Below are 120,200 nucleotides of genomic sequence, written 5' to 3' on the forward strand. Positions count from 1 at the left end.
TAACTCAGTATAATTGGGAAAGGATTGTATACACATTTCCAAACACGCAAGTGTGACCTAAGTAATGTTTAACCATTATTTCTTCGGTAGCACTTTATTTTACAGTCCTGTTCCTCATGTACATACTATGTACTTATTATAGTAATTACAATAACTAAGTAATAACTAGGTACTAACCCTGAACCTACCCCTAAACCTAACCTTACCCCATGTAGTTGCCTTGTGTTACCAGAACTTTCTTAAATAAATATACTGTAAGTACACTATAAGTACATGTTAGTACACATACTGTAAAATAAAGTGCAACCTCTTCTTCTCTATAGACTCTACCTGGCAGCCTTACATTATAATGAGACTGGGCGTCCCAAGCCACGACAGCAGCTGGAGAGCCACTATTTAAGGTGGTTTACGGGGGTCAAAAAAAACAAAAAAACAATGCTCTGCAAAGTCAGTGAAAGTAGAACCAACCTTCTGTGAGTGAAACCACTTCTATTTAAATGCAAAATAATCACTGTATGTACAGAAATATATTATCTGAAGCTGAACATAAATTTTGTATAATTTTATGAGACACCTTATAGATAGTTTTATAAACAAAACCATGTAGCCACAACACAAGTGAACAACACTACTTTAGAGTAAACTGAGAATAAAAAAATAAAAAAAAAAGATGCACAGAGTACTTGGACAACCTGTCTTTGAGGACGTTGTTGTGGACCCAACCCTTATATGGACGATATCCTGAAGCTCTCCATACCTGAGAATCTCACGTCCCAGTTTGACAAACCAGACAAACAGGAAGTGATAGAAAGCTATGTGTCTAGGTTTAAATCAAGGACAGGTCTGAACCCTACATATTGTCCCTGAGCGTTAGCACCACACAGGAGGGCAGCACAACCCTGATTCTCCAGCCCAGAATGCCCCAACACCAGCTGATGAAACTTCTGTATGCCAAAAACCTGTAAAGGATGAGAAAATTCAACCATTTTTTGTTGTGAAAATGTATGTTATTTAATGTCATCATTTCATTTATTTTTGCTGTTACTGCATTTTCTTTTGTAAATAACTTATTCTCTGGAATTCAGTAAAAAAGTATTTCTGTCAATAAATGTTAGTAATGTTTTGTGTCTTTTCATTTTTTCATTTTTGTGTTCATTCATTTGCTTGTTACAACTTTTCATTTAGACCCTAAAGAATCATATTAACTTATATAAAAATGTCATTATAGGACTGCTTTAACTTCCCATTTACTGTTCAAGATTCATAACTTTGCATTCAAGAGATGTTGAAAGCAAGGCGGCAGATTCTGCATGAACCTCAAGTACATCTATTCCTGCAAGATTGGAAGTGTTGCAAAATAAGCTTGATTAACAGAACCAGGAATCGTTAATGATCATAAGTCTTGCAGTAAGTGTGTCAGCAGCGTAAAGTACACTGGGTGTCTTTAACTGTATCAGTACAATTTTATTACAATGCATTATGATACAAAACCATACCTTTGACCAGAACTTCATTTTTATTATATTGGGCCCTATCTTGCACCCAGTGCAATTGACTTTGTACACCGACGCATGTGTCATTCCTATTTTGCACCCGCGTATGGCGGGTGGAATGTGACAGGATTACCTGCCGAAGTCGACAGTCGTGTACTTTTACGTGTGAGAAGGGTACTTCGCCTCAACTGACGTCTCCTCAACTGACGCGTGATAAGTATGTCGCCTCAACTGACGTCTCCTCAACTGACGCGTGATAAGTATGTCGCCTCAACTGACGTCTCCTCAACTGACGCGTGATAAGTATGTCGCCTCAACTGACGTCTCCTCAACTGACGCGTGAAAAGTATGTCGCCTCAACTGACGTCTCCTCAACTGACGCGTGAAAAGTATGTCGCCTCAACTGACGTCGCCTCAAATGATGCGTGATAAGTACGTCGCCTCAACTGACGTCGCCTCAACTGACTTCTGCCAAAAAAAATAATAATAATAATAAAAAATAAATATCTGCATTACACTAACCCTCTAAATAATACATCATCATCGGAGGTGTAATTTTACCAAGTAATAAAATTAAAGTGAAAATGTTATTCTATAATCCAGTTATAATAAGTAATATCTGAAGGATACTTTCATGCATATAGTAATGAATTTGATTTTACTTAAGGGATGTATTTGTATTTTACTTAAAAGGATAGTTCACCAAAATCAAGAACTTCATAATAAAGTAATCACTGAGAAATAATTTACTCATTTTCATGTCTTTCCAAACCTGCAGGATTTTATTTCTTCTGTGGGACATAAAAGTTATTCTAAGACTTTCCTAAAATCCAATATTTTTTCCGGCTTCCAAAAAGTATACAATGGCTCATTTCACTGAATATTACAAAAAACTATCATGACTAATATTTATAAAACATATCATATATGTATTCATAAAAAAAGAGATAACATGATAAACAGCCAAGTATGACCAATACTCAGAATTTGTGCTCTGCATTTAACCTGTCCAAAGTGCACAGTGAACACACACCCAGAGAAGTGCCACTTTGTCACTTTAGTAGTTTATCAATTTATTTTCTGGTATTTTTTCCCCCCTTTTTAATTTGTTGACTTCTGATGTTTTCAGATTTCATTACTTAAACATTGTTTGTACTCTGCTTGCTCATGGAAAAAAGCAAAGTATAAAAAATTGACAGTGCTTTATTTAATATTGTGGGAAGAGGTCTTAAATCCATCACAATTCTCTGAATCATAATTTTGGATTGTGAGAAATCTATAACTGAAAAAAAAAAAACTAAGAATAAAAATCAAAGTATACTTTCATATTATGATCCAACTGTTTTGATGACTTGAAAACAAAATAGACATTTTTTTAATGGTTATTAAATATTTAAACTTGAGTAAAAGTCACAACAAGAAAACCATGTGATGTTTCAGATGAAAGTTTAATCATTTAATAACAAATATATTATCGGTTGGAGTTTTCGTAAATGTTTTACAATACAATCTTTAATCTTTAACTGTTATTTAATTAACAAAAGTACAAATAAAGTAATTTAAAAGATTAAATATATTTTGTAAATATAAACACATTTTAATTTTGATGGCTGCAAAAATAATAATAATAATAAAAAATAAAAAAATTAAAGTGAAAGAACACCTCCTGCATGAAAAATAATCAAATTAGTAAGTAACCCCTGAATGAAATAACCAAAATTTATTTAAAAGCTTCAAACATCTCAGCTCTAATGAATGTAAGTAATATTATTTTTGGGGTTTTTTTTTTTTTTGCTCATAAAACATAAAACAAAAATAAACACCATTATTTAGATTCTCCTGATTAAAAAGGGCCCAAAATCACCATAATCCGTCATTATCTAAAGATATTCCTCATGAAGTTATAACGCACATTAAACTACACAGGAGCATGGCAAAAAAAAAAAAAAAAAAAAAAACATAGGTATCTGTAATGGCGATTTCGTTCGTAACCTCATGAAACATCATATATCATAGAAAAAGGCACGTCATTATTTGCAGAAAATCAATCATTTAGATCCTAAGATATCTCTCATAAAGCTATAATACATAAAAATTAATTATGACATGTAGCTGAGCAAATATAAATTAATTAATTAAATAATATATATATATATAAAATCAGAGGTTGCTCTCTTGCCAAACATGCATAGATCTTGAAAAATGGCACATTCTTTTCAGAAAATTCTTCTGATTAATAATCCAAAATTTACCATGATCAGTCGATCAGATTGATAGATAGATATTCCTCATAAAACACAACACATTAAATCAGACAGGGTCACAGGGACACATATGGCGCAGCAAAGAAAAAAAGGCCCAATGCTACAAGTTTTTATTCGTAACTTCTCGAAACATGCACATAATTGGATGTCCTTATTTTCAGGAAATTCTCCTGATTAAAAAGAGCTTACCATAATCTGTCATAGATCTAAAGATATTCATCATCTAATTATAAACTCCAAGTGTGCACATTGTGTAACTTTCTTGTGGATTTTTATGCTGGTCATTTCATAACACATGCTCTGATTGTGGAAAATGTCCTATCATTATTTACAGCTGATTCTCATGAAATGAGTCTAAAATCAAAACAACCCATTTCGTCTTTCATGCGAATAATAATACCTAAACCCATGAACTAAAGAAATCAGTTGGAAATATCCTTTGAACACTTGGCAAGCAGAATATAAAACCTAAAATGTTTCTGTATTTTATCTTTTATATAACTTATAGAACTATAATTAAAGCATACAGCTCAGTTAGTCGTTGTCATATGTCTTGAAAGGTCTCATAGTAAAATAAAACAAGTGTAATTATTTAGGACTTTGACTAAACTTGAAATTCAAAACAACAATTTCTAAACTGTCGAGGACTAAGAGAAAAGCTACCTTGGTCCCAAATGCTGTAACTTTTGATTACTTCATGATATCACCATAAAATGTTATTCACATATATGAATGAATCATGTAGAACATCACCAAAAATTATTTCAGACAGGAACCACTTTGGCAAGTTTACTTGAGTATATTGAACAATTAATCTTTGGCGGTATGGTTCCTTATGGGGGTTCTTTCTCCCAGAATAACTGAACATACAAGAGCTTTAACATTAACCCCCTGGAACCATGAATTTAGAAATGCATAACAATTAAGACTTTTAATAAAGTCTTTAAAGCAAACAGTGATAATCATATAGATGTGGCACGTCTATCCTGTAGCCTGGTTATGAAGATGGGTGTCTCTCAGCAATGAGGTCCATACCAGCAAGATTTAGGAATACTTAGTGATCTGAAACAAAGAAGACGACAGCCACAAGGTGCACAGTAATGTGCTTATGCTTATAATCGGGAGGGAGAGAGGGTTGTGAGCCATTGAGCATACTTACCGAGCAGTGGTACCACGTATATATATATGTCCCGTGTCTAATAGGAGAGAGGTGGTGATTGGAGTGATTTGATAGCTGTTCACAGCCTTTCCTCCATGGCCTGACTGAACTAACCCTGCGCTCGATTTATCTTAAGATAAATATTGGATGCCAATTAAGAGAGATATTAAAAAAAATATCCCTTGACCAGGCAAATTTCTCTTACATTTTATCATCTATTTCTCCACATGAGAATATTCAGAGGGCAAAGATTTTTCCCCTAAAAATATAGAAAGATTTCTGTCAATTGATTGCATCCTTTTGACTCTCCTTGCTACAGTTTTTGAGTTATGAGTCATTATTTTTGTGTATGTCAAAGCAAAAACATTGTCTTCACTGAGGTGATGCCTCAGGGCTTAAAGGGTTCAAACTGTCTATAATCAGAGTAAATTGGTAATAGGTCAGGGTATCAGGTTTGACTCATCAGAAAGCTATACATCAATTATGTGCAGTGATGCTATGGATTCTCTCAGATAGTCAGAGACAATGGAAATGTGTGATGTGCTCAGATTAGTCCACTGGGAAAAACAGATGAGTTCTCATTCCCAAAGACCAATGGGCCATCCAGAATTTTACCAGTGATAGATGCAAAAGCAAATATTTGTTATTGGATGGGGGTTTATCAGAGCAAGAGGAATGGTTGACTGGCATGTGTGAGGGTACACTGACATGGAGGCATTACATGTCATTGGTATTGTACAGAGACATATACTGCCATCAAGATGACATCTTTCAAGAGAAGTCCATGGTTATTAGACCAAGACAACGTCAGCTCTCATTCTGTCCTTCTCTCATTCATGTGCTACAACAGCATGGTTTCGTAGAGACAGAGTGAATGTGCTAGATCAGGCCAGATCTGTCTCCTATATTAAACATCATGAACCCTAACCCATCATGAAAAGGACATCCAGGCAATGATGACCACAGACTGATGAGCAGCTGAAGTCTTGTAAAAAAAACTATTAGTATCTTCGATTTACAAACAATTAAACATTGTAATTTAAAAGAGATTTGCTGGGACACAGTGTTAAACATGTCTCTGTCCCAGTTATCTTATATTTACAGATTACCAATTATTTGGTCAGTGAAAACCTTAAAAATCTTTTCTTTGCACTTTTGCCAATCAAATAAACAATACAATTACGATTTTATTATAAGATCTTGATTTTATTGCATTTTAAAAATCTTTTTCTGATTTGGGGTTGTATTTAATCATATCTTGATGTTTTTGTCTTATTGATGTCTATAAAAGTTAATGTAATGATAAATATAAAATTCAAAGATTTCTATGTACTGTAATTATATAAAACTAAACTGTAAGCACCATAGTTATGCAAATGAAGTAGATCATCGCGTTTGATTCAATTCATAAGGAATTAAAACTTCTCGAAGCACATTTGGGTTAAAATCAATCCCATCTAGTGGACAACATTAATATCACAGCCTTACCGTCCCAAATATCATAAATTAATAAACCTAATCATGTTTGCTTAGAATGACTTTGTTCTTCACGCAATTTAATGTTAAAGATCGAATGTCTAATGAATATCTATTATAACTTTATTTCTGTTAAAATTACACTCTTCTATGTCAAGATCACAAGGAACCAAGAAAGAAATGTAATTCAAGCAGAAATCATGCATTTCCTCTCAGTTTTTCCCTACTGTTTGTAGCATCCAAGCAAACTGAACATTCATGTGCTTGTACTTCACTTCAACACCAACTTAACAGATAAACATAATTTATCAAACATAAAATAGACTTTATGCAGTTATTATTATGCACTATTACCACGTTTTGGGAAATATCTAAATAACAACCTGTTACAAATGCATCGACTGTAATGCAAACTTTACATTTCGTGTAAAGCGAAGTATACTGAGACGATGTATATGCCGCCGTGACGTCGCCGCGGGTCTGTCGTCTGCCCTCCCATTCAATCCCATTCAAAAATGGACACGGACTGACGGCGACGGAAGGGTCGACTGCTCCTTCTCCTTCTCCTGCTAAGCCTTAGATTTGGCAGATTTCACACTTCATACCCGCGCAAAGCGCGCTTTTCCCTCCACAGAAGCACGTCGCTAAACTAGTGAATGAACTTGCGCTCCCTGGGCGGTTCAGCGCAAAAAAGGAGGCGTGTTCCGGCGCAAACAATCCCTGGTGCTATTTTGCTGTTCCATTAAACAATTGCGCCACTGACCAGAAAAAACCTAGTCTAAAGTCAGTGGCGCGTTGCGCGTTGTTCATTATGCTATTTTAGGGGCGCATGCTTGACCATAATGTATAGCGTGCACAACGCGCATACACTTTGCTCATGTAATCTACACAGATGCAACAGTTATTTTTGCAAATCATAAATTGTTACACTAAAAAAATATTAACACATGAGATGACGGAAATCATGACGCTATTTTGGGTGGGTTTCTCCCATCCTCATACAACACAACTTCTCTGTCTTTCACTGCTCTTACAAGAACATCAGTCTCCTCGCCTGGTAAATACGCCATAATAATAGCAATCCATAATGGAACTTGCGCACCTGCTTTTAAAGGGAATGTTGGATGACGCTCTGATTGGTTTATTTCACGTTACGCCCAAACCACACCTATGAATAATGAAGCTACTTCAGACCAACCCATTATAGATTTGCGCCGGGCACAAGAGCCATTTATCCCGCCGGGAAAATAGCAACAGCGCCGAGACCCGCCCACAAAGTTGCTTGCGCTTCGCGCTTTGACACTTGCATTTCAGATCGTTAAAATAGGGCCCTGTATCTTTCTGCATGGCTGATTTACAGTTTGTTTGTTTATATTATTAGGAGTATCAACGAAACTGCTGAGGATTGCTCAGAACAAAGACTGCAGAAGTGGTATCGAAGTATAAAAAAAAACACATATATTGGATTCTGAAAGATGTTGAAAACCTGAGCCCTCTTCATCACACCTCATCACTGGAGGCAATCCACAGTGTAATTCTGCGCTTTGCGCCAAAGAATGTTGTCTTTTCTTTCCTGGGAATGTTATGCAGGTAACTCAGTATAATTGGGAAAGGATTGTATACACATTTTCAAACACGCAAGTGTGACCTAAGTAATGTTTAACCATTATTTCTTCGGTAGCACTTTATTTTACAGTCCTGTTCCTCATGTACATACTATGTACTTATTATAGTAATTACAATAACTAAGTAATAACTAGGTACTAACCCTGAACCTACCCCTAAACCTAACCTTACCCCATGTAGTTGCCTTGTGTTACCAGAACTTTCTTAAATAAATATACTGTAAGTACACTATAAGTACATGTTAGTACACATACTGTAAAATAAAGTGCAACCTCTTCTTCTCTATAGACTCTACCTGGCAGCCTTACATTATAATGAGACTGGGCGTCCCAAGCCACGACAGCAGCTGGAGAGCCACTATTTAAGGTGGTTTACGGGGGTCAAAAAAAACAAAAAAACAATGCTCTGCAAAGTCAGTGAAAGTAGAACCAACCTTCTGTTAGTGAAACCACTTCTATTTAAATGCAAAATAATCACTGTATGTACAGAAATATATTATCTGAAGCTGAACATAAATTTTGTATAATTTTATGAGACACCTTATAGATAGTTTTATAAACAAAACCATGTAGCCACAACACAAGTGAACAACACTACTTTAGAGTAAACTGAGAATAAAAAAATAAAAAAAAAAGATGCACAGAGTACTTGGACAACCTGTCTTTGAGGACGTTGTTGTGGACCCAACCCTTATATGGACGATATCCTGAAGCTCTCCATACCTGAGAATCTCACGTCCCAGTTTGACAAACCAGACAAACAGGAAGTGATAGAAAGCTATGTGTCTAGGTTTAAATCAAGGACAGGTCTGAACCCTACATATTGTCCCTGAGCGTTAGCACCACACAGGAGGGCAGCACAACCCTGATTCTCCAGCCCAGAATACCCCAACACCAGCTGATGAAACTTCTGTATGCCAAAAACCTGTAAAGGATGAGAAAATTCAACCATTTTTTGTTGTGAAAATGTATGTTATTTAATGTCATCATTTCATTTATTTTTGCTGTTACTGCATTTTCTTTTGTAAATAACTTATTCTCTGTGGAATTCAGTAAAAAAGTATTTCTGTCAATAAATGTTAGTAATGTTTTGTGTCTTTTCATTATTTGGCATTTCATGATGAATGGTAGGTTATGTGGTTATTAAAAATTACACTACAGTTGATCAGTAACCCATAGTGTACTTTGCACTGCAGTTGCTTGTTACAACTTTTCATTTAGACCCTAAAGAATCATATTAACTTATATAAAAATGTCATTATAGGACTGCTTTAACTTCCCATTTACTGTTGAAGATTCATAACTTTGCATTCAAGAGATGTTTGAAAGCAAGGCGGCAGATTCTGCATGAACCTCAAGTACATCTATTCCTGCAAGATTGGAAGTGTTGCAAAATAAGCTTGATTAACAGAACCAGGAATCGTTAATGATCATAAGTCTTACAGTAAGTGTGTCAGCAGCGTAATGTACACTGGGTGTCTTTAACTGTCAGGAGGGAGGGCGTTCACTCAAGCAGGTCACATGGATGGAGCGGTGTGTGTGCGTGTGTGTGTGTGTGTGTGTGTGCGCACTCTTCAGGATGTTGGCAGACCAGTGCTCTCGCACATTTTCACCTCCCTTCCCCCAGCAGCTTCTTCTATTTTAAATTTTTTTACCCCTAATGATCAGAACAGCAGAGCGAAACAGCAGAAAAGGAGGAAGCTGCACAGCATCACTATACATTCAAGCAGAATGAAAGTCTTTGAGGAATACGTGTGGAACACCTTGTCTAGCGCTGCATCGCATCAATTAAAGAGAGGCTGGTAACGGTCTCAGGAATTCAAACTGGGAGTGAGGAAATGTCTGGATGAATGGCAAAAATCAAAGGAGAAAATCCTCAATAAAATCTACAGGAAATGCAAATTCTGCACCTCAAAGAGATGAGAAGCAAAGGAGTGGCAAACCACAGGAGGAGGAACAGACTAGAATGGCAGGAGCTATAAAAAGGTACAATGGCAGAGCACACTGCATCTATCTGCAACAGGACTGATGAACAGCAAGCATCTCTTTCAGTCCAAGAGAAAGGTACGTCAAACCAAACATCTGCACATTTCTATCCGAAGCTGTGCTGATGCGTTTCATTCTTTCCTGCAATCCAGGTTTCAAACATCTGCACATTTCTATCCGAAGCTGTGCTGATGCATTTCATTCTTTCCTGCAATCCAGGTTTCAAAGCTTGTTTGTGCTTTTTTGATGATTTGGATGCGTTCAAGATTCTGCATGAAAATGCATTTCAGTCTCTTGGGGTTTACTTACAATTAGCTAGTGGAAACACAACGGCTGAATATAGATACAGCAGAGAAGGGGAAATAAATAACACGGCCACCTTTGCCCATGTTTACAGCTGGTATTAAAAGAGGACTTTGACATTTTGAGAGCAGTCTCTGGTGTTTTTCTGAAGTATCTTTCATGTGCCACAATAGAAAATCATACAAGTTTGGACAATTACAAAGGCAAGTAAATGACTGAATTCTCATTTTAGGATGAAAATTATGTTGCTACTAGCTGTAAACAGCAAAGGTGACTTTTAATATAAAATGACCAATAAATAAAAAGAAATTCTAAAAATGGAATAAAAATAATGCAATACATTATCATGGTAACATTTAGTTTAGAGACCAATTCTCACGATCATTTAGTTGTTTATCGGCATCCTTATTATTAGAAAACTGGCTGTTTATTAGTACTTATTAAGTTCATATTATTCTCTTATTCTGCTGCATGACCATACTTTAGATTCCTCAGGGCTTGACACTTACCTTTTTCCCAAACGAACACATTTAGGAGCACATTAAAATATTTTTGGGGCACAATGCAAATTTTTCAAATTACGTGTTTTAGCTTGAGGTTTACATTTACAAACACAATTAATTAATTTATATAAAACAGGTTAAATAGCTTTATTAAAGATATTTTTCTAAAAGACAGAAAATACACAAAAGTATAAAGTAAACTAGTTGTAAGAGCCAATTTTACGTTTCAATAATTTGTATGGTATTGTTTCTTGGAGTGTTGATTTCAAGCATAACCTGAATATATCATATTTGTATCTTTCTTCATGAGGTAGTTCTGTTTTTTCCTGTATTTATTTTATATATATTTATTAGGGGTGTAACGATACGCGTATTCGTATTGAACCGTTCGGTACGACGCTTTCGGTTCGGTACGCGGTACGCATTATGTATACCGAACGGTTCGTTGGAGTAATTAATTATATTTGAAAAAAAAAAAAAAAGAGAGAGAAATATAATGATATGCGTTCAACAAGGTAGTCCAATAACCCAAACGACGTAACAGGCAACACCCCTGACACTCCCGAAGAAGAAAAATACACCAACTTATAGGTGTATGTTTGGCTACTCAGTCAGGCGCTCACTCACTCAGTACGCGCTGAAGGCTCGTTGCAAAATAGCCAATGCGTTTAACAGACTAGAAATGAGAAGATCCTCCAATAACCAACAGGTCTGGTGTTTGGGTGCACTTTGGATTCCCTTTAAGCTATAATGGTGATGGCAAGAGAGTGGTGGATAAAAAAACAACAATATGTTGCATCTGCAACATGACAGGGTACACCAGCGTGAATACAAAAAAAAAAAAAACACCAGCGGGAATATCTGGTATATATGTGTCAGTATCTGGGAAAAGACGAAAAGAAGGAGAAACATGCACGCAACAAATTATCCCTGCAGCATTTAGACACCGGTATTATAGCTTACAGGGGATCCAAAGTGCACCCAAACACCAGACCTGTTGGTTATTTTAGGATCTTATATTTCTGGTCTGTTAAATGCATTAGACATTTTGCAACGAGTCTTCAGCGCGTGCTGAGTGAGCGAGCGCCTTAGAGGCCGTTCACATATCGCGCCTAAAAACGCATGGAAAACGCTAAGCACGTCTTTCTCCTCCTTTCCAAAGCGCTCGGGCAGAAGCGCTCATGAGGCGTCTGTCTTTGCTAAGCAACAACGACGTGCTCTCTCCATGAGACGCCGAAATTTCAGCGAAGGATAAATGGATTTGCAGCTCTAAAAATCGCTTGCAGTAGCTCTGCTACTAAATTTATTTCAAAATTGCAATCCATATACAACTATGATCAGCTGTTCCTACATCTTGGCTGAGCTCTCAACGTTGTTACGGGAAAGGATGAAGCTGATTGGTTAGTTCTTGTCACATGACCCGCGGTGCGCTTGCGGCATTCTGAAAAGTTGAGATGTTTTTACATTTTGCTGTATCTAAAACGTACCGAACCGAACCGTGACATCAGTGTATCGTATCGAACCGAACCGTGAATTTTGTGAACCGTTACACCCCTAATATTTATATATATATTTCAGTACTGTTTCCTATGTTTTCTGATGTACAGGCTAATTTCTGTTCTGTTTCTTTAATGGTTACGCCCACTTGGGCGGAAGATTGAACTGGGTAGTTGTTTGTGTATAGGATATAAGGGAGAAACAGTTTTCTTACCGTTTTCGTCTGTCATTAACCCTCTGGGGACGGATTGGGCGGTACCGCCCAAAATGGCATACTTTTACAAATGTGTAGTTATCTCAAAAACTATTAATGCTAGAGGGATGCGGTTTTTTTTGCCGTCTTCCTCAGATTCCGCTGAAAACAGCGGTGTCCAGTTTGTATATAAACACTTCCCTTATTGCGCAATACCACGGCGTAAACAGGCCAATGAAAACGATTGTGCTAGGCAGATTTAACATGCAACAGCCAATGGAAAAATTGCCGCTGGGAGGAGTATTTTTCTAACCCAATCAGAGGAAGGTTATGTCTTCTAGCGATTCAGAGGACTCTAGCTCTGCTGTAGCGTTGTACAAGCTGGCTGGACTATAGTAAAAGACATGTAATCAATAAGCGTTCAGAGAATCAGCATCAGGGTGGAGAAAGCAGAACGCGATCGGAGTGTTACAGAGAGCGATCGGAGTATTAGCGAGCACAAAGAGCTAAATTCGAGCGATCGGAGAATCAGCATCACGTGCAAAAAGCAGAAAGCAATCGGAGTGTTAGCGAGCAATAAATAGATAAATTAGAGAGAGATACAGCATTATTACAGAATTGTTTTATCAAAAGGGCAAGCAGTAAAAGATTTACGGCAGAACAAGCTCTGGAACAATTACTGGAAAGGCCTGGAGAGGCCTTGCTTTGCTCACTGGCATGCCTAGGACTGTTTTTAAAAAAAGTTAATTATTTAATTGTTCTTTACACATTTGATTATACAATAACACATTTCTGTCAAGCAAAGAGTTTGAAAAAATATATTTTCTTTGTTCAAAGACTGTTCTATATTGTGTGTTTTTCAGTAATAAATGACAAAAATCTAATTTTCGTTTTTGAAATTCTCTAGTTTATTGTAAAATTTTTCACTCATACTTCCTTTATATAAAAATATTGCATGCATGCTTATGGTAGCTTAGGGTCTTCTCAATCCATAGATACCAAACACAGGGTGTTTCATCTCCTTTACATATGATTTATAAGCCCAAATATAAAAATAGAGAAAACAGACCAAAAAGGGCTTAGTCCCAAAAATAAAAAAACGCCTAGGACTGTTTGTAAATAAAGTTAATTATTTAATTGTTCTTTTCACATTTGATTGAACATTAACCCATTTCTGTCAAGCAAAGAGTTTGAAAAATATATTTTTGGGTCAAAAACTTTTAACTATTGTTGTGTTAGGTAGGATTTTCAGTAATAAATGACAAAAATCTCATTTTCGTCTTTGAAATTCTCTAGTTTATTGTACAACTTGTCACTCATACTTCCTTTATAGACATATTGCATGCATGCTTATGGTAGCTTAGGGTCTTCTGAATCCATTGATACCAAATACATGGTGGTCCATCCTCATTACATATGGTTTATAAGCCGAAATGTAAAAATAGAGAAAACGGACCAAAAAGGGCTTAGTCCCCTAAGGGTTAAAAAATAACTCTTGTTTAAACGTTCAAGTTAACAGCAGTTAAAGGTTTAACAGGTGAAACCATAGGAAAGGCTACAGGAGCCATCAGGATTTTGTATAGTTTTGCAATTTTGTGTTTGGATTAAACTTGCGCTTTTTTGACTTCTGTGACGAGTAAGAAGCTTTTTTCCTGTTCCAGTGAAGTTAACATAGGACTTTGCACCTACACTAGTGTTAAAGTTCAAATGAACGATGAACAATAGGAAATGCTTCACAATAAGCTCCCATTAGTTAACTTTAGTTAAAGCAGGTTAACATTAACTAGCCATTTTAATTAATTGTTGCAGTAGTTTATATTACTTGTTAATGTTGGTTAATAAAAAAATACAATTATTTATTGTTAGTTCGTGTTAGCTCCATTAAATAATATTAACAGACACAACTTTGATTTTATAATGTATAAAAGTTTCAATTAATATGAATTAAGATCAATAAATGCAGTCTCTTATCTCATGTTAACTAATGTTATCAATTCTACTGAATCAGTCCATGTTTTAGGTTAGATTAAAATAAAAGAAACAATTTAAGTCTTTAAGTATGAATTATTTGGTTCTTTGGTGAAGGCTAAAGGGAATAAAAATATAAATGACTGTTTGAAACAAAGTAGCGCAGCTGCTTTTGTGTTGATTAGCAGACTGAAAGTTACTGATATTAACAAGAAGCTCCTGGATAGTTTTCTTGCCGAACAAAACCTCTCTATACTGGGCATCACTGATTAAGATCAAAGGAATATTTCTTCCAAAAATATAAAATTCTGTTATTAACTTGCTCATGTCATTCCCAAATGACTTTAAACAGAAAACGTGATTTCTCAGAATTTCTTACAAAAATTGTTTTTAATGTTTATGAAGAATGAGCCTTTCAAGATCCAAAATGGCAGAGCAAATGGCACAAACAAAAAGTAAATAATTATTGCCCCAATTAAATAAATTTAATTTAGGTGCCATTGAAGTGATCCATATGATACACACAGATTAATTCAGGGTTTTCACAGATATGATAAAAGTTGAATTTAAGACCTGTTAAGACTTTTTCAATACCACCTTATGTGAAATTTAAGAAATAAACCTGCTATGGAAAAACACATTAAACAACATTCATGTGTGTGATGTGTTAAATGTAAAATTACAAACCATCATTGCGGTCATAAATGCCATTTATTAAGATATAATAAATAACATTTCATAGGAGGAGTGAGTCAGATACTTAGCCTAATCAACACAGGTGGACCACAATCTAGTAATCATTCCCACATTATAAATATTGCTGACTTACCTCTATCCACTGACGGTTAATCAGCTTTCGGTTCGCTCTGTCTGTCATCTTATCACAGACCCAATTTTCCTTCCTACGAAGAGATCTGTAATGTTACTGGGGATTTTTTTTTCAGTTCTGCCACTTTTTGCCGGACCCATGATCACTACTACCTCACCAAACCCAGCCGCCGAGCACCATTAAGCGTTATCGCGACAGCTGCTATTCTCGCCAAGACACACGTTGTGGCCAATAGACCGCGCAAAGTTGCATGCAATTATTCTGGCAGGACTAATTTATAAAGGGACATATTTCACCATTTACCTGCGTGATTACTCAGAATTTCTACCAATTGCGTTTTGCCACAGGACAGCAAGTGTGAGTAAAATGTATGTTGTCTTCTCAGGACTGTAATATGAAAAGCATGCAAAGTAAATATCTTAAGAAACCGCTTGAAAGTGAATAGCACATAGCTGTTATTATCGTTACTGTTATAATCATGTCTATTGACACAATGTTTTACAAGATTAAACATGCTTCATCGTTTTCAAAAGCCACAGTCCATATACTACAACGTGAAAAAAAGCATTCCAAATTTATCCACTCTGGAGACAGGCCAGTTGGCCAAAACGAGAGGAAAACATAGTTTTTCAGCAGGAACGTAATAATGCGGACAAGGCTTGAGGAATTGTCAACCAGCAACCAATTGCTAAGCTGGCAACACAGTAGGCTACCCAGGCATTTTTTTTTAGCTTGCCCCATCAATTGTTACTAACACTTCTACTTTTCCTGCAGCCAACAACTACAGCAGCTGAAGCAAGCTCCACTGGTGGCCCAAGCAGCTATCTTTCCTCCTCCTTTCCTGCTCCCATTTACTTCAGCCTATCCCCGTTCACTCAAAACAATGATCTACCATAGCCAACCCTCTTTAACATCCCCATCTATCCATCGATAACTGCCAATCCTCACTCCAGCCATCCCAGCAGTGTCTGCTCCCGCAGGAGCCTTTTCAGTATCTCCCCACTGCTGCAGCAGTGTGTGCTCCCACAGGAGCCTATTCCCGTATTCCCTCACTGCCGCAGAAATGTCTGCTCCCACAGGAGCCTTTTCTGTATCTTCCTACTGCCGCAGCAGCGACTGCTCCTGCAGGAGTCTCTATCTATATTTCTCCACTGCCGCAGCAGTGTCTGCTCCCTGGGAGCCCCTATCTATATTTTTTCACTACTGCAGCAGTAGCAGTTCTACGGCAGTAGTTCCCTACTGCCGTTGCAGTTCTCGCTCCCGCAGGAGAGCTTATATATATATATATATATTAAAAAAACAATACTCTCGTAAAACAATTAATTATACTGTTCCATGGAACAAACTTAAAGTAATGCATCGCTAACAATCTAATGTACATGCTCATATCAAAAGTCTTCAAGGGCTCAAACGTCTCGACAATAGTTTCTAGATGCCACTGTACAACCTAATCCTCATTTTGTTAGACATTTAATTTAAATGTACACCATCTTTAATATTGGAAAATTTTTTACTACAGGCATGATACAGCAATCATAAGTCCTTGAATGGGACCTCAAATGTCGCCATTTTTTAAAATTACGTTTCAGCTATTCACTGAAATAATCTGTTCAGATTTCCCCTATACGGGAGAAAAAAAAATAGCTGATCACGATTCATTTTGAAGCCCCGCCTTCTCGGTTTCTCATTAGCCCACTGGAGTGGTTAATCTGAAAATTACGGGATAATAAACTCTTAATCAATCCGTTAGCTCCATATAATTTGCTGTTTAAAAGCATAATCACCTCGATGGCTCTTGAAAAAATTATCTCTCCCAACCATAGAACAATGATCATGCAATCAATATGGAGAGAGAGAAAGAAAAAAAGAAAATAATAATAATCTCTAAACTATTGGCTGGGAAAGGATGACATCACCTCTGATTTAAACTATGCCCATGCATCCGGATTCATGGCACTTATTCAAGGTACACTGACAGGACAGGAAATTATATTTCGTCGTACGCTTAACTCCCAGTTAGTCAACCTCAACATTACCCTTTTATGATCGGCAAGACTTACCCATCTGGTGCCGTGAGTATTGAGCTCCCACCAGATGGTGGCGAGAGCCTCCCGGCCAGACATCTTTACTTTTCTACTCTACAGCCAGCGAGACTTACCCATTCAACGTGTGTGCTCCCATCGAATGCCGGTGAGAGCCTCCCGGCCACACAAATTACCTTTCCTTCTACACCCGGAGAGGTTTATCCATTCGATGCCATGAGTAGGAATCTCCCATTGAATGTCGGCGAGAACCTCCCGGCTAGACAAACTTACCTTTTCCATCCTTCGGCCAGCGAGACTTACCCATTCGATGCGTGTGCTCCCATTGGATGCCGGAGAGACAACCTTTCCTTTCCTTTTTACAGCCGCCAAGCTGTCATTATGCACTATCCACCCCCTACGGGAGGCCAGCAAGAACCTCCTTTCCCATTCTACAGTCATTGAGGCTTTCCCGTCCGATGCTGCGAGTACAAGCTCCCATCGGACGTTGGCGAGAGCCTCACGACCACCCAAACTTACCTTTTCCATCCTAAGGCCTGCAACGCTGACCCAGCTGATACAGCGAGCACAAAGTTCCTGTTGGATGCTGGTGAGAGCCTCCTGGCCACACTACGTTACCTTTCTGTCTTTCATCCGGATAGGCTTACCCATTCGATGCCGTGAGTACAAGCTCCTGGCGGACGTCGGCGAGTCTCCCGGCTAGACAAATTCACCTTTCCTTTTCAATGGTTAGAGAGGCTTACCCATTCGATTGTGTGTGCTCCCGTCTTTAGATGGGGAAGGAGGGGTACTCTAGGTTCGGGCCATTCCCGAGCTCGGAACCCTTCCCAAGACAGCACGGCAAATATGCATACCATACCTCAGCTAATTATATCCACGCGTGAACTCATGAAAGGGCCGTTACAGTCAAATTAAATAATTTACACGCCAATATCACAACAGCAAATAAATATTGTTACGAGATTAATGTTTAAAATACATTTGAGTATACAAATTTAACATGCTGCTATGGTGCAAACAGTGTTAATTTCGTCAACAAAGATGAGGATGAACAATATTTGTAAACGCTACTAAAAGCTAAAACTAATAAATGATAAAAACAATGGTGAAATTTTTGCCGCATCTCCATTAAAAAGACGATAATGCTTGAGGACTAACGGACATTAAAAAAACATCCTATAGGCTACTGTCTTGTCTTTCAAAAAGTGTTTCCCTCTCACTGGATTGCAATTGGATAAGGTGTGTTCGCATATCTAGTCTCAGTATGTCAGCCGGAGTGGATCGATAGGCAACCCATGACAGATTTAAGTTTCACTTTCCACGATCCTTAACACACAGGGGAGCATCTTCGTAATCCAGCCAAAACCTTGTCCTAACCAAACAATGCGACAAGATTCCGGTCACAAGCAATTTGGCTGTCCATACAACACATCGCACAACACCGTGATGCAAGAGGATCACTTAAATCAGAGCCATTCAGAAGTGAGAAGCACACTGCAAACCCAACGAAGTGGAAAAGCTTATAATCTAATGAATAAATATGAAATCTTTTAAAAAAATTTAAAACTACATACTGAGTGACGGACACCATCTTTGTCACACAGTTTTTAATTTATTTTCAAGATCTGAGGAAAAATATCTATTGTTGCTTTCAGTATGACTATAAATGTCACGCAGTGACACTCATGGCCCTATTTTAACGATCTGAAATGCAAGTGTCAAAGCGCGAAGCGCAAGTAACTTTGTGGGCGGGTCTCGGCGCTGTTGCTATTTTCCCGGCGGGATAAATGGCTCTTGCGCCCCGCGCAAATCTAAAATGGGTTGGTCTGAAGTAGCTTCATTATTCATAGGTGTGGTTTGGGCGTAACGTGAAATAAACCAATCAGAGCGTCATCCAACATTCCCTTTAAAAGCAGGTGCGCAAGTTCCATTATGGATTGCTATTATTATGGCGTATTTACCAAGCGCACGCCAGGAGCGGTTCACAGCCGAGGAGACTGATGTTCTTGTAAGAGCAGTGAAAGACAGAGAAGTTGTGTTGTATGGCGATGGGAGAAACCCAAATAGCGTCGGTTAAACAGGCGTGGGAGGAAATAGCCACAATTTGTCAGATGTCCTTATATAGATATATGTCTTGCCACTATTGGGCAAAAAGGTCTGATCCTGAATTACTACAATTAGCCTGAATAATTTGTAAGCTAGATTTATGCCTATTTTTTCACATCTTCGTGGCACACCACAATGATTTCTGTCATCTCATGTGTTAATATTTTCTTAGTGTAACAATTTATGATTTGCAAAAATAACTGTTGCATCTGTGTAGATTACATGAGCAAAGTGTATGCGTGTTGTGCACGCTATACATTATGGTCAAGCATGCGCCCTTAAAATAGCATAATGAACAACGCGCCACTGACTTTAGACTAGGTTTTTTCTGGTCAGTGGCGCAATTGTTTAATGGAACAGCAAAATAGCACCAGGGATTGTTTGCGCTGGAACACGCCTCCTTTTTTTCCGCTGAACCGCCCAGGGAGCGCAAGTTCATTCACTAGTTTAGCGACGTGCTCCTGTGGAGGGAAAAGCGCGCTTTGCGCGGGTGCAAAATAGGAATGACATGCATCGGTGTACAAAGTCAATTGCGCTGGGTGCAAGATAGGGCCCTCAAACTCACACTAGACACTTATAACATTAAATAATGCACATAATACCCGATATTATAACCATCGTAGTTTGTGGTCTACAAAAATCTAAAGAGAGTTACTGCCCTTAGGGCTATCAGGCATTATTTACAGTAATTCAACCTAGCCATACTTCCAGCTACCAAAAAGAATGTAGCACACCAAGATCCATGTACAATCATGCAAATGGAAATATTGCCAAAATATTAAATCCATTATATACAAATTGAAACATTTTCTTCAGTAGCAATACATAAAAAAAATTGTTCCCATTTTTATTTGCAGGTTTCCACCTATCTGGACTCGCTGTTTACTTTGGGAGGCCTGACAAATCCAACGAACCCAAAGAGAGATCATGCAATGGAAGCGGAGGCACAGATACTGCAGTGTGGCCCTTTTCCTCATAGTGCTCGTGTTTGCTGGAGGCTTCGTTATTACAAAAAAGGAAAGCTCCTTTCTTTTGAACATCAGTTCGAGTGAAGAAATGAGAGTGGCAAGGATACTTAAAGAGGAGCCTTATGAGTACATCCTCAACGAGCCGAATGCATGTCTGCAGCGAGCTCCTTTCTTAGTGCTTTTGATTGAGGTTGAGCCCAAGAAAACGGACGCCAGGGATGCCATCAGGAAAACGTGGGCCAATGAAAGTGTGGCTGGGGGTTTGGGTTTCATCCACCTTTTTTTCATAGGTGTTAACAATGACACCCAAATAGATGGCAGCAAACTGCAGCACACAATAGAGGAAGAAAGTCATCGATATCATGATATCATCCAGCAAGATTACAGGGATACTTACAACAACCTTACTCTGAAAACACTGATGGGGATGTACTGGATTACAAAGTACTGTCCAGAGGCCAAATACGTCATGAAGACAGACAGTGACATGTTTGTCAACACTGAATATCTCATAGAAAAACTCCTAAAGACCAAAGGGCAACCAATGCAGAAGTATTTCACAGGACTTCACATGTCAAACTTCTCCCCACACCGAAACAAAGAGAGTAAATGGTACATGCCCCGAGAAATGTACCCTGGTAAGCGATACCCCACCTTTTGCTCTGGGACTGGGTATGTCTTCTCAGGCGACGTGGCCCAAAGGATATACGTGACATCTCTGACCATACCCAGACTGCACTTAGAAGATGTTTACGTGGGTATATGTCTAGCTAAACTAAAGATAGAGCCAACGCCACCACCAAATGAACATCTGTTCAATCACTGGCGAGTGGCCTACTCTAGCTGTAGGTACAGCAACCTGATCACCTCTCATGGGTTTCATCCCAATGAGATCATCCAGTACTGGCAGCACCTGCAGAGCAACAAGCACAATCCCTGCCAACAGACTGGGTAGAAAGTTCAATAAACAAAAGTTCAAAAAATTAAAAATTTGTTCTGCTTTGGAGGTTTTATCATCAAGTTAAAAAGACCTGTGACATTTCACGTTCTTCCAAATACAACAGATTAAAGTTCTTGTTTCTGGACAACCTTACCTGGGGTTTTTTGATTATCTTTTTTTTTTCTTTTTTAATTACTGTAATCTTAATGATCTTCACAAGCCTGCCTGTTTGAATGGGTATAAAATATTCAGTTAAGAAGAAACTGATGAAACTGAGACAAATTAAATCCAGAAGAACTGTAGCAACATCTTCAAGACATTTTCAAAGCTACAGTACTGTGAGAAGTTTTAGGTTGTGTAAATATGTTGTAGAAAAGGATGCTTTCAAAAATACTGTTATAAATGGATTTTATGAATCAATTAACTTCGATTAACTAAATCAAATCAATATTTGGTGTGACAAACCCTGCATTTAAAACAGCTTTTGTCCAGGTACATTTGCACATTGTTTTTCAGGTAGTTTTGGAGAAAGGTTTCTTCAAACGTCTTTGAGATATGACCAAAGTTCTTCTGGATTAAGTTTGTCTCCGTTTTATCCGTTTCTTCATGTGATCACAGACAGATTAGATGATGGTGAGATCAGATCTCTGTGTGCAGCACCGGCTGTTTACAGACTGCTTGTGCATTCAAAAATCTCACTTGATTATTATTAAAGTTCAATGGAAAAATGAATGTTTGGAAATGTAAACTGATATTTTCTACTGACACACTACAGAAAAATATATAAATAACTGGCCAAACACCATTCTTTGGGGTGAAAATACTAACGTGCCTAAGACTTTTGCACAGTAGTGCATGTACAGTATTGTTCAAAATAATAGCAGTACAATGTGAGTAACCAGAATAATCAAGGTTTTTAGTATATTTTTTTTATTGCTACGTGGCAAACAAGTTACCAGTAGGTTCAGTAGATTTTCAGAAAACAAATGAGACCCAGCATTCATGATATGCACGCTCTTAAGGCTGTGCAATTGGGCAATTAGTTGAATTAGTTGAAAGGGGTGTGTTCAAAAAAATAGCAGTGTGGCATTCAATCACTGAGGTCATCAATTTTGTGAAGAAACAGGTGTGAATCAGGTGGCCCCTATTTAAGGATGAAGCCAACACTTGTTGAACATGCAAAGCTGAGGAAAATGGGTCGTTCAAGACATTGTTCAGAAGAACAGCGTACTTTGATTAAAAAGTTGATTAGAGAGGGGAAAACCTATAAAGAGGTGCAAAAAATGATAGGCTGTTCAGCTAAAATGATCTCCAATGCCTTAAAATGGAGAGCAAAACCAGAGAGACGTGGAAGAAAACGGAAGACAACCATCAAAATGGATAGAAGAATAACCAGAATGGCAAAGGCTCAGCCAATGATCACCTCCAGGATGATCAAAGACAGTCTGGAGTTACCTGTAAGTACTGTGACAGTTAGAAGACGTCTGTGTGAAGCTAATCTATTTTCAAGAATCCCCCGCAAAGTCCCTCTGTTAAAAAAAAGGCATGTGCAGAAGAGGTTACAATTTGCCAAAGAACACATCAACTGGCCTAAAGAGAAATGGAGGAACATTTTGTGGACTGATGAGAGTAAAATTGTTCTTTTTGGGTCCAAGGGCCACAGGCAGTTTGTGAGACGACCCCCAAACTCTGAATTCAAGCCACAGTACACCATGAAGACAGTGAAGCATGGAGGTGCAAGCATCATGATATGGGCATGTTTCTCCTACTATGGTGTTGGGCCTATTTATCGCATACCAGGGATCATGGATCAGTTTGCATATGTTAAAATACTTGAAGAGGTCATGTTGCCCTATGCTGAAGAGGATATGCCCTTGAAATGGTTGTTTCAACAAGACAATGACCCAAAACACACTAGTAAACGGGCAAAGTCTTGGTTCCAAACCAACAAATTTAATGTTATGGAGTGGCCACCCAAATCTCCAACTTGTGGGGTGATTTCAAAAATGCTGTTTCTTAAGCAAAACCAAGAAATGTGAATGAATTGTGGAATGTTGTTAAAGAATCATGGAGTGGAATAACAGCTGAGAGGTGCCACAAGTTGGTTGACTCCATGCCACACAGATGTCAAGCAGTTTTAAAAAACTGTGGTCATACAACTAAATATTAGTTTAGTGAATCACAGGATTCATTGCTAAATCCCAGAAAAAATTTTTTTTTGTACAAAATAGTTTTGACTTTGTACAGTCAAAGGTAGACACTGCTATTTTTTTGAACACACCCCTTTCAACTAATTGCCCAATTGCACAGCCTTAAGAGCGTGCATATCATGAATGCTGGGTCTTGTTTGTTTTCTTACAATCTACTGAACCTACTGGTAACTTGTTTGCCACGTAGCAATAAAAAATATACTAAAAACCTTGATTATTCTGGTTAGTCACATTGTACTGCTATTATTTTGAACAATACTGTATAACGTACGTATAATTAAATTAAGTATATTTAAATAAGTATAATTAAAGGACGCTTTCATATGTGTTAAGGGCTAGATTGTCGCTGGAGGAAACCGCTGTGATGTGATGAGTGGTGAACGGAGAGAAAACTTTACAGTAGATGAGAAACCGATGCTCCCTAGTGACCTTTTATAAACCGTATTTGAATAACATCTATTGGCTAAACAGAAGTCAAACAGAAGTTTACTGTGCAAAGATGCATTTACTCTCAAAATCCAAAATATTTTACATTTCATGCAAATACTCATTGCTGGACAGTGGATTACTTGCAAATTGTAGTCTGTTACTGATTACAAATTACATGAGAGAAGTTATAGTTTGTAACCTATTCTATTGGATTACACATTTGGTAATGTATTCTAACTACTTTGATTCGTTTAGATTACTTTTGACCTAAGCTCATATCTGTTCTTTGTTATTAAGACCATGAAGTACATTAAACATTACAGTATGCCAGGGTTTCCCAAACTGGGGTTCATGTTTGAACTGCAGAGGGTTTGTTGTGAGTTGATGTTTTATTTATTAACTAGTAAAAATGACAAATTTAACTTATTACCAAAATTAAACACCTGAGAATGAATATTTGAAATATATATATATGAAGTGACATGTTTGTGAACACTGAATATCTCATAGAAAAACTCCTAAAGAGCAATATCTCCTAAAAACACCTGCAGAGCAACAAGCACAATCCCTGCCAAATGACTGGGTAGAAGGTTTTATCGTCAATTTGTGACGTTTCACGCTTTTTGGAGGTTTAAAGCACAGATTGAAGCACAGGAGGCTTCTGGAAAACCTTAACTATGTTTTTTTATTTTATTTTCACAACTGTATTCTTTATGATTGGTCATCATTACAAATCTGAATGATTAAATTGGTATAAAACATAAGTTTTTTTAAAAATGAATTCTTATGATAAATAGGATTTTAAACATGCAGCAGAATAGGTCTTTAAAGGGATAGTTCACCCAAAAATTATGTAATTAATTACTCACCCTCATGTCATTCCAAACCTGGAAGACCTTTGTTCATCTTCGAAACATAAATTAAGATATTTTGATGACATCTGCTTTTTGAGCCTCTATAGACAGCTAGAGTCCTACCACATTCAAGGCACAGAAAGGTACCAAGAACATTGTAAAAAAATAGTCCATGTGACATCAGAAAAAACCTAAAGGTGTTTACTCTTGCTTTTAGAAAATTGTACATGCATGCCTTCAGATTCGTCCATTACAGTGTTATTTTCATTAACAAATAATTTTTGTCATAATATTCGCCAACATTCTCTTCACAGATGAAAACAAGACCATAACAAACCAACTTGGAGTGGAAAATTACATACAAAATCTTTATTGGCCAAATAACGTTTGGCACCATCTTACGCATGCATAAACATACTATACTTGGGTGCTGCATGCTATTTTGCTCAGATTTCATGATCTAAAGAAACGCTATCAAAATACAGAATGGCCCGAACCGCGTACGCATACTTCTCCGGGGTGGACCATAGATCCTTGTTCGCAAAAGTAACAGGCTCCACAAAGTTTTTCCTGATTTCTTGCACTTGAGTGGGGGAGAGTGAGCGAAGTGGGGAAACTCCAGCACAGCACTGTTCTCATAGTCCATGTCGCTCGAGCATTTAAGTGACGTATGAAAGGGAACCTGTTCTTCCTTCCTGGTATTGTAACTGGTCATCTGGTGTGCATGTGCATTCAGGGGCCATGGCTTTGGACGGTGTTGCGCAGGGAGTGAGGGACATGCACTTTCAGTGCTATCAGGCTAAAGTTAGCATTTTCTGACATCTCCTACTGCACCTTTTAAGTGAGTATATTCAGTAGGGAGAACTTGTATTAGTACATGCATCCATGCATTCGGTTTTAAAGGGATAGCAGCCTAATTTAGTGCTATTTTCAGAGTCATTGATGTTAATCATGCAACAAAAACAATCACTCACTACTCAAAAACTGAATCACTTTATTAGCCCTAAAGATTAATCTGAATTTATTTATATAAATGCTGTCCTTGGATGAGACGTTAAACTGAGGTCCTAACTCTCTGTGGTAAAATGGTAAAAATCACAAGGATGGTCTTTCGAAAATAGCAGAGGTGTGACCTCGGCATCCTGGCCAAATTTGCCCATATCTGCTGACTGGCTTCATCACTTGGTCTCCTCTCCACCGATAAGCTGTTGTGTGGTGGTAGTTCTGGGGCACTATGGCTGCCATCCCATCATCCAGGTGGATGCTGCACACTGGTGGTGGGTGAGGAGATCCCTTTCACAATGTAAAGCGATTTGAATGCCTAGAAATGTGCTATTTAAAATATTATGAATTAGAATAAATGTGTGCTTGAAAGAATTAATAATATGGTAACAAGTTATATAATCTAATAAAGCCTATATAATCATTGGTATTTAAATGAAAAGAAAACCATGTTCTTGTTCTTTATGAGAAGTGATTTACATAAAGGCATGTTGTGTGTCACTGCAGTTTACATTTACATTTAATTATTTAGGAGACGCTTTTATCCAAATCGACTTACAAATGAGAACAACAGAAGCAATCAGATCAGCAAGAGAACAACAGTATACAAGTGCCATGACAAGTCTCAGTTAGTCTAGTACAGAACACATAGCCAGGTTTTTTTTTTTTTTTTTAATGAAAGACAAGAAAAGAAAGAAAAGTGCTAGTATTAGTTGGTTAAGAGCTGGCGAAAAAGATAGCTCTTTAGATGTTTCTTGAAAATGAGTAGAGATTGGGAGGTCATTCCACCAGCTGGGCAAAGTCCAGGAAAAGATCCGTGAGAGTGATTTTGAACTTCTTTGGGATGGCACCACAAGGCGTCATTCACTTGCAAAGTGCAAACTTCTGGAGGGCACATAAGATTGAACTAGTGAGTTTAGGTATGTTGGTGCCGTGCCAGTGGTCGTCTTGTAGGCAAGCATCAGTGTCTTGAATTTGATGCGAGCGGCTCCTGGTAGCCAGTGTAACCTGATGAGGAGAGGAGTTAACGTGAGCTTTTTTGGCTCATTGAAGACAACCCTCGCTGCTGCATTCTGGATCAGTTGCAGAGGCTTGACAGTACATGCAGGAAGGCCCGCCAGGAGAGCATTACAATAGTCCAATCTGGAGAGAACAAGAGCTTGGACAAGAAGTTGGTTGGCTTGCTCTGACAAGAAGGGTCTAATCTTCCTTATGTTGTATCTAGCGTAAAACGTATCATTAAAAGTTGACTAATATTAAACGATATGCAGCTTCATCTTACCTCGCTCTCTTAACATTAAACTGATGTTTCACACTCTGCTTCTGTAAACATTAAACCTACTACTACTACTACTACTACTACTGTGATTTGATTGGCCATTTCAGTCATTTTGACATTGAAGAGCACTGTTCGACTGCCTAGTATTTTCAAGGGTGGTGGGCATCCGTAGACTAGCATAAGGTAAGTTTTTAAAGTATGCAGTTTTCCCTATTATATCCCTATTATCCCTCTGTGTTCCACTTTTGGCACACGTGCCATAGGTTACCCACCCCAGCATCATCTTTTCTAGATTTTGACCAAATGTAGGCTAATAAACAAAACAAAAATCTATGAACACTTTAAAAGACATTAAAGTATTTTAACATATATTTAAAAATGTTTGCTGCATTGTTAAAACATGCTACTTGTATAAGATTGCGCTTAGTAAAAAAGAAAACGTTACGGATGTAACTTTGGTTCCCTGAATAGGGAACGAGATACTGTGACAGTTGTTGCTATGGGAACACCTTCGGTGTGACGAATGTCTGAAGGCCTCATACAATCACGCCAATTGGTATGCTCATATAAGTGTGCTGTGCACCGTTTCATCTGATTTTACATGAAGGAAGTGCTATCGAAGGTACAGAACGGCCAGCATTGCAGCATCTTGCTCCCTATTCCGGGTTTAATAGGTTCACTTCAATGATGCAACAGCAGTCACTATGGGAACGCTATACCATTACGCCTGATGTACCTCGGATAGCTGGAAGACCAGGGAAAGCGTTTGCTCAAGCGAAAAGACCCAGGAGCAAGGTCCCAAAACCATTTAAGCTGGCGGTTATCAAGCGTCTTATTAAGAAACCAAAACTAGATCCTAGTGTACTGGCAAATTATAGGCCTATTTCAAATCTTCCATTTATGTCTAAAATTTTAGAAAAAGTTGTGTCTGCTCAATTGAGCACCTTCCTGCATAAAAATTATCTGTATGAAGAATTTCAGTCAGGTTTTAGGCCCCACCATAGCACAGAAACTGCACTTGTTAAAACTACAAATGACCTGCTTCTTGCGTCAGATCAAGGCTGCATCTCATTTCTAGTCTCATTACTTGATCTTAGTGCTGCGTTCGACACCATAGATCATGACATACTCCTAGATCGATTACAAAACAATACAGGTATTCAAGGGCAGGCTCTAAGATGGTTAAGATCCTACCTGTCCGATCGCTACCATTTTGTTTACTTAAATGGGGAGTCATCTCATTTATCATCAGTAAAATATGGAGTGCCACAAGGATTCGTCCTAGGTCCCATTCTATTTTCAATATACATGTTGCCCCTTGGTAATATTATTAGAAAATACGGAATTAGCTTCCACTGTTATGCTGATGATACTCAGCTATATATCTCAACGAGACCAGATGAAACTTCCCAATTATCTAAGCTAACAGAGTGTTAAAAATTTAAAAGATTGGATGACAAATAATTTTCTCCAATTAAATTCGGATAAGACAGAGATACTAATTATTGGACCAAAAAACACTACACAGAATCTTGTAAATTACAATCTGCAACTAGACGGATGTACTGTTACTTCCTCTACAGTCAGAAATAAGGGTGTCATATTAGACAGCAATTTGTCTTTTGAAAATCATATTTCCAATGTTACAAAAACTGCATTCTTCCATCTTAGAAACATTGCCAAGCTACGAAACATGTTATCTGTTTCTGATGCAGAAAAGCTAGTTCATGCATTCATGACCTCTAGACTGGACTATTGTAATGCACTTCTAGGTGGTTGTCCTGCTTCGTCAATAAACAAGCTACAGGTAGTCCAAAATGCAGCAGCTAGAGTCCTTACGAGGTCAAGAAAATATGATCATATTACCCCAATTTTACAGTCTCTGCACTGGCTACCTATTAAGTTCCTTATTAGTTACAAATTATCATTACTTACCTATAAGGCCCTAAATGGTTTAGCTCCTGCGTAGCTAACTAGCCTTCTACCACGTTACAACCCATCACGCACCCTAAGGTCACAAAACGCTGGACTTTTGGTAGTTCCTAGGATAGCAAAGTCCACTAAAGGAGGTAGAGCTTTCTCACATTTGGCTCCCAAACTCTGGAATAGCCTTCCTGATAATGTTCGGGGTTCAGACACACTCTCTCTGTTTAAATCTAGATTAAAAACACATCTCTTTCGCCAAGCATTCGAATAATGTATCTTTTATTTGTGAGTTTAGTTGCATCTGATCAAAGGTGCATTTTTATTTATTAGCTTGGGTTAAACTAATTTTACTTTGTTGGATCAGCAGCTATGCTAATGATGTCTCTATTTTGTTTCTATGTTTCGCCACGGGATTCACATCCCGTGGTAACTAGGATTTACACAAGCTCCGGTCTGGATCCAGAACACCTGAGAAGAGATGATGCTGACCCTCAGAGGACTTCAGATGATGCTAACCCTGAATCAACAAACAGAACTAACAATTATTGCTAAATGTGTGACAATCATATAATAACTTAATAATATTGATAGTTCATCGTCTAGCTGACTACATCTTGTATTATTATTATTATTTTTTCTAAAATCCTGTCAAATGTGCACAAACTACTAGCTACTACTAAATAGAAACATAATTTTCTGTAAAGTTGCTTTGTAACGATTTGTTTTGTAAAAAGCGCTATACAAATAAACTTGAATTGAATTGAACCTCAAATCCTACCTGGTAACCCATCAAAGAAATCATGATCAGTTGTCTACAGAGCTCACCCAGTGTACCCAAATCACCAACACATTGTGAGCAACTGTAAAAAGCTTACAAACTGAACTTGATAGAAGATTCAAAGCAGGAGAAACAAATGACTGACCTGCAGGGGGGAAGTTGCACGATCCTCAATAACCACGTGGGAAGAATTTGAAGCTGCTTTCCTCTCAGAGGCTTATGAAGATGAGGTGGCTGAACGGGTAAGGACAAGAACACAGGGAGAAAGAGATAGCATTAGAGATTTTGCATTTACGTACAGAGCTCTCTGCAAAAGGTGGAAGCCCTGCTTGATGGACAGTGAATTGGAGAAAATGATTTTTAAAAATATGAACCCCTATCTTGCAAGCCAGATTCGCAGTCGGGTGAACACAGTCGATGAACTTGTGAAATTGGGCCAACAGCTGGAAAAAGACTACGAACAACAACTGCAATATGAAAAATGTGTGAGTTCTAAGCAACCCTTATCCATGCCTCAAAGACCTATTGCCAACCACCCGGCAGAGAAGCCTTTAGTGCAATGCTGGCGATGTAAAGGCCATCACCCCCCTGGCAACTGTCCTCGCTTTGTCTCTTCTCAGTCCCAGTCACCTCAGTCCACCAGCAAACACCTTTCCTCTAATAGCAAGCAGACAACATTTCCAGCTTATAAAGGTACTTGTCCACCTGGCAATTGCTCTGTGTCTGCCAACTTTCCTCAGAAGTCACGAACAACTGGTAAGAAAGCACCACCTACTGAAATTGTTCCACAACAGTTAGTGATACCACTCTGTATTGGTACCTGGAAGGGAAAAGCCATTGTTGATACTGGGGCTAGCTACACCCTTCTACATGAGAATCTCTGGAAGGAACTCACGTCACAAAAACTCAATCCATGGACCCAGGGTCCACTCTCCCTCGCCAATGGGGAAGCAGAAATTCCTTTAGGTTGGGTAAAGATGCCAATCACACTACATAAAAAAATATTCACCATATCTGCTGTCGTTCTATCAGCCAAAGCCCTGGCCTATGCAGTCGTGTTAGGACTGGACTCTATCTTCTACAGTGGGCTGCAGATCAATGTGGCAGATCAAAAGTATTAATTTCAGTCCAATCCTAAAGAGTATTATCCTTTCCAGCCAACAAATGCCAGTGTACCAGTTATCAGCTCCCAACATCCAAAGGGAAAGATTGGAAATAAAAACTCTAACAGTCTCTCTCTACCATCTTCTGTTCCTCCTCCTCAACTTAACACGGTTCAACCAGCCTACCTGGATGACAAGACACTAATTGACACTGCTATACAGCATGCCCACTTACCTCCGGAAGGCAAGCAACAGTTACTACAGATTCTCGAGTCAAACCCTCAAGTTTGTACCCTTCGTCCGGGAAGTACTGAAGTTACACAGCATCACATATATACTACCCACCAAGTACCTATAAAACAAAGAACATACTGTACAACACCTGCCAAACAAGCTGTCATTAACAGAGCAACTGGAAGAGATGTTGACTGCTGGCATCGTAGAACCATCACATTCTGGATGGGCCTCACCTGTCGTCTTGGTCCGTAAAATTTTATCATTGAATATCGCAAAAGAATATTATAAATATGGAACCAGATGCTCTGTCTCGGATTCGTACCAGCTGTAACCTGTACACCGACCAACACCAGCAGGAGAATGCTGCGCTTCAGATGTCTCCAGCCACAATCTGGGAGGGACAGCACAAAGACCCTCACATCATCAAAACACTTCAAGCACTTGCAGAAAATGATTCCCTTCTAAAAGATCAGTATGGCACTCAAAGAGCTTACATAGTCAGGGGGTATCTCTTCATCCACCTCCGGGGTGCAGCATCCACCTGGATGATGCGACGGCAGCCATAGTGTGCCAGAACGCCCACCACACACCAGCTTACTGGTGGGGATTGTTAGGAGGCCAATGGGTGAATTCAGCCAGGATGACAAGGTCACATCTCTACTCTTTTCGAAAGACATCCTGGGATAATTAATGACCACAGAGAGTCAGGACCTCGGTTTAACGTCTCATCCGAAGGATGGTGCTTGTTGACAGTATAGTGTCCCCATCACTACACTGGGGCGCTAGGACCCACACAGACCACAGGGTGAGCACCCCCTGCTGGCCTCACTAGCACCTCTTCCAGCAGCAACCTAGTTTCCCCAGGAGGTCTCCCATCCAGGTACTGACCAGGCTCAGCCCTGCTTAGCTTCAGTGGGCAACCGGTCTTGGGCTCCAGGGTGATATGGCTGCCTATATAAATGCCGGCAAATATCACCCAAAAAAAAACAAAAAAACAATCAAGTTCATTACAGAGTGTACATTCCTAACAGCCTCATGTCGTCCATTCTACACCACTACCACGCAAATCCATGAAGCGGTCACATACAAGGAAAAGGATTGTGTGTGGATGAGGACTTTTCTCCAGTTTAGTGCACAACATCACTTCACTGCAAAATTGGCTCAGAAATGGACAGGCCCTTACAGTGTCATAAACAGGCGGCAAGGAAGTCAACCGGAAGTTGAAGTCGGGTGGGGGCTGCCATCTTGTAGCAGAACTTCACTTGCGTTAGCATTCCCATTGACTCCCATTCATTTTGGCGTCACTTTGACAGCGAATAACTTTACATCTGAGGCGTTTAAAGACTCCGTTTGTCCATTATTTATTTCTTAAGATACACGACAATGTATAAAGGCCTCCATTACCATCTATGTTAAATTATGGCACCGTAATATGGCGTACTGGCTTTACATTTTAAAATACTATACAAAATAATTAATCAGAATACTTACTCCTGCTCACGCCACATAACTCCCCGCTCAAGCCCGCCGTCTCTGCAAGATTAACGATGGCAGTTTGCACGCACAGCTACTAGAAGATTTACAGCTGTCAGACAGGTTGCTGACGTCATCAAGCTTAGTTTGAGTCTGCGCGTCAGAAACGGAAGTGCTAAAAAACGCTAAAAACGGGCTTCACTTGTCTCAATTGAGTTCCAATGGGGTCGCTGTGTCCATTTCTTTTACTGTCTATGGTCATAAAGCAGATGGTTCCATTGAACTATCGAGTAGCACTACTCCACTGGCGAAGACGTTCGCATAGTGCATGTGTGCAACCTGAAACCATGCTTTCCCACGGCTGAAGAGGTGGAAAGCCAGGAGAAGAAAAGACTCTGCCAAATGTTCAATGAATCGTCTGATGAAGAAGAATTCATTGCATTTTAAATATGATTCATATTTCCAAAACCATAGGTTGTTTTCTCCAGGGAGGGAGAGTGTGGCGATTTGGAAGAAATCCATGCCAGCTTTTCACTTTTTCTAATGGGCAGAAATCAATGAGGAAATTTAAGTCCGTTAGAAACGGAAGAGGAGGAGGGAAGTAAAAACAAAACACACGTGTAGGTTGTATCGGAATGGGACGCACGCTACTTGAAGGTCGTTGCTGTTCTTTGCTGGAATCTGTGCATGCGCTGACTGGGTCCGATCGCCGAAGTGTTGGAGAAATTGAGCTCTACTACGTGGTTCAGTCGCCTGCCTGGGGCAACACAATCCAGTCTGGTTTGTTCGCCTGCCTCAGGTACTAGTGAGGTTGTCCATCATTTGCTAACCTCACGTCAAGTCTCCAAACTCTGTCCCCGATTAGCGGCCGCTACACAGACTTCACACAGCCACCACACACACACATACACTCTCATTGCACACGCACACACCCATACACAAACACTCATTTGGATTATTTATTTTTCTTTGTTTTTTTTCTTCGCTTTTTTTTTTTTTTTTTTTTTTTGAAAATTGAACATGGAAAAAGAAACAAACTTTAAGACACTCGTGAATCAAGGACTCTCGTGATTTTGTGATTATTTATGAAATCTTGAATTGAACTTGAACAGAAATATTGTTACTTTCTGTTTACACTTTCAAAAGTGACTGACAAAAACATATTGACCAAAACATTCTTTTGACTAGACTACAAAATGATATTGGTATTAGTGGAATTGCATTTGCATGGCTCAAATCTTACTTATCTGACCATCATCAATTCATAGCAGTGAATGGATGGGTATCATATTGATCACAAGTACAATATGGAGTACAAGGCTCAGTACTAGGATCGATGCTTTTCACACTTTATGTTACCCTTGGGGGATATCATCAGAAATTTTGGGTCATTGGTTCAATTCCCAGGAAACACACATACTGGTAAAAAAAATAAAATAAAAGTGTATAGCCTGAATGCACGATAAGTCCTTTTGGATAAAAGCGGCTGCTAAATATATAAATGTAAAAGGAAACATGGTGCTAGCTTTCACTGTTATACTGATGATGCTCAGACCTGAAAAAACGTACCAATTTGCAAAACTAACAAAATACATAGTTGATATAAAAAGCTGGATGACTAGTAATTTCCTACAGCTGAAAAACCGGTGTATTAATTATTGGACCAAAAACCTCTGGATATAATAACACAACACTGTCTAACACTTGATGCCTGCTTTGTCAATTTTTCGTCATCAGTTAGGAGTCTAGGTATGCTATTTGATCGCAATATTTTCTTTGAAAGACATTTATAGCATTCGTAAAACTTAAATTCTCTATCTTAACAATATATCTAAATTGAGACAAATGCTCTCAATGGAAATATTTAATGCATGCGTTCATGACCTCAAGGTTAGATTATTTTAATGCCTTATTGGGTGGTTGTTTTGCGCACTTAATAAACAAATCTAGATTAAAGACCCATCTATTTAACTTGGCATACAAATAACACCGATCACATTTCTATAATTCAAATCCATTAAAGGATTGTTAGGCAGCATTAGTTAGGTCAACCGGAATGGGAAACACTTCCCATAACACGCAACGTACTTGTTACATCCCAAGAAGATGGCATCTATGCTAATATTAGTAGTTTTCTTTCTTATTCTGAGGTCACCGTAGCCACCAGATCCATTCTGTATTTAGATCAGATGCTCACTGCAGTCAACTGGATCAAACCTATTGATAAGAAGGATCAGCATCTGGCCATGTACAGTAATAGCACACATTTGCAGAACTCGATCAAGGCAAAGTACGTGCAGACATTGAAGATGACTGATGTTTTGGGGGGTTCTTTCATTTTTGTCCTTGTAGACATGGTGTAAAGGTGCGATCACTTTTATCGTTCATCTGCGAAAATCAAAAATGCATTCAAAATAAATCACTGCGAACTGAGGTTTGTTTGTGAATGCAAAAAGTTTCCCATGCAGATTTCGCTCATTGTCAAGTCAGTCAATTCAATACGGTGTTCACCAGCAGAAAGCTGGTTAACTTGAAAGGCTTTGTTTACACTTTGCTTTAACATTTGACCTGTATCTGGATGTTGTTCACATACACATTGAAAAGACAAGTGTAAACACACTTCAAATGCAATGTTATCCAAACAGCGTGTCCTGGTCCAGAGGTAGTCAAAGACGCAATGTGATCGAATCTCAGGGTAATGTAAATGCAATCCAACCATCATTTCTGTTTTCATAGAGCGACATCACGCAAAACCCCGTCCCCTCTCTCGCAAACCACTTCAAATTGACTTTGTACCAAACCATTCTTTGCAGACTTGTTTAAATATTGCACGGGAAAGACAGATTGGATCGGTCATCCAGATAGAAAGGTCAGTTGATGTTGCCAAGTGTAAATGCGCTGTATTCCGATTGACTGATGATCCGATCTGCTTGATCAGATCACGGTAATCGCATGTTAATGCCAAGTGTAAACGCAGCCAAAGTGACTTCTGTTGTGAGCTGTGCTTTACTACGGACAACAGACAATTAGCCGCATTTCCACTGTCGGGCCAGTGCGAGCCAGGGCTTAAAGCGGGCCGGGTGGGGCTCATAGCCCCGGGCCAGTAGCACCGAGGCCAGAGTAGCGGAGGGTTTCCACAGTTGGAGCTTGAAGCACCGCTGCACGTCACTAAAACACGCCCTTTACACGCCTCTCAGAACAACGTCATGCAACCTCATTATTTCACCATCAAAGAGAAGTTATCAGAAAACTAAGAAATAGGTCACTGGAACATGTGCGATCACAAAACGAACATGATAAAAAATGGCATTTTGTTTGCATGCTTTGTTATATATTCAAATTCAAAAACAAAGATGTTTTAACTATAGAATACGTGATACATTGATCATATTGATTTAATTTATCAAGACTCAAAATTAAATCACACATAAATACACTTTCTATTTTATTTATTTATTTTTAACGCTTATGAAAATAGCCTGCTTATTCAGTCGAGTCTGTTTCTGTTTATTTGTAGTCACAGTAGCCTATACGTCACATTATAAGAATGAATGATAATATCTTAATTTTTTTTATAAAGGCTCCCGAACAAAAACATTATTATATTGTTATGATAGGCTACGTGGAGCTAAACTCTGGAGACGACAGATAATATAAGTTAGCCTACTAAATAATTGCACGATTGTGATAGAGAATAAGAAGCTGACGTCTGATTTCTTCAAGTAGTTATATTTACCATGTTTAATGTTAATGCCCAGCGTGCATAGTCTTTTTCATCGCTTATAAATATTTCTGCCTTGTATGGTGATTATAATCCACATTGGATCAAGTTATTTCAAACACCCGTTGCAGACTGAAAGAGAGTTTTGAGCTTGACGTATTTAAAAAAAAAAAAAAAAGTGTTTAATGCTGGTGTTAGCGGTTATCTTTCTGTTATGATCCACAGCGCAGACTCTCTATTTTTATAAAAGCTCACGAACAAAAATCATTATTGTATTTTGATGATATGCAACGTGGAGCTAAACTCTTGAAACCAGACGACCGATAAAATGTTACTTAATAAATACACAGTTGTTATAGAGAATAAGAAGCTGATGTCTGAATTTTCCAAATGGTTGCATTTACCATGGTAATGTTAATGTTTAGCGTGCATAGTCTTTTACATCGCTTATAAATATTTCTGCCTTGTTTAGTGATTATAATCCACATCGGATCAAGTTATTTCAAACACTTGCTGCTGACTAAGAGTGAGTTTTGAGCTCAACTGATTTTAAAAAGTCTTTAAAGGGACACTGAGTAGGAATTACTCCCATCTAGTGGTGAAATTGTATTTTGCATTCAAACTAATTTTGCTCTCCAGCGCCTCGCTTTTTCAAATGCGCGTTGCATCTACGGTAGGCGATATGTACCAAAAAGCTTAATAGCACTTCGTCTACTAATAGCACTTCGTCGAGTTTTCCTTCAGGTGAACAGGTGTGTTATTTCAAACAAACTGCAACATGACAACTAACAAACGAATGTTACAGTATGAATTACTGACTGTGGAAAACATGAAATATTGTAATTAGTAGTTATGTCTAATTTATTCGTTATATTTTCTGAATTATATGCATTGTTAGATATATAAAAAAATATTATAATATAGACTGTAACACTGACTTACCTGTCGAGAAGAAAACTGGCCACTTCAGCGTCTCTTTTGAAATCTTTATCAAGCATTAGCTCTTTCCACCTAGAAAAAGCTTCCCCGACATTAACTCTTGTTTTCTGTAATCTACAGTCACGTTTCATTTTACGTTCTATTTTTGACAGTTTTGGCGACGATGTTTTCTTCTCCTGTGGCGCAGCATATGTATGGTCCATAATAAGAATGCAATCCAGACTTTTAAACTTGCCGGTGCAGTTTCAAGCGCCTCTCACTGCTCTGCACCTGCGTTTCTGGCTCTGACCGAAAACGCGCTGTGGAAACGCGTTGGCTTAGTACTTTTTGTCCCTCTCTGCTATTATAGTTTTGCAAGATGGCGGAACTACATGGAAGCCTCCGTCAACCTACCCGTCCCATGTATATAAAGATAATAAATTCTTCATTTACAAGGATTAGTTTAAACATTTGCATAGGTATTTGTACACCATTGAGGGCATATTTATGAATAAAAATATTGATTTTAGATAATAAAATACCTAAAAAGTTACTTATTGTCCCTTTAATACCCTTGTTAAAGCTGTTTCTGAAATTATCCGCGCTGAAGCTCTCCAGACACGGAGAAACTCCGCCTTTGATCGTAACCCCTCCTCTAGCCGCAGCTGGCCCGCTTTGGCCCAACGATTTTGTCGGGCCGAAAAAACCTGGCCGTTGGCCCCAAGGAAGCCCTGGCGAGGCACGATCAAGCCCCGGAAGTGACAGTGGAAACGCGACTGGCCCTGGCACGCACTAGCACGCCCGGTCCTAGCTCGATAGTGGAAACACGGCTATTGACACAAACTTAGAAAGTTGTCAGAGGCTCTTCTGAAAAAGTAATTTTCATCACCATTTGTTTATATTTTTTAAATATTTTTTTTAATAATAATCCACATTCATCAACATTTCAAATGCATTTATACAAAAAAAAAAAAAAAAAAAGGAAAAAAAAAAGTGTACCTTTGTAGATAACTGACTTTGGGTTAATACAATGGCACTGCATTTTCCATTTCAAAAATAGTAATTAGATTTAAGCAGAACTTGGGTTTCTGGATAAAACTAAGAAAATCTCCAATATACTGCAGAATTACAGAGCATATTCACAATCAACAATCTGAAGTATAGACTTCATACAACCGTAGAATTCTGGTCATTTAAATGCCTGTATTTTAAAGAAAGGCATCTCATCCTAAACCTTCCTCTAATCTGACTTGGATTTACTACTCGCATTTGTGTAGTGAACCTTAATGTACTACTCTATGCTTCATAGATCAGAAGGCAGAAAAAACACAAAAAAGGGAACAAAGTGAATCTATCATTAAAGAGTTTTAGACAGCAGTCATGTATTCATACCAATGAGTTACCATTTTCAATGGTTCTCTCCAGCTTGTGTTTTACAAATAAAGAGAGGAAAGAAAATCTGCCTTGATTACCAACTGCTTCAAAATTAGAAAAATGCATATGTACTGAGAAAACTCAACAAGGACCAACCCAAACATCCACATTTCCTCTTGCCTGCCTTGACCTGTTCATCTACAGGTGGAGGAAGAGGCTACAAATCAAACTGGTGTCAGCAGAGGGTGAAGCATACTGAAATCCAAAGTGCTTTCAGCGAGGCTGAGAGGATCAGGGGTGTAGCAGTCCATCTTGACAGGTCTCTTAGGGAGGGAAGATCTCGAAGGTGGACGGCCAGCGCTCTCAGAACCGCAGATGGGACTTGTGTTTGACCATGTATCTGCAGAAGAGATGAAGATAATGTGCTATATAATGCTACTGAGATTACTATTAGAGTGGGAAAATGCATTGTTTCATTGCTGAATTATTTAAAGGTGCCATATGCAAAAATTGAGGTAAAATATCCATAACATGACCTACACGCATCAAAAGAATGAGAAGAAATAAGGGCGATGATGTCATAAAAAAAAATGTCAAGTTATAGTGCTGCAGAGATATCAACCTTAATTAGCATTAGCATTACTAGCCCCGGCCCGACATGTCAATGTCTATGTCAATTTTATTTATATAGCACCATTTCCACAACACATGATTGACCAATGTGCTTTACATAAAACACACACCACATTTGCACAGTAAAGATAAAAGTAAAAGTTAAAAATTAAATTTAAAAATTAAAAAGTACTACAACCATTTAAAATAATTTAAAAGAAATAAAAACTATAAATAAAATCATGGTAAAACACAGTGCTTCAGCCAGAAATAAAAGCTTTGTCAAACAGATAGGTTTTTAATCTTGACTTAAAAATGATAATCGAATAGAAGAGGGCAACTCATTCCAAAGTCTTGGGGCGATAGATGAAAACGCACGATCGCCCCTGGACTTCAGCCTCGTCTTTGGTGTAAACAATAGTCTCTGGTTTGATGACCGGAGAGACCTTGTTTCACTGCGTTCAATTAAAAGTTCAGATATATACGAAGGGGCCATACCATGTAGTGACTTGTGTAGTGTAGTGACGATTAATACAATTTTAAAATCAACTCTATAGCGTACAGGCAGCCAGTGTAAAGACTGTAAAACTGGAGTGATATGATCCCGCTTACGTGACCTGTTCAGAAATCTTGCTGCTGCGTTCTGAACCAGCTGTAAACGAGAAAGAGCTGTTTGACTAATCTCAGCGTACAGTGAGTTACAGTAATCTAATCTGGGGGTAATGAAAGCATGTATCACTTTTTCAAGGTTTTTAAAAGATAGGAAAGGTTTTACTTTAGCAAGAAGCCGCAGTTGGAAAAAGGAAGATTTAACCACAGTATTAATCTGTCTATCAAATTTCATTTGCTCATCAAATACAACAACCAAATTTTTTACAAATTTGGTGTCGTAATACCAGTTTCGGCCATGGGAGGCGATATGCGGGCAACATAACCACCAGCCAACCTGCAATAAACGAATAACTCGCACGGCTTGTCGGCGTGCCTGAACCTGAGGTCAATCATGTGGAAAGTACAGCCCAGTACTTCATTTCAGTTCAGGGAAGAGAGAGAAAGGATGACTGAAGCCCTTGGCAAGAGACCACCACCGCGCTCGGAATCACAAATCAAATCCAATAAGAAAAGGAGCTGAACCAGAGTGAACATCGGCACTGCTTTTAATCGCTGGAGACAACTGATGGACCTGAAAGAAATGAGGTTCGACTCCGAACTTGCAACATTTCTTTTGCATTGGTAAGTTAGATGCTGTTAGTATTTCGCTAGAAGTTTGTTTTATATGTTTGTGTATTTGTTTTCGGGAAGTTATAACATAGAAATGTATCGAAGGCTGTTCGATAAACGTGCCAATGTTAGCGATGGCTAACCGTAGCTGCGTTTGATAATTAGCTAGCTATAACTTAACGTTGCCCATTTTTTTATATCATAACTAACCTGCTCTGTCTAGTATGTTGGTCTCCGTGTCCTCTTTGCTTCGTGGTTTTTCTGTGCGTGAAAAAATGTATGTGTGGCGTGAAAGCGTGTGAAAAGAGTCAATTGCGTGTGTCTCATGGTGAATGCTTGAGAGTTGGCACATTAGTTCTCAAGCAGAATAAAGGACAGGTTGATTATTGCTGTTTAGCGTTTGTATTAATCTATGATGTGTCCCTGTTTGCGTACAGGGACATAAAAAATTTATTAAAAGTGATACGTGGACCAAGGTGTCTGAGATTGTTCATTTTAAGTAAAGGATCCTAATATTTCGTCCACAACAATATTTAATGAGGTTAACTTATAACTCCTTGTGGTTAGTCTGCACGAGATCAACAAGCTTGTTTGCTTTGCGACCGCTTGAATTACAAAATAAGCATTCGATCTACGTTAGAGCTTCTGAGCGCTCACAAATCTTTCTGCAGCGTCGTGAGCAGAGCGGCAAGAACGCTCTAGACGCCGGCGGTGTGAACGCACAGTTAGGCTTCGGCTATGGCTGTAGTGTTGTTGTGAAAGTAGGGGCGGAGCAAAGAGACTACGCCGTTTCTCGTTTGTTACTCTAGAGTAGACCAATTCACTTTATTGAGGCATACTGCCCCCATCTGGTATGGAATGTGGAGTATGACTTAATTTTTTTTGCCAAACATTACAGATGGCACCTTTAATTAAACAGGGACAGGTTCACATGATCAACTTCAAAAGGCTACACAGTGATCAAAGACGTAGATCTGTAAACATAAATAAAATCAAAAATACTGTTGGAACATGTTCCTCTCCAGTGTGTGCCATGCTACAGGTGGACTGAAGGGACACGGCGCTGCAATCCTGACCTGTCTAGTGTTTCCCAGAAGCGGAGGAAGACGGGCCGGTCCAGATGTCGTTTGTGGTGGCTCAACTCCAGCACAGTCACGTCCCACTTCTGCACGTTTGGGTCCATCCGTGCCTCGTCATACTTCAGATGAAAGGCTCGGACTAAATGAAAATAGGCATGAAATGAAACCCACTCTTGCCCATTTTAAATGTATTATAAATAATGTGCTGCGTTTTCCTTGACCAAACTCACTTTTGGCAAATATATCCACGGGGGATCCATCAGGCAGCAGCCACGGCCAGCCCTTGAACTGCCAGGCAGGACCCTGGACGAAGACGGCCACTACACGATCCCTGTGAACAAACAACAACAAAATCAGTCTCTGAATTGACTGTTCAGGCCCGAGTTACTGCATATGAAGGGCATTCAAAATTGGTAATTTGCTGGTAGGTTGCAATTTTCAGCTTGGGGGTGCCTTAACTATTAATTTTTATTTTTTGGGTAAAATAATCAATTCAGTCATCAGGTTTTGAGATACATAGAGAGAGAGAGATCGATATAGATAGAGAGAGAGAGATAGAAATAGAGAGATAGACAGAAAATAGAGAGAGAGAGAGAGAGAGAGAGACAGAGAGAGACGAGCTCACCAGTCCTGTGGGGCGAGTTTGAGCGGCTGGTCGATCACTCTGTAGGGTACTGTGACACTGATGGCTGCTCCACCAGGCTGAACCTGATCTTTACGTCTCTGCAGCAGAACCTCGTTGTCCCTCTGAATTCCCTGCTTCTTCTTATCATCTGATGTGACAAACCTGCCAAGAAAAACTATTTTATCAGCCAGATAAAAAACATTTTATTTGCATTCATCACTGATACCACGCTCCAATCCATCAGGCTTCCTAAGGTCACAAAACGCTGGACTTTTGGTAGTTCCTAGCATAGCAAAGTCCACTAAAGGAGGTGGAGCTTTCTAACATTTGGCTCCCAAACACTGGAATAGCCTTCCTGATAATGTTCGGGGTTCAGACACAATCTTTCTGTTTAAAGCTAGAATAAAAACACATCTCTTTCACTAAGCATTCAAATTATTCATCTCATAATTTGTAGTTGTATCTGATCAAATGTGAATTCTAGCATTAAGCTTGGGTTAAACTAATTAATTTTACTTTGTTTTAACGTCCTTTTTTTTTTTTTAAATCAACACCGCGCCACCGGAGGTTGTTGGTCCATGACTACCGCGGTGGTAAAAATCAGCCACCGTCACAGCCCTAAAGCAGAGGATAAAACTGGTTTGGCTGGTCAGACTTGGTTAACTTTACATGGTGACTGGTTACTTTATGCTATTTTAAGAATGGCTTCATGTCAGTTTTGACTAAAAACATCTGTACTACTCTGACAGGAATGAAGGACATTTGTTTTTTGATAAAAATGTTAACTAAATTTACCAGCCATTTGAATTAAGTCGTAACTTTCCAATAAATCATCCAATCAGCACTTACTTGAGGTCCTGTAAGAGATCCTTGGCATTGAGCATTGTGATTAAAGATGTTGTAGCTGCAGGGATGATGATAATGGGAGTTCTAGAACCTGGAAAAACATTTGTTGTTGTTATAAATAAACCAGCCAAAAGCAGTGATCCTACACAATGAGAAATGCATAATCAATGCATTTAAAAATAAGACACTGAAATTCGTTAGATAAAAAAAGAAGATAGAAAAAAAAGAGGTTCACAAACACACACAAACAAAAGCTTTTACTTAACAAGATGATCTAGTCAACTAAACATATTTAGTGTGCATGTACATAGAGTATTGTTCAAAATAATAGCAGTACAATGTGACTAACCAGAATAATCAAGGTTTTTAGTATATTTTTTTATTGCTACGTGGCAAACAAGTTACCAGTAGGTTCAGTAGATTGTCAGAAAACAAACAAGACCCAGCATTCATGATATGCACGCTCTTAAGGCTGTGCAATTGGGCAATTAGTTGAAAGGGGTGTGTTCAAAAAAATAGCAGTGTCTATCTTTGACTGTACAAACTCAAAACTATTTTGTACAAACAATTTTTTTTTCTGGGATTTAGCAATCCTGTGAATCACTAAACTAATATTTAGTTGTATGACCACAGTTTTTTAAAACTGCTTGACATCTGTGTGGCATGGAGTCAACCAACTTGTGGCACTTCTCAGCTGTTATTCCACTCCATGATTCTTTAACAACATTCCACAATTCATTCACATTTCTTGGTTTTGCTTCAGAAACAGCATTTTTGATATCACCCCACAAGTTCTCAATTGGATTAAGGTCTGGAGATTGGGCTGGCCACTCCATAACATTAATTTTGTTGGTTTGGAACCAAGACTTTGCCCGTTTACTAGTGTGTTTTGGGTCATTGTCTTGTTGAAACAACCATTTCAAGGGCATGTCCTCTTCAGCATTGGGCAACATGACCTCTTCAAGTATTTTAACATATGCAAACTGATCCATGATCCCTGGTATGCGATAAATAGGCCCAACACCATAGTAGGAGAAACATGCCCATATCATGATGCTTGCACCTCCATGCTTCACTGTCTTCACGGTGTACTGTGGCTTGAATTCAGAGTTTGGGGGTCGTCTCACAAACTGCCTGTGGCCCTTGGACCCAAAAAGAACAATTTTACTCTCATCAGTCCACAAAATGTTCCTCCATTTCTCTTTAGGCCAGTTGATGTGTTCTTTGGCAAATTGTAACCTCTTCTGCACATGCCTTTTTTTTAACAGAGGGACTTTGCGGGGGATTCTTGAAAATAGATTAGCTTCACACAGACGTCTTCTAACTGTCACAGTACTTACAGGTAACTCCAGACTGTCTTTGATCATCCTGGAGGTGATCATTGGCTGAGCCTTTGCCATTCTGGTTATTCTTCTATCCATTTTGATGGTTGTCTTCCGTTTTCTTCCACGTCTCTCTGGTTTTGCTCTCCATTTTAAGGCATTGGAGATCATTTTAGCTGAACAGCCTATCATTTTTTGCACCTCTTTATAGGTTTTCCCCTCTCTAATCAACTTTTTAATCAAAGTACGCTGTTCTTCTGAACAATGTCTTGAACGACCCATTTTCCTCAGCTTTCAAATGCATGTTCAACAAGTGTTGACTTCATCCTTAAATAGGGGCCACCTGATTCACACCTGTTTCTTCACAAAATTGATGACCTCAGTGATTGAATGCCACACTGCTATTTTTTTGAACACACCCCTTTCAACTAATTCAACTAATTGCCCAATTGCACAGCCTTAAGAGCGTGCATATCATGAATGCTGGGTCTCATTTGTTTTCTGAGAATCTACTGAACCTACTGGTAACTTGTTTGCCACGTAGCAATAAAAAAATATACGAAAAACCTTGATTATTCTGGTTACTCACGTTGTACTGCTATTATTTTGAACAATACTGTACATTCTAGAGAGAAAAAATTACTTTACGCTATATAGTGGTATAAAACCATATAAATTGATAAAGACCAATTATAAAAATATCCTTGCTAGATACAGTATATTTCCTTTCCTCATCCATGTTAAAGACCTACCTTTCTTTTGGTTAGGCGGGGGTCTTGCTTGAGAGACTAAAGACAAAACAGAAACCAAATATGGACATTGTTAATCTGGCAAGAAATGATTTGAAAAATAAATTATGAATACATTTATGCACAAGATACTACTATGAAAATACGTACATTTCATACGTGTCTAAAATGATGCAGATGCAGGACAAATGATCCTTTGCAATGCCATCTCAAGCTTAAAAGAGCATTGATTGTTTTTTTAAAGAGGGAGTGTCACAGTTTTGTACAAAACATTCCTCAAATATCATACTGCAGGTACATAAACACTGGTTTGTGTCAGCACAAAATGCTTTAGATGATGAATAATTAGATGAATGTTCAGATGATTTTTTTTAATAGAAATTCTTAATCTCAAGTAGACAAGAAGAGGTGAAGTGTGAAATCTCTGGTGCCACCTATGTCAACAAATGGAATTATAATGATAATCTCTTCAAACAGGTTTTGTGCTACGTGAGTTTCAGTTAAACAACGAAATCATGATCATTAAGAAGATACACTGAAAAAAATGAAGATTACGAAAAAAACGAAAAAAATTAATTACATTAAGGTCCATTCTGTCATGATGCATTAAGTTGAAATCTTTACTGAAAGAATGCAGGGGCGTTAATCAGATGAAACACAAGGGAGAGACAACATTAAATGCAAAAACATTAATTGTGCTGAAATATCTGTTGTTTAACATTTAGGTTTAAAAGTAAACATGCAGTGCAAGTAGTTTATTAGAGTAGGAACTGTGAAGGGACAGCTGCGTGTAATTGTCTGAATATAAATATCAGACACTTATGACAGTAAGAGGAGACTGACTGTAATGTTTACCATAACTGTTTAGTTAATTTTTGCTATTTTTTATGCTATTTAAAAAAAGGAAAAAAAAATCCAGTAGATTTGAATTGAGCTATGGGTAAGCCACGCCCCCTTAGTTACGGTTGTGAACTCAGACAAAAGAGTTGCTAACTGTCTTACAATGACAGCTGTGAAAGTGTGAAAACATTAAGCCTACTCCAGTACACTTCTGTATAGTGCTGAGCAACATGGGCAAAAATCCACAAAGTATTTTTAGGCTGATTTGCTGTATAAAATAGCATACTGTTTATATAAAGGAGAGCATGTTTGATAGGGGGTAAAAAAAAAAATATTTGCAGCATTTTACTGTTATTCGTAATTGTAATTCATGTATTGTGAAACTGCAGCTACATGCTACAACAATATATATGATCTGCATACTTTTTCCACACTTTTGGCACGTTTTCACCAAAAGATGGTCTAATGAACTGCAAGCTTGTGAACAGTTATTTGCAAGCGAAAACAACAGTCTAAAGAACTGCAAAATGGATTGACTGCGTCGAACCAATCTGTATGTGTAACAAAAAAAAAAAAAAAAAACTGCTTTTTGTGAAAACAATGTGCCAAGTGTAATAGTCTGAAGATCATATTTATTTTGCGTTATACGTACTTATTATGAATTATACTTAAGAATAACAGTAAAATGTTTGGTAAAGTGCTCTGGACTCGATTTACACCTTTACTATACTTCTCTTGTGCATGCTAATTTAATTTATGCTTAGTCATTTTACCTCTTTTTTTTTTAAAGAGGAACCTGCCAGTAATGTCACTTTTTGCATATTTGACAGTGTCAACAGTGATGACTACATAAACACAAACACACATTTATTTTTTGACCACTGAAAAAAATGGGAAGAAAACGGCTAACTTGATAACTACAAATGTTCTTCACCATAACACTCTTTACTGCTCAAAAATATTCAACTGCACATGCACAAGATAAAACATTACTTAACAGATACAACAATTTGAACATAAAGCTGCACTGGGATCTCAATATCAACCATTCAGGGCCTTAAAATGAAGAATCCAAAGTTTCTTACGAGCTAGAATCTAAAATCATATCCAGATAACTTCAATACTTAATGCAAATAAAGGAAAAAATTATATTTATGACACTTCAACAGCTGTCCTAGAGGGAAACAACATACCTTTTTTTCTCGTTTTAACATTACTTATACATCAGACAGTCCGCTTTAAATACAACAAGTTTCAGCTGTACACAAAGTGACCAACATTTGGTTTTCAAGCACTGAAAATGGGTAGAAATCAACAATCTGAAAATGGAGCCTCATTGAGATCCTTGTATCTCCAGGACTTAAATGATGGAGGGCCTGGAAAATGAAGATTCCAAACGAAACGTTTAAAACTTCAATCTAAAATGACATGGCCACGTTTTTTAATAAATCTTGAGTTATAGGGACACAAACTTTGGAAAAAATTATATTTATGGCGCTCACACAGGTATGATTAATGCAGTTGTTTTGACAGAAGTAAACGAGATACTTCTCTATTTTCAACAGTTTATTCTTCAGACAGTCCTCTTTAAAAGGAAGGAAGTTGCAATTGCGATTTGAGACGTTGCAATTTTGCTCATGTGCCTGCGGTGTGGAAGCGATATTACTCTGTTCCAGGGAATATGCTTGTCTGTCAGCCTTAAGTGACAGTCTTACTAACCAATAGAGTTAGCGCACCTCCATTCTCCCCAATCAGCTCTGCTCTAGCCAACTGTGTAAACGCCCACTATAAAAAAAATAAAATAAACAAAGTGGATGGAGAGAGTGTGTGCATGTGTGTTTATGCCTGCAGGCTCAATAGTTAAATTTGAAAGGCAAATTGATACTAAAGAAAAACTTTGAATCGACGCCTATCAAGAATTCCCTTATCGGTTCTGCTTTCAGTACTGGAGAATAAAAGATATATTCTGATTAATACATGAACTTTATCTTGCACATTTTATCTCCCCAACATATTCTAATTTAATAGAAGTTTATAATGCATGTTCGCTATTCCAAATTCAGAAGAGTGCACACACAGCCTGTGTCTCTGAATGCTTCTCATACTCGCTCCTCTCTGCCGCGTCTCATGGAGAAGCTGTTTAAACTCATGCGCGGCTCCACACTGCAGGTCTCCACGAGTGTATCTGGCAACAAGGATGAGACCTGACCCACGCGCACAACCTGCCTGGCTCGGTTTTTAAAACAAGTGTAAATTCAGTCTAACTGCTTTGCTAATTTCACTTTGATGGAAAGAAACATTCAGCACATGTTCCACTTGTTCTTAAAGGGTTAGTTCTCCCAATAATCAAAATTATGTCATTAATAACTCACCCTCATGTCGTTCCAAACCAGTGAGACCTCCATTTATCTTCAGAACACAGTTTAAGATATTTTAGATTTAGTCCGAGAGCTCTTAGTCCCTCCATTAAAGCTGTGTGTACGGTGAAGCTTATGGGTTTGGAACGACATGAGGGTTATTACATAATTTTGATTATTGGTGAACTAACCCTTTAAAATCCCAACACTTAAATACTTAAAAATGAATAAATCAACCTATGTAACCTATGTAATAATTGACTAAGTAAAACTAGGAAATAAACTAATATTTCCTGTGAGAATTCAATAATTAAGCAAATTATGTAATAGTAGTAATACAATTATAATATTACCTGCTAAAAAAGAAAATAGATCAAATCAAATCGCAAATCACAATTGTCAAAAAAATTAAGAATCGCAATTAGATATTTTCTCCAAATCGCACAGCCCTAATGCAAATTAACCCACATTTGGTTTTTGACCATTGCAAATGTGTACAAATTTAATGATTTACCCCTGGAGTCGTACTGTCATCTCTATGTCTCTGGAACTAACTCATGTAGGGCTTTAAAAATGAAAATTCCAAAAGGAAAGTTTGTTAAGAACCAATATCTATAAGGGCATTAAGAGATCTTTAATACTTCATGAGCTATAAGCATGCAAACTTTGAAGAAAAAAAACTGGAAAAAAATTATAAGGGAATAATAATACTGTCACATTTGCATTATTACAGCTGCATCATGTTGCACAAAACATTCCTGTAATCTACAAGTTCATCCATACCTGGTCTGGGAACAGGCTGCATAGCTGGTGTTTGGGCCTTTCTAGCAGATGCACCTTCCTACAGAGAAAGAGAGAAACGAGAGAAAAGGAAATGGTGAGTCAGAGGCACTTCAGTTGGCACTTCAGCACTTCACAGGCCAATCAGTCCTTGGAAAGCAATTTTTAATGGTTTCATCCAAAGATACAATTTGATGTCTTCCTTCATGGTCGCAGTGGCATGAAACAGCTAGCTGTTACCCTGCGTTTACACCTGAACGTGACTTGTGCTAATAAATTTATTAGCTTCATCTGCACATGAAATTCACTTCATTTGCACATCAAATTCACTTCACAATAGACGCAAATTCATGTCATGGGAGGGGCTTCTGCCAGTTGAGTTCACGCAGCATTGTGATTTCAACGATAGGATAATTTTCTAAATATTACTGTTATCGTGTCATGAAATGTAGTTTTAAAAGTATGTTGAAACGCTCAATTCGAGGCGCATCATTCACGTCGCCTCATTCGCGCGAAACGCACCACAGGATGTTTATTTGTTTCTTTGCATTGACTTAACATGTAAATCACTTGCACTTAATGCTTCATTCGCGTCTTGACAACTTGTTACATTCTTGTTCAAATAAACAAGAAGGTTAGGGGTTTTAATCTGATTAATAATAAAAAAAAATAATTGGCCGACTAATCAATAATCTAAATAATTGTTAGTTGTAGCCCTTATCACAACCCCTATATTTTGATTTCAACAAAGCAGTTTGAGTGAACACCATGAATATGAACACATATGCGGTTGCCATGTTTTAGTTCTAATTAAGTTCTAACATTGTCTAGCGTTCTAACAAAAAAAAAAAAAAATGCACGATTGACTGATGTTTGTTTTGGTTGTGCTTTCAAATTACACCAAATATTAATGTATCATCTTAAAAAGCTGATTTCACTGGGAATTCAATTACAATTTAATTATCATATAAAAATCATAATACACAAATTAAAACAATACAACAAGCAATGTATGCCTGTGTTCAAATGTGCAGGTCAAAAAAATCTGGTGAGGAAGCTTTTTATTAATTATTCTTATTTTCTTTTATGGTGATTCACTTATTGTCAGTGTGTATGAACCGGATGGCCATAATGTGCCTCACCCACGGTGCACACCTAGCTGTGAATTTCCCAGTAATTAATGTAAAAAAAAAAAAAAGCTTTTTAAAAAAAAAAAAAAAAAAAAGTACAGTTGTACATTCTAGTTCATGACACCAGGTTTAACAAACTTAACCTTAATGCAAAGAATCACGCAATGACTGGCTTTTATAAACAAAACAATTAAACAAACAATACTTATCTAATGTAATTTTGGTTCAGTGTTAGTTTAGGGAACATTCTCATCATTAACTATTACCTCAATAAATTTGCTGCCCAATAATAGTAAGTTAGCTGTAAAGTTTGGGTATGGTGTAAAATTAAGAGGTCTAAAATATACAGAATAAGGGAGTGGTTTTCAACCTGTGGGCCACGGTGGTATTGCAGGTGGGCCGCCAATTACTTTTAATATAAATAATATTGTTAATATATTTAAAAATGTCTAAGTCATACTAGGGCTGAACAATATGGACAAAATTTCATATCTCGATTTACATGCCAGATATCTCGATATCGATACAATACGATATGACTACGTGTTCTTTTGCTAAGCACGACCTGCACAACACGTCACTCTGGTTCACATCGTCTTTTCTGAATCCAAAATACTTCCAAATTATGGAAGATGATTTATGTTTTGGCACCAAGTCAGATTCTGCACTGCCACCGGCCGCATTATCTCCCGCACTCATTTTCTTTCTTTCTAATTTATCCGCTGTCTCTGTACAGTGTGCATAGACGTTGGAACGGGGGGGCGGCCGCTGTGTCAGAAAATTTATTGTTTTTAAGCCTTTCGCACGTACGATCACACAGGTGTAATCAGTCTTGGCTGGTCCCTGGAGCGTACGATCAAGTGCATCACATGATCAACTGCTAAATTCAAATGTTGAATTTAGCCAGAGACAGGCGCTCAGAGCTGTCATATATCACAACTTTTCAGTGTTTTCAACCACATACTGTTTATTTTAGGTTTCAAACATATAAATTCACATAAGAACTAAAAAAAAACAATACATTTAGAGCTTGTAAAATACACACTGATGTCTATGGAAGAGGTAATAATAATCCTTTCCATTATATAATTCGACACGTTTTATTCCTATCAGATACACATTGTGTAAGTAACTTCAATGTTTACTCTATTCTATTCCCAGTTCACCAGCCACTTTCTTTTAAGTATTTCGGGAGTGGATGAATTCACTTGTGGTAAACGTAGAGGTTGTAAATCCAACAGATCCGATTCTCTGAACGGTGTCTGCGGCACAAACGGCGGCGCCCATCGCTCATACAGCTCAACTAACGCGATCGTTATAAAGGTGTTTAAACAACAATATACTTCCACTTGACCATCAGAATATCAGATATTTCATGCCATAGCTAACACATTTGTGAATATTCTGAATAAAAAAGGAAAAATGATATAAAGGCAGATCATCGTTTATTCAGCGCTGTTGCTGCTGCGGTGTGTCACGTGACAGGCAATGACGCGTCACCATAGAAACGCCACCCCCCCTCTCACAATATAGTTCCCACTTCCCTGGTAGTGTGCGCGCGCTGGCTTTAGCGGTGCATTCAAGGGCACTCGTAAAACTGATGTTTGTTGTGGCTGCCAGAGTTGTATGCAGGGCGAGCGCGGAGAGGGGAAATCTATATTCTATATCGTTGCATTTTTCTATAGTATTATCTTGAAAGTTCATATCTAGATATAGATACAATAACGATATATCGTTCACCCCTAAGTCATACCATAACATAATTTCATATAATTAAATAAAATAAATACTAAACTGCTACTATGCTTCCACCATTTGAGCTTGCTGATTGGTTTAAGAATAAACCGCCAATTTATCTTAGATATTTTTGCTGCATATGCTACAGAACAACAAATTCAAACATGCATTAATGGCTTTCAGCATGTTCCCTCCTGACGCTTGCTCCGCTGACTGTCTACCCGCCGCTGAGCTCTGCCTGGATCTGGTTTTCCCGTTTTGCTGAGCGGTGCCAGCCCGAGTTATTTTCTGTTCATTTCCAGTCCATAGGTCTGTGCGATTAATCGAAATCGCCATAAAATAATGATTTGAGCGTGCACGATTTCTAAATCGCTTTGTAGCACCATTTTCCGTGGCCCCGAACTCCGGCAGTATGCTATCCGATCCAATCAGAATGCAGTGTGCCTAGCACAAGAACAGAACAGACTGGGCATATGCCTAACTTCAGGTTTCACACACTGTCTGTGATGCACCTTTATTGTGAGCCCATGACGGATCAGAGCGTTCACACTGCACGCGGTAAAAGGCTAGAAATAAAAACATGCCGAAATAATTAATATCTAATCTAGCACAAGCATAGAGAGAGTTGTGAGTGCACAGGACATAGTTTAAGTGAGAGGAGACACGTTTTAAGTACACACACTCTTTCCGCACAGAACAGTGTGTATCTGAGCAAGCACATCTGGTTTTGTGACAGAGCAAAGGAAATCTGCATGCAAGCGGAGAGATTCGTGCTCGTGCATTATTTTAATGTGATTTCTCATTACAATAACTCGCTGCTGCTTCTGCACCGCTTACACAAACTGTATACACACTGCAAACGGAGTATGTGTGAACCTGTATAATGTATAACAAATCTATTTCAACACCTGAGGCACCGTTACAATTAATGAGCTCTATGAACAATGCATGGCAAAAAAAGGAAAAAAAAAAAGTCCCTGGACAGGGATTTATTTTTTTTTATTTTTTTTGCCATAAGTCTATAAATTTTGCTCCACCTTTACTATAGTGATTATTTTGACTTCTGTCTGTTCTAGAGATGTTACAACTTTTTGATAAAGCTCTAACTGGTTTTCTTTTGGAAATCTGTTTCAAATTCATCCTGAATGCATTTAGCATACATGTGTGTGCCAAAACAGTTAACAATCTAGCTTCTGAGTACTAAATAATTAACTTAATAATAGTGGGGTCAGTTACAATTTTTTTTTGCCGTGGGCCGCACAAACATGTAATAGCAAATTGCTATTATAAAAACAACTTTTCCAATTTCCAATATTTATGTAATTATCAAAACTTTTGGCCACGACTGTATATCGTTACAACCCTAATCTGCACGAAGATGAATGGGAACAATCCCTGCAAAATACTGTTTACATCCTGCAAATGCATATGATTCAAGACTATAAATACTCTGATGCTTTTCAATATTGTGCAGAAATAAGTTATGTTAACTGATCACTAATTAGCTTTTGTATAGGCAAGCACATCTGAAGAATTGACCATGGTGCAACATGTGGCTAGCCAAAAGAAACTGTGAACAGTTGACAATAAAGACTTTACGTCCGGCTTGCTGATCCAGATCATAGTGTGAAGTCATATATTCAGTTTTTGTAGCATTGTCAGTAATAATATTTCTGGATTTTTTTTTTTTTTTTTTTTTTTGGATATTGGATATTGGAGTTGACTTTAATACCACTGCTATCTTCAACGCCAATAAAAGAGATCTCACTTGGGGCCAGAGGAGGAAGAGGAGCCTATGGATTCCACAGTGTTGTCACAGTACCAAAATTTCAGTATTCGGTACTGATACCAGTGAAAATCCACAGTTCTCAGTAACAAAAAGCAAAACACAGAAATATGCTAATATAATTAGCATGTTCTTTTAAATTAAATTAAATTCATCTTTTAATTAAAGAAATCTAAACACGTTTAATTTTTTTGTAAATAAAGGGGATTTACTATTAAAATTAAAAAAAATGGAAGAAATATTGTGTGATTTAAAAAAAATAAAGTTTTACAAATTTTTTCAACAGTAGTAGCTATATCACATACATTTTACTAAATAATAGTAATATTTCTAGCACAATGCCTTTGTGTAAAAATGAACTTATTTTGACGGGTTGTCGTGAATACCTTTAAATTGACACTGGTTTTACTCAAATGAAATGCTAAAATGCTTGCGAAGTGACTCAGAACAGTTCTGGTGATGTTGTTTATGTACTTACGTCCTCATTACTGCAAGCATCACACGCTTCAGTCTATGTAGTAAACAAACCATTCATTCATTCACACAGAGATGCGCCGAACATGCAGGATTCATATTTCAACCATCTTTTGTGGCTTAACATTTACAGATACTGGTCCATATGGAGATTTGATTAATTTATGCTAACTTTGACAAATTCAGTGACTGTCCATATTAAAATTAAAAGTTTCATTTTCATGACTGGATTTTGAGATTCCATCTGCGTTTTCTGTTTCGTGGAAATCATAGCGCTGTATGCATCAAGAACCGCATTGACTGGGTACTCGGTACCACCGGTATTTAAAGAAACCTGGTACAGTCACATTTTCATTTCTTTAGTACAAAGTTGCTACTGAAGTATTTTTGACAACACTAATTCCACATATGATCCAACTGACTCTGTCACAACCTTGACTGAGCCAACAGATGTGACGTAAGTGACAAGACAATTTTTTTGTTGGATTGTCTTAATTGTTTTTATTATTATGTTATGTGGAATATGGAAATTTTCTAAGCAACTACTTCTTTTTCTAATAGATTTGAGTCTTCAAAGCCAGATCACAAGACAGCAACTTACATTGTTTATGAAAACTGCCTGCTCTTTGAGAAGTGGCCTGTGTGTCAACGGGTTACCAATGTACAGATAACAGTATTTGGTAGGGGTGTAACGATACGCAAAAATCACGGTTCGGTACGTACCTCGGTTTTAAAGTCAGGGTTCGGTTTATTTTCGGTACAGTAAGGGAAAGAAATACAAACATTAAACTGCAGGTTGTTTATTACTATAAACTTTTTTTTAACAATTTGTTTACACTTTTAATACTTTTTAATAATATATATATAAAATAAAAAAATAATAAGAAATAAAATACTGCTGCAAAGTTCTCCACTAAATAAAATACTCTCAGTCTCAAACCAATATAATAAAATGAAAAATATAAATAACTATGATTACAGTGCAGCATTACAAATACCAGCTTGTAGGCCTGCTCATATTTAAAAAAAATATATATAACTTTTCCAAAGTGTAAAGTGCAGCATCAACAGTTTCAGTTTTTAGACCTGCTCAGATTTCGTTATTGCGTTGGCCCGATCGGAATTAAGAGCAAGGGTCTGTTTAAATGCCGACGGGAGTTTTAATTACAATAGTTTTTTTCCTAGTTGTAGTGATGTTCACACTCGCGTAATGCCTTTTAAAAAAACCTTAAGCCAGTGACACGCTGGCATATTGCACCGGTCAAACATAGTCTATTTTGCCATCAATACTGTTGACGATGACCTTGATCAGTAGGCTTTATATTTATGCTTAACATGAAGTATAGATATTGTTGTCAGGAAGACAAGATCCTGGTCTGTCGGCGGCCTCCCTCTATGTCACCTACAGTAGCAGCAGCACGCCAGCGCCACGTCAGGCACGATTCTGGTGTGTAAAGACACAGAAAACGCGAGGCAGAAGTCACGCAACTGACACGCAGCAGAAACACCACGCTCACGCCAAGTAGCCAGTGTGTCACCAGCCTTAGAATCAGCTACAGGGCGGGATTTGCGCTGAGCAAGGAGACTTCCACCACTTAATATGTTCGTTTGGAAACACGAAAATGTACCTATGTTCCGCATACAAAATATTGCATTCGGTCATTCGGTACACACGTGCACCGTACCGAAAGCCCTGTACTGAAACGGTCTGGTACGAATACACGTACCATTACACCCCTAGTATTTGGCACATTCCATTGGAACAATGGAACAATGCTGCCCACACTGTGACTTCTTCAGAAAATGGAATAGTCAGCCAATTATACAAAGCACCCACTGCAGAAGTGGTATCGAAGTATTAAAAAAACACATATATTGGATTCTGAAAGATGTTGAAATGTTGAAAACCTGAGCCCTCTTCATCACACCTCATCACTGGAGGCAATCCACAGCGTAATTCTGCGCTTTGTGCCAAAAAATATCATCTTTTCTTTCCTGGGAATGTTATGCAGGTAACTCGATATAATTGGGAAAGGAGTGTATACACATTTCCAAACACGCAACTGTGACCTAAGTAATGTTTAACCATTATTTCTTCTCTATACTCTACCTGGCAGCCCTACATTATAATGAGAATGCTGGGCGTCCCCAAACCATGACAGCAGCTGGAGAGCCACTATTTAAGGTGGTTTTAACAAGAATACAAGAAAAAAGTCAGTGAAAGTAGAACCAACCTTCTGTGAGTTTAACAACTTCTATTTAAATGCAAAATAGTCATGGTGTGTACAGAACTACATTATCTGAAGCTGAACATTAATTTTGTATAATTTTATGAGACACCTTATAGACAATTTTATATACAAAACCATGTAGCCACAACACAAGTGAACAACATTACTTTTTTTGTTGTTGTAAAGAATACTTGTACAACCTGTTGGAACTTATTGTGGACCCAACCCTTTATATGGAAGATATTCTCAAGATCACCACACGCCCCAGACAAACCTTGACAAACCAGACAAACAGAAAGTGATAGACAGCTATGTGTCTAGGTTTAAATCAAGGACAGGTCTGAACCCTACATATTGTCCCTGAGCGTTAGCACCACACAGGAGGGCAGCACAACCCTGATTCTCCAACCCAGAATACCCCAACACCAGCTGATGAAACTTCTGTATGCCAAAAACCTGTAATGGCTGAGAAACCTCAACCATTTTTTGTTGTGAAAATTAATGTTAATGTCATCATTTCATTTATTTTGCTGTTACTGCATCTTTAAAAAAAATAACTTATTCTTCGTGTAATTCAGTAAAACAGTATTTCTGTCAATAATTGTTAGTCCAAACAGTTTTGTGTCTTCATTATTTGGCATTTCATGATGAATGGTAGGTTATGTGGTTATTAAAAATTACACTACAGTTGATCAGTAACCCATAGTGTACTTTGCACTGCAGTTGCTTGTTACAGCTTTTCATTTAAACCCTAAAGAATCATATTAACTTATACAAAAATGTCATTATAGGACCGCTTTAACTTCCCATTTACTGTTAAGGGTTCATAAGATGGAATTCAAGAGATGTTTGAAAGCAAGGCGGCAGATTCTGCATGAACCTCAAGTACATCTATTCCTGCAAGATTGGAAGTGTTGCAAAATAAGCTTGATTAACAGAACCAGGAATCGTTAATTATCATAAGTCTTACAGTAAGTGTGTCAGCAGCGTAATGTACACTGGGTGTCTTTAACTGTCAGGAGGGAGGGCGTTCACTCAAGCAGGTCACATGGATGGAGCGGTGTGTGTGCGTGTGTGTGTGTGTGTTTGTGTGCATGCACTCTTCAGGATGTTGGCAGACCAGTGCTCTCGCACATTTTCACCTCCCTTCCCCCAGCAGCTTTTTTTTTTTTTACCCCTAATGATCAGAACAGCAGAGCGAAACAGCAGAAAAGGAGGAAGCTGCACAGCATCACTATACATTCAAGCAGAATGAAAGTCTTTGAGGAATACGTGTGGAACACCTTGTCTAGCGCTGCATCGCATCAATTAAAGAGAGGCTGGTAACGGTCTCAGGAATTCAAACTGGGAGTGAGGAAATGTCTGGATGAATGGCAAAACCAAAGGAGAAAATCCTCAATAAAATCTACAGGAAATGCAAATTCTGCACCTCAAAGAGATGAGAAGCAAAGGAGTGGCAAACCACAGGAGGAGGAACAGACTAGAATGGCAGGAGCTATAAAAAGGTACAATGGCAGAGCACACTGCATCTATCTGCAACAGGACTGATGAACAGCAAGCATCTCTTTCAGTCCAAGAGAAAGGTACGTCAAACCAAACATCTGCACATTCCTATCCGAAGCTGTGCTGATGCGTTTCATTCTTTCCTGCAATCCAGGTTTCAAACATCTGCACATTTCTATCCGAAGCTGTGCTGATGCATTTCATTCTTTCCTGCAATCCAGGTTTCAAAGCTTGTTTGTGCTTTTTTGATGATTTGGATGCGTTCAAGATTCTGCATGAAAATGCATTTCAGTCTCTTGGGGTTTACTTACAATTAGCTAGTGGAAACACAACGGCTGAATATAGATACAGCAGAGAAGGGGAAATAAATAACACGGCCACCTTTGCCCATGTTTACAGCTGGTATTAAAAGAGGACTTTGACATTTTGAGAGCAGTCTCTGGTGTTTTTCTGAAGTATCTTTCATGTGCCACAATAGAAAATCATACAGGTTTGGACAATTATGAAGGCAAGTAAATGACTGAATTCTCATTTTAGGATGAAAATGATGTTGCTACTAGCTGTAAACAGCAAATGTGTCTTGTAATATAAAATGACCAATAAAAAAAATTATAAAAATGGAATTAAAAAATGCAATACATTATCATGTTAACATTTAGTTTAGAGACCGATTCTCACGATCATTTAGTTGTTTATCGGCATCCTTATTATCAGAAAACTGGCTGTTTATTAGTACTTATTAAGCACATATTAATGCCTTATTCTGCTGCATGACCATACTTTAGATTCCTCAGGGCTTGACGCTTACCTTTTTCCCCAAGGAGCACATTAAAATATTTTTGGAGAACGAAGTAAATTTTTCAAATTATGCGTTTTAGCTTAAGAGGATATAAGGAGATATTTACAAACACAATTTATTAATTTATATAAAATAAAATAAAGTGTCCTCCTAACAGACTGACTTCTGACTCCTGACACAACTTTTGATTTTATAATAAATTATTAAAAGTTGAAATTAACATGAACTAAGATTAATAAATGCAGTCACTGTTATTTCATGTTAACTAATGTTAAATGGAACCTGTTAAGTGTAACCAGACAATAATATTGTATCAGTCCATGTTTTAGGTTAGATTAAAATAAAACAACTTAAGCCTTTAAGTATGTTTTATTTGGTTCTTTGGTGAAGGCTAAAGGGAATAAAAATATAAATGACTGTTTGAAACAGAAGCGCAGCTGCTTTTGTGTTGATTAGCAGACGGAAAGTTACTTATATTAACAAGAAGCTCCTGGATAGTTTTCTTGCCGAACAAAACCTCTCTATACTGTGCATTACTGATTAAGATCAAAGGAATATTTCCCCCCAAAATAAAAATTATGTTATTAATTTACTCTTGTCATTTCCAAATGTTTTTAAACAGAAAACCTGATTTCTCAGAATTTCTTACAAAAATTGATTTTAATAGTCTATGAAGACTGAGCATTTCAAGCTCCAAAATGGCACAAATAAAAAGTAAATAATTATTGCCCCAATTAAATTAATTTAGGTGCCATAGAAGTGATCCATGACACACACACACACACGCGCTTGTTATTAATTCAGAGTTTTCACAGATATGATAAGTTAAATTTGCGATGGAAATATATATTATACTACATTCAACAAAATGAGATAGGACGATAATGTTATTTGAGGACTAAAGCACACCGCAAACCCACTCGAAATAAAAATCTATTTATTGTTGCTTTCAGTATGACTATAAAATGTCACGCAATATAACCACCATAGTTTGTGGTCTACAAAAATCTAAAGAGAGTTACTGCCCTTAGGGCTGTCAGGCATTATTTACAGTAATTCAACCTAGCCATACTTCCAGCTACCAAAAAGAATGTAGCACAACAAGATCCATGTACAATCATGCAAATGGAAATATGCACAAAATATTAAATCCATTATATACAAATTGAAATATTTCTTCAGTAGCAATAAGTAAAAAAAACTGTTCCCATTTTTATTTGCAGGTTTCCACATATCTGGACTCGCTGTTTACTTTGGGAGGCCTGACCAATCCAACGAACCCAAAGAGAGATCATGCGATGGAAGCGGAGGCACAGATACTGCAGTGTGGCCCTTTTCCTCATAGTGCTCGTGTTTGCTGGAGGCTTCGTTATTCAATGTCAATGGCCTTGTCATTTCACCAAGGAGAGGTTTGCTGCTCAAGAACTCCGAACCATGAAAACCTTCTCCAACTTAACCATGATGAATCCAACCAAGTTGCGGGAGCTTGAAGAGTCCCCTTCACCATTAAATTCAAAAGAAAATGTCATCTCAGTTTTGGATGAAAGTTTGCAGCAGGGTTTGGAAAGCTCCTTTCTTTTGAACATCAGTTCGAGTGAAGAAATGAGAGTGGCAAGGATACTTAAAGAGGAGCCTTATGAGTACATCCTCAACGAGCCGAATGCATGTCTGCAGCGAGCTCCTTTCTTAGTGCTTTTGATTGAGGTTGAGCCCAAGAAAACGGACGCCAGGGATGCCATCAGGAAAACGTGGGCCAATGAAAGTGTGGCTGGGGGTTTGGGTTTCATCCATCTTTTTTTCATAGGTGTTAACAATGACACCGAAATAGATGGCAGCAAACTGCAGCACACAATAGAGGAAGAAAGTAATCGATATCATGATATCGTTCAGCAAGATTACAGGGATACTTACAACAACCTTACTCTGAAAACACTGATGGGGATGTACTGGATTACAAAGTACTGTCCAGAGGCCAAATACGTCATGAAGACAGACAGTGACATGTTTGTCAACACTGAATATCTCATAGAAAAACTCCTAATGACCAAAGGGCAACCAATGCAGAAGTATTTCACAGGACTACACATGTCAGACTTCTCCCCAAACCGAAACAAAGAGAGTAAATGGTACATGCCCCGAGAAGTGTACCCTGGTAAGCGATACCCCACCTTTTGCTCTGGGACTGGGTACGTCTTCTCAGGCGACGTGGCCCAAAGGATATACGTGACATCTCTGACCATACCCAGACTGCACTTAGAAGATGTTTACGTGGGTATATGTCTAGCTAAACTAAAGATAGAGCCAACGCTACCACCAAATGAACATCTGTTCAATCACTGGCGAGTGCCCTACTCTAGCTGTAGGTACAGCAACCTGATCACCTCTCATGGGTTTCATCCCAATGAGATCATCCAGTACTGGCAGCACCTGCAGAGCAACAAGCACAATCCCTGCCAACAGACTGGGTAGAAAGTTCAATAAACAATTTTGTTCTGCTTTGGAGGTTTTATCATCAAGTTAAAAAGACCTGTGACATTTCACGTTCTGCCAAATACAACAGATTAAAGTTCTTGTTCTGAGGGTTCAGGACAACCTTACCTGGGCTTTTTTGATTATCTGTTTTTTCAGTTACTGTAATCTTAAAGATCTTCACAAGGCTGCCTGTTGGAATGGATATAAAATATTCAGTTAAGAAGAAACTGATGAAACATCTTCAACACATTTGAAGAAACCTTTCTTCAAAGCTAAAGTACTGTGAGAAGTTTTAGGTTGTGTAAATATGTCGTAGAAAAGTATGCTTTCAAAAATACTGTCTTAAACGGACTTCATTAATCAATTAATTTCTATTAAAGGGTTAGTTCACCCAGAAAGCAAAATTATGTAATTAAAGGGTTAGTTCACCCAGGTAGCAAATTTGTGTAATTAATAACTTGCCCTTATGTTGTTTCAAACCCGTAAAACCTCAGTTTATCTTTGGAACACGGTTTAAAATATTTTAGATTTAGTCCGAGAGCTCTCAGTCCCTCCATTGAAACTGTGTGTACGGAACTTTAAAATACCTTTTGGTCCAAAAATAGCAAAAATCAAAACAACTTTATTCAGCATTGTCTTCTCTTCCGTTTAAAAAGATTCAGTTCGATTTGGTGAACTGAATGATTCAATCGCGAACCGGATATCCAGACTGCTTTGTTTTGAACTCTCTCTCACAACAGACACGGAAGAGAAGACAATGCTGAATAAAGTCGTAGTTTTTGCTATTTTTGGACCAAAATGTATTTTCGATGCTTCAAAAAATTCTAACTGACCCTCTGATGTCACATGGACTACTTTGATGATGTTTTTCTTACCTTTCTGGACATGGACAGTATACCGTACACACAGCTTCAATGGAGGCACTGAGAGCTCTCGGACTAAATCTAAAATATCTTAAACTGTGTTCCAAAGACAAACTGAGGTCTTACGGGTTTGAAACAACATGAGGGTAAGTTATTAATAACATAATTTTGCTATCTGGGTGAACTAACCCTTTAATTAAATCAAATCAATATTTGGTGTAACCAACCTTTGCATTTAAAACAGCTTTTGTCCAGGTACACTTGCACATTGTTTTTCAGATAGTTTTGAAGACAGGTTTCTTCAAACGTCTTGGAGATATGACCAAAGTTCTTCTGGATTAAGTTTGTCTCCGTTTTATCCGTTTCTTCATGTGATCACAGACAGATTAGATGATGGTGAGATCAGGTCTCTGTGTGCAGCACCGGCTGTTTACAGACTGCTTGTGCATTCAAAAATCTCACTTGATTATTATTAAAATTAAATGGCAAAATGTATGTTTGGAAATGTAAACTAATATTTTCTACTGGCACAATGCCGCAAAATATTTAAATAACTGGCCAAACACCATTCTTTGGAGTGAAAATACTAAGGTGCCTAAGACTTTTGGACAGTAGTGTATGTATGAAGTTTGTATAATTAAATGAAGTATATTTAAATAAGTATAAACTATGCTTTCATATGTGTTAAGGGCTAGATTGTCGATGGAGGAAACCGATGTGGTGTGATGAGTGGTGAACGAAGAGAAAACTTTACAGTAGATCAGAAACTGATGCTCCCTCGTGACCTTTTGTAAACTGTATTTATAACAAAGAACTGCGCGGATACAGATATTCTAACGATCTATCGATAAACATGGCCATATTGGCACCGGGTTTTGGTACCTAACCCTAAGAATAATATCTTATTGCTAAACAGAAGTCAAACAGAAGTTTACTGCGCAAAGATGCATAGTAAACCATTTACTCTCAAAATCCAAAGTATTTTACATTACATGCAAGTACTCATTGCTGGACAGTGGATTACTTCCAAAATGTAGACTGTTACTGATTACAAATTACACGAGAGAAGTTAGTTTGTAACCTATTCTATTGGATTACACATTTGGCAATGTATTCTAACTACTAGAGATGTTCCGATACCCTTTTTTCTCTTCCCGATACCGATTCCGATACATGGGCTCAGGGTATCGGCCGATACAGAGTACTGATCCGATACCTGGGTGTGTATCTGTATATACTACCAGCCCTGTATAAATTGCTAGAATAATTTTATGGTGTGCTTCAGACATATATCTAAATAAAACTTGAACAAATACATGGCGAACTACTGTATTTATTACAACATTTGTATTATCTGACATGAGACAGTAATATTTATTTTCTTAAGCAAAAAATAACTTCAAATGCAGCCAAAAATCTAACACTGCAAACTCAAAATATATTTTAGTTTTAGAATTACATCACCGACAGAGATGTAGAATGTGCAGGAGTAATATTTAAATACTATTTTGCAGTTTAATATTCACAGACACTAGTATATATACGGCTACAGTCTGGATATACAGTCTATATATACACGGTACTACAGAGATGCTGGTATCATCACATTTTTACATTTTCAGCACCGACTTGGTAGTGAAGTGCCAGTACTTGTGGCATCCCTAGGTGCCGTTTTACTGTCTGGTTGGTCCAGTCTGAAATACTGCTAAACAGCGGACATACTGCTAACGCATTTTAATTTCTTCTTCACTGCTCTAAACAGGGGTTGCTTGTGGCAACACAGCACAACTTCCTGTGTTTGCAATGCATTATGAGCAGTGAAGAAGAACCATGCAGCATTTAGGCAAAGCTAGCGGTCATAACTAGGTCTTGTTTAAGAAAATGGTATTGAATCGGTATATGGGTTCATGTACTCACCGATGCCAGAATTCGTTGTGGTACCGTGATATTTCCAATACTAGTATCGGAATCGAACCAACTCTACTAACTACTAGGGGTGTGACGGTTAGTATATAACCGTGAGACCGACGGTTATAGTTGAACACCGTCATTAGAACTCTATAACCGCCAAAACCGTGTCATTAAAATATTTTTTTACAAACATTTTTTACCAAAAATTATTTAAATTTTTTAGATAGGATCATAAGATGCGCAATATATTGGGAGACATGGTTTTTTCCACTTAATGAAGTTTTGTAAATCGTCAGACATGATATTTACCACTGATATTTAGAAAACTTTCCTTAAAAACGAATTTCGTTTTGTACAAATCTTATCTTAATTTTAATAAATGTTTCATCAACCAATTGCATGTATTTTAATAAATAAAAAGCAAATATTGCAGACAATGCTAACCGTGACATGGATGCACCAGCGCGGCGTGTTCACTTGCACTGCACTGTGAACTAGAGCGCATCTCATCATAAATGAAACTCAGCGTAGGCCTATGCCTCATTAGCATTAAATATATTTGCTGCATCCTTTCTAGAACAGACAATGGCTTTTTTTAGCAAAGCATTGCATCGCCATAGACCGCAAAATAATCAGTGGATGGCGGGCGGGTGCGGCTTTGAAATTTGCTCTATGATTTCCGCGAAGCAGAAAACGAGGACGGAATCTCTAAATCCAGTCATGAAAATGAAAGTTGCATTTTAATATGGACAGTCATGGAATTTGCCAAAGTTAGCATAAAATAATCAAATCAAATCTCCATATGGACCAGTATCTGTAAATGTTAAGCCGCAAAAGTTGTTTAAAATATAAATCAGTGTTCTGCGCGTCTCTGTGTGAATTAATGAATGGCAGAGACGTGCAGGTTTGTTTACTACATAGACTGAAGCGCATGACGCTTGCATTAATTTCAGCATCTGAGCTTCAGAGTTCTCTCTCCATCAAGCGATCTGAACTTTTCAGTTCATCTCAATGGACGCACAGCGCACCTGTATTTGATGCTCTGTTAACTCTGTGTGAAGGCGCACGACTCAGCGTCACTTTACTGATAGCACTGTTTCTCACACATGCAAAGAGAGAGAGAGCGAGAGTCTTACCACGCTTAAACAACACGCTATATGTAAACTATTCTTTGTTGTCTTCTCCTGTCAAAATAATGGAGTTCATTTAGAATTATTCATATTAATTTTCGAACAAGCAGAAGACATACCAGTTTCTCCGGTAGTGGGCGGAGCTAATGCGCAAATGGCAATGGCTTTTTTGCGGCTCGCATCAGCAAAGCATTGCATCGGATGACGGGCGGGTGCAGCTTTTTTTTGCTCAAAAAACGTTGGCGCGGATGATGAGTTTTGTGACAGATCTCCTTAATAAACGGAGGTCTGAAATCTCTGCCCCTTTACCGATCAGAGCGCACGCTGACACTGAGTTAACCCGCTATCTCCAAGAACACCCCCCCCCCCCGCCCCCCGACGGTTATGTTATAAACCGTCACATTTGACTCACGTCATAACCGTCATCACCAATTCTGAAACCGGCACACCCCTCTAACTACTTTAAGTTTCGATTACTTTTGACCTAAACTCATATCTATTCTTTGTTATTAAGGCCATGAAGTACATTACACATTAAAGTATGCCAGGGTTTCCCAAACTGGGGTTCATGATTGAACTGCAGAGGGCTTGTTGTGAGTTGATGTTTTATTTATTAACTTGTAAAGATGACAAAATAAACTGATTACCAAAATTAAACACTTTAGAATATATAATACAAAATTTGAATTTTGGTGCAATGAACTATGAATAACTGAATTCACTGTGTGAATATGTAGCCTAATCTCATATATATATATATATATATATATATATATATATATATATATATATATATTAGTGGTGGGCCGTTATCGCCGTTAACGTGCTGCGTTAACGCGAGACTCTTAACGGGCGATAAAAAAAATATCGCCGTTAATCTATTCTCAAAGTTGGGTTGGGAGCTGGGTCTTTACTAAGCAAGCTATGATGACTTTCACCTTCATATATAATATATAACCGACTGGCTGAGGCCAGCCTAACGGACAGCGACACTGAACTGAGCTCTCTTCTGCGAAGTTCTCCTCAAAGTCCCTCCTGCACCGGAACGAACAAATACATATCGCAGTTTGAAACGTACAACAAGATGTGAAAGAGCCCAATTCAGTACTCGCGGTGTTCCGGTGTTCAGGGCTCACGCAGATAAAGGCGTCTCGAGACGCTATAAATAATCGTTTTCAAGTGTTTTGACCAAAACACTTGAACATCGAATTTGCTTATTTTTGCTCTAGTGCGGACAAATACATACGAAATATGTCAAAATATCCACCTTGGAAATTATGCTCGAAAAAACTGTCAGTTATTTCTTAAGTGAAATTAAACAGTTGAGGGGAAAAAATGGGATGTGTATTATATTTGATGCGTTCATCCTCTCTTAAAGGGACCGCGCCTAATTTAGCTACTGGCTGCTGTAATGTTAATCCAAGAAAATGAAAATCACTCACTGCTCTTAACTACTTTGGTGTCTGAATCATTTTTGGTTTGACTGTTAAAACTACAGATATATTTTTTGATATATATAGCAAAACTGTAATAATGTGAGAAATGTTGATGTCACAAAAAGAAATGTTGATGTCACAAAAATGTTGAATGTCACAAAAATGTAGGTTCCTGTGATTTACTTTCTTATTTTCATGCATTTTCCTGTCAAACATGTATATAAAAATGTAGAAAAAAACAGGAGATGTACATTTCTAATGCACCATCTAGCTTGATAAACCCCTTCTCAAAGACTTACTGTTTATCAATTTTATTTGGGTAACACACATATTCTGAATGCCATCGGCAGAATTCGAATGAGCCATTTTAATCTAGATTAATCTAGATTAATTTCAAGATCACAGTGAGATTAATCTAGATTAAAAAAATTAATCTATGCCCACCTCTAATATATATATATATATATATATATATATATATAAACCTGTAATCTTATTATGAGCATTTTAAAACAAAATGATATAATTACAAGTATTTAATATCTGGAATCTGATTAAGTAATCCAAACTACATGTAATCAATTACTACACAGCAGTGTAGATGCTACAATCAGCAATTAGCAAATGGAGAACAAAAACTTAAATTCGATGATGAACTGCCTTTTTGCTTTATTGACACACTATTTTTCTATTTAATGCTGTTCAGTTGCTATTTTACAATTTATATTGTTAAAGTGCTACATAAATAAAGATGACTTAAATTAACAAGAAACTTTTTAATTCGACATTCAAGTTAAATGCTATGAAATCTCCAGGACTTTTAGGAAGATTTAGATTTTAGTCTGATTATTTTTACTCTACACTTGGTTATTTTTTTGTGCATAAAAAATTATAGTGAATGTAAAAGCATGAGGTGGAGGGTTGCTGTTCACTATCAACGGCTGTAGATAAAGCCAAAATATTTTTTAAATACAAGTTCTACGAGTTGAAATCTCATAATTATGACCTGATGTGAACACACCTACACACGGCTAACTGTATGTCTCACAAAATCAATAATACTCTAACCTTATCACCAAACATTGTAGTTCTTTAAACTCTGCCATGTGAAATCTATGGCACTTTTACTAGTTAAAAAGCCTTAATTATCTTGGAGTTGGACTATGCTGAACTCTTTCACCTGGGGAGCATCACACCATAGGACACTGTTTAGAGCAGGGATCAACAGCCTGTGGCACAAAGAGGGATAATCACTGGCATGTGAGCAATAAGGAAAACTACATACTGACGTACATTTTGAGGTAATCAATCCTCAGTCACACATCCTGTTATGAGCTATAAACACTATTAAACTGTTAGGATTAACCTGTGCTAGTCTATTGATAGGAGTGGCCGATCAGGGCCGGCGCCACAGCGGGGCGTGGGTTGGCATTAATTTAATGAAATATAATTGTTTATTATGTACTGGCTTTCTAGCATTAATATTAGGGGTGGTGAAAAAAATCGATTATTGATTAATCGCGAGTATGTTATGGACGAGTATGAATCGATTATTAAATTTTCAAAAATCGATTTTTTTTTTTTTTTGCATTATTTTATTTTGTAAACATTTTTATACCGGGAGTTGAACGTCAAGAACGCGCCCAGTTCCAGTTAGCAAGCAGCCAGAGCAGGTGTGTAAAATGGAAAAATCAGGAGCGAGCAACCAACCGTGTTGGGACTTCTATTCGCGGACACTGATTCTGAAGGGGAATATCTGTATTCAGAAGATGACGGTGATACTGAAAGTGAAAGTATAGCCCTACACCAAGCACAAACGGTGAATCCTTTGCCCAATGTAAATGGTCCTTTGCCAAATGTCAGAGGTGTGAACAATGTTTGCAGGGGTCGGAATGTTCATTGCGAAATTAGCAGGCGTGTTATTGTTGCGGGCACGAGGCGGGAGATTTTTTCCGCGCTAGACATGTATATTTGTCTTCTGACCGCACCTCTCCGCAATCGCAGTGACAGTATTGTAGTGGAGACTTTGTCTAATGCCTCTGGGTATATTAGACGAGGTCGAAGTATTCATAGGACAGTTAGGAAGCAAGGTGGAGAGTAGCAATGACACTGACAGTGGTCCGAGCTGTGCACACTCGGCGCGTGCGCGAGGCAGATCTGGCCGCGCTGCATAGCAGAAGCAGAGGCGATGTGACACGGGGCATAGATTTTGAACTAAAAAGGTCTTGTCTACTTGTGTTTGTGCGTCATATGAATAATATATATGTGCCCCATACATGGAATCAGAGTGCCTGCTGCATGTAGTAAACTGAAAATCCCAACCGCTACATGCATTCGGTTTGTTTCTACCATTTATTAGTAATGATTTACACAGTTTGTTTACTACTTACTGTTGTGAAATGGAAAATCAATAATCGCTAATCGAGAATCGTTAATAATCGAAAATCGACTGTAATCGAATCGGGACTTCAATAATCGTAATCGAATCGGGAAATCAGACAGATTAACCACCCCTAATTAATATGGTGCTACTATTAGCAAAAATTCAGGACAGTCCATTTCACGAAGTTGCATTTTAATTGTTACATCTGACACACAAACGTCCTGTGCAAGTGATGCAACTAATAAAGCAGCACTACCGAGTAAGCTTTGACTAAATCATTTAACATTTAATAGAAGGCTAGGTTATAGCAGTTCATTGATTACTTCGCTGTTTTGTTATTGTCTGTTGCTGTTCAAGTTGTTCTTACTTAAAACGATGTGTCAGTTAAATGGGTTGCAATGGTTGTGTTCCATTGTAAAGCAAACACAATTACTGTATTTTTCGGACTATAAGTCGCACCTGAGTACAAGTCACATCAGTCCAAAAATACGTTATGACTAGGAAAAAAAGGAGAGGGCGCGAGGGCGCTCTATGCTGCTTAGTGTAGACTACAGGAGCACTGAGCAGCATCTTTGGCAGCATAGAGCACCCTCTCGTGGCTGTAGACGGTAATGTTTTCTGTTAGTTCATTTCTCTCGGTTCATGTCAAATTAATTTTGATAAGTCAGTCACACCTGACTATAAGTTGCAGGACCAGCCAAACTATGAAAAAAAGTGCGACTTATAGTCCGGAAAATACGGTAAGTATTACTGTTGGTTGTGGTGGTAAAGCTGCTGCCTAAGACATATTTATTTCCTGGATGTCAGATTACTGATACAATGTATCGGATCAGAGCCGATACCGATACGGAGTATAGGAACAATGCATCCCTAGCTCTTTTAGTAGGGTCATTCACTCAGAATGTTTTTTTCATTCCACTGCTATACTTTTCCATTGTATTTCAATGTAAGTGCGCTATTTAACATCTACGAATGCTGCACTCTCAGGGTTCACACAGATAGCATTTTGGTGGCGAGACAGATCAGTGGAAGGGTTTTTTATTTTATTATATTTTTTTTTAGAGACGTGTTTTTAGAAGCTGAATTATTTTGAACTAGAGCACTGTGTTTTAGGGTGTATTCACACCTGTCTTGTTTGGTTCGATTGAATTTAAAGACCGGAGACAGTCACACCTGACTATAAGTTGCAGGACCGGTCTTTAAATTCAATCGAACCAAACAAGACAGGTGTGAATACACCCTAAAACACACCGACAAATACACAAATGGGCCACATGTTTTGTTGAGTTTTTTTCCTTTGTGCTATGTCGTTGACCCCTTTCGCATACTCACCAGTGCTGCGCTGGCGCCGGTTCTGTGGCCAATCAAATCAAAGTAGGATGGGTTTACCCAAAGGTTCCAAAAATTCCAACATAATCCATTATTACTCGTCAATTTAATTTTAATATTTTAATTAAAACAATACATTGAACAATACAGTGAATTTACAACAGGCTTGAAGCACTTCGCTCCATGCCTAACAATGCCCCTTAGATTTTATAAATTCACTGTAAACCACAGCTTCTTGGGGATAAATGCTTTAATATATTGTTTAATATTTACTGTAAGTGGTTAAAATGTGTATTTCACCTCAACTTTAAAATACTGGATAGCATGGTTTCCCCTTCCCCCTTTTGCCCAGACTCAAAGCTCATGCGGGTTGCCAGATTGAGGACAAGCAACAGGAAGAAGTGCGAGTCTCTCTGGGCTTTAAGCAGTTTCCATCAACCAAATGCATCTTACTTAACTACATATTAAAATGCTTTTGGGCAAAGCTTAGGTCAGGTAGAATCCGACAGCTCTAAGCCAATTCATTCGCTGGGTTTCCAGGACGATGGACAGAATTGGTACTGGGTGGGATCACGGACCAAAACTAAAACAGACATTATGTCCCAGGACAGACATTAAAAATAACTTGTAACACTGTTTTTCAACTTGGGATATTTTGTAAAACTCTGCACACATACATTATTTTTATGATTTAGTTAAAAAGTTAAAAAAATAAATTAATACATTCTGCATCTAAGCTGCTTTGATGCAACCTGTAGCCTGCTGTATGAAGCACAATATAAATAAACATGACAACTTCAATGAATGGAGCAACGAATTGAAAAGCTGGTGCAATCACCAACATCTGTACAATCAGATGCTTTAACTGCATTTTTCTCATCAAATCATCTTTGAGAGGGCAGTGCGATCTTGGCGATCACTTTACACCAGATGATTATCATCCCGGCGATTTGATACAGTTCAACGTGGGATATCGACACAAGTGGTATCCCATATCTAACGAGATGTGTAGGTTGTTGTAAAGCACCGCAGCTAGCTTGTAAGCACTAGCAATAACGTTATATACCATTTAAAAATGTTAGCATAAGGGGGCGCTAGAGAGCACCATATGGTGTGGACGTAAGTTAAGAGAGTTCCTTCAAAGCCTCTTTAAATTTATACATGTCTGACTATTTCCACTGCGAAAGTTTGCTCACCAATACCTACCAATGAAATGAAAATGCTAAGTCCAAAAAAGGTGATTCACCAACCAGCGCAGGTGAACAAATGGCCGAGAAATCGTTGTCTAATGATTGCAAGGCTGACGATGATGTCCGCATGGCTCCAGATTCAACTGCCATTCTGTTGGCCATTCAAACTATGAATAACAGTATGAACGACAGATTTAACTCCCTGGAAGCGACTAACCCAGCTACAATCAGCACTTTCTGGAATCACTTCTTGTATTACTGACCTTGAGGGTGTAAGTGCAGACCACGAAAGCCACATTTCTGATCTCAAGGGCTCTCTTCATGAAATTCTAGCAACTAATAAGGCCTTGCGTGCTAAACTGGATTATCTGGAGGGACGTTCTCAACAGAATATCAAAATTGTCGGCCTACCTGAGAACGTGGAAGCTGGCCGCCCAACTGAGTTTGTGGAAAAACTCATCCAGAACCTTCTGGGAGCTGAGAACTTTCCTGGAGGGATTAAAGTTGATTGCGCACATCGTATCGGCCCTTTATCATTAAAAGGAGGGCGTCCGCGAATCATGATCGCGAGGATACATAATTATCCGGTCAAAGAGATGATACTAAAGCTCTCGCGGCTTCATTCGCCTTTAAAATACGAGGAAGCGCACGTCTCCATCTTCCCAGATTTCACGGCAGAGGTGCTATCACAGCGTAGGGCGTTTGACGGAGTGAAAAAGAAGTTGAAGGAGGCCGGTATCCGTTTCGGAATGCTGTTCCCTGCGCGGCTTATTGTCACACAAGGCAATAAAAAGAAAATCTTTGGATCATTGTCGAAGGCTGAGGATTTTGTTAAGTCTGTCGCAGACCAAGTACCTTCCTGATCTGCAGTTCAGGCCTGATTTTTGGTGTGACAATGGTAGAAAGACTTGAACTCTCTCTCTGTTCACTGGTGGCCTTTTTTGGAGGTTGTGAGTATATCGTTAATCGGAAAAAAGACACTCATAGACTGTTAATCATGCTACTCTAATAGGTAGCCTACAGGCTGAATGTAGTTTTATAACTAAATATTTGAGCCTTATTTGTATGTAAATGATGAGCCTGTCGCATATTTGTTTGAATAGTTAATTTGTATATCTTTGTTACAAAGGTTTTGAGCTAAACTCACGGTAGTTCAAGTTTATAGAGCAGTTCTTTTGTTAATCATCACTGTATTTACATGGAGGCTGCGAGGGAGTCCCGTTTTTCTTTTATCTAAGGTTATTTGATAGACAGGTTTTTCTTTCACTCCTTGTGCTGCTCAGCAGCTCCACTGTTCATATGAGGTTATCTTCTCAGCTTCGTTTGGGGAAGCTGACGAAAGGGGAAGGGTGGGTGGTTCTGTCTTATTTTTCTCGATGTCTGTTTAGTGCTTTATGTCAGTGTATCTCCTTCTATGATTAATATTCATTCAATCTCTTTTGCAGTCACCACTACTTTAGATAATATCCATCATGGCTTGTAGTAGGGGGCCCTTATTTAAAGGTGGCAATGTTACTCTTGCCAGTTGGAACGTTCATGGATTAAACAACCAGATTAAGAGAGCCAAAGTTTTCTCTTATTTGAAATCAATCACCGCTGACATATTATTTTTGCAACAAACACATATGAAGCATTTTGAGCAAAGGCGACTGAGATGCAGTATGGTCTCTCAGGTGTTCCGGTCTTCTTTTTCATCTAGGGCCAGAGTAGCAGCTATTTTGGTTCGTAAATTGGTCAGCGATCAGCGATCCTAATGGCCGTTATATAATTGTATCTGGTCTTCTTTCCTCCATTCATGTAACATTGTTGAATGTGTACGGACCTAATTTTGATGACCCCACTTTTTTTTTTCGCTAACTTTTTAATCTTTTACCAACCACTCTAAACTCACACCTTATAATAGGAGGTGATTTCAACTTAGTCTTAGACCGTCTTTAGACAGATTTCCATCTCGCTCTGACATATCCTTGCCAATTCCACTATCGTTATTAATGATCTTATTAATTAATTTGACCTTGTTGATATCTGGAGATTAAAATATCCAAAAGGACAAAAAGTACACCTTTTTCTCACAAGTTCATAAATCATACTCGAGGATCAATTTCTTTTTAGTGGATTCTAAAATTATTCCCTGTGTTAAAGTAATGAAACATCATAATAGAATAATTTCTGATCACTCAGCGGTGACAATCTCTCTAGATTTATTAGAAATGAAGCCTAGTTATAAGCCTAGTTATAGTCCAGTCTTAAAAAGCAAAGGGAAAAACGTCTCTTAAAAATCAATAATAATCTTACACGATTAGAAGATGCATATAGGGATTCGACAGATTTGGCTGTGCTTAATGAAATTACCGCACTCAAATTGGAATAGAACTAAATTCTCTCAAACCATGTTAATAATATGTTGTTAAAAGTTAGGCAAAAACAATTTGAACTCAGGGATAAACCAGACAAATTGCTTTCTCGCCAGCTAAGGGGGGCTGCAGGCCAGTAGAGCAATCCATAAAATAAAAAACAAGGAAGGTGTCTTTTTAACAAATCCCAGTGAAATCAATGATACATTTAAAGATTTCTACGAAGAATTATACAAATGGAAGGGTCGTTCTGACTCCTCACTATTAAAAAACTTCCTTCATTCATTACAGCTTCCAAAGTTAGGGTGTTCAGAGCATTTGAACGCTTTGAACACAGATATAACAGTAGAGGAGATACTGGATGCTATTAAGTCTTTTCCCAGTGGTAAGGCTTCTGGCCCAGATGGCTTTGGAATTGAATTTTACAAAAGATTTGCGAAGACTCTTTCTCCTTTGCTGTTGAGGATGTTTAATCACTCATTTGGTCAACTCAAGCTCCCCCAGTCCTTTAATGAGGCAAATATTTCCTTAATTCTAAAAAAAGGTAAAGAAGAAACAGACCCATGATCGATCGTCGTTTAAATTAACGATCAATTAATAACCTTAATGCTGCAAAATGCGTCTGCAGCAGTATTATTATTATTATGTGCAAAAGCCAGACCCAGTTTGCATCTCACTTCCTGCAGCACTGAATTTCTTCAGCTGTGACCATGGCTTCACATTTGACACAAGTAATGAAATGTGTTTATCTGTCTCCTGCGGTGATGAGAAACTGCTAGATCACGTAACGTTTGTGTCAGGATATTAACGAGTGTAGGACAGTGTTACCTTCTTCTCCTCACACAACTCAATTTGTCTCGTCTGATCATTGTTCGGTCAAATCCTGGCCTGCCCCTGCTCTCATAGCAGGCTCATTATTGTATCGGTGGTTGGTCATAAGTGTAAACAAACATTTAAAATCTCCTCAGCATTCGAGCTGTTATTGCCATCCATTGTTTTCATATGGACCGCTCCCCCTCTGGTTACATCACTTCCAGTTTTCAGATGTGGGAGTACAATTCTCACACAAAAACGACTCCAGAAGCCTTAATAGTGTATTTTTAAGTATAGAGAAAATCTAGTTCCTTCGTTATTTTTCTACACATCGACTCTCAAGGGTCTCTAACCTGGAATATGCACTTTAAGGCCAAACAATATTTGTCATTCACTGATGTTTAACAAGATTAATGATTAAGCTTTGATTAAAAGATTTTCTTTGAGAGAAATCAGACCAATGATGACAATTACAAGTTACGCAACCGTGAAACATTTGTCAGAGTACTATGGGACCAAGTTGCAATTTTAACTGAGACAACATATAGTGCTGCAACAACCCGTCGACGTCATCGATTACGTCGACTAAAAAAATACGTCGACGTGCTTGAAATGCGTCGACGCGTCACACTGTTTGTTTACATCTCGCGTAATGGTGGTATACTGGGAATGGAGAAAGTTGCATTCTATCACAAAAACAGAGACCACTGTTATCAGAAGTATGGGAATACTTTAAACAGAGGACAAATAAAAAGGCCCTTTGTTCCCTTTGCAAAACCGACATGGTGTACCACGGCAGCACAACTGCGATGCGCGAGCGCCTCAGAGGAAAACATCTTGGCGCTCTCCGGTGTTAAGGTTTAACTGGTTACCGTGTGATCTGCTGACCAACTTCCTGGTTCAGGTTTGATATTCTTGCTCTTGCGGCATTCTGAAAGGTTGAGATGTTTTTAACTATGCGGTGCGGATGCGACTGAAAAAAAAAAAAAAGAGTGCGTAGCTTCCATTATCTATGAACGCGCTTATCGCGCCTACATTGGAAATAACGAACTTGAGAGCGCGCAAAAGACGTGATATGTAAACAGCCCCTTAAAAGACAGCGCGCCGCGAGACAACAGTCACAGACCACCGAGCTCGCCCGAATCAGCTTCAGATCTCCGGAAACCCTACTAAACCATAGCAGGACCCTGACTACATTTTATGGTTTGTGATGCTGAAGAACATTTCATGACGTCTCAGACAACTGTACATTTATGGCTACTGTGGTTTAATTATAAACGCTATCATAAACTCATATTTACCATAGTAAATTAATTTTCTTTGCCTCTTTATTATTTTATACTGTAAAAACTTCAACCACATTGGTTGAAAATGAATAAAGGTTGAAATATTATATTAGAAGTTGTACTTATATATTTTTTGTAAAGTTATCCAAAGGATTAATTTGCGAATTAAAAAAAAAAGAACATTAGATTATTTATTGTAATAAAAATAATCGTTAGATTAGTCGACAAATCGAAAAAATAATCGTTAGATTAGTCGACAGAAAAGATAATCGTTAGTTGCAGCTCTAATGCCATACACAACATGCACAGTCTAACAGTATCAATTCATTTTCATATATAGCCAGAAAACCCAAAACTTGCATACAAATAAAGAAACAGGCATAGCACAGATTAGCAAATCTATGCAAACATGCGTTTGATGATCTTAGATTTTTTTTTTTTACATTTCCAATGAACTGGAATAAATAAATCCAAAGAGTAAACCAGTTTGTTTGCTCCACAAATGGACGGTCTCACTGCTGACCGTTCTCTGGCACAGATGTATCAAAAACATACAGGACGCAATATGAACTCACCGTCACCGACTTCAGCGTCATGCCGTGATACGTTCCCATAGTGTCAATTTTGAAACCCTCCGTTTCTAGAAGGGAAAACAAACAAACAAAAACATTAGACCTAAGGTTTTTTTTAAAGGACTTCATCATCATAATAAATAGATGATGCACTTAATGATCTCTTTGTAGATTCACCAACAATGACATGCTGGTTGTAACAAAATTAGAATTTCCTGAATTGAGTTTACTGAAACATGTTACGTCTTTTCTACAAGTGCTACTTGTACATCTACAACTAAAGAGGAACTTTCTTTATTGTCTGCACAGGTTATTTTCTGCATTACCAATTATTCATCATACTTGCTGCATCAAATGTCAAAACTAAAGCTGATGAAATCAAACTTACCTTCTTTTCCTTTGAATCGTTCCTGATCGTATCTGTTGTAGGCCGCTGGGACGGGCTGTTTATTTCTTATTGCTGGATCCTAAGGGATAAAAAATTGGAGTGCATAAAAAAAGTCTATGTTAGCTCCCATGTTAAGAAATAAAACATTTACATATTTGTTTGTTTAATTTTTTATTTTAATTTAATATATCAATCACAATAAAACTATTATAGTAATAATGAACTGAAAGAGGAAATTAATTTTTGACACTCATGTGATGTTGCTATGCTAGAATTGCGTCAACCACCAAAAAATGTTATTAACCACCCAGCCAAATATGAATGACAAAAAAAAAAAAAAAACACCAAGTAAATAAAATAAGTCATCAATTTCTTGAAAAAAAGCTTCCTCTGCTATCAAATGCTGCTGGGGGCGTGTTCGCTGTTGGCGCTGAAGCCACTCCCACTCACAAAAAAACTGCCGCGTTTCTCAACTGTCAAACACGAATAAATTTAAATAAGGAGGCCGAGCTGTTTTGTAAATGATCACTACCAGGTGAACAATGCATAACGTGACAAAGGCATTGCTAACAAGTGAACTGTAGGCTGTAGTAACTAACGGTAATGACAGTGACTAGTGATTGAGCGGGCGAACCATTGATGCTAATCGCGCTAGCTGTTAGGTGTTTGACTTGAAACAGCATCGCGCAGACCCATCGGCCTATGACATCACAGAGCGATTCAAAAGCCGTCTGCTCTCTACAGCTCTCACTCTAATTTGATGTCACACACTGATCTATCTGTGCAGTGCCGCTTCAAGTCGAACACACGCCCAAAAAAATCCTGAAAAATTAAAGTGAAAAACTGTATAATGCTCTAACTCCACAATTCAGTATTACATAATTAACAGTCTTTGTAACGTGTTTTCAGCAATACATTTCTAACATTTATAATAGGTTTAGAAACAATTCTTCGAATTGCCTTTACACAGACCTTAAGTGAAAGCAAACGGAGAAAGAAAACGTGTGTAACACTGTATTGGATCCGGGCAGCTCTTAAAGTGACAGCAGTCCTGCATTCCTGCTGCCTTTCATTCATGTTAATCAAACAACAAAACAGATCAAATCTCTCACTGCTCTTGACTAAAAATCACTTTAATAAGAAGAAATAACCATTTAATTTTACACACTGAAGAACCTGCAGTGTTTTTATACAGTTAGTTACTTTATACAATCTATGTAGCATTTCTTATCTGTTCTACTGTAGTTTTTGTCTTATTGCTTGTAATAAGTTTCTTATTCTAACGTATAGATTTTACACTTGTTGCATTCATCCAGCTCACATTCTTGCATTCAATGACTACAGCTTTCAAATAACATGAACTCTTCTGTCAGACACAAACACAGACTAACTTTATGCACCCACAGGCAAATTTGCATGTTTATATACTCTTTTCTAAACTGTTAAACTAAGGGTGGGAGATATGACCAAAAGAAAATTATAATAAATAAAACATGTTTCTGTTTCTCGCAAGTTTAAAGACAGATTTTTGCTCCCAAGTGAAAGTTGCAGGAACCAGACTGTATACAAAACGACTCTATCTATTAAAATTAAGAATAATTTTAGACCATAATGTAAATATGGACAACGTCACATATACTGCATTGAATTCTGATCAGTAGAATACGTCATTCTTGTTTGGAAATGTAATCTTACAAAAGAAACCATTGTAAACTGCTAAGCGTTTTGTTGGTTTATGGCAAATTTATGTAAAATTAACTGCTGTGCAAAGATGAAACTTGGTTAGGAGAGCTGTCTGAAGAGTTTTGATCAAGTGTTAAGTATTGAGAGATGTAAAAAAAAAAAAAAAAAAAAAAAACTAATTTTCATATCCAGCTGACAAGGAAACAGATAGCAGTAAGACTGACACAGTAATAAAGCGGCTCTGTTGTGTACTCACCACCTGAGTTTGGTTCTGGGTCTGTCTCTGTTCAGGGGCTCGACCTTCCTCCCGAGCCTTCACGGATTGTAGGATGGCAAAGATATTTTTGGAGAAATTCTACAACATCAAAAGATCATCATGTTCAGGACAAGAGTTCATATTTAAATGTAGCCAACATTTTCCTTTCTTTCTTTCTGCACAATTTATTTTAAAAGAAAGTATTGCAGGGAAGAGAGAAAAAACATCACAAACATAACTTTCAACCAAGTTTTTAACCAACCGATCAAAATCAAACCGTAGAATACAGCACCACCTGCTGGCCAACTGTTTTTTATTTCATAACCACCGAAACACTAGCTACAATAAGTGTGAAATCTAGGTGTACATCATTTTAATTAGGCAACAAACTGTTTTTATCGCCTAATTAAAATGATGTACATCTGGATTTCAATATTGTTGCAACTACTCTTCTTATGATATGAAATAATAATCATTTGTTTAAATTATTTAATACAGGCAGTAAATAGTTTGTAACATAAACAAATGTAAATGCATATTAATAAAAAAAACAGGAAACCAATGGCCCAACTCATCTTTGTCCAACAAATTAAAATAATTCAAGAACAGTTTGCAAAATTAAAACAATTAACTTTATCTGGATATACAATTTGATTAATTGTTGACATTCATTGAAGACATTATTTTGGCAGCGGAGTAAACTAGACTAAAAAATTTGTTAAGACAAACTTTAGGTTGGCTTGAGAAAGCCAAGTCTGAAAGTTTTAAGCAGTTGTTGCCTGACCAGAGAGTTTGAAAAAGTCTGAAAAGTTTAAAAAGTTTTAACTTTGATGGCAACTTACAAGCATGTCACTAGCATATTTCTAGCATGATTAGCATGCTCCTAGCATGATTAACAAGTGACTAGCATGTTTCTAAAATGATACTAGCATTTCATTAGCATAATGAACAGTTTACTAGCATGTTCCTAGCATGATAAGCATGTTACTAGCATGATTAACAAGTGACTAGCATGTCGCTAGTATGATTAGAAAGTGACTAGCATGACCAACTGTTTTTTATTCCATAACCACCAAAACACTAGCTACAACAAGTGAAATCTAGGTGTACATCATTTTAATTAGGCAATAAACTGTTTTTAATAGCCTAATAAAAATGATGTACATCTGGATTTCACAATTGTTGCAACTACTCTTCTTCTTATGATATTAAATAATAATCATTAGTTTAAATTGATTAAGGCAGTAAATAGTTTGTAACATAAACAAATGTAAAAGCATGTTTATATAAAAAAAAAAGAGGAAAACAATGGCCCAACTCATCTTTGTCCAACAAATTAAAATAATAGTTTTGTATTTTTGTTGCCAAGAACAGTTTGCAAAATTAAAACAATTCACTTTAACTGGATATACAATTTGATTAGATGTTGACTTATTCATTGAAATACATTTCCACGACATTATCATGGCAGCAGAGTATATTACTGAAGAGACATTGATAGCTAAGTTTAACGTCCATGATGCCATTTTATATTTATTGTTTTGAAATGTTAACGTATAAACGCCGTGTTTCCTCTCACCTTGCCGGTGCTCTGTAATATGGTGGTCCTCGTCCGCCACACTCGCTCTCGGCTCACAATGTCTCTGGTCACGTCCACTTCAGCGTCCACGAAGCTCCTCTGTTTCTGGGTGATGTCATCGTCCAGGTCAGTCTTGATGGTGGAGCGCTTCTTAGCCATGATCTTAGCCTTGATAGCAGCGATCTTCTCCACGGACATGGCTTCCGACAGAGACCTACGATCAGAAGAACAATCAGCTAAAGTCACATCTAGGAGAACTAAACCGTTAAGACAAGACAAGCTATGTGTTGGGCACAATGCAGAATTCCTTCAATATTGATTATATTCACAGCTTTATTGGAATAATACAACAGTAGCTACACACAAACATTACAAACACAAAAGATGGTATTTTGAGGAATGTGGATAACCGGACAGTTCTAGTCCACATTGGCTCTCTTTATTTGTTCCATACAATAGAAGTCAATTGAGAATGAAACCGTTTCGTTCCCAACATTCTTCTAAATATTTCCCAGTCATAAAGAACTACTTGCATCTTCTATGAACTTTTTATGCGATGCTACCCAGTGATATAATGTTATATCAGTGAGATCATACCTGATCTGATCCGTCTGCACGATGCTTTCTTTATGAGCCTCGAGACGAGCGGCCAGACGCTCCTTATCCAGACGCACACGCTCTTCATCCTGAGAACCACAGGCATAAATCACGACAAGTGTCCAAGCATGTCTGCATTGTTTTTTATTATTATGTCTCTTACCTCAACCCGAGGCTTTTTAGCCTCTGAAGACACTTCATCTGCTGCCCTTTTAACTGTTAAAACAATGCAATGTTATAACAGGCAATGGCTGAACATTCATTTAGAGGCACTTTTGACTCCTTTAAATACTGAAAAAATGTCATGCTCTAAAATAAAGATCTTATTATGGCCTTATGTTTATTTTAACCATAAGAACACACTCAAAACAAAATAAAGCTCACACACCTTGCGTTGGCTTTTGTAAACCGATCTCAATGGGCGCACTTCTGTCGATACTCGTTGATGATGCTGTAAAGTTTGATTAAATGACAAACGGGTTAATGATTCTGATGTTTTGGACACTGCAATGTCTGCGATTCCCTATCACACTTACAGCTTTCTCCATTGAGATAGGAGAGCAGGTCTTTTCTGTCGGGTCGTCTTACAACAGGGATGTTCTCTGTCTGCAATCACAAAAACAAGCTTGCGTTTTACTTTCCAAACACCTGTGTACACAAACTACACTGCAAGAGAAAACCATAAAGATAAGGATATTTCCTGTTTAAAGACAGTAAACTAAGCTTTAATTAAAAGCTGAATATAAAAAGATCTTGCATTAAGCACACTACTGAATTTTGGGAGAGGGAGGGAGGGTTTAAATGGAATTGAATGTTGTGCTTACCGCGGCTCTGCGCACATAGGACGGGTGAGGAAGATGCACATTGTTGAGCAGGAAAAGAATCGAGTCAAGGGTGTAGTACTCTTTAGGCTGTCCCTCTTTCCCAGTTCTGTAATTACATTGAACTGCATGTTAGAAAATAATAATAATAAAACAATTTTTAAAAGTTTATTCTGAATTTATCATCCCAGCATAATTTATATGCAAAGTTGCACGTAAAAAATAAAAACCCTACTGTATGTCCAACATATTTATAATAAATAAATGTGCGCGTGTGTGTGTGTATATACACACACACACACACACACACGAACACACACAGACATCTATTCAGTCGTGGCCAAAAGTTTTGAGAATTACAAAAATATTGGAAATTGGAAAAGTTGCTGCTTAAGTTTTTATAATAGCAATTTGCATATACTCCAGAATGTTATGAAGAGTGATCAGATGAATTGCATAGTCCTTCTTTGTCATGAAAATGAACTTAATCCCAAAAAAACCTTTCCACTGCATTTCATTGCTGTCATTAAGGACCTGCTGAGATCATTTCAGTAATCGTCTTGTTAACTCAGGTGAGAATGTTGACGATCATTATGTCAGGCTGATTGGGTTAGAATGGCAGACTTGACATGTTAAAAGGTGATGGAGGGTGATGCTTGAAATCATTGTTCTTCCATTGTTAACCATGGTGACCTGCAAAGAAACGCGTGCAGCCGTCATTGTGTGGCATAAAAATGGCTTCACAGGCAAGGATATTGGGGCTACTAAGATTGCACCTAAATCAACAATTTATAGGATCATCAAGAACTTCAAGGAAAGATGTTCAATTGTTGTAAAGAAGGCTTCAGGGCGTCCAAGAAAGTCCAGCAAGCGCCAGGATCGTCTCCTAAAGAGGATTCAGCTGCGGGATCGGAGTTTGCTCAGGGATGGCAGCAGGCAGGTGTGAGCGCATCTGCACACACAGTGAGGTCAAGACTTTTGGAAGATGGCCTCGTGTCAAGAAGGGCAGCAAAGAAGCCACTTCTCTCCAAAAAAAACATCAGGGACACATTGATCTTCTGCAGTAAGTATAGTGAATGGACTGCTGAGGACTGGGGCAAAGTCATATTCTCCGATGAAGCCCCTTTCTGATTGTTTGGGGCATCTGGAAAAAGGCTTGTCCGGAGAAGAAAAGGTGAGCGCTACCATCAGTCCTGTGTCATGTAAAGCATCCTGACACCATTCATGTGTGGGGTTGCTTCTCATCCAAGGGAGTGGGCTCACTCACAATTCTGCCCAAAAACAAAGCCATGAATAAAGAATTGTACCAAAACACCCTCCAACAGCAACTTCTTCCAACAATCCAACAACAGTTTGGTGAAGAAGAAAGCATTTTCCAGCACGATGGAGCACCGTGCCATAAGGCAAAAGTGATAACTAAGGCCCCATTTACACTGCATGGTTCAAGTGACCCAAATCCGATTTTTTGCTCTCATGTGGCACAGATCGGATTTGACCGGTGAACGTGTAAGCAGGAAAAAACTGCATGGATTCCGATGTTTTCAGATTGGATACAGGCCTCATTCATATGTGGTAAGAAATCGGATATGAATCGGATACGTGCATTTGCGTGTGCCATGTAAGCAGACAAATCGGATATTCCCCAGTAAATGCGTCATTAAAAAAAGTGACGTCAACTCAGGTGGACACCACCAACTGAGATCACATGACTTATTATAGGCGTGATGGAGGACAAAGGATACACACAGTATACAAACAGAGCAATGCCGAGGTTTAAGTCTTTGGGGTGAAGAGATGGGGCAAAAATGCAGGGTTGCTACAGAAATAAAGGGCTCTCCTTTTTTCTCCGCCATACGAGACCAATGTTTTGCTGATATTTTTTGTTGACTTTTCAAAATATTGTGGAAAGCAAAACGCTGTATAATAGGGCTGCACGATGTGTCGTTTAAGCATCGATATCGTAGTTGATCCGTTATTCATTAACTGTACGGGCCAGCTGCTCCCCGGCCCTTGACGAATGTAAATCGCGGATTAATTGCACAGCTTAACCACAGAGTGAAAGTTTTGACAAGTCAGCGAGAGAGAGACAGCGAGAGAGAGAGAGAGCCAGCCCCGGCTGCACCCTCACCGTCTTCAAACAACACAAACGCTGTCTTGATCTCTCTTCCTCAAGCATATTAATCAATTGACACGATGGTGTCATAATCATTTAAAATGAGAACGTAAATATGCTCACCCATTTTTGTTTGTAAGAAAAAATTCGATTAGATTTCATATCGCAATATATCGCAGAAAAATTTAATATCGCAACGTAATTTTTTCCCAATATCCTGCAGCCCTACTGTATTTCATGCTGTTTTACTTCCTTTTCTGGGTCAGAACGTCTACTTTTGGTAGATTCAGCAGTGTATAGTGTAAATGCACAAATCGGATACGGGACACTTTTAAAAGATGATGTAAGTGGGTCGTCAAAAAAATCGGATATAGTCAGAAAATCGGATTTGGGCATCAAGACCTGCAGTGTAAATGCAGCCTAAGTGGCTCGGGGACCAGAATGTTGAAATTTTGGGTGCATGGCCTGGAAACTCCCCAGAGCTTAATCCCATTGAGAACTTGTGGTCAATCCTCAAGAGGTGGGTGGATAAACAAAAACCCACTAATTCTGACAAACTCCAAGAAGTGATTATGAAAGAATGGGTTGCTATCAGTCAGGAGTTGGCCCAGAAGTTGATTGAGAGCATGCCCAGTCGAATTGCAGAGGTTCTGAAAAAGAAGGGCCAACACTGCAAATACTGACTCTTTGCATAAATGCAGAGATGTATAAAGTACTAGAGACCCATACTTGAGTAAAAGTACAAGTGCTCTATCAAAAAAGTGACTTGAGTAGAAGTTGAAGTGCTCTTTAAGCACCACACTTAAGTAGAAGTACTAAAGTATTCAACATTTTTTGTACTTAAGTATTGCAAGTAGTCCATTTTAAAATTTACTACTCAAGTACTGAAAGTAAAAGTAGAAGTATTGTGTTATGTAGCTATTAAAGAAAGTAGTCAAAAGTTTGAACATATTGTTTGTACTATTTCAAATGATTAACCTAAAGGACAATCACAATTCCTTTGACTGTAACTTCTTGTAAACAAAAAACGGTTACTAGGGTTAGTTAGCCCAATTTGCAAAATGATGTCATTAATAACTTACCCTCATGTTGTTTCAAACCCGTAAGACATCAGAGGGTCATTTAGAATTTTTTGAAGCATCGAAAATACATTTTGGTCCAAAAATAGCAAAAACTACGACTTTATTCAGCATTGTCTTCTCTTCCGTGTCTGTTGTAAGACAGTTAAAAACAAAGCAGTTTGTGATATCTGGTTCGCGAACGAGTGTTACCGGATCTTTTTGAAACAGTCCACCAAATCGAACTGAATCGTTTTAAACTGTTCGCGTCTCCAATACGCATTAATCCACAGATTAATTAAGCTGTTAACTTATTTAATGTGTCTGACACTCCCTCTGAGTTAAAACAAACCAATATCCCGGAGTAATTCATTTACTCAAACAGTACACTGACTGAACTGCTGTGAAGAGAGAACTGAAGATGAACACCGAGCCGAGCCAGATAATGACTCGTTCACGAGTCAAGAACCGAGTCCAATTCGTGAACCGAGGAGCTGATGATACTGCGCATGTTTGATTTAGCGTGAAGCAAACCGACACACAGAGCGTCTGAAACGAACTGATTCTTCTGGTGATTGATTCTGAACTGATTCTGTGTTAATGTTATGAGCCCAGGTGCAGTCAACGCCAATGACGCCATTGCATCGAGCGCAAAAGAATTGGTGAACGGTTTTCTTCAACTGGTTTATTGAATCGAACTGTCAGAAAGAACTAACGTTACTGGTCATCCGAGAACCGATGCAACCGGTTCTTGACTCGTGAACGAGTCATTATCTGGCTCGGCTCGGTGTTCATTTCTCTCTTCACAGCAGTTCAGTCAGCACGCGCAGTCTTCTTAATCGCTTGTTTCGCTCAATGATGTGGCAGCTTCATCAAACCTGCCATCTACAGTTCTGGCAGTAGTTTGTAATGGAATGATTCGTAACATTATTATAATTGTAACGAGTAACGATGCAGCACATAAAAAAAAATCGGAGTAAAAGTATTAAACTCAGCGAAAATATGTACCGAAGTAAAAGTGGAAGTAGGAGAAAAAAATAATACTCTAGTAAAGTACAGATACCGCCTTTTAGTACTTAAGTACAGTAGTGAAGTAGTTCTACTTCGTTACTATACATCTCTGCATAAATGTCGTGTAATTATCAATAAAAGCCTTTGCAACGTATGAAGTGCTTGTAATTATATTTCAGTACATCACAGAAACAACTGAAACAAAGATCTAAAAGCAGTTTAGCAGCAAACTTTTTGAAAACTAATATTTATGTAATTCTCAAAACTTTTGGCCACGACTGTACACACACACACACACTGACTAATTGCAAAACAAATGAGTAACTAACTGAACCAGCAAGCCAATAATTTCGGCCCCTTTTAAAACAATACATTTCATTAAAATGCAATAATGCATTATAAAAACAGAGCAACCTTGCATAAACCTTAAATATGAAACATAAATAATATGACATCAGATGGCTTCACAAGAAAACATGATTTGCATAACAGTTTTAGCACCATGCAAACACAAACACAAAAAAAGTATTGTTGTGGTTCCATGAAACAACAATGTTTAAAAGTTCTGAATTTAATCACCCCAGCATAATTTCTATGCAAAGTTGCACGTAAAAAAAAAAAAACTACTCTCTATGTCCAACATATTTTAGACAAGTAATTTTAATTCTGATTAATTGCTAAACAAACGAATAACTAACTGAACCTGCAAGCCATTAAAAAGGCATTGTTGTGGTTCCATGGTACAGTACTTTATGATTAACATATGAGTACTACTTACATGTTACTCCAATGTACTTAAAAGTATAGTATGCATACTCTGAAGAACTACTTTGTGGTACAAGTGTTTGCAGACAGGGTTTTAAACTCTCAAGAGCAGATGATGATTATTCAACAGTGACAAACGAGAATCATCAGTGCGGTCTCTGTGCAAACAGCTCAGTGGCTTTATACTACAGACAACAGATTAGTTACAAACTCCAGGTGTCTCTACATGTGTCCACAGTGTCTTCCAGACACAGAGCTCTTCATGAACTGCTCGAGAGCAGTTGAACACAACACGAGTTTAGCATCAGGAGCGCATTAGCAGCTAAAGCTGCTCCGCTCAAAACAACACGCGGAGCTGAGAGCGACACGCACACACTTACCCCCAGATCACATAGTTAGTCTTCACATTTTTAGGCCAGGAGAATTCTCCGAAAATAACTTCATCCCCTTTTGCAACGATCTCCTTCTTCTGGATGTTGTACTGGCGAAGAACACTCAACACGTCCGCCATGATCGCGCCTCCTCATTAAGACCCAGCAGCAACTTCTCAGCACTGGGGCTCGCCTCGAACAGCGCCTATCTTAAATTAATGAAATCAAATGTTTGTTTGTTTTGTTTTTTTGACTATCGTTTTTGTTGAGCTTCAACAGCAATTGAGACAATATAAGAAGATTAAGTAAAGAGACTGTTTATAGGTGGATAAAAGTAAAGTGTTAAAAAGTATTTAGGAGTCGAATGCACAGCTCAGGCAAATCTGGGGCAGCTAAACAGAACAGCCTCAGGTGCCACTGTTACAGAGATATAACATACAGATATATATATATATATAAGAAAAAAATAATTTAAATTTCTAGTCTATTAGACAAAATAGTTTCCACTTAATTTCACATAACTTCAATTTTAAATGTCTTCTTAACTTAATTTAATACATTTTTTTCATTGTATCACTTGTATTTATTTGATTATTGTTTTCTAAATAAGTGCCTAATTATTTTTTTCTTATATTCAAATATTGCCTATTCTCAAAAAAAAAAAAAAAAAATATATATATATATATATACATATATATACACACACACACACACACACACACACACTATTAATGCTAATAATACATTCAATATTAATAATAGTAGGGTGAAATTGACATTTTGCATCACACAGACTTGCTGTGAATAGAATACAGAATTGACGAGCATCACAAAGAAATCACTCTCAAAAGGCTGTTTATTAATTGATAATTAATGTGTTATTCACAATATATATAATATTTTTTTTGACAGAACCCAGTTGGGAAGTGGAAATATCATGTGTAGTATACATTTGAACAGCAATTTTGGCTTCAAATACTATTTTATTATTTTCAGTGTTAATAAACCTTATGAGGTCATCTTATGAAACAAATGTATTGAGCAACATATATAAAAAATGAAAATAAACTTTGGTAACTCGCTATCGTGTTAACTAATTCAATAAAAACATGGCAAATAAATTTCAATCTGTATCCCAATTTGTAATGTAACATCTATGAGAGCACAGCCTTTCATTATTTGCAATTTATATTATCCCATAATTCAAGAATTGTAGATCTAAATTATCTGTAATATTACACAAATAGGTACATTCAGAATCGTATCTCATAAGAAACAGGTAGTAATTGTCTACAGAAGTTTAGTGTTTGTTAGTTGTTGCCTACTTTTTCTTGCGTAATCCTCATCCTAGCAGCGTTAGCTAATGTATACAACCTCGATTTGACACTAAGAGGCACAAAAAAGCAAAAGAAAATGCAAAAGGGTAACTTTCTACACATATAAAATGAATCTAGAAGCAAGATTCTTTAACAATGGCTAAAATTCAATCCGTTCCCCTCTTCTTTTTGAAATGTTATTTAGTTTAACAAAAGTGTGCCAAAGAGCAAACTGCTAAACATGTTAATCTTCAACAGACTTGAGTGTCACGCCTCTCTCGAATCATAATAAATGGTAATTTGCGATCGTATATCAAATATCAAGTTACTGGACAACAGAACACTTGAGGTATTTCAACATTAAAACATTACTTGGGTTTCAGAGAACATCCATTTCAGTGGATTTTGCTGAATATTTCTCTTATGTTTGTGGAAGACCTATGGAGCACTTTCAGCTTGATGTGAGATATTTTATAGCATCTCATGATAACACGAGTGGAGACATAGGCCTCTAAAAATATAGTACATTACTTCCAATGAAGGTCAGAGACACACGTGAACTTCTCAAACATGTCCTTCAGTTATGCTCTATTTCACTGGACCAGGTTAAAAACATACAGTACACTGAATGAATATTTCGTGAATTTGCTCTCTGTGATTTTCACTGCAGCTAATCCAGCCTGCTGGATATTCAGTTAGATTTGACCTCTATTCCAAACTGCAAAAACATGATTTCCAAATTAGAATGTTTATACATTTTTTTTGCATGTTGATGCGGGGTGCATCCATGTCTCCTTGTCCTTTCAGAAAACTCTCTGCATGCTACAAAACAATCAGCGTTTAAATGACATCGAGTGCGAAGTTACGGATGACGTCCACTGCTTGCGAGTCCAAGCCGCAGATGTCCAGCATGCCGCGGTCTTCAGGGTCAGCCACGGACAGGGAGCTGGCAATCAATCCACACACAATCAGTTTGGAAAACAAACCAGTTTTCTGAAGAAAGAAAACACAAACAGGACACAAAAAATTAAGAAAACTGTGCTAGAAGTAGTATCTTCAACTGATGTTTAATTAGTTTAATTATGACACGATAAGCCACCCTTATTTTGAAATAAATGTTTTTATTTTATTAAGGACATGTTCGAAAGTGACAGTACAAAATGTTTGTTACAAAATAACTATTTCAAGTAAATACTGTTTTATATTTTTAAATGTAGATAAATCAGTAGCTGTATTGGTACTGGTATTGATGATTATTCATAATAATTCAATAATAATAAATAACAATAATTCATTAATAATAGGCTATAAAAGATGCCATTAGACACATACCTAAAATGTAACATCTTAATGTTGATTAATTTGGATTCAATTTGTAATTATGATAATATAAATATACTATATTAATCAGTGTTGGGTGGAACGTGTTACTGTGATTAAAGGGTTAGTTCAGCCAAAAATGAAAATGAAGCCATAAATAACTCATCCTGAAGTCATCCTAGGTGTATATGACTTTCTTCTTTCAGATTAATCCGGTTGGAGATATTTCAAAAATTGTCTTTGATCTTTCAAGCTGTTGATGCAGTATGTAATGAGAAATTATATACCGAGAGAAATGAACTAAAGCACTATTCGGACGGGACTAGTTTTCTAAACTACGTTTGAGTTTCGATTCTTACCAGCTGACGTCTGTGATTTTCATGTACCAATTCGGACGGGACTAACATCTCCGTGTTTATTCCAGAGGTGGGAGGGTCTGATTTGTGATCAAAACATTATGTAACTGAGTACATAAATGAACGTGAGTAATCTTACCTGATGCTGATATTACAATAGCCGGTATTAACAGTTTACGTGATCTTGCTCTTGATTTTATTATTTGTAATATTTTTTTATTATTATTTATTTGCCGCTAAGCAAATATATCAAACATCCGCGCGGTAAGAGCATCTACGGTAATTCACGTTGGCCAAAACACACAAGGAAAGCGTTGTGAAATAAAATATCACCGGCAATCACAGACATTCGCATTCGGACGGGATTAGTTTTCTCAGAGGATCACTGAGTTTGCTGAAAAACGGTAGGTAATTTGCTCTGGAATTATCACAGAGGATGTGTGGGAAAAACACAGACGTGGCAGATTCGGACGGGATTAAAATCACCAGGTACGTCTGTGAAACGCAGATTTCTCTAACGACCCCCTGTAAAACTAGTCCCGTCTGAATAGGGCTTAAGAGACATGAACGAGAGAAAACATTACCGTCTACAGCCGCCAGAGGGCGCTCTATGCTGCTCAGTGCTCCTGTAGTCTACACTGAAGACATAGAGCGCCCTCTCGTGGCTGTAGACGGTAATGTTTTCTTTTGGTTCTTGGATCTAAATAAATGTGACTTATAGTCCAGTGCGACTCTCATATGTTTTTTTCCTCATCATGACCTATTTTTGGACTGATGCGACTTACACTCGACTTGTAGTCCGAAAAATACGGTAACTTGCCCAACACTAATATGATATTAATATGCGATTAATTGCCATTAATTACAGAAAAATGTGTGATTAGATTTTTTTTAAACGTTTCTTGATCAGCAAATCAGCATCTCAGAAAGATTTCTGAAGATCATGTGACACTGAAGACTTGAGAAATGATGCTGGAAATACAGCTGTGCATCACAGAAATTAATTACATTTTTAAATATATTTTAAAAAGACACCAGTTATTCTGAACTGTAATAATATTTTAAATATTTATTTCTTATATATGCAAATAAATGCAGCCTCGGTGAACATGAGAGTCTTCAATATAGCATATTTTTGACAAGGTTTACCTAATAAAAGTCACATGACTTCTGGTTTCACTTTCAGGGTGCACTCACTTGTCTGTAAGTCTTCAGTGTGTCTGCTGGATTTTCCCTCCCGAACGTTTGATTATTAGTGAAAATGATGAAGACGTCCACAGTTTTATCATTCTCTGAGGCCCAGGTGATGGGTAAGGCACAGTCTGTGCTGCCACCAGGTGTCTAGAGAGAGGTCACATATCAACTATTAGGAAACTACATCTAATCATTCACAAGGGGGATTGATGATCGATTCTTTTATTGTTTGAATACACTTAGGATTCTGCTATTATGCTGTGGTCTCGCGGCATTAACAGCAAGCAAGATTTCTCTACATTTTCACAAGAAACATTTTTCCAGCACAAGCGCCGTGTTACCTGGATGAGCTGTGCTGCTATCTGCATGAATGTCATATCAGAAGAGATAGCGCAGGGACAAACGCTTCCTTTAGAGAAAACCACTATCTGTGCGTCTGGCTCCGTCTGAGCAATCACCTGCCGTTAAAATAAAGACAATCAACTACACAGGAAGTCTGAAATGATCGTACATTTGAACCCCATAAAGCCTATTGTATTAGAAGAATCAAATAATACACAAATAAGTAAGGCTCTAAACTATCAACATGATCAAAACCTGTTGTACCCAATGCCTTCTGTCATCTACTTTACACTTTTAAACCAAATAATTAAATGTGTTTTGTTGTGAAATCTTTACAGATTTTTATCAACTAAATATTAGAATTTTCTTTTAATATTCTCAGTAATAAAACAACTTAGGGTTACTTGATTAGCCACACTAAAAAAATTAAATCATTTTTTTTTTCAAATGTATCAAATATGATGTATCAGGTTTTTGAGAAACATTTATTTATGCATAAATTATTAGTGTATTGCACTAATTTATTCAGTACCCCCCCCCCCCCACAATAAAAAATTATGTTCATAAAATGAGGATTTTTAAAATATCATATAATTTAAACATTATATTACTGGGGGATACAGAGTGCCACCTGGTGTATATGGATTTTATGCAACTCATTTACTATAAAGCCTTGATTGGTTTACATCATGAACTAGCATACAGACAGCATTAAAGCTAACCATTAAAGCTAACCATCTCACGGGGTTTGCACATACTTGGTTGGTTATAATCACCATTTTACTATTCTTAAAGAATGAGTGGTATATGAGAGCAGTGCGCTGGAGGCCATCCATCCATGTTTACAGGACCAGAGCGTCCCATCAGGAAAGGAATGGAATGTGAAATACGAGGAGGGCGCACCCCGACAGCCACACACAAAATACTAGCTTCCAATACGACCTCAGTGTCTTCAGAGACTTCATGGTGTTGTGTAACAGTACTGGAGTAATGTGTTACCAAACACATGGCTGCCGCCGCTGCCACCGAGCTGATGGAGCTGCCGTGAGTCACACTGCTCAGAGAAGAGCTCACATCCACCGCCACCAGAAACCGCTTTCCTGTGGCCTCCACAGTCTGGAGACACAAAGAGCCGCAGCTTAACATCACAACAAGGCTTCTGTAGTCGACGGAAACTTATTTAACGACGGCACTCACTGAAATACTTCTGCTGAAGGCACAGTCCAGGGCTTGAACAATGTCTCTGTCCGGATCCCATCTCAGTTTGCTGCGCTTCCCGTGACCTCTCTTATAGTTTTCAGACGCCACAAGAATGTTAAAGGGGTGTGTTTTGGCCTGTCAAAAATCATTTCAATGTTTTTAAATTTCCTGATAAAAGCTCTCGTGTCAATCGTTTGAAGACAACATTTGTTATCTAATGCAATGACATTCAAGTATTACGATTTCTAAAACTAATAACAACATGTAATGGAAATAAAACTGGATGCTACCACTGTGTTAAAAGGCTGACCTTTTTCAGAGCGCTCTCATCCTGAATCCTCTCACAAACAGCTGCAACATCTGCACTTCCTGCTGCCAGAACCTTGTTTGCTGTCAGCTTCCCCAAATGCTTCAATAAAACAGCAATGGGCATCTCTTTCAGCAATGCTTTCCACACCTAAAAAAGGAGCAATAAGTAAACTATCATCACACTAAAACAAAATCAAGAAATGCTTTCGGCTTCTAGGAATGGAGAAGCAATACTTCACACTAATTTCATTACCACAGCGGTATATAACAGCATTTACACTTCTCATGAAGATGTTATTGGTTCAGACCTCTGTGGACCTGAGGTGGCTGCTCAGGATCTGCTCTTTCTCCAGCCGCTGCTCCTCGATCAGATGAATCAGCTCCTGTTCATCAGTGCAGCGCTTGGCTTTCTCCACTGCCTCCAGATACACAAACACCTTCTGCACTTCCTCGGAGTTCTCTCGGTCAGCGTACGCTTCCTGAACCCCTTTCCAGCCTTTCGTGATGTATTTGCAAACCACTGCAACAGCTGTAAAGAACAAGAACACATGCTCAGCTGTCGTCATGTGACTTCTGACACACGGATGAACTTTTCAGAATAAAAGCCGATAAAGCTTGTAGTTTAAACTGATTACAGTTATGTATTTATTTTGCATTATACTAGCAAACAATATTCTTTGGCGAGATCATTTTAATAATAAATATTAATAAGAGAGCTCAGAAGTAATTCAAATGTTTTAATGCAATCACATGGTCAGCTGAAAATTACTGCATTGCATTCTTAGAATTTATATCCACTTACATTTATACATATAATAATAATAATAATAATATTAGCAATTATTAATATTATTAATATACACTTCTACATCATTTTTTTGATAACTCCATTATTTATATTTATAATTTATTTATTGTTTCATATCAAAGTGATTAGATGTTACAAAAAGTGTCATTACAATTTAACAATATTACTTGACAATATATACAATATAATATACAATATATACTTTTGATGATTCATATCAATAAGAGCGTTTGTCATCTGATTACATGACATGCAGGAAATTACCCAATGCATTTTTATCATTTCTTAATTCATAATTAAAATATTATGTTTTTTTTTTTTTTTTGCATAACACTAAAGAACAATTTTGATAATAAATATTAACAAGAGGGCTCAGAATTTATTACTTTTTTTCTAATTACATGATATGCTGAAAATGAATGCATTGCATGCATCTACATGTATTTTATATATATATATATATATCCTATGTAGCTCCTATGTTTAGGTTCTGTAATTTTACTTTAATGTCACTGTATATGTCCCTTTCTACGCACACAATTAAAGTGAAATAACTGAACATAAATACAGGAGCCTGATAAAAGTGCTCACTTTAGGAGAACATTTCAGACAGCATTGTGAGGCTTTTTCATCTGAACTTTCATATATATATATATATTATATATGTAACATTTTTATAGTCATTCTTCTTTGTTGATAATTCTTCTATTTACATATGTATTCTATTTGCGTTATTGCATTCCAAATAATTTAATAGTCATTACAAAAGTTAATACACAGGTTATTTCAATAACAAACACAAGTCTATGGCGGGTCACCATTCCCAGGTCACACTCACCGTCATCGGTCGGCTTCATGTGGGACAGTCTGAGGAGGTCCTGGTGGGACCAGCCAGCTCTGTGCTTGCACTTGGTCACGGTCCGTGCCAGGCTCATCCCATCCTGGCTGTTGTACCAGTCCGCCACGGCCCTCCGCAGAGCCCGGCCCCACATCCCAGAGCCCTGTCTCAGCTCTTTCTTATACTGTACAAACGTGAAGAGCTGCGCGGGCGTCCGACACAGGTCCTTCAGCGCCCGTATGGAGGCCTGCCTGGTCCTGCAGTCGGCGTGCTGCGAGCACACAGCCAGAGCGAAGAGGCTGGGGTTGGGACGGACAGCACGGCCCTCCAGATTGAAGCGTCTGATCTCGTCCACCACCTCGACGCCCCGCGTCCCCTCGATGAGCTGCATCAGGCCCAGGGCGTTCTCTACGCCCAGAGCACACTCTTTAGTGCTGTAGGTGGCGCTCTCAGAGCCGTAGCAGAGGAAGCGGCGCAGACTTACAGCTGCGCTCTCCGATCTGCCCCACGAGTTCAGCGCCTGCTCATTAACAACTGACAGCTGCTCTGGAGGAGATGCTGGATCCATATTTAACCGTCCTTCAGTCCTGCAGACAGACCACAGCACTCAACATTACTCTCTGAGCACTGGACATCAACAACACTGTGAGGAGACACGCATGCATTCTGTTCTGTGTTGCGAGACTGGAAATATACACAACCATTAACAACATCATATACACACACACAAACACACACACACACTAAAGATCACATATACATCATTAAAAATATAAATATACATATAAAATAGATATCTAGTATATTTATATACGCACATGATGTACATATTAAATGTAAATAAGTATATTTATTTACAATACTATATTATATATAATAAATAAGTATAAAAATAAATATGTACTGCTATTGTATGTTTATGTATGACAAATAAATTAACAAATAAAACATACAATTAATATATAGATATATAATACATATCTATCTTTAAATATTTACTTAGATATCTATAGTTTAATACAATATTATATTTAATACAATTATATACAATTATACAATATACAATAAAGAAATATTAAATATAAACTATAAAGACATTAAATAAAGATGTAAAGATATCTTTAAAATGTACATTTAATATTTATATATTCAGAACTTATAATTTATACATACTATATTTACTTAGGTATGTGCAGTTTTATAAACACACACACACACACACACACACACACACGATAAGTATTAAATATAATATATAAAACATGTATATTCATATAAACTGATATATTATATTATTACTTAAAATAAAAAAAATTATATGTAAAATAATTATATATCTTGAAATATAAACTTTTAAAATAAATAAATATCTACCTTAAGGGTTTCGTGTGTTATAGTTTAGGTAAGTTATAACATACAATCAAGTGTGTATTTGTTCAGTCTTGAATTGATAATACATGCTAAGTGATATTATAATAATGACACGACTTTTTAGTGCAGCTTACTGTAATACAACTCTAAGTATACTTCACTGTAGCTTTTAACAGTTAAATAAACCAGTATTTATATGACTCGGCTGTTTAAAGCCTGTCAGTCTGAGCGCATCAGTTTGTTTTGTTCTGTCAGCTTTATGAGGCTCAGATCAATAGCGCTTTTAATCCTGTTAGCCGGTTAGCCAGAGCGAACAAAACCTCCTCAAAATACATTCATCCAGCCCATAAAATTTACACTGAACTGCTCATTCAGATCCATACTACATCACTGATCAACAACATCGAGAACACAACCTTTAAATCACACACACATGATGAAGCAGGGAGGGTGTAGACGGAGCTCGGCTAGCCTGATGCTAACACACATCACTAAACTCTCCCGCCGCGTGAAGAAGAACATCAAAATGCGACTGGAACACTTTTGATAAATCCAAAAAGCTCTCTACCTGCTCTTGTCCTCAGACGAATCTCTAGATCTTGCCGAGAGTCACAGCTCCTCCCTAAAAAATCCGACTTGGGGAAGAAGAGAACGGAAGATTCCTGAATGAGCTCAACACGAAAGCCGCGTCTCAAATCCTAATGACACTCCTAGATAGACATCAATGGAGAGCACTGGAACCAGCTCCGAAACTTTGTTTTAGTAAGGATTTGAACTTTCCAAGTTAATAGCATCATGAGATATCATGTGTGCGCTCTTCTGACTCTGAACGCGCCATTTAATGCTCTCTAAAACACTGTCTAGGTAGGCAGCTCACTAGGGTTTTAGACAAGACCCTAAAAAAAACGTCCCAACCCAGAAGGACTTTGCATGCATCCAGCCGTAGGAAAAGAAATACACAAATACATATATAAATTGTAGGGTATACTACACTAAAAGAGAGAAAACACCGTAGTTACGCTGACACAGTATTTTGACTGATTTGAAGTGAACTAAATCCAGTTTTCTGAAAGTATTTTATCTTTACAGTAGATGGTAATTTTCTATTAAATATACAAAAGAAATATATAAAAGTATATATATATATATATATATATATATATATATATATATACAGGGGTGTAACTTTGGTTTGAGAAGTGGGGGGGACACAAAATGGGGAAAAATATATTTTTTTTATTTGAATACCATTTCCTCCATTTACATACAGTTAGGGACTATGGTGATACAAAATCCAGGAAATAATTTTTTATAATGATAAATTCTGCCAAAAAGAATAATAGGCTACTATGTATAAGAAAAAGACGTCTTACTTTATTTATTGTTGAATACCCAAGACTTGAGAGAATAATTTTATAAAGTCAAAAACTTTCACTAAAAATTTTCCCTGTTTCACCTATGAAATAAGAAAATGTGCTAGCCTGTTTCTGACATGACATAATTATAATTAATTACCTGACCCTTCACACAGCACATACCTGCAACTCTACTTCTGCCTGTCTCACCCTCCCTGTCTTTAAGCAGCTTCACCTCATCTGTTCTCTGATATGAAAGCATTTCACTCCCACCGCACAAGTGAGCAGGTAAATAATATGAAACCACACCCATGTGATGATGTGACCATGTTAAAAAATATTCTAAACAAATAACAACACGCAATTTGGCTCCTACAAGAAGAACATTTAATTTGATAATATTCAAACTGTATTCACTATTTATCATGTACACTTCTTCCCTTTTATCACCAACAAATCAAAATCACCTGGCCTTTCATACAGCACATAACCTAACGTTGTGCTGCTACTGCTTTTCCCTATCTCACCCTTTCTGTTCTGAAGCAGCTCCACCTCATCTGTGCTCTGATATGACAACATCTGAGTTATGATCATATTGAGTCCACATAGCCAGAAAAGAGTTTCTGGATGTACATTTTAAAACTGGGTGTGCCACATTCATATTCAGATTAATGTGTAAAAAAAAACCCTGACTGAGTATCAATAACTTTACAGACTAGATTGGGCTGATGTGTAAAACTATACTCAGGCTCACCACATAACCATAACACTATATAAAATATAGGCTAACTCAGGCTAGCTGGACATTTACTTTGAACAAGTAAATCAATTTTTACAAATTAACTTCCATTTTAAATGAACAAATAATGTAAGTGAACAACAATAGCTCAAGTTTAGAAAAACCTTTATTATTAAGACTTATTTTATTTCTGAATCTGAGTATAATGAGTTGAGTAGCCTATAACAGCAGCCAGAGTCTGCTTGTCATACACTGCTGACAGAAAACGCTGCTGTTTAAAGTGGACACAGAATGTTCTAGGCAACATTAAATGTTAAGCTTAGTTAGCTAACGGTCTGAAGTTACCTAGCAACAGTGTATGTTAACGTTAGCTCATCAACACGTGTAGACCTTAAAAAATAAGCTGACAGACATTTTGATTACCCTGACCTGAGCTAATTTACTGAATCAACCAACTCACATTTCCTTTCTTTTTTTCATCCATGACATTAAAGTCATCTGTTGCTGGCGTTTCATGACTGACTGCGATACCGGCTGCTCAGTAGAACTTTCAGTGCGCTTATACTATTTAGAGTGTGCACGAGACGTCCCTGCCTGTACGCGGAAGCGCGCATCAACACAGGCAGGTTCTGCTCGGTCCTGCTCCTCCGAGACGATGACGGCGCGCGGTTAAAAAAAATAATAACAAACTAATTTGAAAGTGGGGGGGACACGAACGGGATTTTGAAAAGTGGGGGGGACATGTCCCCCCTGTCCCCATAGGAAATTACGCCCGTGTATATATATATATATATATATATATATATATATATATATATATATATATATATATATATATATATATATATATATATATATATATAAATTAATATGATAAAAATAATTTTCCAACATGTGTTTAAATAGGTGTACATATGACACAGTAATGATTTACTGGGGGAAAAAAACAGATTCAGATGTTTAAACACAAAACATAAGATACAATGATTAAATTGTATTGTTTAAATTGTTTTATGTTTCATAATACCTTTTATTTGTAGCCTAACATTTTGTTAAATATAGAAATTTAGAAAGCTGGTCTCATTAGAAGTTGTTGAAGTGATTTTAAATTATATAGAGACAGCAAACATCTGGTTGTAAATGCTTGGATTTAGTTATTGATTCCGTTTCTTATTATTTATTTAATTGTTCTATTTTTGTGTCATGGATGGATGTTATTTGTTAGACTCTCTTTTTTGTGTGATTTTTTTTTTTTGGTAAAATAACGGTAATGATTATATTAATAAAAAAGCAAAAGCTAAATTTTTGCACTATCAAGTTCATTTTAATGTCGCACATGAAACAGTTTTTTTTTCAAGAAACGAGTAACTTACTGCGCAATGTGAAGGACATTTCAGTTCAGAACAAAAAAAAAAAACTAATAAATCATACGAGAAAGACAGTTTACTGAAGTTAAAATTAAGAAAATGTTAATTAAATTTAATTCATTATTTAATTAATTTAATTAAAATTAAGTCATAAGCGCCTGCTTCGAGTGGGTCTTGTCTTCGATAGAGGGCGATATCCTGCAGCTTTTCTGTCTATTTCCATTAAAAACTATCTAAGCAGACAAACTTTCTTACAAATCTGCAGTCAATATTTTATACTATTATTAATTAAGTTAATTAAGTGACCATCGCATTTTATATCGCTGCTTTCCAGTGCTGCGAGTAAGTCTGCTTACATAGTCATAGCAGATACTTAAATGTATGCAGGCAAATCATAAAATAATCCACTAGTACTCCAAATAAAGACAGCCAACGAGCTAAAATTAGTAGAGGGGCTAATTCTAATTAATAATAGTCCTGGTAAAATGTCAAAAACTGGACTACAAACGAGGGACGACACTCGTGAGTCGTGAATATTAATTAGGTTGGACTGACGTTGCTTAGTAACCTTGCTTGAGTGTCCACTCACGTACCCTAATTAATATTCATGACCAAGACCGCAGCGTAGTAGGATACTTACATTTGAAACTCGGAACATTTTTAATTCCTTGTCGAAGTACGACTCAGAGGGTCACCGTCTAAATCCACACGTATCAGAGCCTCGACCCTGACACACACAAATATGGAAATCCGCTCAAGAAGCGCAAGTAAAACACGAAACACAATGCATGGAACCACAAACGATTCTGATTGGTTAGTTGCTACCGCGTTGAGTAAAGGAACACTCCTCACGTGACACCATATTACTGTAAGAAGTTAAGACATTAAATATGTATACAGGCTCTGTTTAAGCCTGATCATCAATAGCTTATCGTGACCAATAGCTTATCGTGTAAATTCCAAGGCATTGATGTTTGAATACAAAACCAGCAATGGCTCTGCAACCCTTTACCCAAATTCTCTAGTCGGGCTTATTTGCCCTCCAGAAGCTTGCACTTGACCCTCTAAATTTTGCCAAATTCTATGTGTGTCTATTAATATAACTATATATATATATATATATATATATATATATATATATATATATATATATATGATTTTGATTGCTTGTATTGTCCTTATTTATAAATGTCTAAGTCGATTAGGATAAAAGCGTCTTCTAAATGACTAAATGTAAATGTAAAAGTTTTCAAATGCAATTTTATTCCCCATTGCGTCATATCTGTGTTTTATATAATCTTTAATAATATTTAGATAAGCAATTAAACCAACGTTTCGTGTGAAGGCTGCTGTGTATGACTTTAAATGGACATTGACGCAATCCAATCAAACAACCAATAAGAAACGCCGAGTCGCAAGCCCCGCCCCCTCCGGCTTCCTTCAGCTATCCGTTCTGTTGAAGCACAGAGTCGCCTCGCAGAGCGCCACCCATCTTCCGTCTTTAAACTTCTTTATCCGTTCACCTCTGCATCCTTTATCCAGCTGCAGCAGCTCGAGTATCTCAGAGGCCGGAACCGTGGGCTTTATAGGGCCATGATCTCACTGGAGCTTAATTTTAATTTATTTACGAGTGACCTTTCACATTACTTCAAAAACCAAGTCAAAGTCGGGCTCCTCGGCTCTGGGGTGGGACTCTCAGTGGTGCTCGGATTCAGCGCCGCTTATGCCTGCTACTACCTGCTTTCTGTGGCCAAGGTAAGGGCACTGTCTGTCCGTTCACCTTCATGTACAAATGAATGGCGTGAATCGGATGCTCGTGCACGCCTATCGATGCGCGTGCACTACCGGCTAATAAAGACGCAAGCGACTGTATTACGTCATCGTAGTCCTGTCAGTCTCGTTCTTTTACACTCCGTGCAGAACAGATATTAATCATAATGCGCTTTGAAATACGCATAAAAGCTCCCATTTGTCAAAATAGGTCTTATTCTACTCTCTTGCCGAATTTGAAACATATACACAGGTAAAAAAAAAATAGTGCCATAAAACCATATTTCCCCATTTTTAAAGCTTAGACGAGGAAATAAATGTTAAGGTAGTGACACTGCATATTGTATTATAATTCACTAGTGTTCTAATTTATATCACACTGAACAAAACACTGATTTAATGTTAAATAGTGATGGATAAACAGATAATAGAAAAAAAATGGTAATAAAACTTGGGTGATTGTTTGTTGTTGTTGTCACAAATTGTAACAGTCACCAAATATATCTAAATGGCGCAAATAAAAATATAAAAAGTTTCTTTAGGCTAAACAGTTTATTTTCTTGAGGTTTGACATAAAAATGTTTTGTATTTTTATGTCACAGTTATATTCTTTATTGTAATAAGTCAATATAATACATTTATAATATGATATAAAATTTGTCTTATTTATTAATATTACTTGATATTTATATACTATTATATATTTATATATCTTATAATAGTTAATATTGTATTATGTTTATTATTATTGTTATTATTATTATGTTATTATTAGAATATACTGTATTTATTTTATCACATAGAAATGTAACAATTAATCAATATTGTATATTATGATTACGACGATAACTTTTACTATACATTTACTAAAAAGTAGTTTAAATTCTTCAGGATCAGGATTACAATTTAAATGAGTGAATAATTGAATGAGTGAATAAATGAGGGGATGAATGCATTATTGAATGAGTGAATGAATAAATGAGTGAGTGAATGTGTGTGTGTGTGTGAGTGAGTGAATGAGTGAGTGAATGATTGAATTAATTAGTGAATGAATGAGTGAATTAGCAAATTAATGAATGAATGAGTGAACCAGTGTACGAATGAGTAAATTAGTGAATGAATGAATGAATGAATGAATGAGTGCATTAATGAATGAATTACTAAGTGAATGAATGAATGAATGAGTGAATGATTGAATGAATTAGTGAATGAATGAGTGAATTAGAGATGAATGCTTGAGTGAATGAATGAATGGGTGAGTGAATAAATTAGTGAGTGAGTGAATAAATTAGTGAGTGAGTGAATAAATGAATGAGTGAGTGAATGTGTGTGTGAGTGAATGAATGAATTAGTGAATGATTGAATGAATGAGTGAATAAATGAATGAGTGAATGAGTGTACAAATGAGTAAATTAGTGAATGAATGAATGAGTGCATTAGTGAATAAGTGAATGAATGAATGAGTGAATAAATTAGTGAGTGAGCGAATAAATGAATGAATGAGTGAGTGAATTAATGAATGAGTGAATGAATGAATGAGTGAATGAATGAGTGAATGAATGAATAAATGAGTGAATGAATAAGTGAATTAGTGAATGAATGAGTGAATTAATGAGTGGATGAATGAATGAATAAATGAATGAGTGAATGAATAAGTGAATTAGTGAATGAGTAATTGAAAGAATGAATAAACGAGTGAATGAATGAGTGAATGAGTGAGTGAGTGAATGAATGAATAAATGAGTGAATGAATGAATGAATAAATGAGTGAATGAATAAGTGAATTAGTGAATGAGTGAGTGAATAAATGAGTAATTGAAAGAATGAATAGACGAGTGAATGAATGAGTGAATGAGTGAGTGAATGAATGAATAAATGAGTGAATGAATGAATGAATAATTGAGTGAATGAATAAGTGAATTAGTGAATGAATGAGTGAATTGATTAGTGAATGAATGAATGAATAAATGAGTGAATGAATAAGTGAATTAGTGAATGAATGAGTGAATTAATGAGTGGATGAATGAATGAATAAATGAGTGAATGAATAAGTGAATTAGTGAATGAGTGAGTGAATGAATAAGTGAATTAGTGAATGAGTGAGTGAATGAATAAGTGAATTAGTGAATGAGTGAGTGAATGAATGAACAAATGAGTGAATGAATGAGTGAATTAGTGAATGAGTGAGTGAATGAATGAATAAATGAGTGAATGAATAAGTGAATTAGTGAATGAGTGAGTGAATGAATAAGTGAATTAGTGAATGAGTGAGTGAATGAATAAGTGAATTAGTGAATGAGTGAGTGAATGAATGAATAAATGAGTGAATGAATAAGTGAATTAGTGAATGAGTGAGTGAATGAGTAAATGAGTGAATTAATGAGTGGATGAATGAATGAATAAATGAGTGAATGAATGAGTGAATAAATGAAAAGGAAAATTTTTTAACTGTTCTAGTTGTGCTTTCTGAGATAGCCACCAGTCCCTCTGCTCTTTGTCTTGCAGAAGCCCATACTGATATCTGGAGGAAAGAAGTTTCATCAGTTTCTGAGGGACAAATGCCCCGTGGTCTCAGAGACGTACTACCCCCCGTTCTGGTGCTGGGAGAGCCGGGTGCAAACGCTGCTCCGACCCTTCGTGACCGCCAAGCCCTGGGTCAACTACAGAAAGTGAGCACACTACCTCACAGTCAGAATGTGTCAGGCTTCACTCCAGCCAATAAAGGTTTTCAAAGAAATGCACGATTATTGGTAATGCATGATAATTACTCCGGCATCTTTCACAATCAAACCATTTCAAAAGCCTTAAAGTCAGAGGAAGTGGTTGATCACAATACCAGGCTTGCTTTAGACAGGAAATGAACATTTTTTCTGAACGCTGGTGAATATGCATTATATGTAGTTCCTATATTTAATTTGCCGTTGCCTAATAACAGGTTTAAGGTATAAGAATAGCAGTCTGAAGGTTAATTTGCCAAAAGCTGTGTCTTCATCTACACTGACGTTGCCACCGTCTCTCCTCTTGAGGATACATTTTGCCTTCTTTAACATATAAAAGTGCCCTTGGTAGATGATGAGAGAGCTTCTTTCAGCATTCATTTCATTGATTGTCTGATGAGAGAGTAGCTCAGTGTTCAGAGGACTCCTGTTCTCAGCAACATAAAGAGCAGCTTATATCAGCTTTCCTGTTCTGATGATGGCATGTTATGGGAATCAATACACTGATGCAAGTATAGAGGGTCGTATTTCAGCCCATAATCAAAAGTGGCTAAAGAAATTCTGATTTATATAAAGAAAACATACTTTAGGATTTATACAAATGTATTCAGTGTGTGTGTGTGTGTGTGTGTGTGTGTGTATATATAAATTAATTAATAGTATGTTTTAAAAAATAAAAAAATAAATTATGCATAATCCAGCCATATCAGAATATTTTTTTATTATTTGCATATAGATTTTAGTTTTATTTTAATAAAAACAATAGATATTATTTTCATGACAATTAAGACATTTTTACCAAAATCACTTAACTCGCAAAAATCAACAAATCTACAATAATTGCTTAGACTTTTGGGAAAATAATGCAAAAAAAAAAACTCATGCAGATTCACAGATAATTTTTTTCAAGCAACATTAAATGAAAACAGTCTATTACTATTACTTTGTCATTTTAATTAACATCTAATATCTTGATTATTATTGTTATTCATTGTATTTTAGAGTGAAATTGTATTTTTCACAATAATAATGTTTCCTATTTTGTTTATAATTCATTCATTCAGTAATAAGAAATATCTTAATTTTCCCATCACAGTACAGGAAATAAATCAATCTCTTGCTACTTCCCTTACATCGTAACTTTAAAGGATTTGAACATTGTTTGCTGCAAAACAGTGTTTTGTGTGGTGAATGGCAGTATATTTATCATATGGTAGAAACTGTTAGTTATTGGTTCAGTGCTGCAGTGCATCTCTCACTAAACCAATTCGGAGGCTAAATCAGCTCCTGCGCGTTTCTGCTCAGCGATCAGAGAAGATGCATGCATGCAGTATCATCTGCATCCGTTGTGTTCGACTCGTCACCTGCGCTGCTTTTAACGGGATTGGAATCAATAGCTAATCCGTGTCCTCCGTCTCAATATGCAGCGGGCATGAGCGAGCAAATCTGCTTACGGATCCTGCTGTTTGTGTGCAGCGATCGAGGACAGTGTTTGAAGTCAAGGGCGTCTGAGTTTGACCGTCCCGGCAGCTGCACTTCCCGTTAGGAAGGAAGGGTGTGATGCATGCTGGGACGCACTGAATGCTCTGGTGTGTGATGTCATCCGTCTCTGACACCGCCAATGTCATGTAGTCAGGTGTGAAATTAGAGCTTCTGTTTTGGAAACAGAATGTCCTGGGAATACAGATCCAGACGGGACAGAGCAACATCTAATACCAGCAGGGTTTGAGCTTTCTGCTCAGATTCAGTGTCTAAAGTCTTGGTATTAAAGGAATCGAATAGGCATTTATTCTTCTGCAGAAATGTTAGTGAAAGTCAGTAGGTTGTCGCTGCTAAGATCTGTGACAGATTGGTCTCTCAGTGTCTGGCGTTTTGAAGGGTGGGATTTACATGTCTATAAAAAACCTTCCCACATTCAGAGTGACGCAGTGACTGCAGACAGACTCGGTCTAGAGTGCATCTTTAATGTTGGCTCTGAAATTACATCGCACACATGTAGCTCTACATGACGTCTGGTCTCTGAGAGAGCTAGCTGTGAAACAACACGAGAGTCCATTCATTCAGAAATATCAGCCCAATTCAGACAACTTCTGCCTGACCTTCATAGAGATCATTTCTGTTTCAACTAATTTGGAGAAAATAGTTAGTCAGATAAGTGTTTGTTTAACAATCAGTTTTAGGTCTGTACAATAAAAAAATTCCTTTAACGATCACCATGGCTTTATTTATTTGATAAAAACAGTAAAAAGTAAGAATATTGTGAAATACACATATTATTTTAGTTTTATTTTAAATTATTTATAATTTATTTCTGTGAAAAAAAAATAACAAACTAAAAACTTTTTTTTTTTTTTAAATAATCACTACTCCAGTGTCACATGATCCTTCAGAATATTGTGAATTCTAATATGCTGGTTTGCTCAAGAAACATTTATTATTGTTATTATTAATGTTGAAAAGAGCTGCTTCATATTTTTGTGGAAAATGTAGAGGTTGGAAGCAAGCTAATGTCCAGCAGGAAGTGATGTCATCTCAAAGCACAGGTGGGATGTGGCTAGAGTCAGACTGCAGACAGGCTTTAGAGCTGAGAAATACACTGACCATGTCCAACTCTAGCTTCAGCTCCACATAACTGACAATTATGGAGCGCTTATTCAGAATTATGTAAAATATGCTATAAAATGTAAAAAAAAAAACACTAGTATATAAATAATTTTCACTCTGAAATTGCTAGTAAATCTCATAAATAATGGCAAAGAATCAGCAAGTAATACATTAAATTAAATGTGAAGTATAAAGACTGATACTAGTAGTTTCTTGCAAACCATGCTTCAAAATTGTTTTATTTTATTTACAACTTCGAAAAATCATTTCTTTTCAGTTTTAGTGTAGCGATTGTAATTAAAGGTGTAGTTCACCCAACAATGAAAATTAGCCCAGAAATTACTCAACCTCAAAGTCATCCTCATCTTTCAGACGAGTTATATTAAAAATGGTCTTCTATCTTTCAAGCTGTTTAATGGCACTCAGCAGGTGTTCCACTGCATCAGTCCAAAAGAAGTGAAATAAAAAGTTTGAAAACTTTTTATAGGCGTATAAAACTCTAAAGCCAGAGGTTGACCCAACTTTTTAGGCAAGCACCAGATAATAATCTTAGGCAGCATGTCATGAAATGTTTTTAAAATTACTTTACGTGATCACAGTGTAATAAAAACATTGTACGTTAGCCCTAATAATTTTAATGATTTAATTTCCAAACAAAGAAATTCTGTAGAGAAAGAGCGCAAAAAACACACTATCAACAGGAGCTGAATTTTGCTGAATCAATCCCATTACATTCATACTGTACATTTTAAGTGGCTTAGGAGGCTGCTGTGGTGTGATACGGATTGCCATACAACTGTTGTACTGCCATGGTACTTTATGGTACTTTTGTTAGCGGACTAACATTCCTGTAACAGTTTCTCTCTTTGTACTATTTGTGAGAGCTTAAGCTAGTATTAACACACTCTTCTCCAGTTTGACTGAATGTTCCTAAATGAAGCTGTTCTGTGTGTCCGGCAGTGAGCTCATTACAGCACCAGATGGAGGCCAGATCTCTCTGGATTGGTTTGACAATGATGACAGTGCGTCCCACCCGGACCAGTCCACGCGCCCCACTGTGCTGCTGCTCCCGGGACTGACGGGCACAAGCCGCGAATCCTACATTCTGCACATGGTACAGCAAAGCCGGGATCTGGGCTACAGGTGAGCAGCCTGAATCACAGCCTTTCGTTTAGAGAAGAGTCATGATGATTCACAATGTACACAATGTACACATCCGGTTCAGTCACAGTGAGAAATAATAGCACATCAAGGGTAGCCAGGTCTGCGGACAACACTAGCCCAAAACTATGATAGCTGACCCAAAAATTCTGTCCCAATGTATTCACCCTAAAGTAGTTTCAAATCTGTATGAGTTTCTTTCTTCTGTTACTTTCAATCGAAGCCTGCCTGACCCAAGACCTTAGGGTTAAAACGCTGTGTTTCTAATAAACTTATTTTTTAAGGGAGTGCTGATTTGTGTTTATTGAGAGTGACGTGTTTCATGTGATCGAGCACCTGCTTTAAGTTTTTGGATGTGTGCATTTTATAGCTTCTTGGTTTCTTTCTTCTGTTGAACACAAAAGCAGTTGTTTTGCAACAGTTGCTGGTAGCCATTGACTTTTTCCCGGTACTATCGAAGTTAGTGGCTCCTAGCAGTTTGTTTGGTTACCAACATTTTTCTTTTGTGCTCAAGAGAAGAAAATGTCAAACAGGTTTGGCTCAACTGGCAGAAGTTTCAGTTTTGGGTAAACTGTCTCTTTAAAAACATTTTTTTTTTTTTAAACACATTTTTTTTTCAAATGTGTTTTTATCAAATGTTCATTCTGGGGAAAAACTAACTGAATTTATCTGTCAATTTCACCTAACTGGCCCAATACTCACTGACTTCAGAAGCAAGTTGAACAGACTACTTTTATGATATATGTGTGATATTTGTATGATGCTCTTGTGTCCTTTTTATGACCTACACATCATTTCTGTGAATTTAAAATTCTTAAAAGCACATTAATATTGATAAATCGATGTGCCGTTATAAGTTTGCTTATATCGGATATTTTACAATCATCACAATTTCTCAGTTTTTTTAATGCACAACTGTGTTCTCCTTGCCCTTCAACTTGAATCCTAACCGCAGCAGTAGTGCACTTCAACAGCAGCAGTTTCCATTAGCTGTGCATATTTTATACCGTGAGATTCAGAAAGGCTTGAATGGATGCTTTTGTAAGCTTTATGCCACACCTGCACCAGAACATGAGTAGCTTACAATACCCCTGTAACATCTTTGTGCACACTGACACAGAATCAGTGACGTGTGCTATAGATGTTAACTTTGTTTTGCAGCTGAGCATTTTTTACCTCGTGAAGTATCAATGAGCCATTTGTGTACAGACTTTCGGGATCTCCGCTGTTTAGATGTTGAAATTGGTCTTTTTCATTTCAAAATGCGTGCAGTATACTTAGTAAATTACGTTGTGGTATTTTAAGTTACATTAAGTAATGACGTGCAGTCAAAATCAATGCAGCACTTATTAAACAACAAATGAGAAATAAATCAATAAATGAACATGATTTTACTTTGAGTTATTTGAGAAGAAAGAGACAGCGGTGTGATGTGAGAGATGTAAAGCTAGTGTAACAGAGAGACAGCGGTCTGTTATACGGTGTAGCAGTCATTGCACAAAAAATATTTATTAATTAATAATGCAATAATTGACCAATCTGTGAAATAATATGTCCACGGATGCCTTAGAAAGGTTGTCAGATTTTGCCATTTATTACACTCCATGTGTACAATGTCTAAAAAACATTTTAGCTACTCAAAAGAAAATAAATATATATTTTAAAAACTTATTTGATTTCATCTAATTGCCTGATTGAACTGTTATTTTTTTAAATAAATTAGAAGTCCTGAAATAACAAAAGCTAAACTTAAAACTAATAATTAAAAAATAATAAATGCATACAGACATAAAAAAAACTATTAAAATGACAAAAATACACACAGAATTACTAGAACTTTAACTGTAATTAAATATGAAAACTAAATTTAATTTCAAATATTGCCAAAAACGTACTGTGTTACTGTAAGCTAATTAAAAATGGACACTGAGCTCTATTTGAACAAATATCTGCTAATATTATATTAACAGGATTTATGTTAAACATGAACTTGAACTCTCTAAACATGTTTAAACATGGCTTGAGATATTTCCATCTTTGTCAGGTAGTCAGGAACATGCAACTTTGAAACCCGTTTTCAAAAATATGTGTTTTCTGTCCCCAAAACACAGATGCCATGTAAATGAACCGGCAAAACACGTCCAGTTTTTGGCTGATAATGTTGTCGTGTAAAGAGACCCTTTTAGTTTTAGTTGATGATATAACAGCAGTTTGTGTTTGGAGAAGTACCTAAGGAATCGAGAATGAAATGTAGAGAAAGAAAGTAGCGTAGCTGAAATGGAGGAGCGATATCAAACCTGTTTGAAGGACGAGAGCAGAAGTAGATAAGGCCTGCAGGAGGAATGTAGTTAGACTGTACAGAGTTACATGTTACATCAGATAACTCATATCAGCTCCATGCATGTACTGTGTGTCATACACATGCAGTGAAACCCGGTTATTACCCTCCTCAAAGCGCTCAAGTACTAGGAAATGACTGAGTTCACAACAATTAATATCATTTGGTGACTTTGAGATTCAGAACCTAATGACACAAACACTGCTCTGTGTGTGAAATGCTTGTGTAGATTTAAGAACTGCTTACATTTTTACATTGATTTATTTAGCAGGTTTTATCCAAAGTGACTTACAGGTGAGGGATGTACTTCCTTAAACTACTAATGAAATGTCTTGTTTAGAAATATAGAGCAGTTTATTTTTTTTTTAACTTGTGTGTGTGCGAGTGTGGTGTAGTGATGTAGAACTATAATGTAGTCTACAAAACTGAACGTGCTTTATACTTTACACAGATTAATGAATGCCTTTAGAACATGAAGTATTCAACTACAAAAACGTCCTGGGAATCCTTTCTTGTGTTTTTCAGATGTGTGGTGTTCAATAACAGAGGAGTATCGGGTGAAAAGCTACTGGTAAAGAGAACCTTTTATCTCGTGCTTTGTTCAGTAACTTAAACCAAAATGTTGTCACGTTAAGCTTTGGCACAAGCAACACACACTTCTGCCAGCATGAGTATCAGTTATTCAAATGAAAGTTATGTAATGTTTGTATGCTTTGTATACAAGAGCCTGTCGATAAATCCTTTCCTCTGACTCAAGAACTGTGTTGGTATTTCCGTCCAACAGAAGACGCTTAAAATCCCTGCTGTGATACTTAGAGCTTGTTATAAAATGTTTGAAGATGTTGAGAGAATCTTCATAAAAACCTTTGCAGATGCATAATATTGTTACATTGAAAAATCAGTAAATGCATGCTTGATCCTTAGGTTGTAAGATTCCCTGAGTATAAATGCAGATCTCTGGTGTGTGTCTGTGTGTCTGTGGTTGTCTAATATCTTCTGCTCACTGTGCTCTAGACGCCTAGGACGTACTGCGCAGCCAACACAGAGGATCTGGAGGTGGTCATCGAACATGTCCAGCGCACCATTGACAAAGCTCCGCTCATGGCAGCTGGGGTTTCAATGGGCGGGTGGGTTTAACACACACACACACACACACACACACACTCACACACAGGGTTTTATCCTGCCCTTAAATGGGAATCCTAGCAGTGTGTTTTCCACTGATTCCACTGAACTGTACAGTGTGTTTAGTTAAACAGAGAGTCAGCATGCAGTTGCCTGTGTGAAATCCTCCACCATTCAGAAGTCTGGGGTCTCCTCTGCTCACCAAGGCTGCATTTATATCTAAAATATTTTTCGAATGTAAAAGGAGTGTTTTGGAGTTTAATACATTTTAAAATGTAATTTATTCCTGTGACGCACAGCTGAATTTTCAGCATCATTCCTCCAGTCTTCAGAGTCACATGATCTTCAGAAATGAGTCTGATATGCTGATCTACTGTTATTATCAATGCTGAAAACAGTTGTGCTGGTTAAAATTATTGGGAAAACTGATTGAAATTTCTGTGAAACACAGACAAACTTACATAATCAAACCGTGATTGGTGTTTGTGATTATTAAACCAGGAAAAGACTGTTATTGATATATGAAGCCTCCATGTATCCATGTGAATAATCACTGCAGTTTCACCTCCACACATACTGTGATCCGTTAATACATCATCTATTATGAAGGAAACACACCCATACACGACTGAAAAATGGACGTTTTTCCCTGAAAAGCATTATATTAACATGTTTATTCCAGACTGGTATTATAAAGTGTCCCCAATTCATGCTTTGTTCATGCATGTATTTCCCCAGATGACATTTAATTTCCCAGATCCTCACAGCGTCATTTCAACCTAAATTTATTCCTGGTTCTAAGTAAAAGCTGAGTCAGCAGCACGGCGCTCTAAACCGCTCTGTCTTACAGAAAGAAAAGTGTCAGCTTCACACGGCTTGTGTAAAAAAACTAGCAGCCACACATGATGATGAGACAAATGAATTAGGATATGTGAGACGCTATATGTTGTCACCGCTCTGGTAAATGTCATATCTAAATGTCATCATACAGGATGATGCTGGCGAACTATCTGGGTCGGAAGGGCTCGGAGGTGCGTCTGAAGGGAGTGGTGGTTTTCTCGGCAGGCTGGGATGTGTTTGAGTGCACAGCGTCACTGGAGAAGCCCCTGGACCGCTTCCTCTTCAACTCCTACCTCACCAGCTGCCTGCAGGCCTCCGTGGACCGGTCAGTGGGGTCAGAGGGGGATAAACCGGGCGTAAATCACCACAGTTTAGTGTCTGTGTGTGTGTAGTCCCGTCGCAGAGGACATTGTCCTCGACTGCCTCCTTTCTGGGTTTGATCTCTTGTTGAGTGTTACCAAATGTGCCAAATAAGATTACACAGAATTTGTTACGTATTATACTGAAGTACACCGAGTTCCAGAACAGGACGTTAAAATAAAAATTTGCACATATGGGGCTTATTCTACTTTTAATTAACTTTTAAGCCGCTTATCGTCAACTTACAAAAATGCTACAGTTGTGTTTGATACAGTATATATACCATGCTACGACTAAACGGCTGCCTGAAATAGATGTACTAGATGCACTTTTCTGCTTGCATATATTAACCAAATTACCTTCTATGTTTGCAACAACGCACACTACACTGGGTATGCTATCCCACAATGCTATGCAATCAACTTGTCCTGCCGTTTGCAGTGTTATGGATCAGCCAGAATTAATCTCACCAACAAATTTGACATCTCTTTCATTTAATTGGGCAGCTAAAAGTTTTGACACAAAATGAAATTAAAAAAGTTAAATAGCTTCTGTCAGGCTTTGAGAATTAAGCTTGCACTGTGGTTTCTGTAACATTTGGCGAGCAAGTGATGTAATGATACATTTCTCCAAATCTGTTCCCATAAAGAAACAAACTCCTCTACATCTCGGATGGTCTGGGGGAGAGTACATTTTCAGCAAATTGTCATTTTTGGGTGAACTACTCCTTTAATTACAAAGCATGTCACTCTTATGAATAGAGTTCTTGTTTACATAAAGATGATCCCAAACCACCAAAACCTGACATTTTCCTCTTTTTTTCTTTTTGCAGTCACCGAACCATTCTTGAAAAACAGTATGACATAGACCACGTGATGAAGGTGAGTCAGTCGTTCTGACTTGGCACAATGCCGTGTCACATGCTGTTAATGTAGTATTTCGTATTATTGCTTGCATTCCACAGGCTAAAACAATCCGAGAGTTCGATGAACGTTTCACATCCATCATGTTCGGTTATCCATCCAATGACGACTACTATCTAGACGCGAGCCCCATTCACAAGATCAAGTCTGTGCAGGTGCCAATGCTGTGCCTCAATGCAGCGGACGATGTCTTTTCCCCCAATCATGGTGAGAGATTACAGCACATTATTTCCTTATTGTTAAGAAAAGTGACATTTACGTTTAGGGGTGAAGTGAAAGAAACTTGATTTTGGCCCAGCCAGTTGAAAAGGTCCCATCCATGTTGAGCTAAAAATGGTCTTTCATTTTCAGCCTTTCCGGTGGAGGCGGTGAAGCAGAACCCCAATGTGGCGCTGCTCATCACCTGTCACGGCGGCCATATTGGATTCCTGGAGGGTCTGTGGCCACGGCAGAGCACCTACATGGACCGGGTCTTTCACCAGTTCACCAGTGCCGTGTTTGAGAATGGCAGCGGTCTGGATGATCTCCACTGATCTTCTCTTTCCATTCCCTCTACAGCCATGAGCAAAAAAATCTGTGTACATTTCCAAAATGAAGTGCACAGGTTCACTTGAGGGCCAGGATTTAATATTATTATTATTTATTTCTTTATTTTAGTAGTTTTAAGCACATTTGCATTCATGGAACTGAAATTCTTCTTAGAAATTCTTGCATGTTCCATCTGTCCATCGACTGATGCGCTTATTTGTTTCTTAATTGCATGTCTGCGTATGACTCGCTTAATTAAGTATTTCTAAAAGTGATTTAAGGAAACATCCACCTGGACCACTGAATCACTCATCAGGTGATGTTACTCAACATGAATCCACACGACGATGAGATTGTCCTGAAAAACAAAAAAACAACAAGCCTTGTAACCTATTGGTACAATCTCACAAAGAAATGTCAAGGTTCACCACGAAATCAAAATCAGCATTAGTTTCATTGTGCTTCAATGGGTAGATAAATATTTTAGGCCGTTTTGGTTTAAAGACAGTGAACCTCCACACAAGGCTACTGAAAATAGATGACAGTTGGCTTAAATGTTGTGTTCCAGTCATTTTGACCTGGATTCTTTTTCCCCGAAATGTTATTTAATGGACTAAGACTAAAGCTTGCTGACTTTATTCACACAGGATATAATAACGTCCTTTAATATTTGGAGAATTGTTATGCTTTTTGGGCTCCAAAAATAAATACCAAAACTGCGCTAATTGAAAGCAGTCAAGCTGACAAAAAGATTAATTCCAATATTTTATGATAATATTGTTTAATGACATGTTTCCAAGCAGTTTAAAAGGCTGCTCATTTTCGACTGGGAACACTAAATTAGGTAAAGTGTTTCAAACACAGAACAAGGGTTAATTGTCATGGAAATTATGCAAAAACTGTCAGTTTTTAATGCAAAATGCCTTTAGATGTTTTATGAGATTTTTGTCAAATTGCACTAATGTAGAAATGGTTGACCCGAGAATGTTGGAGGGCGTTTGTGCACTTGTTTTGTGCAAGTCTGAAAATTGATTGCAGAGGCTTTACCTAAACTTTAAATAATGATCCAAGATGCCGTAAAACCACACCTATGTAAAGAGTTCACAGTTCAGCAACATTAGATTTCACTATTATTAGGGGCCAAGCACCGAAGGTGCGTAGGACCCTATTGTTTTTGTTGGCGTTCTTATTATTATTATTATTCTTCCGACTGGGGGTCTATGGCAGCCCATAGAACCGATTGCGGGAAAGTTGTTTTGGATTGACATTCTGATAGAGGACAGTGCCAACATTAAATACACCAATTCTGGTGTGTCTAAGACATTCCCTCTAGCGCCACCAACTGTCCAAAATTTCACTTTTATTTTGTTAATAACTTTTTAACCGTAAGCCAGAAAATTTAAATTCTTTTTTCCTCTGAATCCTTGGCTCTTGCCAAGTCGAATGAACCCCAAAATTCAAAAATCGCAAGGTTCAGTTTTTTCGCTATTTTCAATTTTTCGAAATACCTACTTTTTCGAACTCGTCCTAGGCAGTTAGTCCAATTTTCACGAAAATTGGCTCAGATCATCTTCAGACCATGCTGGCAAAAAGTTATGGAATTCAAGTTGATTCGTCCAACCGTTCTCGAATAACGCGTAAAAAAATATGATGAAAAGCACGCAAAAATACACGTGAGGCTATATCTCGGCAACGGTTTGGCATATTGAGACCAAACTTGGTGTGTGTTATAATAAGCATGACCTGAGACTACCTGCAGTGTTTCGAAACAGCGCCACCTAGTGTTCAGGAGATATGAAAAATGCATATTTTGGCTTATAACTTCTGAATGGTTTGGCCAAAAATCACACAACTGGTCTCTTTAGATTCAGTGAGTCATGTTGAGTCGAATTATATAAAATTTTCCCGTGTCGGCCATTTTAGGCGTCGGCCATTTTGAATTATGTTTCAAAATGCTGTATTTTTTTAACGCATTATCGTATCATTACGAAAATATTACAAAAATCTTCGGCCCCATGCCCTGAAGGTACTCAAAAAACTTTGAGGCAGCGCCACCTTGTGGTCAAGAGTTATAATGAAATATCACAAAAATGCTAATAACTTTTGAATACATTAGACTATTGAAATGAAAATGGTCTACATATATTCTGTGGGTGATGCTGAGAGCATTGATACCAATTCTGCGAAAATTGGCCATACTTCCTGTCCGCCATTTTGATTAATGTTGAAAACCTACTTTTTCGAACTCCTCCTAGACCGTTAGTCCGATTTTCACCAAATTTGACGTGGATCATCTTCAGACCATGCTGGCAAAAAGTTATGGATTTCGTATCGATATACGAAACGGTTCTCATTTAGCGCATCAACGAATTTGCTTGAAAGGTGCCAAAATGCATTTGAGGCTGTATCTCCACAAAGCTTTGACATATTTGCACCAAACTTTATATGTGTCATCAACACATCACACTGACAATGCCACATCAATTTGGTAACAGCGCCACCTATTGGTCAAGAGTAATAAACCATTAATTAACCATGAATAATTACACTTTAAAAAATGCTAATAACTTTTTATTGCATTAGCCTATTTGAATGAAACTGGGCTCAAAATATTCCCTGGCTTATGCCGATAACATAGATACTAAATCTGCCAGAGTAAGCTTAACTTCCGGTCCGCCATTTTGATTTATGTTGAAAACCTACTTTTTCGAACTCCTCATCAACCGTAGGTCTGATTTTCACCAAATTCGAATCAGATGATCTTCAGACTATGTTAACACAAAGTTATGGATTTTGTGTTGATAGACATAACCGTTTTCGCATAACAAAATGACGAAGTTGAGGCACACTGACAAAATGACACTTGAGGCTGTATCTCTGGAATGCTTTGGCATATTAACACCAAACTTTGTGTGTGTCATTGAAAAGTCACACAGAGTACACCAAATTGATTTGATTACAGCACCACCTGTTGGTCAAAAGTGATAGGCCATTTAATCTTATAACTAGTGGTTGTCTTTATGATTTTTCAGCTATTTCAATTACAATCATCCTAAAATTGGTTTAATTGCTCATTTTTGCACTTCGTGTGATTCTCCATGCCATGCTTAGCTCCTACATTTGCCGTTGGAGTGCTTGGCCCCGAAATTGCTGCTTGCAGCTATATTTGTCATTATTATTGTTCCCAACACCGATCCTGGAGGCACCCCACACTGCACGTTTTGCATGTCTCCTTAATCAAACACACCTGATTCAGGTCATCAGCTCATTAGTAGAGACTTCAAGAATTGATGTGTCAGAGAAAGGAGACATGCAGAATATGCAGTGTTGGGGTGCCTCAAGGATCGGTGTTGGGAACCACTGGTACTCTACAGTATCAGTAGAAGTATCACTGAAGTGTGTGAAGCCAATAGAGACTTGTCACGTATTTACAGACAGTATCTTTCCAATTCTTTCCCTAACTTGATGTTTAAGTATCTTAAATGTCAGTAGCTTTGTTGCCCTCAGGGACTAACCCCACTTTCTTTGTGTTTCCCGTTTGTGTTTTTAAGGCAAGAAAAGATTGTATCATATCAGTTATTATTTTTCATATGAATGTACCGCATGCACTTTTTTCCCCCATTCGGTACTGTTATATTGACATTGACTAGTTCAACCTTGTAAATGAATTTGTTCTGTTTTTTATGACTAGGAATGTGAAAATTGCACTGATTTTAGTTGAAGGCACTTAACCTGTGTAGCCCTGTAAGTCAAGTGTGTTTTCTTGAACCGGACGGACGTGGCTTCAAGGATTCTGTGAAAATGAAAATGACTTGAGCTACTGTTTGTCTAAACTAAACTATCATTGCTTTGAATTTACTTCAGACTCAAATAGCTTTTTATTTGATGGCGCCATTGAAATCCTGCCCACGGCTAATTAAATAATATAAAATATGAGATAAAATCAAAACAGGAGCAGTCAATTTTTCTGTGAGAATGACAGGAATAGCTCAACCTGATATGAAGGATGTATGTATGCCATTGCGATGGCAGGGATTTTATGAGGAAGCTCTTTATAAATGTAAAAATCCACCCCAATATAATTGTACGTAGTGATTTTCATGGAGGAATGATAAGATGTCCAGAACTAGATGTTAGTTAAACCGCCTGGCAATGTGCTGTATATTGACCTTTCTCTGCTCTAATGACGGTGCTGCTTCATATTGTGCTTCTGACCGTCAGCCGCATCTGCTTCTGTGGACTTTAAAAACGCTTTCTTCTCTGCTTCCCTTCCATCCTGTTTCTGAATGGCATGTGTCATTGAGTAACTGTACTGACATGCATCACATAACCTGTAGCACAACGGACATTTTTCCATGAAGACGTCTTTCCTTTTATAGATCTATAAAATGATTGTGTATTTAACATGTGCAGCAATAAGATTTTAATACCAGATCTATGTCAATGTAGAATAATATGCACATATACTTAAATAAATTATGGAATTCATCTGTACAGTTTTTTTGTTTTGTTTTGTAAATATATTATTTATGTGGCAATGATTTAATTATGCCACTGTTGTAATCTGAATCTCACAGTCATATATCATATAGCCTAATAAAATGCATTTTCCACAAATACAGTATAAAACAGACCTTGCAGGTCCATTTTTATTCTTTTTTTTTAAATGCTAGTTTATTTATTAGTTTAATAATTATTAGTTTAATAATTTTAACTAAGTCAAATTATTATATTTATTCATTTACTAAATGTGCATAATTTTAACTAGGGCTGCAAAAAGGTAGAACATTTCCAGTAAATTCTGAAAATATTTCAGATATTTTTTCAGGTATTTTTGGAAAGTTTACGTAAATTAACAGGAAATTTTCCACCCCTGTGCAAGCCTAATTTTAACTCTGTTACCACAATTTTCGGACATGCATACAACCTAAAATCCAAAATTTATTTGATTTGTTATTTTCCAGCTACAAACTTTAAATCACCTTTAAAATGAAATAGACATTTTAACAAAATCCTTGACTAAAGGTTAAAATGAGAGTAACAGGGTAGATATTTTTCTAAATCAATCTGTGACTCAGTAAACATTATTTAGTTAGGGATTCAATATTGCATTTTAGTTATTTCTTTTATAGTAAACTATCTGATTGCTCATTTTTCTCACACTAACAGAGCTGAATATTTGAACTTGACTTGATGCAGTCAACAATTTGTACAAAATCTAAGAAAATGAAATCATTGACTTGTTATTAATACTTATTAATTACTAAATGATTTACTTCATCCTGTCATGCTGTAGAAAAAAATATTTAAAGCAACATCCGAAGTCAAGAGTAAAATAAATAAATAAAATGTTTTTTTTTTTAAAAGCTAATAGAAAGCTAAATAAATATGCAATAATTAGCTGACAATCTGAACATCAGATAAAGCCAGGTCTAAAACTCTTGTTTTAGTTCGTGCTAATAAACTTCAGCTGAGCTCGATACAGACATTATTTGGAGAAACTTTAACCCACATCCCAAGTCTTTTTCTGTTTTAATTCCCATCCAGACTGGAAGGCAGACTGCTAAGATCATAAATGTATAGCATATCTGCTATAAACTAATTATGATCTCATTATAAACCTCTAGCCAGATGAAGAAGTAGTTACCAAGAAGATGATTGTGACATTAACATTATCAAAATATATGTTTACTCCAGAGGGTTTATGTAAAACATAATGTTTCCCCAAAAGAAAATAAGTGGAAACACCATGCACTTTTTGAAATACAAGGCATTCTGGACACATGATTAATATAATACCACGGTATTACCATCCGATGCCATTTCTGTAGCATAGTATGTTTTTTAAACAAATGATTCATTTCTTCTGCAGGATACATTCCCTGTATATATCCAGCCTTACATTATTAGCCAGTCTATCTGTTTCTAACAGAGCATATGTCTGCATCTCAGTGTGAATATGTGTGTGTTTGTGCATGTAAGTAGGGCATCTGGGCTCTTCTGACTATAATAGGATGTAGCAAAGCATCAAAACACCGCCTGCCAGATTTATTTTGGACTCTGCGGTTCACTCCTCTCTCGAAAACCACATAAAACCACCCACAGGCATTTTTTGCATTTTTTCTTTCACCCTTGACAGTCATCGTAGGATATATGTTCACGAGCTGAGTGGACTGATAATGTGTCACGCT

General features: G+C 37.5%; 5 protein-coding genes across 7 annotated transcripts; 3 read left to right on the plus strand and 2 right to left on the minus strand.

The window, feature by feature from the left end:
• Window positions 1–9,889: 9,889 nt before the first annotated feature.
• Window positions 9,890–21,669, plus strand: LOC113046093 (beta-1,3-galactosyltransferase 2-like). Its single transcript, XM_026206960.1, has 2 exons — window positions 9,890–10,081; window positions 20,302–21,669. Exon 2 carries the CDS (start codon window positions 20,372–20,374, stop codon window positions 21,365–21,367), a length of 996 nt encoding a protein of 331 aa, XP_026062745.1. The 5' UTR covers window positions 9,890–10,081; window positions 20,302–20,371; the 3' UTR covers window positions 21,368–21,669.
• Window positions 21,670–38,525: 16,856 nt separating this feature from the next.
• On the minus strand, window positions 38,526–87,307 carry LOC113046095 (parafibromin). Its single transcript, XM_026206961.1, has 17 exons — window positions 87,138–87,307; window positions 81,814–81,919; window positions 81,526–81,595; window positions 81,378–81,440; window positions 81,153–81,205; window positions 80,990–81,078; window positions 80,393–80,606; window positions 78,814–78,912; window positions 76,875–76,953; window positions 76,490–76,554; window positions 49,091–49,148; window positions 45,114–45,149; window positions 43,043–43,130; window positions 42,194–42,355; window positions 41,799–41,899; window positions 41,566–41,707; window positions 38,526–39,056 (listed from the first exon to the last, which is right to left on the minus strand). The coding sequence occupies exons 1-17, from the start codon at window positions 87,266–87,268 to the stop codon at window positions 39,020–39,022; spliced, it is 1,593 nt and encodes a 530-aa protein (XP_026062746.1). The 5' UTR covers window positions 87,269–87,307; the 3' UTR covers window positions 38,526–39,019.
• Window positions 57,876–61,229, plus strand: LOC113046096 (beta-1,3-galactosyltransferase 2-like). Its single transcript, XM_026206962.1, has 2 exons — window positions 57,876–58,028; window positions 59,971–61,229. The coding sequence occupies exon 2, from the start codon at window positions 60,041–60,043 to the stop codon at window positions 61,214–61,216; it is 1,176 nt and encodes a 391-aa protein (XP_026062747.1). The 5' UTR covers window positions 57,876–58,028; window positions 59,971–60,040; the 3' UTR covers window positions 61,217–61,229.
• A 1,563-nt stretch (window positions 87,308–88,870) lies between the features above and the next one.
• Window positions 88,871–97,061, minus strand: ro60 (Ro60, Y RNA binding protein). Of its 3 annotated transcripts, none has more exons than XM_026206963.1 (9): window positions 96,751–97,061; window positions 94,812–95,398; window positions 93,474–93,694; window positions 93,167–93,313; window positions 92,854–92,991; window positions 92,656–92,772; window positions 91,656–91,772; window positions 91,318–91,461; window positions 88,871–89,437 (listed from the first exon to the last, which is right to left on the minus strand). In XM_026206963.1, the coding sequence occupies exons 2-9, from the start codon at window positions 95,377–95,379 to the stop codon at window positions 89,285–89,287; spliced, it is 1,605 nt and encodes a 534-aa protein (XP_026062748.1). In that variant the 5' UTR covers window positions 95,380–95,398; window positions 96,751–97,061; the 3' UTR covers window positions 88,871–89,284. The 3 variants fall into 3 exon arrangements, with proteins under 3 accessions (XP_026062748.1, XP_026062750.1, XP_026062751.1); XM_026206965.1 differs by lacking the exon at window positions 96,751–97,061 and adding an exon at window positions 96,599–96,730; XM_026206966.1 differs by lacking the exons at window positions 94,812–95,398; window positions 96,751–97,061 and having other exon boundaries at window positions 93,419–93,522.
• Window positions 97,062–101,118: 4,057 nt separating this feature from the next.
• LOC113046098 (phospholipase ABHD3-like) lies at window positions 101,119–115,138 on the plus strand. Its single transcript, XM_026206967.1, has 9 exons — window positions 101,119–101,398; window positions 103,919–104,082; window positions 107,695–107,877; window positions 110,759–110,804; window positions 111,248–111,360; window positions 112,350–112,523; window positions 113,391–113,439; window positions 113,523–113,688; window positions 113,833–115,138. Exons 1-9 carry the CDS (start codon window positions 101,237–101,239, stop codon window positions 114,012–114,014), a joined length of 1,239 nt encoding a protein of 412 aa, XP_026062752.1. The 5' UTR covers window positions 101,119–101,236; the 3' UTR covers window positions 114,015–115,138.
• The last annotated feature ends 5,062 nt before the right edge of the window (window positions 115,139–120,200 follow it).

This window comes from Carassius auratus, chromosome 27 (assembly GCF_003368295.1).
Source record: "Carassius auratus strain Wakin chromosome 27, ASM336829v1, whole genome shotgun sequence".
NCBI classification, from domain to species: Eukaryota; Metazoa; Chordata; class Actinopteri; order Cypriniformes; family Cyprinidae; genus Carassius; species Carassius auratus.

Coding starts and splice junctions, on each gene's coding strand:
- LOC113046093 (XM_026206960.1), top strand. CDS start 20,372: ATGCAATGGAAGCGGAGGCACAGATACTGCAGTGTGGCCCTTTTCCTC.
- LOC113046096 (XM_026206962.1), top strand. CDS start 60,041: ATGCGATGGAAGCGGAGGCACAGATACTGCAGTGTGGCCCTTTTCCTC.
- LOC113046095 (XM_026206961.1), bottom strand. CDS start 87,268: ATGGCGGACGTGTTGAGTGTTCTTCGCCAGTACAACATCCAGAAGAAG. Junction 81,596..81,813: donor CCTATGTGCGCAGAGCCGCG/GTAAGCACAACA, acceptor TTGTGATTGCAG/ACAGAGAACATCCCTGTTGT. Junction 39,057..41,565: donor TTCTGGGAAACACTAGACAG/GTCAGGATTGCA, acceptor TCTCTTCTGCAG/ATACATGGTCAAACACAAGT.
- ro60 (XM_026206963.1), bottom strand. CDS start 95,379: ATGGATCCAGCATCTCCTCCAGAGCAGCTGTCAGTTGTTAATGAGCAG. Junction 92,773..92,853: donor CCTTCAGCAGAAGTATTTCA/GTGAGTGCCGTC, acceptor TTGTGTCTCCAG/ACTGTGGAGGCCACAGGAAA. Junction 91,462..91,655: donor TAGCAGCACAGCTCATCCAG/GTAACACGGCGC, acceptor ACCTCTCTCTAG/ACACCTGGTGGCAGCACAGA.
- LOC113046098 (XM_026206967.1), top strand. CDS start 101,237: ATGATCTCACTGGAGCTTAATTTTAATTTATTTACGAGTGACCTTTCA. Junction 104,083..107,694: donor CCCTGGGTCAACTACAGAAA/GTGAGCACACTA, acceptor TGTGTCCGGCAG/TGAGCTCATTACAGCACCAG. Junction 110,805..111,247: donor TATCGGGTGAAAAGCTACTG/GTAAAGAGAACC, acceptor ACTGTGCTCTAG/ACGCCTAGGACGTACTGCGC.